Source organism: Schistocerca cancellata, chromosome 1, assembly GCF_023864275.1.
Source record: "Schistocerca cancellata isolate TAMUIC-IGC-003103 chromosome 1, iqSchCanc2.1, whole genome shotgun sequence".
Lineage (NCBI taxonomy): Eukaryota > Metazoa > Arthropoda > Insecta > Orthoptera > Acrididae > Schistocerca > Schistocerca cancellata.
In genome coordinates, this window is record NC_064626.1 from 375298590 (window position 1) to 375442768 (window position 144179).

Here is a 144179-nt window from a genome sequence, read left to right on the forward strand (position 1 = left end):
GCGACCACTGGACTAGAATATGTGTAACGCTTGCAGGTCCTAGATCGCCTCCAAACTAACTCATAATTAAGTTCCGTTGACAATCGACACGAAAGAGAAACAAGGCTACACATCAGGGCCTTCTTTCTTCTTCTTTTAGTGTTCAGCCCTGAAGTTTGTTTGCAGCAGAGCGCCATTCCTCTCTTCTGTCTGCCTTCCTCTTCATCTCCACGTATGTGTTACATCCAACGTCATTCATGATCTGTTGCATGTATGATATCCTTGGTCACCCCCGCTGATTCCTTCCCTCAATGGCTCCTTCTGCTACTGTTCCAATGATTTTGTTGTGTCGTAGGATGTGCCTTACAAGTTTGTCTCTTCTTGTTTGAATGTGCCTCCGCATAGATCTGGTTTCCTGTACTCTTCTAAGCCCCTCTTCATTTGTTACTTTGTCTCTCCAGCTGATCTTCATCATCCTCCTATAGCACCACATCTCCAGGGCCTCTATCCATCTTCTCTCTTCTCTTCCAGTTGTCCATGTTTCACATCTGCACATGGCCACACTCCAAACGAAACCCTTCATGATACGTTTCCTTATTTTCGGACTGATGTTGTTTCTGGTGAGTAAGTCCCTTGTGATTTTGCTTCCCAAGTAAGTAAATTCCTCTATCACTTCCAGCTCCTCTCTTCCAATTCTCATTCTCAGAAGTCAATAAAGGAAAATCACACTGTAACATCAGTCCCAAATTTCCATAGAAAAAAAGTATAGCTTTTTGGCTTTATTACTCTTCGCCAAGTCCGCCTCGTTCACTGAAACGCCACCGTCCAGCCTTCTACTGGTTCCGAGGTCTCGTTTACGAGCCCTACCTACGGGATGCGAGCACGTTCACAAAGGCAATACTTGCCTAGAAAACCGGACCGCGCCTAATTAGGATTCCACATTGGCTCGTGGGAACGCACTTGTGACTGCTTTTAGACTTTCCGCACAAGAAAACTAAATCGGTTTATCACACAAGACAGTCAACTGCTGACTTCGTAGTCACGCTATACAGGGTGTACCAGTAGGAATGGTCAATATTCAGGGACATTACAAGAACGATCATTGGAAGCAAAGAAGTCTAGTAAACATGGGCTCTATGAATAGTTCTTCAATAGTAGAGATGTTTGATAGTAACGAAGATGAACAAGTGCAATACGCCGGAATGGAAGCGAGCGCATGGCGTCAGTGGCCGGGAGTGGCCAGTCGGGAAGTTCGGCCGCCAAGTGCAGGTCTTATCGAGTGCGACGCCACATTGGACGACTTGCGCGTCGACAATGGGGATGAAATGATAAGGAGGACAGTACAACACCCAGTCCCTGAGGGGAGAAAATCTCCCTCCTCTGCCGGGAATCGAACCCGGGCCCCCGTGCGTGGCAATCCAACGCACTGACCGTTCAGCTAATAGGGCGGACAACACGCCGGAATAACCGAACGTGTTAAAGTGCCGGTTTTGGGACTGCGAGGTGCGCCGGCCCTGGATCACACCCCCATGGAGGATTAACGACTAGTGTTATGTCGGCTGCTGTGGCAATCAGCACCGGCACAATCAAGGAAGGAAGGAAGTTGTGACGGTCAGCGGCAGGAATCCAAAAAAAAGTGTGCATTAAACTTTCAAATTGATAGAATTATTTATTTATAAAAAGAAAAGAAACAGGACTTAACTTCTCGGTGTGAAGCGGCTTCGCGTGTCCCCTACATGCAATTACTTCGACGCACTGTTGCTACTTGCACATCGCAAGCTAAGTATACTCTTTCTACTACTCATTATTGGTGTTCTCGAAGTCTGCGACCGAACTCGGGGCCCGACCAGCGGTGGCCGGCTGATTACGCCAGTGCTGACATGGGGCGCTGAACTCTGTCATACTGGAGGTGTGGCGCTACTCGCTCTTTCCATTGCCGCGCGGGTCAGCGCCTTCTTGATGCCGTATCGTGGCGCTGCGCTGGTCGGTGTGCAGTCGAAGCTTTACGAATGCACAACTAGGGTCGGTGTGCCAGCCAGCCTAGATATATATGGTTTTTAGGCGGTTTCGCACATCCCGCTATGTGAGTACTGGGCTGGTACCCAAGTCCTGCCTCAGTTACACAAGTCGAAATCATTTAGAAAACTCCAGATTGAGATTTTCACTCTGCAGCGGAGTGTGCGCTGTTATGAAATTTCCTGGCAGATTAAAAGTGTGTCTGAAGATCGAGACTCAGTCCGGCACATAGTTTTAATCTGCCAAGAAGTTTCATTTCGAAAACTTTCGCTCATTTTCACACGCAGGCAGCTGGGGTACACTTATTCCGTCACGGTGCGTAGCGAGGTGGCGACGTGAAGGTTATCAAGGATATCCGGACACCACTTAAATTAACCGTGACTGTTCCGTTAAGTAATCACGCCGAACATGCGTTGATGCGGGACAAAGGCGCAAGAGGAGGAGGAAGAAGAAGAAGAAAAAGAAGAAGAAGAAGAAAAAGAGATAGGTATGCATTTTAGAGCCCATGTTTACTAGACGTTTTGCTTTCAAAAATCGTTTCTGTCATATCCTTGAATATTGACCATTCATGCGGCGACACCCACTAGAACACTACCTTTGCCCCAAAGAACACACGACATCATCATAACCTAACAAAATGGTTCAAATGGCTCTGAGCACTATAGGACTTGACATCTGAGGTCGTCAGTCCCCTAGACTTAGAGCTACTTAAACCTAACTAACCTAAGGACATCATACACATCCATGCTCGAGGCAGATTTCGAACCTGCGATCTTAGCAGCAGCGCGGTTCCGGACTCAAGTGCTTAGAACCGCGCGTCCACGAGGGCCGGCATCACCTACAAAGTTGACGATGCATAGAACAGTCAGTTGACCCCACTCGCTGAAACTGTAGCAGTTTTGCCGTTTCAGCGACGGAGTTCAACTGACTGTTACACGAATCGTCAACTTCAGCTGATGGTGCTGTCTGAAGACGGCCTAAGCCTAGGTCGAAACCAGTCATTTTAATAAAATAACCATCACGATCTTGGTTGTTTTTTCACTGGCTTTACTTTATCCTTCTGGCTGTTTGACTATCTGTTAAGCCTCTTTTTCTCAGTAATAGTATGGCTACAACGTTAAAATTTATATCACATAATATGTCCTATGGCCCCTTGCCGGCTAAAAGACTTAGGCTTCTATGTCAATGCGATGACAAGATTCGGTCATTTATGTCACACATTTTGAAACTTGCAAACTCACTCAACAAAACATATAGGGCACTTCCACTTGACGTCGAATCATGAAATTCAGCAAGTAGTAATATTTTACGACAAAAGTATAAAAAAAAACAGAAAAACAGAAACTTGTTAAATTGTAATTATGCCACACACAAAACATCTTTCTGCTATTTGAACATACATTACGTATATCATCCGTCAGAAGCACAACAGGTCAACGTTACTGCACGCAAACATAATATGAAAGTTGTAGTAATGTTTTAGTAAGTAAATAAAACATATCTTACAGAATCTTCTCTCTGTACATATATAAACTTAGGTCCACTGCTCTCTTTTTTTTATGTCCGGGTTAGTCTGAGAAACTACTACAGCGATTTCCAGACGGTCTTGGAATTCCCGGGACCAATATCTTGCCAGTGTCGATATCAAGCAAAAATCGTTGAAGGTTACAGGAATTACTGCAACCAATCGCCGTTTTTTCTTCAATTTTCATTTATTCGTGACCTGTTTCAAATCGCGAAGCGGTCACGAAAAAATAAAAATTGAATAAAAAACGGCGACTGGTTGCATTAATTCCTGAAGCCTTTAACAAGACAGTCGCAGTGTTCCAAATCCAGAATGGGTAAAAGTTTCAAAAATCGTTGAGATTCTTGATTCACTGGGTGGGTGAAGTATACATATGTTTGTACGGAACCCTCATTGCGGGAGTCTTCCCCGGGCTTGCCGATTTCGATTACAGGTATGGCACCTCTTTCTACTTAAACACTTCATAATGATGCCGAAACTAACTGTGGAACCAAGAAGAAAATACAAGATTGTCATAAGCACCTCTGGGGTTCAGAAGACGACTGTAAAACATACAGAAAAGAGAGACGTATCAATGCACAGACACCTGTCCAACTTTCGATTCACGCAGTGGCCTAGTTGCACTAGGGGACAGGCGTGTTAGAATATACAGGCGACTCATCCGCTCTGGACTGTTGCAGAGAATCAGTTGCCACCTACAGGTAGGCAGACCACTGAACAGATTTCCCAAGCGGGATACCGTCGCGCCTTCCCGGGTGGCTCGTGTTCCCGACTTCAATAACTGCACGTACATGGTGACTGCATGTACCAAGAGCCCCAACCTCCGAACCCTCATCATGACGAACAGAATTCCCGTTGGATACTCCCCAATGCTCTCAGATAATTTCTCCTGTTGATCGACTGGTAACGGCGCACGTAACTTGGTGTCAGACAGACTGAAAATCTTAAGTCTACGGTACAGTAATAGTGAATTCCATTTATCTGCACCAGTTTCACAAGCTCTTACATTTACAATAGTCGTTTAAAATGGCGTCCCCCAGTGTCAACGTAGGCATGATACAGTCGCACAAAATTCTGTCTCACCCGTTCCAGTACCCCGCCGTCGTTTGAGAATTCGTGCCAGGATGGTCATGAAACAGGACCTGCTCAGCCTATCCTCTTTTTAGGCAATGTTGTCTGTTCTAAAACGAAATCACTGTGCTAGTTATTCGACCATAAATAAACAAGTGGGTTAGGTTCCAGGAACCTGGGTAGTACATCAGTGATAAACACTGTGCATATAAGATGAACATCAACAAAAGCAAAACGAGGCTAATGGAATGTAGTCGAATTAAATCGGGTGATGCTGACGGAATTAGATTAGGAAATGAGACACTTAAAGTAGTAAAGGAATTTTGCTATTTGGGGAGCAAAATAACTGATGATGGTCGAAGAAGAGAGGATATAAATGTAGAGTGGCAATGGCAAGGAAAGCGTTTCTGAAGAAGAGAACGTTGTTAACATCGAGTATACAGGGTGTTACAAAAAGGTACGGCCAAACTTTCAGGAAACATTCCTCACACACAAAGAAAGAAAATATGTTATGTGGACATGTGTCCGGAAACGCTTACTTTGCATGTTAGAGCTCATTTTATTACTTCTCTTCAAATCACATTAACCATGGAATGGAAACACACAGCAACAGAACGTACCAGCGTGACTTCAAACACTTTGTTACATGAAATGTTCAAAATGTCCTCCGTTAGCGAGGATACATGCATCCACCCTCCGTCGCATGGAATCCCTGATGCGCTGATGCAGCCCTGGAGAATGGCGTATTGTATCACAGCCGTCCACAATACGAGCAAGAAGAGTCTCTACATTTGGTATCGGCGTTGCGTAGACAAGAGCTTTCAAATGCCCCCATAAATGAAAGTCAAGAGGGTTGAGGTCAGGAGAGCGTGGAGGCCATGGAATTGGTCCGCCTCTACCAATCCGTCGGTCACCGAAACTGTTGTTGAGAAGCGTACGAACACTTCGACTGAAATGTGCAGGAGCTCCATCGTGCATCAACCCCATGTTGTGTCGTACTTGTAAAGGCACAGGTAAAGTATCCCGTATGAAATCATGATAACGTGCTCCATTGAGCGTAGGTGGACGAAACTAAAATGAGCTCTAACATGGAAATTAAGCGCTTCCGGACACATGTCCACATAACATCTTTTCCTTATTTGTGTGTGAGGAATGTTTCCAGAAAGTTTGGCCGTACCTTTTTGTTACACCCTGTATATTTAAGTGTCAGGAAGTCGTTTCTGAAAGTATTTGTGTGTAGTGTAGCCACGTATGGAAGTGAAACATGGACGATAAGTAGTTTGGACAAGAAGAGGATAGAAGATTTCGAAATGTGGTGCTACAGAAGAATGCTGAAGATTACATGGGTAGATCACATAACTAATGAGGAGGTATTGAATAGCATTGGGGAGAAAATTAGCTTGTGGCACAACTTGACTAGAAGAAGTGACCAGTTGGTAGGACATGTTCTGAGGCATCAAGGGATCACCAATTTAGTATTGGAGGGCAGCGTGGAGGGTAAAAATCGTAGAGGGAGACCAAGAGATGAATACACTAAGCAGATTCAGAAGGACGTAGGTTGCAGCAGGTACTGGGAGATGATGAAGCTTGCACGGGATCGATTAGCATGGAGAGCTGCATCAAACCAGTCTCTGGATTGAAGACCACAACAACAACAACAACAACAACAACAACAACAACAACACCTGCATATTTAAGAGGGAATGATGAAGGAATGGGCTTAGTACGTAATCACTGACTAAGCATGCCCACACATTGACTGACAATCTGTACGATGGCTCTTCACAACTTTAGCGTGGGGATTCTCATCGGCCGCTCGGTGCTATTCGAGATGCTATGTGCCGGGACTGTAATTCACCCTCTCCGTTCTCTCATCATCTCAACAGGAACATGACACGACACGACACGACACGACACGACACAACACTACACTACACCACTCACACACTCTTAGAGCAACCTCCCACGCCCGGGTTCCCGGGTTCGATTCCCGGTGGGGTCAGGGATTTTCCCTGCCTCATGATGACTGGGTGTTGTGTGATGTCCTTAGGTCAGTTAGGTTTAAGTAGTTCTAAGTTCTAGGGGACTGATGACCATAGATGTTAAGTCCCATAGTGCTCAGAGCTATTTGAGCCACTTAGAGCAGCCCCTCGCATCTCCCCCTCCCCCAGCATCCCCCTCGCACATACACACATGCTATAGTCACCTATACTTAACAGATATCCAACCCGCACGACTCTCATAGATCGCAAACGAAAGTTGCCTGCGGGCTGGAAGGATAGGAAACAGCTCTCCAATTAGGCGGCTGAACATGCCTTTCGAGCTCTCCTAGCCATTCATGGTAAGACATGTTTCATTTGTCAGTACTCACCATGCGCGTTGCTGTAAAATCCGGCGGCAACACTAAACTTCGGAAGAAGGAAGGAAGATTGGATTTAACGTACCGTCGACATCGAGGGAGGTCACTAGAAATCGAGCACAAGCTCGGATTGCGGCAAGGATACGGAAGGAAACTGGCCTTGCCCTCTCATAGGAGTCATCCTGGCATTTGCCTTACGAGATTTAGGGAAATCACGGAAAACTTTAATCTGGGTGGCCTAGCGCGGGCTTGAACCGTCGTCCTCCCGAATGCGAGTCGAGTGTGCTAAACACTCGCTCGGTGTAAACTTCGGAACCAGAGACCTGGAATCAACTTCTGCCATCAAAGTTATGTTATTACATTTATAAAATCCACAACTTGGATTTGAGAAGTACTGGTGCTATACTGAATGGGTGGATACTCAGACTTATTAATCGATCTCAGGCATAGCTTACTCCGCATCATCAGCACGTTAATTTCTAACGCACCACCATCCCTTCCTCTAGTGATACCCTGCAAAATTTTTCTTCTTGTATTCTAGCCACAAACTTTTAAACAAGCATAATAAGTTTCAGAGTTGAATGTTATAACATGATGGTGATGATGATGATGATGATGATGATGATGATTGGTTTGGTTTGTGGAGCGCTCAAGTGCGCGGTTATCAGCGCCCGTACAAATTCCCAACCTTTGCTCAGTCCAATCTCGCCACTTTCGTGAATGATGATGAAACGATGAGGAAAACACAGACACCCAGTCATCTCGAGGCAGGTGAAAATCCGGGAATCGAAGCCGGGACCCCGTACTCGGGAAGCGAGAACGCGACCGCGAGACCACGAACTGCGGACACCATGAGGGAGGACATCAACAATAGAACTCCCCCAGAGTCTTCATCTACATCTACATGGATACTCTGCAAATCACATTTAAGTGCCTGGCAGAGGGTTCATCAAACCACCTTAACAATTTTCTATTATTCCAATCTCGTATAGCGCGCGGAAAGAATGAACACCTATAGCTTTCCGTACGAGCTCTGATTTCCCTTATTTCATTGTTGCGATCGTCTCTCCCTATGTAGGTCGGTGTTAACTAAATATTTTCGCATTCGGAGGAGAAAGTTGGCGATTGGAATTTCGTGAGAATATTCCGTCGCAACGTAAAACGCCTTTCTTTTAATGATGTCCAGCCCAAATCCTGTATCATTTCAGTGACGCACTCTCCCATATTTCGCGATAATACGTGGTGCCCTTCTTTGAACTTTTTCGATGTACTCCGTCAGTCCTATTTGGCAAGGATCCCACACCGCGCAGCAGTATCCTAAAAGAGGACGGACAAGCGTAGTGTAGGCAGTCTCCTTAGTAGATCTGTTACATTTTCTAAGTGCCCTGCTAATAAACGCAGTCTTTGGTTAGACATCCCCACAACATTTTCTATATGTTCCTTCCAATGTAAGTTGTTCGTAATTGTAATTCCTAGGTATTTAGTTCAATTTACCGCGAAATTTGTAGAGAATAACGAGCTTGAAATTTTATTCCAAGGTTATATATATGAAGCGAAAGGGATGAGAGAACAAAAATTCCTCAACAGGGCCGGCCGGTGTGGCCCTGCGGTTCTGAGCGCGTCAGTTAGGAACCGCGTGACCGCTACGGTCGCAGGTTCAAATCCTGCCTCGGGCAAGGATGTGTGTGATGTCCTTAGGTAAGTTAGGTTTAAGTAGTTCTAAGTTATAGGGGACTGATGACCTCAGAAGTTAAGTCCCATAGTGCTCAGAGCCATTTGAACCAATCCTCAACAGGACAGGAATACCTATTATCTTTAATATTCCTTAAAATCGATTAAAGGCATGACGCAGAAGGGTGAAGGAGTTTAGGGAGGGCCAGATGTTTTCTAAATAATTCGGCAGAAATATTGCCAACTTTGACTCAAGGCTTCTTGTGAAATGGAATGTTTGGAAAGTCGTTCTTTGGGTGACTGGGAATCCCACTTTAGTCTCGGCAATGCCTTATGGCGTCTGCTGGCTGCTCAGCCGGTTGCACAAGAGGTTGTGTTTCGTCTTCCAGTCAGTACTATGTGGGAACTGTAACTTGGTATGCGGACTCCATAATTCTGATCGGTAGCAGTCGGATACAGTCAGGTGACTTCGTGCCATAGTCCCAGAAGACCGTCGCGTCGCCTTGTACCAGCTGAAGATGCGGCTATGAACTTTCACTTCGGAGGAGAGGCAGCGTCGCGCCATGGATGGCCGTTTCGTTTCCGCTTCGAAGTGATGAACCCGACAAAAAATTGTCGCCATCAGTCTCGTAACGTGCAAGCAATTCCGCACGGATAATCCTTGCTTGTTGTTCATGGCAGTTCTTCTGTGAGGCTACGAGAAACCCAGAGGGCACAAACCTTTGAGTACTGCGACCGGTGGACGAGTGTGTCAACACTACAGACAGCGGTGTCCAGTTGTACAGAGAGATATTTGTTTGTGATCTGTCGACCACTTCGAATGAGAGTGTCCGCACGTTCTAACATTGCAGGAGAGACAGCCGTGTGAAGCCGGTCGGCATGCGGAAGACAGGATACGTTTGCGCGAGCTTGTGACTTGAATTGAATTGAGTTTTATTTGATCCTGTAAGATTACATTGTGTACAGTAAATGTACGTGTAATATAGGACATGTCAAAGTATTACCGTTCATTATCACTTATTTTTCTACACCTTTAGCTTACATTTTTTACATCATTCATAATGAACAACAATATATACAAATTTAATGGCATAAGTATTCTGCAACACTGTAAAACTCTTTTTCAATGAGATAGTCTTTAAATTTCTTTGGAAAGTCATTGTGAAGTACACTATCTTGCAGGTTTTTAGGCAGACTTCTTAGTAGTCTGATACCAGAGTACTGGGGTCCTTTTCTAGCACTGCCAGTCAGTGGGGTGTGCTACGTACTTCATTCTTCCTTCTTGTATTGTGGGTGTGTATACTAGCATTTGTAATCCAGTCCTCAATACCATTTGTGATGTACATTATTGTTTTGTATATGTACAAAGATGAAAAAGTTAAGATACCTAAATTCTTGAAACAGTTTCTGCACGTTTCAGAGGTTTTTCTTCTTAAAATGGTCCTAATTGCATTTTTTTTTTTGTAGTGTGAACACCCGTTTTGTCTCTTGTTTGTTTGAGTTTCCCCACACAGTCACTCCATACTGTAAGTATGGTTCGAAAAGTTCATGATACACTGTACACAAAAGGTTCTTGTCTGGATACTGTGATAGCTGCATCTTTAAAAATATGACAGAGCTCAGTTTCTTACAAACATTATTAATATGTTTTTTTCCATTTCGGTTAATTATCCACAAGAATACGTAAGAATCTAGCAGATTCTACTTCTTCCAGAGTTGTTCCATCAACCTCTAAATCCATGTCTACAGACTTTTCCTTGTTTTGAAACACTGCGTGCATAGTCTTTTTTACATTTATAACCAGTCCATTTTCCAGCAGCCATTGAGCTGTGACATTGGCTTTGTTGCGATGATGACAGACGCCTCGCCCAACGACTCACCGTGGTTTTGTTCACTGCCAAGTCTCCGTAGACAGTCTGCAATGCTTTAGTTTTCCGCCAAAAGAAACTCAATGACAGTTCTCTGCTTGGTAATCACCTTCGTTACAGACGTGAAAGTTACGTATAGCACGCCACCTATCACAACTTAATGAAGCTGTAAGGTCTGAAACAGGCTTACTGCATGATGTTCTCCGACAAATTATGCATTTTGTCAACCGAAATTGGCAGAGAGAAAAAAAGTGTTGCATTAGTTACTGAATACCCCTCGCACCACCCAGCCACTGGCACCAGCGGTTTAACCTCCAGCGCATCGTGCGCTCCTCGGTGCTATCGACGTCCGCTTTGTGACTGAACGTAACTACAAGCCGTCTGGGTTGGGGGGATCTAATTACTGGCATGAAAAGGCAGCCTGGCTGGGAGGAGCGCAGTCGCTGGCGCCAGACGCTAAGTGGCGCGCCTTAAATGCAGCGGGGCTGCCACCGCGCCGGCAGTCCCTGAGTATTTGTGCCGCCGCGCCGTCGCTGCGGGCGGCCCGCTTGCTGCAAGTAATGTAGTTTGCAGATACCTGTAGCGGGGCCAGCGAACTTTCCAGAGACCGCTGGGAGTCCCCGACGACACACTCAAACTTTGGTGCTGCTCCTAACACGTCAGGGCAAGCATTCGACCATTTTTCCCCATTGTATCGACCTTGGCGGGATGAGCGTTTAAAGAGGAACAATAACGTAACATCTAACCCATTCCTTTTTATTTATTCGGCGCTTTTGCACGAAATGATTTTGCGGCCGACATAGCTGGTGAGATAAATCGCAGTTTTCCCGGCGATAATAGCGAAATTAATTGGTCACTACTGCTACGTTACCAGATCAATGAGGGGTCAATAACAGTCGCTAGCCTCGCTCTCACCAGCGATACATAGTTAAATTTCACAAGTCAATAATCAAAAGCTCAGCAACTACAAAGCTATAGTTTAAGTAATCGATTATGGCTCAAATGGCTCTGAGCACTATGGGACTTAACTTCTGAGGTCATCAGTCCCCTAGAACTTAGAACTACTTAAACCTAACTAACCTAAGGACATCACACACATCCATGCCGGAGGCAGGATTCGAACCTGGGACCGTAGCGATCGCGCGGTTCCAGACTGTAGCGCCTATAACCGCTCGGAATCGATTATGGAAGCGAAGTAGATCGTAACTACTTGCAATAGTCTCTTCGATCCTAACCAGAGATTATGTAAATTCTAATTTTATTATACTCATTATATCTTTTTAACAACACAACATGGCTGATTTCTTGTTGATTCCGTAGTTAACAAACAACCCTCCTCAAATTTTACTTCCATATCCGTGTAAGAAATCCGTATTTCCAATGTTGAAAAATCTATTGCCTGATATTTTGTAACCATAAATTGAGAATCTACATCAATTAAGACCACGATGGGACAATAGGTTTCATGGGAAACCATCTCTTTTCGCTAACTACTAATCTGTATCGCGCATGAACAAATGGCTCTGAGCACTATGGGACTCAACATCTTAGGTCATAAGTCCCCTAGAACTTAGAACTACTTAAACCTAACTAACCTAAGGACATCACACACACCCATGCCCGAGGTAGGATTCGAACCTGCGACCGTAGCAGTCCCGCGGTTCCGGACTGCAGCGCCAGAACCGCTAGACCACCGCGGCCGGCGCGCATGAACAAAGGAATCTGCTACGCAATACAAAAATTCGATTAAACGATATTTTGAAACATATAGGTCATTCAGATATTGTTAGTGGACAAAAGATATTGTTTTACACCTACAACATTGTCTCGCACGGAATGTGTAAGTTGAGTATCAACACAAGCAAAACAATAATACGAAATAAGCCAGGTAATGGTGAAGTAATTAAATTAAGAAACGAGACGCTTAAAGTGGTACATGTCTTTTGTTATTTGGGCAGCAAGATAAATTCTGATGACCGAAGTTTGGAGGATATAAAATGTAAACTGATAACGGCAAGAACAGTGTTTCTGAAGAAAAGAAATTTGTTAACATCGAATACTGATTTAAGTATTAGGAAGTCTTTTCTGAAGGTATCTGCCTGGAGTGTAGCCATGTAAGGAAGTGAAAAGTGGACGATAAAAAGTTCAAACAAGAAGAGAACAGAACCTTGTGAAATCTGGTGCTACAGAAAAATTCTTAAGATTAGATGGGCAGATCGCCTAACTAATGAAGAGGTACTGAACTGGGGAGAAAAGAAATTTGCGGCACAACCTGACTAGAAGAGGGGATCGGTTGATATGACACATTCTGAGATATCAAGGGATAACCAATTTAGTATTGGAGTGAAGTGTGGGAGGTGAAAATTGTACAGTGAGATCAAGACATCAACACATAAAGCAGACTCAGAAGATGTAGGTTGCAGTAGTTATTCGGAGGTGATGAGGTTGCCCCAAGATCGAGTAGCATGCAAAGCTGCATCCAACCAGTATTCGTACTGAAGACAACAACAACAACACGATGGCAGCACGATTTGTGAAAGGAGTAGGTGACTCAAATATTGTTGTTAGCACGTCTGCATACATGGCGACTGATCTAATATGGAAGTGACATCTCTTTTGTGTTGAAGTATTATAAATTAAAATATTGCTTGCTACCAGGTAGCTTACTTTTAGTGTGAATTATATACTTTTACTTTGTTTTTGTGGACTCGTATCCCCAAAATGGTGAGGAGAGAAATGTCTACGTACAGATTGTTAAGGAATGCCACAAGCAGTTCACGCTGAGATGACATTGGGGTAGATCGTGTGTGCGTCAAAATTAATTTTCCAACAGTGAAGCAACAAGGCGAATGATGGTTATTATGGGTCTTGTGAAGTGATTTATGTGAACTGTGCTTATTAATAAACCACATATTCTGAAAAATATTTTTACTTATTTATTAATAGGTGAAATGCAGTATCTTTAGCACGAGTGAACCTAGGACTAACCTCCTGGAATGGTCTGCAGCCAACATAGTTGGTCGTTGTAATCGATCAGATTCATTATACGGATTTGTGGCGTCATGTAATTTATGGAGGCTAAGATTTTAATTAATTTTAAGCATCCAATGATAACTAGCGCCACACTATTTAACTCTTATACTTTCAGGAAAGATTCCGATTTCCGAACACTGGAAAGGAATATGTTCACCGCTACCAATTCAACACACGACCTTCAACTAACTATTTGCAATTTCCGTTGATAATTACCATAACAACAAAACAGCAACACAGTTCAAAATAAGGGGCGAAATGTCACCACAAAAACACCACACTCAAGATGTGTACAGAAACCAATGAAATATATCAGTATTAAATAAAGCCTTTAGCGTCGCTTTTATTCAACAACGTGTCCACTTAGCTAACGTTTTCACCTTCTGCTCTGAGTCATCCTCCAACCAAGCAAGTCTACACTCATCAATCCGGAACACTCACAGAGAAAAACACGGCAGTCTCTCAGCAGAATTCTACGTCCGGACAAAGAAACATAGTTTCAAATATTTTGTAGACTTTCCGTTCAGTTCGCTGATCATGAAGAATCACTAACAGTAGGTTTCCAAAATGATAGGCACTTACGAAACGAACTCGGCCACAGACTCCTGGCCGACTCCTCGATTTCGTGAGCTCCAACCGCTTCACTAAACTAACATTCGGACCTTTTCAGTAAATCAGAATCGGGAGCAGAATGTATGCATTCTCATCGGCCATTTCCTGCTCTTGTTCGTGTGGCTGTGTGTTAGAATGTTCCTTTTTTACAGCGCTTCTGTGAGATACTACCTCCTGTAGACACTGTAAGGAACTTTTCTGTAACGGTTTGTTGAAACACAGGCAATCGTGGTGTAACTACGGTTCCAGTAAGTTGAGATCTTATCAAGCCTGATGCGCATGCCGAAGCCTTAGATACCAATCGGTTTCGATAATTACATTGATGAGTCGAAAACTTCGTATTGAACCATGTCTTTATTTCAAGTATAACTACTTACATTAGATGTAGCTAGTATGAATTCTGAAGTTTTAATCTGAAAACTGTAAATTTATATTTATCGCGTTTTCCTAAATTATGTATCAGTTGACCGAAACAATGTCTTTGAAAACAAGGTAAATCGTTTTTTACTGTTTGCTTCAAATGTAATCTTCGTACTACTGCTTGCTACTTCTTGTTTGCACTAGTTGGAAAGTTGTGTGTAATAGAGTCACGTCAAGTTTTTGTGATTCTGTAGAAAGCAGACAAGTTTAGTAGGAATTTGTAGCTCATGCAAGACAAACGATGTTAAATTTTGTCAATCTAATATCTGAAGAGACGAAAATACAAATGTTATAAATGCAGACAGATCATTTCACTGTGAGTGTGTGGGTTTTATTTTGTCAAGTTGCGCAATGGATTGATCCAACAAGTACCCTCTGGCTCCTGCAAGAGACAATTTCCACCTCACACTACTACGCTCCTAATGTACCAACAAGAACTGCTTGAAAATCATTCAGCAACCAATATCTTCTCGTCCGCTGTAAGGACAAGACACAAAAATATTCTATATTCTTACGTAACTAGTGGAATACTTGCGTACGGGAATATTGCTAGTTAGTGTAAGAAAAACATTTAACGAACGAAAAATATTTTTTATTACAAAAAATTCTGAGAAATCAAGTGAAACTTCTTATAAAAAAGTTAATAAATTTCCGGGTTCTTTTCGGGACAGGAGATTGCTTCTTATGGATAGAAATGCTATTATTTTACAAAGTATGGAAAGGTTCTTTTCTCTCTTTTCTTTAAGAATGTTATTTACTCGTCAGAATGGCTGAGAGCCGTGCGTACACAACTTGAATAACTTTTCTAGGTATGGTCAAGGCTGTCGCGTGAGAAATGTAGTGGAGTGTACTGTTAGGGAGAACAGATGGGGCCACATACGCCGTAGCGCACAATACCGTCAGCTGCGAAGACTGCTGCCTACGTCGCTCGCTGCTGACAAATAACACAACTATCCCTCTCTATCTGGATTGACCTTCGCCAATCAAACTCTCCCTACGCCTTGATGAAGTCAAGGACTTCTATTCGCCCCTAGTCTTACTGTTGGCGTGGTACACCGGTCAGATAACCAGCCCAACGTGATGCCACTCATTACTGCTCGCAGGCGTTTAACTACACTCCTGGAAATGGAAAAAAGAACACATTGACACCGGTGTGTCAGACCCACCATACTTGCTCCGGACACTGCGAGAGGGCTGTACAAGCAATGATCAAACGCACGACACAGCGGACACACCAGGAACCGCGGTGTTGGCCGTCGAATGGCGCTAGCTGCGCAGCATTTGTGCACCGCTGCCGTCAGTGTCAGCCAGTTTGCCGTGGCATACGGAGCTCCATCGCAGTCTTTAACACTGGTAGCATGCCGCGACAGCGTGGACGTGAACCGTATGTGCAGTTGACGGACTTTGAGCGAGGGCGTATAGTGGGCATGCGGGAGGCCGGGTGGACGTACCGCCGAATTGCTCAACACGTGGGGCGTGAGGTCTCCACAGTACATCGATGTTGTCGCCAGTGGTCGGCGGAAGGTGCACGTGCCCGTCGACCTGGGACCGGACCGCAGCGACGCACGGATGCACGCCAAGACCGTAGGATCCTACGCAGTGCCGTAGGGGACCGCACCGCCACTTCCCAGCAAATTAGGGACACTGTTGCACCTGGGGTATCGGCGAGGACCATTCGCAACCGTCTCCATGAAGCGGGGCTACGGTCCCGCACACCGTTAGGCCGTCTTCCGCTCACGCCCCAACATCGTGCAGCCCGCCTCCAGTGGTGTCACGACAGGCGTGAATGGAGGGACGAATGGAGACGTGTCGTCTTCAGCGATGAGAGTCGCTTCTGCATTGGTGCCAATGATGGTCGTATGTGTGTTTGGCGCCGTGCAGGTGAGCGCCACAATCAGGACTGCATACGACCGAGGCACACAGGGCCAACATCCGGCATCATGGTGTGGGGAGCGATCTCCTACACTGGCCGTACACCACTGGTGATCGTCGAGGGGACACTGAATAGTGCACGGTACATCCAAACCGTCATCGAACCCATCATTCTACCATTCCTAGACCGGCAAGGGAACTTGCTGTTCCAACAGGACAATGCACGTCCGCATGTATCTCGTGCCACCCAACGTGCTCTAGAAGGTGTAAGTCAACTATCCTGGCCAGCAAGATCTCCGGATCTGTCCCCCATTGAGCATGTTTGGGACTGGATGAAGCGTCGTCTCACGCGGTCTGCACGTCCAGCACGAACGCTGGTCCAGCTGAGGCGCCAGGTGGAAATGGCATGGCAAGCCGTTCCACAGGACTACATCCAGCATCTCTACGATCGTCTCCATGGGAGAATAGCAGCCTGCATTGCTGCGAAAGGTGGATATACACTGTACTAGTGCCGACATTGTGCATGCTCTGTTGCCTGTGTCTATGTGCCTATGGTTCTGTCAGTGTGATCATGTGATGTATCTGACCCCAGGAATGTGTCAATAAAGTTTCCCCTTCCTGGGACAATGAATTCACGGTGTTCTTATTTCAATTTCCAGGAGTGTAGTACTCTGTCCGTGTTCACACCGCACAGTAAGTGTGGTGGCCAACATAGTGAACAACACTTAATCGCGAGTGACTCTATATTGAGTGTCACTCCGATACACTAACGACAGAGGTGCTCTCCCAGTGAAGTACTGAGGAGAGACTTTGTTCCTCGCTCTTTGCGTACACGTACGAGTGCGCTCGCTCTCGTTTCGTGTTCCCGCTCCAAAAGCGACAACGGAACGGCCCCTTTTCCTGGAAAGGTTGCAATGATGTATCATTCGCTGTCTTTCCTCACTCCTCTGGCTGTTTGAGTCAGAAATATTCCGCCAATCAGCGTTGCTCTTTTAAACGGGAGAATGACGTTTCGTTTGAGTCGACCAATGCGGAAATCTGTAGCATTTCCGTTAGGCGTATACTGTCCTCCTGTGAGAACTCCGTAACTACGTAGTCGGTCCGTGAAAAAATGCGTCTTCTGGGCGCTCCCACACAATGTAGCGGAATTTGCTTTTAAGTCTAACACAGGGGGTCGTTATCCCTTCGCTCTGGCAAAAGCTGTCTTCTCTCTGGGCGGTCGCTTCCGCCGAAGTAGGTATGTTGTTGACCCAGCCCTCTGAAGGGACAGTCTTCCCTGTGTGCTGGTTTCCTCTTTAGAACGAAAATTCCTATGGCAGTCATGTTGTGTACGCCAGCCTCGACTTTTACAACCTCTGTGCGCACTTGCGATTTACTTATTAGATTTGCATATCGCTTACATGGAGTCGTACAAAATTGACTCTACCTTATCGAGTTTGGGTTCGAATGAATCGTGTTGATGTGCAGAATACGACTGTGAGGACAGAATATGTAAAAAATGAAGGTCAGGAGACCATGCCACCTTGCATCATTTCATGCTGATTTTTAGAACAATCACAGTCCTGCAATCAATATATATTCTTCACACAATCAAGACCTGTGGACACCAGAAAAGAAGACAATCAGGTAAACTTGTAGGCAATCAGCTAAGCAAGAAGTTATATTTTAGTGAAGTGAACATGTCCTTCAGTAACATTGTCTTTAGACTAATGACAAAAGTCTGTTCAGAGGACGAGTCATTGTATAGAGGTGACTTAAGTCGTGTGTTACAAAGCCTGCCATGTAGCCTCCAGCCACAACCCAATTAGTAGAATTTGGGGAAGAACTGCCCACCAGCTCCAGGCTGAAGAAACCCCCCGCCCCCCCCCCCCTTACCACTGAGGTCGGATACTGTCGTAGGCGGCTACAACAGCAGACAGGGTGGCTAGGAAAAGATACTTTACAAAATTTAGTCTGACAATGTCAAATGTGCAAGATGTCCGAAATTCTCAGGAAAATAGTTGTAAGGTAGAAGGACAGACGGGTAATACACGATATCTACAAGAACCAAGAGGAATAATGAGAATGGATGGTTGAGAACGAAGACTGGGTTACAAAAGGTAGGCCCTGTAAGACAGGGGTGTAGTTTTTCGCCCCTGCTATACATCGAAAAAACAATGGCGGAAATAAAGAAATGGTTCAAGACTGGGACTAAAATTCAAATTGAAAGGATATCAATGATAAGATTCACTGATGACACTGCTACTCTCAGTGGACGGAAGAAATACGAACGTAATATTGAGGAGCAGGAACGATATTAACGATAAACGTATCAAAACTGGGAACCAAGTAGTAGATGAAGCAAAGGAATTCTGCTACCTTGGAAGCAAAACAACACATGGCGCACCAAGCAAGGACGACATAAAAAGCAGACTGCCACAGGCAAAGAGAGCATTTGTGGCGAAAATAATTCTACTACTATCAAACACTGACCTTCACGTGAGGAACAAATGTCTGAGAATGTACATTTTGATAACACTACTGTACGAAAGTGAATCACCGGCTGAGGGGAAAGCGGAAAAAAAGGATCTAAGCGTTTGAATTACGTTGTTGTGTAAGAATGTTGAAAATTAAGTAACTGACAAGAAATGAGCAGGTTCTCCGCAGAATCGGCGAGGAGAGGAGAGGAGAGGAGCATGTTGAAAACACTGACGAGAAGAAGGGACAGGATGATAAGACACGTGTTAAGACATCAAGGAATAACTTCCATGGAAGTAGAGGGAACTAACGACAAAAGAGGGCATTCATAGCGGAAATGCTCACTCTTACACAACAGCAACTCATTATACGGTGATACCTCCAACCTAGGATCACAAAAGTTTTATTCACGTCGTGGGAAAACCACAACCATCGGCTAACGTTAGTCGACAAACGCAGCATCCAAACTAGATGTTGTTTGGGCACATACTTCGCAAATCTGAGAGATGCCCATCGAAGCATTTTACACTAATGGCCATTAAAATTGCTACACCACGAATATGACGTGCTACAGACGCGAACTTTAACCGACAGGAAGAAGATGCTGTGATATGCAAATGATTAGTTTTTCAGAGCATTCACACAAGGTTGGCGCAGGTGGAGACATCTACAACGTGCTGACATGAGGAAGATTACCGTCCGATTTCTCATACACAAACAGCAGTTGACCGGCGTTGCCTGGTGAAACGTTGTTGTGATGCCTCGTGTAAGGAGGAGAAATGCGTACCATCACGTTTCCGACTTTGATAAAGGTCGCATTCTAGCCTATCGCGATTGCGATTTATCGTATCGCGACATTGCTGCTCGCGTTCGTCGAGATACAATGACTGTTAGCAGAATATGATATCGGGTTCAGGAGGGTAATACGGAACGCCATGCTGGATCCCAACGGCCTCGTATCACTAGCAGTCGAGATGACAGGCATCTTATCCGCATGGCTTTAACGAATCATGCAGCCACGACTCGATCCCTGAGTCAAAAGGTGGGGACGTTTGCAAGACAACAACCATCTGCACGAACAGTTCGACACGTTTGCAGCAGCGTGAACTATCAGATCGGAGACCATGGCTGCGGTTACCCTTGGCGCTGCATCACAGACAGAAGCGCCTTCGATGGTGTACTCAACGACGAACCCGGGTGCACGAATGGCAAAACGTCATTTTTTCGGATGAATCCAGGTTCTGTTTACAGCATCATGATGGTCGCATCCGTGTTGGTGACATCAGGGTGAACGCACATTGGAAGCGTGTATTCGTCATCGCCATACTGGTGTATGACCCGGCGTGATGGTATGGGGAGACATTGGTTACACGTCTCGGTCACCTCTTGTTGCATTGGCGGCACTTTGAACAGTGGACGTTACATTTCAGATGTGTTACGACCCGTGGCTCTACCCTTCATTCGATCCCTGCGAAACCCTACATTACACCAGGATAATGCACGACCGCACGTTGCAGGTCCTGTATGGACCTTTCTGGATACAGAAAATGTTCGACTGCTGCCCTGGCCAGCAGATCCTCCAGATCTCTCACCACCTGAAGACGTCCGGTCAATGGTGGCCGAGCAACTGGCTCGTCACAATACGCCAGTCACTACTCTTGATGAACTGTGGTATCGTGTTGAAGCTGCATGGGCAGCTGTACCTGTACAGGCCATCCAAGCTCTGTTTGACTCAATACCCAGGCGTATGAAGGCCGTTATTACGGCCAGAGGTGGTTGTTCTGGGTGCGGATTTCTCAGGTTCTATGCACCCACATTGCGTGAAAATGTAATCACATGTCAATTCTAGTATAGTATATTTGTCCAATGAATACCCGTTTATCATCTGCATTTCTTCTTGGTGTAGCAATTTTAATGGCCAGTAGTGTATTTTTTACTGATAATTTCACCACGCGCTGCGGCTGTCTTTCGTATCGCTTCGCCCTTCTATGATTGCTCCCACCATCACTTTAACAACGTATCTCTTAACAGAGATGGTCCGACGGGAATCTCACTCCCCCAACATCTCGAGTGGGGGTGCGTCTGGTCTCTTAGTAGGAGAACACAGAAAATGTACGTAAAGAACTGGAGCATGGTTCCACGGCAAAAGAGTGATCGCCCTGTTCGGCACTTCACTTCAATGGCAATCAGAGCCTTTTGTTGCGGCAGAGAGAACACCCCCTCTTTGATACTGGAGACATTCCCGCGCGCTCTTAACTGTGCGGCCCTCTGGGAACGCATCAAAGCGAATGCGGGTCACCGGAGCGTTGCGCAGTGCACACTGAATACCTCCACTCGCCCAGTGCAGCGGAGTCAGTTACGAACAGGCGTTACGTTTACTAGAACTGGCCGGGGCGGTGTCTTATCCAAATGGACCATTTATCAGCACTTTTCGCGCGACTGAGCGATTTTGTGCATTTTGTGTCCAGTTAGTGATCCAAAACTTTTTTGATTTCGGGCACAATTACGTCCTAGAGGTTTTATCAACCTTTAACTAAATGTTAGTTCCTCCTCCAGGAAAGGAGTGAGGTAGTGGGGCGTGGTTACTGCTCTAGACTGACGACATTTTTCGAGACTGAAAACGACTGACCATCTCTCGTAGAATTGGTGAACACACGTTTCGCTAGCATAATACGACTCTTGTAGAGACCGAAAATCTGCTGTGTAAGAATTGCTGATTTCCACAAACAATCGTGTCAACCCAGTTCTTTCTGTTCATCACTGAGATCGAGAAGACGCTTAAAGATTATTAAATCAGCTTTGTAACTGAATTGAAATCCTACCAAGTAGAACAATTTTTGTAATTTTTAACGGAGAAAATCATGAGACCTAAACGTATTTTCGAAGCGTACCCCAAAGGAATGCTGAAGAAGAACCACTCGAGTACTCTCTCTCTCTCTCTCTCTCTCTCTCTCTCTCTCTCTCTCTCTCTCTCTCCATCCCTCCCTCCCATGATTATGAGGGTGATTATAATTAAAGTTAAACTTTCAAAATGCTGTGGAAATACCACCACTGGTCAGAACGACGCCAAATTGCAACGGAATATTATCGGAGAAGGGTGAAAACGTATGGCAGACGAAAGAAAATTGTGTGAAAATTGATCAGTAGATGGCGCTGTATGCGTCAGAATACGTAAATGAAAACACCTGTCATGCACACGACCCACTGAAGTTGGTATAAACACGCCGGGTACACGACTTTTCCTCCTTTCGCGTCTGCGACGTTCGCCATGACTGTCTCAATACAAGATCGCGCTCTGCTTGTAAAGCTGTATTACAAGGATGATGACTGTGCACAAGCCGCTCTGCAGAAGTTCCGGACACTGAAGGGTTTGGAAAAAGGCGTTGGTCCGATGACGAAAGGAGAAAATGACTCGGAAATTCGAAAAGACGGATTCTTTCGGAGTGCAACCTGGTAGAGGGAGGAAACGAATTGATTCGGCGTCAGTGGAATCAGTGGCCACAGCAATGCAGGAGAAGAGGAGTGGTGGTGTGCAAACGTGTAGTGCACGGAGAATTGCCCTAACATTGGACATACCCGTGAGCACGGTGCGTAAAATCCTACGAAACATCCTTCTTTGCTATCCATCCAGAATTACCCATGTGCGCGAGTTGCTTCCTCTTGACTTGCCAGCAAGAGAGACCTTTGCTTTAGAATTTCTTGCTCGCATCGAAGTGGACAATTATTGGCCGTGGAAGATTTTGTGGACAGACGAAGCTCACTTCCATCTGACAGGATACATCAATACACAGAATTGTCGAATATGGGCAACGGAAAACCCACACGCAAATCAACCAGTATCACTTCATCCTGAAAAGATCAGTGTGTGGTGCGGGTTTACGGCGTCATTTATCATAGGGCCATATTTAGTCGAAGAGACAGGTGCCTCTGTTCCTGTTACCTGACTGTCACTAATAAGTGCTTTGAGGGTCTTTTGCACAATCAAGTAACTCCAACTCTCCAACAGCGTAGATGCGTGGATGATATAATTTTTATGCAAGATCGCGCACCGCAAATCCAGTTAAGCTGCTGCTGAAGCATCATTTCGGAACTGCCGGAATTATCAGCCGTCATTTCACTACAGCCTGGACGCCCCCATCACCTGATCTTAATACGTGTGACTTCTGGCTGTGGGGTTTTCTGAAAGATGTGTTCAGTGTTCCGATTGTAAACTTAGCTGCATTGTTGAAGGCACGCAATGCGTAACACATTCTGAACGTGACCCCGGTAATACTTCGATCAGTTGTGGAACAGGCTGTTTCTCGATTTCAACTTGTTGCAGAAAACGGTGGAGAGCATATTCAATATGTGTTGCGCCAGTCACACGGAAATTAATAATCCGATTTGATTTTGAGTGATGCTTTTTAAGTGGTTTTTGGCCTCAGGACAATTAAAAACCGATGTAAGTGATGCTTTATATGCGATTTTCGGCCTCAGGACAATTAAAAACCGATTTTTTCCATCCGATGTGATATGACCTTGCCATGGTGGATAGGCTTACTTAACTAACACCGAGCGAGGTGGCGCAGTGGTTAGCACACTGGACACTGGACTCGGGAGGACGACGGTTCAATCTTCTGGCGCTGCAATTCCGGAACCGCGGGACTGCTACGGTCGCAGGTTCGAATCCTGCCTCGGGCATGGGTGTGTGTGATGTCCTTAGGTTAGTTAGGTTTAAGTAGCTCTAAGTTCTAGGGGACTTATGACCTAAGATGTTGAGTCCCATAGTGCTCAGAGCCATTTTTTTTGACGGTTCAATCCCGCGCCCGGCCATCCTGATTTAGGTTTTCCGTGATTTCTCTAAATCGCTCCAGACAAATGCCGGGATCGTTCCTTTCAAAGGGCACGGCCGACTTCCTTCCCCGTCCATCCCTAATCCGATGAGACCGATGACCTCGCTGTCTGGTCTCCTTCCCCAAACAACCCAACCCCCAACTTATCAGTATCATACCTGTACACTCATGCACATTGAGGAGTACAGTTTGTTTAACGTTAAATGGACACGTTAGGCACTGTTGTGTGATTCACTTGTCATACAATACAGATGTGTCGCAATACTAGTAAAACTGTAGCGAACTCCAGGAAGACGAGCTCGGATGAGAGTATCTTAAGCCTGAGAAAGAATTCTGTACATGCGAGAGGTGGGAACACGTAATTCCCGCACAACATTGTCGGACATTGGCTCCTTTTACCGACTTCCCGACTCAGCAGCATTAGTGGCAGAACAACTGAGAGAAAATTTGGAATACATTTCACATAAATTTTCTCAGCATGTTATAGTCTTAGGTGGAGATTTCAATTTACCAGATATAGACTGGGACACTCAGATGTTTAGGACGGCTGGTAGGGACAGAGCATCGAGTGACATTATACTGAGTGCACTATCCGAAAATTACCTCGAGCAATTTAACAGAGAACCGACTCGTGGAGATAACATCTTGGACCTACTGATAACAAACAGACCCGAACTTTTCGACTCTGTAAGCGCAGAACAGGGAATGAGTGATCATAAGGCCGTTGCAGCATCCCTGAATATGGAAGTTAATAGGAATATAAAAAAAGGGAGGAAGGTTTATCTATTTAGCAAAAGTAATAGAAGGCAGATTTCAGACTACCTAACAGATCAAAACGAAAATTTCTGTTCCGACACTTACAATGTTGAGTGTTTATGGAAAAAGTTCAAGGCAATCGTAAAATGCGTTTTAGACAGGTATGTGCCGAGTAAAACTGTGAGGGACGGGAAAAACCCACCGTGGTTCAACAACAAAGTTAGGAAACTGCTGCGAAAGCAAAGAGAGCTTCACTCCAAGTTTAAACGCAGCCAAAACCTCTCAGACAAACAGAAGCTAAACGATGTCAAAGTTAGCGTAAGGAGGGCTATGCGTGAAGCGTTCAGTGAATTCGAAAGTAAAATTCTATGTACCGACTTGACAGAAAATCCTAGGAAGTTCTGGTCTTACGTTAAATCAGTAAGTGGCTCGAAACAGCATATCCAGACACTCCGGGATGATGAAGGCATTGAAACAGAGGATGACAAGCGTAAAGCTGAAATACTTAACACCTTTTTCCAAAGCTGTTTCACAGAGGAAGACCGCACTGCAGTTCCTTCTCTAAATCCTCGCACAAACGAAAAAATAGCTGACATCGAAATAAGTGTCCAAGGAATAGAAAAGCAACTGGAATCACTCAACAGAGGAAAGTCACTGGACCTGACGGGATACCAATTCGATTCTACACAGAGTACGCGAAAGAACTTGCCCCCCTTCTAACAGCCGTGTACCGCAAGTCTCTAGAGGAACGGAAGGTTCCAAATGATTGGAAAAGAGCACAGGTAGTCCCAATCTTCAAGAAGGGTCGTCGAGCAGATGCGCAAAACTATATACCTATATCTCTGACGTCGATCTGTTGTAGAATTTTAGAACATGTTTTTTGCTCGAGTATCATGTCGTTTTTGGAAACCCAGAATCTACTATGTAGGAATCAACATGGATTCCGGAAACAGCGATCGTGTGAGACCCAACTCGCTTTATTTGTTCATGAGACCCAGAAAATGTTAGATACAGGCTTCCAGGTAGATACTATTTTTCTTGACTTCCGGAAGGCGTTCGATACAGTTCCGCACTGTCGCCTGATAAACAAAGTAAGAGCCTACGGAATATCAGACCAGCTGTGTGGCTGGATTGAAGAGTTTTTAGCAAACAGAACACAGCATGTTGTTATCAATGGAGAGACGTCTACAGACGTTAAAGTAACCTCTGGCGTGCCACAGGGGAGTGTTATGGGACCATTGCTTTTCACAATATATATATAAATGACCTAGTAGATAGTGTCGGAAGTTCCATGCGGCTTTTCGCGGATGATGCTGTAGTATACAGAGAAGTTCCAGCATTAGAAAATTGTAGCGAAATGCAGGAAGATCTGCAGCGGATAGGCACTTGGTGCAGGGAGTGGCAACCGACCCTTAACATAGACAAATGTAATGTATTGCGAACACATAGAAAGAAGGATCCTTTATTGTATGATTATATGACAGCGCAACAAACACTGGTAGCAGTTACTTCTGTAAAATATCTCGGAGTATGCGTGCGGAACGATTTAAAGTGGAATGATCATATAAAATTAATTGTTGGTAAGGCGGGTACCAGGTTGAGATTCATTAGGAGAGTCCTTAGAAAATGTAGTCCATCAACAAATGAGGTGGCTTACAAAACACTCGTTCGACCTATACTTGAGTATTGCTCATCAGTGTGGGATCCGTACCAGATCGGGTTGACGGAGGAGATAGAGAAGATCCAAAGAAGAGCGGTGCGTTTCGTCACAGGGTTATTTGGTAACCGTGATAGCGTTACGGAGATGTTTAGCAAACTCAAGTGGCAGACTCTGCAAGAGGGGCGCTCTGCATCGCGGTGTAGCCTGCTCGCCAGGTTTCTAGAGGGTGCGTTTCTGGATGAGGTATCGAATGTATTGCTTCCCCCTACTTATACCTCCCGAGGAGATCACGAATGTAAAATTAGAGAGATTAGAGCGCGCACGGAGGCTTTCAGACAGTCGTTCTTCTCGCGAACCATACGCGACTGGAACAGGAAAGGGAGGTAATGACAGTGGCACGTAAAGTGCCCTCCGCCACACACCGTTGGGTGGCTTGCGGAGTATAAATGTAGATGTAGATGTAGATATAGACTTGATCGCTTTGGAGGCCCAGGTGTTATGATGTGGGGACGAATAATACTGCATGGCCGTACTGACCTCTAAATCTTTGAACAGGGAATACACACCTGTCAACATCATTGTCTCTGTGTACTCTTTCCCTAGACGCGTCAAGGGTGCATTCGGCCCTGGCTTCATTTGTTAGGGATGACAGTGCGCGACCGCATCGAACAACACAAGGTGGAGGAGCTCTTTGGATGGGAAGATACTCGGTGAATAGACTGACCAATCCGTTCCCACCACTTAAATCCCATCGAAGACGCGTAGGATGAATTGGGGAAACATACTGCAGCACTTTCACGTGCACCAACGACCATCCAGCAGATGGCAATCATGCTGTGGATGAATTAAGCGCCCTATCAGAAAAACTGCTTACCAACTCTGTTGTCAGCGTGGATTAACACTGCAGAGCACGCATTTCCGTTCGCACTGACCGCATTCCCTGTTAAGTACCAATTCCCACCTTTTGACATGTCCAGGAGATCGACGTAAATCGCGCTCACTTTAGTGTATTTATTGTCTTTGTATGAAGGTGTCATTTCTGTTCGTCGCACTGGGTATTTCTATCAGTTACCTTCTTTACTATACTGTAGCAGTTCTTTCTATGTATAGTCCAAAATTCATCGACCTTACGTTTTGTGCACCATGTACTATCTTTTCCTGCATTTGAATCACTTTATGGCAAAGAACGGAAAATGCCACGGGTCGATTTTACGTTATACGCTACAAGCATGGACATAGAAAGGCTACAGATTTAAATTAAGATGCACTGAACTACGATCCTTTCCATCTGATGGGCTGACCACACAATTTCGTACTTTATTGGATAATTTTCCCCTGTGTACCTGACAAACACAGCGTGAAGGTCTGCATAATTTAAAGCTTATTTGAAAGCTAATATAATAACTCGACTGCATCTGTTGTGAGGAGAGTGGGACAGAAACACAGGAAAATGGACTCTCTTACGGTCAACATCACAATAGCGTATACAAAACAATATTTAATACGCCAGTACCAAAATCCCGAGCGATGCTTTCAATTATTAATCCGGTGTCATAACGCCAAACAGGTGCAAATTATCCTGTAGCTAATATTATCTAACGTTCATAATGCAAACAGCTGTGTGAAAAAGCTGATTCGCATGGTACACATAGGCGTATGTTTAAAGCGACGTATATGCTCGTAACTCTAAACAGCTGCATGCCGAGGATGTCATGCAGCGAGTTACCAATTCGAAATTACTTTGTGTTCGTATTCCCCCCTCAATATGACCAGCATTCCACAAGCGTTTACAACTTAGGTTGTTTATTTCCATTCCCGGGGATAAATTGAAACAGGGACTCTCACGAACCAAGGCTAATCATTTAAATGTGGTCAGACGAGGACTGACGGGCAGTAAGCAGTTGCATGAAGTTTATTTACCTTGGACCTCTGTTGACAGCTTCTGCTGAATCGTCGCCCCCAACTAAGATCGTTCAGTGCTACGGCCAATATCTCGATAGTTTCTTACATCGCTTCTCTAGTGCGATATTTCACACACGTGACATACCAATGTTTTTTTGACAACAGTAGGATTGTATAATAGCATCAAACAAAATTTGCGACTCTACTGAGGATTTTTTGGTTCGGAGGATGCAGCATGTTATCTTGGATACAGAATCATCGACAGAAGTAGAAGTAACTTCAGGCGTGTCCCAGATTAGTGTACTGGGTCTCTTACTGTTCATGTTGTACCTCAACAACCTGGCAGACAATCTAAATAGGAATCTCAGATTTTTTGCAATTATTGGCAGTAACTTAAGTATTAAAAAAAACCACGTCGCAAAAATATCCAGTCACCTCTTTATAAGAATTCAAAGTGGTGAAAACATTAGCAAATCGCTTTAAATGTTCGGAAATGTGAAATTCTGCACGTCACGAAACGAAAATTGGTATATTCTATGACGACGACAATTGCAATCAGCCAACTAATACATTTGAGTGTAACAGTTTGTTCAGACATGAAACCAAATCATCACACAGACCCAGTCGTAGGTACCGTAAACGGCAGACGTTGTTCATTCGCATGATAGTGGGAAAATGCAGACAGTCCACGAAGGAGATTGCTTACAAATCACTTGTGCACTCCACCTCACCTCAGACTTTTGCTCAAGTGAGTGGGGCTAACAGGGAGTATGCGAAGGAAAACAGCGGATGATCCCGGGTTTCCTTGACTCATAGCAGAGCGCCACGTAGCGCTCTCCATCGGTAATGCTGGAATTCAGTATGGTGTTGGCCCACCCCTAGCCTTGATGACAGCTTCCACTCTCGCAGCCATACGTTCAGCCAGGTGCTGGAAGGTTTCTTGGGGAATGGCAGCCCATTCTTCACGGAGTGCTGCACTGAGGAGAGGTATCGATGTCGGCCGGTGAGGTCTGACACCAAGTCGGCGTTCCAAATCATCCCAAAGGATTCATGTCAGGACTCTGTCCAGGCCAGTCCATTACATGGATGTTACTGTCGTGCAACCACTCCGCCTGAGGCCATGCATTATGAACAGGTGCTCGATCGTGTTGAAAGATGGAATTGCCATCCCGAATTGCTCTTCAACAGTGGGAAGCAAGAAGGTGTATATTTAGGATGAGTTAGAACGTTGATTTCGCTTCATACCCGACCATCCAACGTTGTTAGCTTCCCTAGTTTCGGTTCTCGAAGGAGATTGGGCTGCGATTCCTCCATAGACATTCAGATACCTCATTGACAAGTGTCCCCAATAGAGTCAAACTGTCATAAAAACGAAGCGTGGGTACATCTCCTATTAATGTCCGTAATAGTCGTCTGGATACTTTTGCTCAGATGGTTTACAGTGTCGAGTCGACTTTACCACCGTAATGATTTTTGCTGTTCTCGTTTGATTTACAGCCAATTCCTAAAGTCTTTATGACGCAATAATTGTATTACCTGAGTGGTCAAACTGGTCACCATCTTCAGAGAAGACGCAGAAGTACGAGGGGCATTCAATAAGAAATGCAACGTATTTTTTTCTGATAGCAGATTTTTTTTTAGAAATCTCCAATACACCGTATCAATTACCACTCTTTTTGCTATAAAACCCTATTTTTCAACAGAATCTCCGTTCTATGTTGTAGCCTTACGGCAGCGTCCTGGGATGTCCTGTCTGGACGCATGATACCATTACACCGGCAAACGTCGCAGCTAACGTCTTGCCTCACCAATAACCTCCCTCATAACGCGCAAGCAGTTACAAAGGTGCTCCTTCGTTGCTCTTTATGGTCTTCTGTTAGGCGGTGAGGAACCCTATTCGCGACTGCAACAGGAGAAGCGGTAAATGACAGTGGTGCACGGAGAATCCTCCGCCACCCACCGTACGTAATACGGCTTACGGAGTACAGATTTAGCTGCAGATGTATGTGCAGATGAGACGGAATAGTTTGAGGCGTATTACGACATGGGATGTTGATAGAAATTGTAGGTGAAGCGGTGGTGGAAGGAAGGAATCACAGAGGCACACAGATCGTACAATCATGTGGAATGCGTTACACACACACATATAAAATCGTGTACTTGACTACCTGACGCCACGGAATCTACCCTTGACCTAATGTATGAGTATCTGTACCTGGAGATGGTCACTTTGTTAGAAACTGTTTGTTGATAAGTAACTACACATCACAGCCGCTGTTGAAGCTGTGCAGCACTGTTTACAGAAAATGGGTAGTTCTTAATATGTTCAAATGTTAAAAGTATTGTGAATTCCAAAGGAACGAAACTGCTGAGGTCATCAGTCCTTTGACTTACACACTACTTAAATTAACTTATGCTAAGAGCAACACACACAACCTTCGCGATGGAGGACTCTAACCTCCGGCGCGAGCCGCCGCGCAATCCGTGACATGGCGCCTCAAACCTTGCGATCACGATGCGCAGCCGTAATCCCGAAACCACAGAAATGCGTCATATCCGCTTGCTATGGACGAACTTTTAGAGAATGATTGAACGCCCAGAAACACAATTATTCGACGTCGCTGAAAAGGTGAGAATTTTTGGAAGGAAGGAAGGAAGGAAGGAAAGAAAGAAAGACAATAAGAATTGCATCGCCCCGTCGAGGTCGATATTAGGGAGGTAGCCTGGATTGATAAAGAGAGGAACAAAAGTAACTTGGCAAATCTGTTCTATTTTAAAGATAACTTCCATCACGATGACCACTCATGGTTTTGAACTCAGCTTTTACGAAATACACATATAAAAAAAAATGTTTTGCATCACCCCAATTCCCAGAACTCCTAAAGATAGACGTTGGATGTGGATTTTGTATCACAGACAAAGTCCCTTTGACTGTACGGAGATGTCACTAAACCCGCCAAAAGTTGTAAACAACCATGAATGAGCAACGCCTATTAGACGGATGGGGTCCGACAGGCGATCCATTCCAGTCATTCCACCCACCAGCAAGGAAGTACACGGCTCGTATTGTTAGTAGTTCAACCAAGCCTAGACGGTCAATACTGCGGTTCGATCGCATTTACATTGTTACTTTATGCCAGGGATGGCTCTCAACAAGGGAAGTGTCCAGGTGTCTAGGAGTGAACCAAAGCGATGTTGTTCGGACATGGAGGAAATACAGAGAGACAGGAACTGTCGAAGACATGTCTCGCTCAGGCTGCCCAAGGGCTATTACTGCAGTGGATGACCGCTACCTACGGACTATAGCTCGGAGGAAACCTGACAGCAACGCCACCATGTTGAATAATGCTTTTCGTGTAGCCACAGGACGTCGCATTACGACTCAAACTGTGCGCAATAGGCTGCGTGATGCGCTACTTCACTCCTGACATCCATGGCGAGGTCCATCTTTGCAACCACGACACCATGCAGCGCGGTACAGATGGCCCGAACTACATGCCGAATGGACCGCTCAGGATTGGCATAGCGTTCTCGTCGCCGATGAGTGTCGCATATGCTTTCAACGAGACCGGAGACGCGTTTGGAGGTCCCCGGGTGGTTTTTTTTTTTTTTTTTTTTTTTTTTTTTTTTTGGGGGGGGGGGGCACTATGTAGGACCGACGTATGCCGCTGGTGGTCATGGAATGCGCCGTAACGGCTGTACGATACGTCAATGCCATCCTCCGACCGATAGTGAAACCATATCGGCAACAAATTAGCGAGGCATTCGTCTTCGTGGACGACAATTCGCACCCCCATCGTGCACATCTTGTGAATGCTTCCTTCAGGATAACAACATCGCTCGACTAGAGTGGCCAGCATGTTCTCGAGACATGAACCCTATCGAACAAGCCTGGGATGATTGTAAAGGGCTGTTTACGGACGACGTGAGCCACCAACCACTCTGAGGGATCTACGCCGAATCGCCGTTGAGGAATGGGACAAGTTGGACCAACAGTGCCTTGATGAACTTGTGGATAGTATGCCACGACGAATACAGGCATGTATGAATACAAGAGGACGTGCTACTGCGTATTAGAGGTACCGGTGTATACAGCAATCTGGACCACCATCCCTGAAGGTCTCATTGGGGTACAACATGCAATGTGTGGCTTTCATGAGCAATAAAAAGAGCGAAAATGATGTTTACGTTTATCTCTATTCCAATTTTCTATACAGGTTCTAGAACTCTCGGAACCGAGGTGATGCAAACCTTTTTTTAATGTGTGTACGAGTGCAGTATCAACTATCGCTGCTACCCCTCTAATCTGTATAAGACTGTTTCAGCAGTAATGGTTGAATTTATTGTCGACGATTACTGCAGCTCGCTATATCTTATACCTCACACGTTCTCGAGGTTACCAATTTCTAACAGATGGCGTAATTCGGTGCCTTTCATTTCTTCATCCATTGTTTCCTGAAGCTTGGTCTGTCCAAATCGCTTGGGTGTGACGTTGACAGGTTATCAGTGTTTCTTCAAGAAGACTTGTTGCCACACGCTTGATGGTCTCTCACGTAGGCCTAGATCGTTGTGTCTAACGGGCCATTTAGTTATGAGACGCTCTCCTCAGCCAGAAACCTGAGTCATTGGCAAATGATTAAACTTGAAATACGAAAGATTTATGTTTTTGATCATCCTCCTGCAGAGACTGAAATAAAAGTAGCATTATCAGAGACGGTATAGTTACAATAGGACAGCAGAATGGCAGAATCATACATCAACAACCAGCTTTAGCAGCCCAGGTCACTAACGTATGCTCACGTGGATATACGCTCAGTCCGGGTGTAGGCATTTCAATCTTGATTTTGTAAGAAGTTTTCAATTTATCTCCGGTCAACAACAAAGTATTCACGTAAATAAAGAAATTAAGAAAATGAACTCATAGTTCACTGGATCAAATTAATATTGTCTAGTAGATGTTCTAATAATATACGGTACTCTGCAAGTCGGCATTGTCAGTAATCGTTTTAGTTCATGCTTAATAAAATCCATGCAGCTAGTTGGGCAGGAAGAAAATCACAGTTAAAGTCCCCGCTTTATTACTACCATTAGCGTTACCCCCAGACATCACAGGTTATGATAAGTATCTACGGCACGACGAACTGTCTGACATAGCGGTAATAAAATATATACACATGCCTTCCTCTTGAACCAGTTTACCTATTAGTGATAACCGTATCAAAAAATCCGACAGCAATTTCTGAGATTAGCCTTCACATACACACAGAGAAATGCTGTCCGGAGGGGGGGGGTTAATTTATTTTGTGTGTAAATAATTGCAGCCCAGGACTACCCCCAACGAAAAAACGATAAGCAACACCCCCCCCCCCCCCCCAACGTGCCCTGCTTACGCCACAGTCCTCATACAGAATTTTATAAATTCTCTCATTGTAAGATGTTCTTAAACGCTAAATTTAGTCGCACCTAATTTAATGCTTTCATCCTGTTCTTCTCGTAGGGCAAAAGCCTCCACAACATGTGGTGCTTTGATACAATTACGCTCACAGTGCCTAAGATCTTGAAACTTCCGGAAGAGGCTACCGACGTGCGCAAATAATATCTTTGAGTTATCTTCAGAGTATCTAGGGTTGTTGTCTGCTAGAAGTTACACGTTATTGAAACATTATAGTGTGTACAGTATGAAATTGGTGGTCTCCACACTTTGTACTGATAGCCTCTTCCACGATCCTACAAATAATTTATACGGGCTCGCATATATTCACACGTATTCACTTTGCTGAGCCGCTGCCTGGACCTGCGGCGTGTAAACAATTTTATAGCGGTAATAACTAATTAAGTGGATTTTGTTGACCATTTCCAGACGAAAGTATCATGTGTAACTCATTCAAATTACTGATCGTTAAAAGCAATTCTGACAGCCACTGGTCTTTACTATATATTTCGTCACATTGTTATGTTACCGTTTACCGAGTTTCTGCGGAAGCACAGTTACCTGACCATCTCATTTTCAGTGACGTAATGTGGTGAGGACATCCATCAACAGACATAAAAACTATTGCACAACTTTGAGTATATTTGAGCCGGCCGCAGTGGCCATGCGGTTCTAGGCGCTACAGTCTGGAACCGCGCGGCCGCTACGGTCGCAGGTTCGAATCCTGCCTCGGGCACGGATTATGTGATGTCCTTAGGTTAGTTAGGTTTAATTAGTTCTAAGTTATAGGCGACTGATGACCTCAGAAGTTAAGTCGCATAGTGCTCAGAGCCATTTTTTTTAGTATATTTGATACAAACTGAAATTCATTACCGAAGTTTAAGATTTCGACGACAAGTACAGTGCAGAAAGCCGTATAGAGTTCAGCGGTCAGTCGCAAATGATGTTCATTGCACATCTAGATTTCGGTCACTATGTGACATCTCCAGTGCAGTAAATGTAAGATGGCCACCCAGCGACCGAAATCTAAATATGCAATAAACATCATTTGCGACTGATCGCAGTATCCTTTTTTAGTTGAAATGAATTAACTCTATGGGGACAACTGTTTCCCTACGTAATCAAACCAGATAAGTAAGTAGAGGTTGGTGAAGCAATAACTGACGTTCAGTGCAAGTGCCGCAAACTTCCGCATCGACTTTTCTTTCATAACAAAATACCCCAGCAAAGGCAGTGAAAGTTGCAGGTCAACGGCCTGTCAACATCGAGACGGAGGACTAACCTAGTGGGACAATCATTCTCCTTGAATGATGCAGAGAAACCACGGAAATTAAACAGGATGACCGAATGGGAATTTGAAGGCAGATACTGCCGAAGGCATTTCCTAATTCGATCACGCCAAATCATTCTGTGACTGTGGCCTCAGCCCGTTAAGTGGTTTAACATGTATGGTGAAATTGTCACAGTGCTTCGACAAGTATGAGAAATACTTGATCGAAGTTATGAGTAATGGAAAGAAATCGTTCGATAGAGCGCTGTAGTCCTCTTCCATCGACAGTATTCCTTTTTGTTGTGAGGCAAGCTTCACGTTTGTGAGGATTGTACCCGAGTAATATTCGGAAACGTGATTTGATTCCAAATTAAAAGATCCACCAGTCATTTAATTGACGTTCACTTACTGGTACAACCTCAACAGCCGGCCGGAGTGGCCGAGCGGTTCTAGGCGCTACAGTCTGGAACCGCGCGACCGCTACGGTCGCAGGTTCGAATCCTGCCTCGGGCATGGATGTGTGTGATGTCCTTAGATTAGTTAGGTTTAAGTAGTTCTGATGACCTCAGAAGTTAAGTCCCATAGTGTTCAGAGCCATTTGAACAACCTCAACCCTAGGCTTCAGTGCGACATAGTAATATTTCTGCTCGTCATGACAATGCATTGTAATGTCCACGACATGCATTAGTAGGAAATCACTTGCGCTTAAAAACAGAGAAAACTGGGTTCCGAGCAAGTCAGGCAACGTTATGATGCTCTCGTAGTCTGAACTCTGAACCAGCCAAGCTCTCGGTTTTCATTACTCTAAGAAATTAAGTGTACGAAACTGAGTCTTTATGCAAAAATACCTCCTTCCTACCGAATCACATTAATATTTTAACTTTCATTTTTTATTGGCTTTCTTCTACTCGGCCGTACACCAGCACATCTGGGTTGATCCTCTGAAAACTTTTGGGTATATTCATCACTCACTTCTTTAATTGCGTTTCAGTTCAATAGTAGGCCCGCGCATTCAACGCACGTGATTACCCAGTGCTGCTTCTCGAATCTTTGTCTACATAGCACACATTCAGTAACGCCACATTCAACATCAACGTCCATTTCACTGGCCGGCATCGAGAACACGAAGCTTTTGCTTGATGAAACAGCGACGCCACCCCAAAAACCGCGGAGGCCGCGTGTTATTAAGTTAAAGATCAGAAAGAAGCAACGCGGTAATGCCCGCTGACAATAAGTCAGTGAGGCACCTAGGTCAAAGTCGGACCAGCTGATTTCGACGATTCAACAGACCAAGCATAGCGCTCCTATGCATGTAGCTGTTCGTACGGTACCTGTAGGCACGTACATTCTCTCTATGAACATAAATAAAATGCACATTCGTTTTAACTTTAAGAAGTGATAAAGGGGAAAAATAACGTAGCGAGTGGACACAGAACCATTAGCGGAGGTCGCGAGCCCCTAGTAACTCTTCGCATCTATGACAGACAGGTCGAATACCAGACTCGACTTACAATTTAGAAGTACATCAAGTACACACATCATCTTCTTCTTCTTCTTCTGCACTTCAAGGATTACATTTTAAACGTATTCCACTTCCACAGATGGTTTGTCTATTGTTGGGTGTTCCTACAACACTTATGGGCGCTGTTTCTATTCTTATGTGCTCCTTTCTTGAGTAGCAGCGTGGCCTTCGCAGAAATTTTATTTCTGTACCTTGTATGGTGCCTGAAGTACTCAGACAGAAGTACTAGAAAATTTAATGTTTTAGAAAACTGTACTGTTTCTTGTAGTCATATTTATGGTGCTACAAACATTTCCAAATACAGCCGATTTGCCATCAACAACTTCATTACTGTCTCAGCAAATTTGACAGTCCAAACAGCTGAAGAATGAGACATGTTCCTACACAGTTCTCATAGTTCAGATGGGACCTGCACTCTAGGAAAGTATCACTATCTATCACTTTTGTCATAGTTTTAAATTCCATAACACTGTGCAAAAAACGAACAAAAAGCAAAACACACACAGATGATTCAAGTGCGGACGTGCCCGTTGAAAAAAAATTTTTTTTCTCAATATTAAGGCATTGGATTCAGAATGTAAGATATTCAAACCATACTTTTGTGCATTCGTAAATTAGTTCGCATCTTAGTTTGAACAGAAAGCGAACTCACGATCGGTTTTCTTTGGTCGATCATTATAGAAGACAAAATTTAGTAAATCGCTACTGAGATAACGCTGAGAGGCAGAAGACGTAGCAGCTCTCTGTGAGCTCTGCTTTTACTGTTGAGGGGATTTTGAGTCCCTGGATAAAGTGCCTGTTGGTGTCACAGCGTTTATAAATTATAAAGCTCTCCGTATATCTAAGCAGAAACACAACGATCTGCTGTAATGAAATAACTTCATTATTCCTCTCCTGGCGTCATGTGCACCAACGGAGAAAGATACACAAAACTGTACTACAGAGACGCGATTACAATGTAGCTTTGAGTCAAGAGTAATTAAATTAACTAAATCCACCATCAAAGGACTGTTCGCATATTTTATATAATGTAAAATTAAAATATCAACATTAACGTACGTACGAGTAACTCGTGCTGTTATGACGATTCCCAAAGCAAAGAGAATAGCGTGTTACTAAAACAACATTGTGCTTGTAGCTTACGTTGTCTGTATGCCTTTTTTTTACTCTAATTTAGGGAAAAAATATTTTGTTGGTGCACTGCTTTTATTGAGGTCTTATTTTCGCTCCATATTCTGACGTCATTTTCACTCAAGTATGCGTTTATTTAGATTTTAAACAAGAATGCTATGCGGGGAGCAGAAACAGGGAAGACATTTCTATAAATGCCTTACTAGACAACAGAATGAAAAGATCTTATATCAAATATCCCGTAACTGTAAGTAATTAAAGGTACAAGGCTTAATTCTGTGAAAAGATATGACAGGCCCTTAGGATAGATTTATTTCTTTCGAAAAAATATGAGGAGATATGTTTTCAATCTTCCTTTACTGGAAGAAACTATGAAGTACATTTCGTCTATTTTCAATAGACTTGTGGATAGTTAATACTTCATGTTTGTCCATCTTAAAATGAATGCTAAAGAACGAAATATGAAGCAAATAAACTGTATTTCTTTAATGTCAGCAAGTAATATCGTTGCCCGGAAAGTAAGCACAACGAGCAGAGAAAACAAAAATATTTCGGACGTATTACTACTTTTCAGTGTTGATTGGATAATGCTTAGAAAATATTTTTCGTTACTGACTCTCGCATCCGCCTCCTAAATCCTGACGATGTACTGGTGAGGATTTTAATATTTTTTATTCCAGTTTCGAAGAAGTGTTCTGCCCGCTACCTCGTACATATTATTTTGAAACTTGTGGCAAGAACTATGGGACCAAACTGCTGAACTCATCGGTCCCTAGGCTTACACACTACTTAATCTAACTTACGCTAAGGACAACACACACACACCCCTGCCCCAGGGAGGACTCGAACCTCCGACGGGGGGAGTCGCGCGAACCGTGGCAAGACGTTTTTAGACCGCACGGCTACCACGCGCGGCACATATTATTGTCCCGTCTTGAACCTCATCACGACAGAATGACTTTTACGTCATGGCCAATTTCGATCATCCTTGTCCAGCTGCGCTGTCTGTAGTAACACCACACTCAACAGGCCATCTAACGTTATAATCGACGTCACACGAAACGTGAACTTGGAAATGGAGCGGGAGCAACACGGGATTCCTGACGTCAAAATTGAATTTGACCTTCCGAAGCATTTTCGAGAGTCAGCTACAACGTATATCCCGTCGTATTTCCGCTACTTCCTACGGAACGAGAACCAATGCGACACAAGATAGCTTTCTACGTCACGGACCGAATCTAACGGACGCCATGTTCCAAAACAGTTTAATGAAGCTGACCTGGTAGAATATTTTAACTTAGAAGAGAGGAAGAAGCCAAGCAAACCTGCCGTTATAGCATCTGCAGATTTAGAATAAGTCTTTGGCAATGTTAATTGGAATACTATAATCTGCACGAAAACCAGACAGCAACTATCAGACTGAATACGTGAGGGAGGCGAAGAAGGAGGTGAGCAAGCAGTAAAGAAAAGAAAGGACAAACTTAGAACACAGATTAAAATTCAAGACAGCAAACATGAAAAAAAAAAGTTTATCGAAGGCACGGTTATGCTGTCAGAGACAGCAAAGGCCTTGGAAGAGCAGCTGAACGTAATAGGTAGTACCGAAAAGAGGTTATAAAACGAACATCAACCAATAAGGCAAAGGGACTGCAGTACAATTAAATCGGGCGGTATACTGAGGGAAACAAACTAGGAAACCAGACACTGAAAGTAGTGGGAGAATTCTCGTGTTCAGGAAGCAAAATAAATGGCCATGATCAATGTAGAGAACATACGACATTGTTAGTTGGTTGATTTTAGGGAGGGGACCAAACGGCGAGGTCACCAGTCCCATCAGGTTAGGGAAGGAAGTCTGCCATGAACTTTCAAAGGAACCATCCAGTCATTTTGCTGAAGCAGCTTAGGGAAAACTTAAATCAGGATGGCCGGACGCGGGTTTTAACGTCTTCCTCCCGAATGCCGGTATAGTGTGCTAATCACTGCGCCACCTCGCTAGGCCATATGAAATGCACGGTAGTAATAGCAAGACAAATGTTTCCGAACAAAAGACATTTGGTAGTATCGAATATAAATTTAAGTGTCTGGAAGTCTTTTTTGAAGGTAATTGTCTTGAGTTTAGTCTGGAAAGGAAAGGAAAGTAAAGGAAATGCAGAGAATTAACAGCAGACTCAAGAAGAGAATAAAAGTTTTTGAATATGTTGCTACAGAAGAATCCTAAAGATTAGATATATTGATAGATAACCACTGAAGAGGTACTGACTCAAATCCGGGAGAAAAGAGATTTATGCAACAAAAGAATGGCTCTGAGCACTATGGGACTTAACATCTGAGGTCATCAGTCCCCTAGAACTTAGAACTACTTAAACCTAACTAAGCTAAGGACACCACACACATCCATGCCCGAGGCAGGATTCGAACCTGCGACGCTAGCGGTCACGCGGTTCCAAACTGAAGCGCCTAGAACCGCTCGCCAAACCGGCCGGCTGCAACAAAAGGAAGGGAACGCACTTATAATGGTGTGACTCGTGTGTTTCCCGGTGATATCTTTATTGTGTCACACTTAATATTCTAGTGCCTATATTCCAAGTTCGAGCGTCTTCATCTCTATCCCACAACCGCCGGCCGCTTGGTTAGAGTAGAGTGGTCACCACCTAGAAAATGACGTCACGCGAGTGACGTGCTCAACAACTGGCACCGATAGGGACTTGAGTCTCTTACAATGGAACACCAATCAACCAGCGCGCCAGCAACCCCGGCAGCTATTCTGCTGTCGGTGAGCGCAGCGTGTGACGGAGTGAACTGGTGGCGCCTGTCTCGGTGTGTGGGCGCCTCCTCTACGAGCAACTAAAGTGAGCACGCCACAACCACGTGCGGCTGTCGTTCTGGTCACATGACGTTCCTCGCTCGCTGTGTGGTGCGACCTCTCTTACCTTGACTGTCAAATTTACGAAAGCATTGTTAGAGAATAGATCGCAGATAAGTATTTGTATCAAGCAAGAACATAAACGTCACTGCTGCTCCCTTCGCTTGCAGCTATTTAAGCTGTGGTCTTAGGATCCTGCCGAATAACACCCTCGGAAATCACGACATATGCGGAAAAACCGGCAAAATATTTATGAAAAGAAACAACGTAAATGTCATTAATCATCATTGCTGGTTGTTTCGCTCTCAACAATTTGGTCTTTCGTCTTTTAATCAGACTCAAGTCACAAAATCGAAGAAACTGATTTCTCTCATATGTACACTACTGGCCATTAAAATTGCTACACCAAGAAGAAATGCAGAAGATAAACGGGTATTCAGTAGACAAACATGTCATACTCGAACTGACATGTGATTACACTTTCACGCAATTTAGGTGCATAGATCCTGAGAAATCAGTACCCAGAACAACCACCTCGCCTTGATACGCCTGGGCATTGAGTCAAACAGAGCTTGGATGGCGTGTCCAGGTATAGCTGCCCATGCAGCTTCAACACGATACCACAGTTCATCAAGAGTAGTGACTGGCGTCTTGTGACGAGTCAGTTGCTCGGCCACCATTAACCAGATGTTTTCAATTGGTGAGAGATCTGGAGAACGTGCTGGCCAGGGCAGCAGTCGAACACTTTCTGTATCCAGAAAGGCCCGTACAGGACCTGCAACATGCGGTCGTGCATTATCCTGCTCAAATGTAGGATTTCGCAGGGATCGAATGAAGGGTAGAACTACGGGTCGTAACACATCTGAAATGTAACTTCTACTGTTCAAAGTGCCGTCAATGCGAACAAGAGGTGACCGAGACGTGTAACCAATGGCATCCCATACCATCACGCCAGGTGATACGCCAGTATGGTGATGACGAATACACGCTTCCAATGTGCGTTCACTGTGATGTCACCAAACACGGATGCGACCATCGTGCTGTAAAGAGAACGTAGATTCATCCGAAAAAATGACGTTTTGCCATTCGTGCACCCAGGTTCGTCGTTGAGTACACCATCGCAGGCGCTTCTGTCTGTGATGCAGCGTCAAGGGTAACCGCAGCCATGGTCTCCCCTCTGATAGTCCATGCTGCTGCAAACGTCGTCGAACTGTTCGTGCACATGGTTGTTGTCTTGCAAACGTCCCCATCTGTTGACTCTGGGATCGAGACGTGGCTGCACGATCCGTTACAGCCATGCGGATAAGATGCCTGTCAGCTCGACTGCTAGTGATACGAACCCGTTGGGATCCAGCACGGCGTTCCGTATTACCCTCCTGAACCCACCGATTCCATATTCTGCCAACAGTCATTGGATTTCGACCAATGCGAGCAGCAATGTCGCGATACGATAAACCGCAATCGCGATAGGCTACACTCCAATCTCCCCCTTACACGAGGCATCACACAACGTTGTACCAGGCAACGCCGGTCAACTGCTGTTTGTTTATGAGAAATCGGTTGGAAACTTTCCTTATGTCAGCACGTTGTAGGTGTCGCCACCGGCGCCAACCTTGTGTGAATGCTCTGAAAAGCTAATCATTTGCATATCACACCATCTTGTTCCTGTCGGTTAAATTTCGCGTCTGTAGCACGTGATCTTTGCCGTGTAGCAATTTTAATAGCCAGTAGTGTAAATAACATAGAATATTACTGAACATACTTCTATTACATGAATAAGAAAGTCCCAGAATGTGTTACGAAGGCAAAGACGAAAAAAGAAATGATGAAAAGAAATTACCTTGCACCAGGACACGAACCTACATTGTCCGACTCTGTACCTGCACATCTCTATCGATGAAATAAAAGCAATCATCTGCAACAGTGAATATTATTATTGTACAGATTGAAGCAAATAGAAGTGCTCGATCGAATGGATAAGATTGGTCGGGAATGTATGCCTTACCCCAGCTTACTTCGATCAGGATGGAGCAGCTGCCCACATAGCCGGCCGAACCTTCGAGCAGATTTTCGCCATCTTTGCGGGTGACAGAGTGGTTAGCAGAGGTCAGTCTTGTCGCAGCCCTAGCTGGCCCCCACGTCGCCTGATCTGTCTGTGTGCGATTACTGAGTGTGGGTTTCCCTGAAGTCTACTGTCTATCATGACAACCTTCATAGTTTTCAAGAACGACGCAGAACATTTCGGATGAGACTGCCGCAATTTCAGCACACAATCTTGAATCCGCCTTCAGGAATTTGCTGACCAGAGCCCAAAAGTGCCAAGAGAGGGATGGTGCCTACTTTAAACATCTGCTTTAGTCCGGTTAGTACTGTACATCCTTTCCTCTGCTGTGTTTCTTTTTCTCGTATTTACAACAACTCCTACCTAGAGTGGCGTGCTTGTTATCTTGAAACGTCATTTGGCATAACACACGAGTTATTACACGGCAACAACGAAATACTATGAATCAAATGTGGCGTCTCAAAAGTTGTTCGTCCTCTATTACGTCGGTCGTGTCTCTTCTGTGAAGTCGTCCAATGTCAGTCGAGCACATACCACACCATGTACGGCGCTTTGGCGGAAGAATGGCAGCCCCTACTGACCCTGGCTCACTGAGCGGTAAGGCACTCCGGAATGTTGAGGTTACTCTTGAGCCTCCACAGACGTGTACCAAGAAGTACGTTCACTCCAAGTTCCATAGACGTTATGTCTGAAATCGTTTCCCAGTTCCCATACGATTTGCATTAAGTGACATACACATGTTGTTTCAGCAGAAACAGTAAATATTTTATGAAGTCATAGTATAGGATAATTGGAATAAGATATACCATATGACGTATTTCCAGTTTTTAATGGTTACAGAGGTACTCTTGGTTACAGTGTTAAGTTTCCATTTCACGTATTGGCATTCCAGCCGCTATGGGTTTATTTATTGACTGTCGTTTTGAAGTTCTGCTTGAGTTTACATAGTAAAACGTACGTTAATATGGGCCGTCGGGTGGAATGGGCCACTTTGCGGTTCTCGGATTTGTCACAAAACAGTGGACGCGCGCAGTGACTGGAATAAAACACAGACGTCACTTCACCATTTGCTATTGAGTTTACAGCGAAAATAAATGTTGTTAGTTTTCAAGTGTGAAAGCTGGAGAGCGGTGTAATTTTCAGTATCCGGTTGTTCTTTCAATAGTAAGAGTAATATTATCGAGACTACAATAAAGCAAGAGGTTTCAAATGCTTTGGAAATGACCGAAAAGACTGCTGCCCGTTCTCGCTTTAACCCTCCGTCGCTCGCGCGGATGTCACTCGTCATCCACATGACTTTCCCGCTCAGTTTTGTCTGACAGGGCAGGATTGAGATCGCGCCATTTTCAGTACCTTTCTGTTAACTTTCTAGCAGTTAGCTCCCATCATTGTTGGCTTTCAGTTACGAGAGATACATTGTTTATGAAACGTTATTATAGTCTGGAGAACACCAGTCATCCGCGCGAGCCCTGCTGCCACAATGTGAAACAAACTAACTCTGCATTACTCTGTTGCTTTCCTAGATTCATCCTATCTTTGATGTGCGTAAATTTGGATTTATTGAAACTGACTGCAGTTACATTCCGTGTTACTTAGTATTCTATTTATTTTTTTGATTGTGGAAGAAATGCCAAAAGAAAAGAAATAAAACCTCGAACAGAGTTTAGTATAGATCCTAATGTATGGTTGGAATGGTTCAATGAGTTGAGTGATGAAGATGGTCACAGTGATAGCGCTGACTCAGAAACTGAGGACTGTATTCATGAAAGCGGTCATGATTCAGGAACAGAACAAGAAGTGGCAGAGAATGATGAATATGAGTCACAAGAAGAAGTAACTCAAGAGGATGCGTTTCTTTTAGGGAAAGATGCATTAACTAAACGGAGGAAAAATAAATATAATACCATTGTTAGAAGCAGATCTTGTAATACTATTACGCATTTTCCTGGACCAAAAAATCAGGCTCGTATAAAAAATCAGATATAAAAGTTCTGAATTTGTTCTTGGATGAAAACATAATAATCATTATTTTGCAACATCCACTAATATATCCATCAGTGAAGTTCATGGTAACTTCTCTAGGGAAAGGGATGCTAATGAAACAGATGCGATAGAGATCACAGCTTTCATTGGTTCGTTATATCTGTGTGGATCTTTGAGATGTTCTAGGAAGGGTATATCAAAATTGTAGGATAACTCAAAGGGAAACGGACTTTCATCATGTTATTTATGCATAAGTGAAAACCGATTCAGGTTCCTGTTGAGATGTCTTAGGGTTGATAATATCCGTGATAGAGGTGTTCGCAGAGAGACTGAGAAGTTGGCTCCTGTCAGAGAAGTACTTGAAATATTCAGAAACAATTGCCAAAAATATTTTTCACCTAGTAAGTATCTTACTGTTGATGAACAGCTTTTCGCATTTACAGGAAAGTACCCATTCCATTCCGACAATATATCTCTAGCAAATCAGGAAAGTATGGGTTAAAAGCGTTTGCTTGGTTGATGTAAAAACAGCTTACATTTTGAATTTAGAACTGTACGTCGGTAAGCAACCAGAGAGACCTTGTAATGCCAGTAATTCAGCTGACGCTATTGGTCTTCGAACTGTTTCAAATCTTAGAATATGTTATACTATGCATTAATATTAAATTATTATATTTAGATTTAATGTCACGAATTTTCGCGCGAGTAACGCAGTGTTAACGTTCCTAGAATTACACTGCAAATGAAACAATAATCATTCAACGGAATCGTCAAGAATGTTTACGACACTTCAGACGGGGTTTTTCAAGCCAACAATGCCAATTTTAAGTATCAGTGTAATGCTGTTTCCGCAGATTTGTATCTATCTTCAGGAACATCAAGCAAATTAGGGCCTTTTTTTTTTAATGACTGTTTACTTGCAAAAATCTTGTAATTGCCGTAGCAAAATCAGGAAAAATGGGGGAGACTAATTTTCAGTATTACATCCGAGAGGTCTTCTTACCATCTGTTAACAAAAAAAAAAGTTCAAATGTGTGTGAAATCTTATGAGACTTAACTGCTAAGGTCATCAGTCCCTAAGCTTACACAATACTTAACCCAAATTATCCTAAGGACGAACACACACACACACCCATGCCTGAGGGAGGACTCGAATCTCCGCCGGGACCAGCCGCACAGTCCGTGACTGCAGCGCTCCAGACCGCTCGGCTAACCCCGCGCGGCTCCTCATTTAACAATAATTCACTGCTTTTGTTGGACTCGCGGCATGGACATAATGACAGTTCTGTCTCTTGGAGGACAGGAAAAAACTGTTGATATAATTTGTATTCTATGCGGAAGTAGTGGCGTGATTCAGCCCCTTAAAAAAACTTTTTTCGATAGTCTAAAGCATTTTTCAGATGATTGTCGGACAATATAATTTCCGCTAGCTCTTTGTCATTCCACGTTCATCAGCGAAACAGTAGCGTTGAACTTCAGTCATTTCTGGGCTGTCAGTCTGCGTAACCATATTTTACAAATTTGATCTAATATGCCAGCCAATAGGCTCTTCGCATTTTTGTTGACGACTACTGGAAATAATCAAGGGACTGTTCCATTGTTAGTAAAATACACTACTGGCAATTGAAATTGCTACACCACGAAAATGACGTGCTACAGACGGGAAATTTAATCGACAGGAAGAAGATGCTGTGATATGCAAATGTTTAGCTTTTCAGAGCATTCACACAAGGTTGGCGCCGGTGGCGACACCTACAGCGTGCTGACATGAGGAAAGTTTCCAACCGATTTCTCATACACAACCAGCAGTTGATCGGCGTTGCCTGGTGAAACGTTGTTGGGATGCCTCGTGTAAGGAGGAGAAACGCGTACCATCATGTTTCCAACCTTGATAAAGGTCAGATTGTAGCCTACCGCGATGGCAGTTTATCGTATCGCGACATTGCTGTTCGCGTTGGTCGAGATACAATGACTGTTAGCAGAATATGGAATCGGTGGATTCAGGACGGTAATACGGAACGCAGTGCTGGAACCCAACGACCTCGTATCACTAGCAGTCGAGGTGACAGGCGTCTTATCCACATGAGTGTAACGGATCGTGCAGCCACGTCTCGATCCCTGAGTCAACAGATAGGGATGTTTGCAAGACAACAGCCATCTGCACGAGCAGTTCGACGACGTTTGCAGCAGCATGGACTATCAGCTCGGAGACCGCGGCTGCGGCTACCCTTGACGCTGCATCACAGACAGGAGCGCCTGCGATGGTGTACTCAACGACGAACCTGGGTGCACGAATGGCGAAACGTCATTTTTTCGGATGAATCAAGGTTCTGTTTACAGCATCATGATGGTCGCATTCGTGTCTGGCGACAATGCGGTGAACGCACATTGGAAGCGTGTATTCGTCATCGCCATGCTGGCGTATCACCCTGCGTGATGGTATGGGGTGCCATTGGTTACACGTCTCGGTCACCTCTTACTCGCATTGACGGCACTTTGAACAGTGGACGTTACATTTCAGATGTGTTACGACCCGTGGCTCTACCCTTCATTCGATCTCTGCGAAACACTACATTCATCAGGATAATGCACGAACTCATGTTCCAGGTCCCGTACGGGCCTTTCTGGATACAGAAAATGTTCGACTGCTGCCTTGCCAGCACATTCTCCACATCTCTCACTAGTTGAAAACGTCTTGTCAATGGTGGCCGAGCAACTGGCTTGTCACAATACGCCAGTCACTATTCTTTATGAACTGTGGTATCGTGTTGAAGCTGCATGGGCAGCTGTACCTGTACACGCCATCCAAGATCTGTTTGACTCAATGCCCAGGCGTATCAAGGCCGTTATTACGGCCAGAGGTGGTTGTTCTGGGTACTGATTTGTCAGGATCTATGCACCCAAATTGCGTGAAAATGTAGTCACATGTCAGTTCTATTATAATATATTTGTTCAATGAATACCCGTTTATCATCTGCATTTCTTCTTGGTGTAGCAATTTGAATGGCCAGTAGTGTAAATCAAACTCAAAAACTGTCAGAAGTGATGTGCTGTAGAAATTGTTGTAAAATACTTCATGTGAATATATTAATGTCCCGCTTGACTGAAGACGTCTGTAATGTAAGATCATACATTGCCTTGATTTATTTTCCTCTGCTTGTCACTTGTGTTACAATTAGATCTGCCATAGTATAGCTGGCGATATGAACTGCAAGTAATTGAAAAAAATGTACTGATTTGGGACATTTTTGGTACTGTTTAAGTGTTTAAAATTTGCGTGTGTGCACTGTGGACTCGGCGTCACGGTGCTGCGTCCTTCTGCCGCCGCCGAGTCTCTCTATTCGCCGGTTCCTGCGCTGGGCAGAAAGGGCTGTAGAAACCGCTGTTATAAGCGGTTCTTCGTACGGCAAAAGTGAATAACTGTAACATTTTTTTTTAAAATATTTGCAGTGCTCCTTAGTAACTAAAATTTTGACAGTGCATTTCTTTCGTTGTATTCTTACTTTGGGAAAAATTTCAGAGTAGTTTTTGACAGGTCGGATTGCACCACTCCCCTGCGAGTGTCAAAACCTGGCTTACGATCTGCTATCATATTTGTAGCTGCCTCATAGATTTCAAAGGGAAAAGTATACTGGTAGATAAAGATTCCAATCAAAACTTCATGAAGAAATGCCCAAAACTATGTTACACGCAACCTCCGTCCCCAGCTGAAATGTGTGTTAACCAACGTGTTTTAATATTTTGTACTTTTGATACAGACACTGAGCAATTTGATTCTAAATCATAAAAACACCTTCTCAGAGTTCCGAACCTCGATAAGTAGAATCGAATCCCTCAAAGGATCACTTTGTTACCCGCTTGTTGTCTGTCTGTCCATCTATCAAGATCTATTTTTCTCAGAAATGGGTGTTGGTACCAAGTTGCAGTTCATGTCAGATACTGCGGTCTATGGTCTCGCAAAGTCATTCACCAAAACCTACGGATGAACTGTCTATTTACATAATTAAGTTTTTACGGAATCTTCAGTACGCGAGTCTTACTCGCACTCGTCCGATTTTTTACTCAAAAACATATATTTAGTTGTATGACCTACGCCACCTGATAGTTTTGTTAAAATGTCGAATTTTAAGACGTAGAAGGTCTTTTCTTCCTTTGTGTCGTTTTGGTTAAGAGGGTTGGTTTATTTATTTATTTATTTAGCACTTACACTAAAATAAATGTTGGAGTGATGGTTAAGGTTGGTTGCAGTTATACCTCATTTCAAAACAACAACAAAAGGTGTATACCAGTTTTGGTATAACTGGCCTAGCTACACTAGCTGCCGTTCCCCTAATTGAGTATTTCATCTGTGGAATTGGAGATGAGCGTTTGGCGTCAGTGGCCGGAAGACCCCTTGCAGGGCAGGTCCGGCCGCCTTGGTGCAGGTCTTATTACATTCGACGCCACATTGGGCGACCTGGGCACCGGATGGGGATGAAAGGATGATGAAGACAACACAACACCCAGTCCATGAGTGGAGAAAATCCCCGACGCAGCCGGGAATCGAACTCGGATCCCTTAGGACGGCAGAACGGGACGCTGACCATTCTGCTATCGGGGCGGACAATTCATCTGTAATTCTGACTCAATTGTTAGTCAAGCCTACTATATCGTTTGAGCATGCTGCACACACATTCGAAGAAAAAAAATATCTTGGTGCGACACAATGTTGTACACTCTAAGACAAAACAAAACGACGGAACACCACGAAGGAATAATCCGAGTGAGACGGAAATCGGTACATTTGATGTACATGTAAGGGGAAACAAATGAATACAGCTTCATACAAATAGGATTCTTTATTCAAGAGAAAGAGCTTCACAAGCCAAGCAAATCAGTAACGCGTTGGTTCGGCTCTGGCCCATACGCAAACAACTACTTGGCTTGGCACTGATTGACGCGATCTTCGGATGTCCTCCTCAGGAATCTCGTGCACTGGCATGTTAGATCTGGTTGGAGGGCTCTGTCCAAAATGCTCCAAAGGTTCTCAATTGGAGAGAGATACGACGACCTTGCTCACCACGGTAGGGCTTCGCAAGCACGAAGACAAGCAGTAGAAACTCTCGCTGCGTGCGAGCACGAATTATCCTGCTGAACTGTAAGCCCCGGATGGCTTGCCATGAAGGACAGCAAAACGAGGCGTACCGCCTCGCTGTAAGGGTGCAGCGGATGGCAGCCTAAGGCGTCATGTTAAGAAACACAGTCGACAACTCCTGGTTGCCTAACCGTAAGGCTCGCACCTCACTGCTGTCCGAGGCACCTCCAGAGGCCGCGCGAGATTAGCCGAGCGGTCTCAGGCGCTGCAGTCATGGACTGTGCGGCTGGTCCCGGCGGAGGTTCGAGTTCTCCCTCGGGCATGTGTGTGTGTGTGTGTGTGTGTGTGTGTGTGTGTGTGTGTCTGTGTGTGTGTGTGTGTGTTTGTATGTGTGTGTGTGTGTGTGTGTGTGTGTGTGTGTTTGTATGTGTGTGTGTGTGTGTGTGTTTGTATGTGTGTGTGTGTTTGTACGTGTGTGTGTGTGTTTGTATGTGTGTTTGTATGTGTGTGTGTGTGTTTGTATGTGTGTGTGTGTTTGTATGTGTGTGAGTGTTTGTATGTGTGTGTGTGTTTGTATGTGTGTGTGTGTTTGTATGTGTGTGTGTGTTTGTCCCTAGGATAATTTCGGTTAAGTAGTGTGTAAGCTTAGGGACTGATGCCCTAAGCAGTTAAGTCCCATAAGATTTCACACAAATTTGAACATTTGAGCACCTCCAGACACGTCTTCGCTTGTCATCGGGCTCAATTTGAAGAGGGACTCGTCAGTGAAGACAGTTCTACTCCAGTCAATGAGATTAAAGAACGAAAGTGCCCAACACCACAGCAAATGGGCTTTTTTGGTGTACAGAGGCCAATGGTGATTGGGGCAACGCGCGCCGTGAGCTCAGCTCCCTTTGTGTGAGCCGCCTATTGATGGTTCTTGTGATCGTTGAAGCACCAGTTGCAAATCGGATCGCTGACAATAATGAATCTGGTTCTCTTCAGTGTCTCCTTGACGACTGCTCGGTCCTTGGGTTCTTGTAGTCCCTCTAGGTCGATCGCTGTGTGCATCTACATCTACGTGATTACTCTGCTATTCACAATTAAGTGCCTGCCAGAGGGTTCAATGAACCACCTTCATGCTGTCTCTCTACCGTTCCACTCTCGAACGGCGTGCGAGCCCTGATTTCTTTTATTTTATCGTGATAATCATTTCTCCCTATGTAGGTGGGTGCCAACAGAATGTTTTCCCAATCGGAGGAGAAAATTTGTGATTGAAATTTTATGAGAAGATCCCGTCGCAACGAAAAACGCCTTTTTAGTGATTGCCACTCCAACTAACGTATCATGTCTGTGACACTATCTCCCCTATTTTTCTTTGTACTTTTTCGATGTCATCAGTCAGTCCCACCTGATGCGGATCCCACACCGCACAGCAATACTCCAGAATAGGGCCGACAAGCGTGGTGTAAGCAGTCTCTTTGGTAGACCTGTTGCACCTTCTAAGTGTTCTGCCAATGAATCGCACTCTTTGGTTTGCTTTACCCACAATATTATCTATATGATCGTTCCAATTTAGGTTATTTGTAATTGTAATCCCTAAGTATTTAGTTGAATTTACAGCCCTCAGATTTATGTGACTTATCGCGTAATCGAAATTTAGGTGATTTCTTTTAGTACTCATGTGAATAACTTTGCACTTTTCTTTATTCAGGGTCAATTGCCACTTTTCGCACCATACAGATATCTTATCTATATCATTTTGCAAGTCGTTTTGATCATCTGATGACTTTACAAGACGGTAAATGACAGCATCATCTGCAAACAATCTAAGACGGCTACTCAGATTGTCTCCTATGTCGTTAATATAGATCAGGAACAATAGAGGGCCTATAACACTTCCTTGGGGAACGCCGGATATTACTTCTGTTTTACTCGATTACTTTCTGTCTATTACTACGAACTGTGACCTTTCTGACAGTAAATTACGAATCCAGTCGCACAACTGAGGCGATACTCCGTAGGCCGCAGTTTGGTTAGAAGACGCTTGTGAGGAACGGTGTCAAAAGCCTTCTGGAAATCTAAAAATATCGAAGCAATTTGACATCCCCTGTTGATAGCACTTATTACTTCATGAGTATAAAGAGGTAGTTGTGTTTCACAAGAACGATATTTTCTGAATCCGTGCTGACTATGTGTCAATAAATCGTTTTCTTCGAGGTACTTCATTATGTTCGAATGCAGTATATGTTCCAAAACCCTACTGCAAATCGACGTTAGTGATATAGGCCTGTAATTCAGCGTATTACTCCTATTTCCCTATTTGCGTATTGATGTGATCTGAGCAACTTTCCAGTCTTTAGGTACGGATCTTTCTGTGAGCGAGTGGTTGTGTATAATTGCTAAATATGGAGCTATTTTATCAGCATACTCTGAGAGGAACCTGACTGGTGTACAATCTGGACTGGAGGCCTTGCCTTTATCAATATGATTTAAGCTGCTTCGTTACACCGAGGATATCTACTTCTATGTTTCTCATCTTGGCACTTGTACTTGATTGAAATTCAGGAATATTTACTTCGTCTTCTTTGGTGAAGGAGTTTCGGAAAACCGTGTTTAATAACTCTGCCTTGGTGGCACTGTCATCAGTGACTTCACCGTTGTTATCGCGCAGTGGAGGTAGTGATTTGCGTCTTGCCCCTGGTGTGCTTTATGTATCACCAGAATCTCTTTGGGTTTTCTGCCAGATTTCGAAGCTGTTTTCGGCTAAGATTCCCCCATTTCAACCAACATCGTCGAATAATGGTATAGCTGCTATTCAAATCTTGAGCGATTCGCCGATCACTGCAACCCGCTTCTTTGAGCCCAACCACACTTACTCTGTAAAACGCTGATACCTGTGTAAATTGTTCTCACGCCTGTCTGCGAGACATAGTTACTGTCCAACTAAGTTCACGGAATGACTTTATGTCCCGGTATGGACATGCCCTCTATTTACTACCTTCGCCAGCTGCGCGGGGAAACTGCGCTGCAGCGTTGCGCATCCTTCCATCGGCTGCCGAAGTTTACTATTTTGAATTTTCCGCCGATACTTGAATGAATATTAATTTGTGAAGCATTTGCATAACTCTTTCGTCGTGCGTCGAGGTTCTTTTTTTTATATAGAGTAGATTTGCAAATGTTGAATACGCTGATATGGTATTTGTGCACACGTTTTGTAATGCTGCTGGTGGCGCTTGCGGAGAATACGGCAGACATTTCCTGACAGCCGAGTAACAGATTCGCGAGTGTGTACACATGTTTTCACTAAACTACGTGAGACTGGTGCAGTGCCCAGTAGTCATGCCTCATCTGAACGTGCACATGAACAGAGTGCGGATGAAGTAGAATAAATCAGTCAGTTGGAAGAACATAGCCCTTGAAGAAACGCGCTCAGAATTTTTTCGCGTATCGACGTTCCACATATAAGTACATGGTAGACATTAGATATGCATGGCGTCTATTTTTATCATTTGCAGTGAATTCAACACCATCGAGAAGGAGATGAAGGTAGACCACTGCAATTTCGTCGTCGGCCAATTGCAAACAGCCGAGTAATCCTCTTAAGACTGTTTACTAATGAAGCCACCTTCACTTGTGGCGGTACCAGTAAAAACTAAAATAAAAAAAAAAAAAATCAAATGGCCCTAAGCACTATGGGATTAACAGCTGAAGACATCAGTCCCCTAGACTTACAACTACGTAAACCTGACTAACCTAAGGACATCACACACATCCATTCCCGAGGCAGGATTCGAACCTGTGACCGTAGCAGCAGCGTGGTTCCGGACTGAAGCGCCTAGAACCGCTCGGCCACAGCGGCCGGCTACCTACAACTCAGATAAGTGGTACGACAAAAAGCCATATGCCTTTGTTTAGACACATTTTCTCTATGTATGTGTGGTGTAGTATGATAAACACTCAGGCAATCTGGATATGTTGTGTTACCGCATTTTCTTACAGCACCCCGTTTTCTTGACATTTTTGAAATCGATAATCCTTTGGCTAGAAGGAGGAGTATGTTCCTCCAGTATCACGGGAGCCCTGCAAGTTCTAGTCTACAGGTGACACAACATGTAAAGCCAAGATTCTCCAGAAGCTGGATCGGCAGAAATGATCACGTTTCTTAGACACTGAGACACCGTATCTTACCCCTTTGAAAGGTAAAGTACACAAAGAAAAAGTAAACACAAGAGACAAAGTCATCTTTCGGATTATGAATAGTGCTGCGGCCATAAAACAACTCAGAAGAGCTAAACTTGCTGTTATCAAGATACTTCGAAAGGGCGCAGAAGCTGGTGGTTGAAGCCATAAAAAATCAACTCTATAAACTTAATCGTTTGCCTTTCTTAAGACTTTCTGGGAGTATCTGGATTACCTTCTAGCAGTTGTAACTCTGTAAACAACAAAAACTCGATACATGTGAAACCTACCCTTAGAAAAATTAATGAATTGACTGTGCTGGTAACCCCCTTACGTTACTTGATTTTCAAACAGCTGAGCAAAACTGAACGTACTCAGACATTTCTCTCGTTACTTATTCTGTTCATCACTAAACTGACACACAATATTTTTAGCGCAACGCGATATGACTTTCAATAATCCCTACAAAAGAATGGCCCTGACTAACAATAACCTATACCTTTCATGAATCAGTTACCACACAAAAATCTTCGTTACTCAAACTACTGCAATACACTGAGCGCCAATATTGCCAGCTCAATAAAAGATTCTAACTACTGAAGGCACTAACTACTGATAGGCATAGTTAGCAAATGAAAGATTTTGATAACGAACAAACAATGTATTTACTTTAATAGTGTTCAAAAGTCATATATATATATCTCAGTTCATGACATCCAGTCTTACAAATTTACTGTCTCTGATGAACACACGTCCAGATCGTCCGCTCTCAAAATTCTGCCATCTCTCTCCCCACATCCACCGCTGCTAGCTGTTCACATCCAACTGCCCAACACTACAATAGCGAATATTCGAACAATGCTACCCAGCCACAGAATGCACACAGCACAGTCAGTGATTTTCATACAGAGCGCTACGTGGCGTTACCAACATAAAAACCTAAACAGCCTACTTACGTCTTATGTGGACAGACCTATTCTCGTTTCATTATTTATTGCACATATGGTAATTTTTTCGGCAGATGTGTGCAACAGTCAGTGAAGTGATGATCTTGTAAAGTAAAGTGTGCAGCTGATATTAAAAATAAAATAGGGAATATTCCAACAATGGCAACCAGCCACAGACTGCACACAGCAGTTGAAGTAAGTTAAATGAGACCACTGAAATTCGATCTAAATTACTCGCGCAAAAAACAATAAAAGACCAAACCAGTTTATGTACGTTCTTCTTGTACGTTGGCAATTAGAGGCCATTACGCTGGAAAATTAACCTAGGTTACGTTAACCGTTATAAGGAAAGCAAATGTGAGATAATTTCAGAGATCGGTTAAGGCTAAACTGCGGCAATTTGCAGCCGGTCTCGAGAGCTGCGGAACTGCACTGCCCTCCTATACCTATACACCGCATGCTCTGTCGTTACTACGTGCAACTATGACAGTTTTAGTTCCTCACGCGGCGATCCTCACACAGAAGCGCCCTCGACACAATGTCCGCCATGAGTCTGGACAATGAAGTTGCCATTTCCTTTGCTTTGGATTCGGCTACGTGGAAAGATCGCAGATGGTACTGCTTCGTACGTGCTCCTACATTTTTACGTACTCGAAACGTCTGCAGGAATGCAATGCACTGCTGTTCATTTGCAGGGGCAGCACGTAATGGCATGAGCTGCTTCCCAGCTTTTCGTGATAAAAATTTTGTGCGTTCCGCGAAGGCACACTGAATCACAATTAAATAGTTCTGTTCTTTCACTGGTATCAAACTTGAATCGGTGCTTAATACTGAACGTGACAATGAGAAAAATCATAGACAGTGTTTCTTGAACGTTCATCTCTTTTACAACCATCAACAGCTATTTCGCGTCCGCTTCTCCGCGGTTCTCCAAGCGTTACGGGCTTTAGACACACACGTAACTTTTGGTCCGGCATTTACTTACTCATTTTTATCAGCCCAAGTATCACCTGACAATGATACAGGAATTGCCATGGTAACACAATGAAAATCAGTCTTCTTTTCCTGACGCCTTTGTCCCGCAGTTTTCTCAGGGTCCGTGTGGCTACAATCTGATTTGGCAAGGTTAATATGAAGGGGCGGCCGGATGCCCTTCCTGCCGCCAAATACAATGAAAATCAGTACCTCCACTATGTACATAGTATATGTAGCTAAGTGTGCTTTATGCAAATCTGACAGGTGGCGGCTGTGGCATTGATGAAGGAACCTTCCCGGCATTTGCCTGAAGCGATTTAGGAAAACCACGGAAAATAAAAACCAGGGTGGCCACACAGAGCAAACTCCATGAGATCCGTGTCTTCACAACTGCACCGCTGGTTGGTCCCTATTGTACAACGTTCATTGATTTGCACAGAATTTGCTTCACGTAACTTATAATACAAAATAGTCCTGCTCTTCTTCGCTGCACACACTAAAAACACCAGTTAATGTAATGACTCTTGGACCATGAACTCATGGAATGCACCTTCCTCTAACTCCAGTATCTTTGGAAAACTGATTCCAGGCCCGTAAACATTCAACTGTACTCTCTCTCTCTCTCTCTCTCTCTCTCTCTCTCTCTCTCTCTCTCCGTGTATGATTGTGTGTGTGTGTGTGTGTCAGATTTCCATCATCGATCCATGCGCCTGGCTGCAAGTCACACACACGATCAATTCATTTCCATTGCAGTCGTAATTTCGTCTTTCCATTTAGTTTGCTCCTGATCCCTTGGTTTGTTTCTGTCCATCCTAACAATTTCCAGCTTGCATGTCTTGCATGAAGAAAGAAAATTGAGAAAATATGGGCACATTTGGCGTCATCATTCACAACAGTGTTTTAACATCCATCCAAATTATGTAGTATCCATTCATCAGCTTTCACCTTTGCAGACGTTTCGTGTACGTAAAAATGTCACGCTGCACCACCACTCCGGTTGCAACAAACTATAGGTACTCATTTAATTTGCTCTGTATCCGTTCTGACAGCAGGCAAGAGCATAAGATCTCCAACAGAACGATTCTTTTCAGCATCTGCTATGTTCAAACCGGCCTACACATGGAGGACAGCTGTAATTATTCGATTTCTTGCTTTTGCCACTGTGAATGCTAATTTGCAGTTTGGTGGAAGCTTCGTTTTCTGCGCGTTTGTTTTTGATGTCTTATTGGTGTCGATAGTAATGTATTCAGCAGAATGGGCGCACTTTTGCGGCTGTTGCTGTAGAGGTTTTGGGCGGAGTGTTTTGCAGCCCGGCTGTGGCGAGGTCTTGGCAGCCGTTCCCACGCGCACCGCCTACTGCGCAGGCCGATCGGCAGCTGTTTGCGAGACCTGCTTTTTTGGGACGACGGCTCGTGCGGCGGCTGCGTCTTCGCATGGACCAATGGCGCGCCAGCGTTCTCGCTGGCGTCTTTTCTTTCACAAAAGGAAGGTGTACAGAGTGTGACGTTTCGCCGAATCACGCCCGTCTCTCCCATTCTTTTCCAAGAACCGTATCACCTGGGGACACTTGGGAAACATTTCGCGGTAAACCGCAAATAATCGTTTAGCATTAAGCGATTTGTCGACTTTTCTACCACTTTCGGGCAGCATTTCATCTTAAAGTATTTTGGTTTGGTCACTGCGGAGATTAAAAGTAATATCATACCTAACGCTATGTAAAAGGTTAATTATATCGAAACGAGGGTATCAGCAAATTATACTAAGCAAAAGGGCGAGAAAGTTATTTATAGTCAATACTGGCAGCCGTTCTACCTAGCAAGATACGAAGGAAACGGTTTTTTCTTTTTTTTTTTTTTGAGTGAGCTTTTTTCGAAATTGAAGTTAATACTTGTATTATTAAAATGTGCAGTAATACAATTAGTAATACTTCCTAATAAATTTTTAATATCACCTGCACACTTTACTTTACAAGATCATCACTTCACTGACTGTTGCACACATCTGCCGAAAAAATTACCATATGTGCAATAAATAATGAAACGAGAATAGGTCTGTCCACATAAGATGTAAGTAGGCTGTTTAGGTTTTTATGTTTATTATGCCACGTAGCGCTCTGTATGAAAATCACTGTCTGTGCTGTGTCCAGTCTGTGGCTGGTTGGACTCGTTGTTGGAATATTTGCTAATGTAATGTTGGGCAGTTGGACGTGAACAGCGCGTAGCGTTGCGCAGTTGGAGGTGAGCCGCCAGCAGTGGTGGATGTGGGGACAGAGATGCCAGAGTTTCGAGAGCGGACGATCTGGACGTGTGTCCGTCAGAAAAAGGAAATTTGTAAGACCGGATGTCATGAACTGATAATATATATTATGACTTTTGAACACTTGAGGTAAATGCATTGTTTGTTCTCCACCAAAATATTTTATTTGCTAACTATGCCGGCGGGGTCAGGGATTTTCTCTGTCTCGTGATGACTGGGTGTTGAGTGCTGTCCTTAGGTTAGTTAGGTTTAAGTAGTTCTAAGTTCTAGGGGACTGATACCATAGACGTTAAGTCCCATAGTGCTCAGAGCCATTTGAACCAATTTTTTTTCTAATTATGCCTATCAGTAGTTCGTGCCTTCAGTAGTTAGAATCTTTTATTTAGCTTACAGTATTGGCGCTCGCTGTATTGCAGTAGTTTGAGTAACGAAGATTTTTGTGAGGTAAGGAATTCACGAAAGGTATAGGTTATTGTTAGTCAGGGCCATTCTTTTGTAAGGATTATTGAACGTCAGATTGCGTTGCGCTAAAAAAAATGAAAATATTGTGTGTCAGTTTAGTGTTGATCAGAATAAGTAAAGTGAGAACTATCTGAGTACGTTCAGTTTTACTTAGCTGTCTTTGTATCAAATAATGTAGAAGTTTACTAGCACAGTCATTCATAATTTTTCTAAAGGGATGTTACAAAGATTAGTGAAAAAAGTAAATGTTTGTTAGATAGGAATGTACATTGGTACACAAAACTTACTGACTAAAGCAACTTTCGCATGATGAGTCATGCCAAGTAACACAGCTCGATGAAACTTTGACCACACACAGAAAGAACTGCTACAGAGTAATTAAGAGAGTAATTGAAAAAAAAATTACGAGAGACTATCGGAAATGACGCTTTTATTTAAAGCCAATACTTCAACTAAAGTCACTACGATCTATGACGGTACCCTGGTCATTACAGAAGAGGGGACAGCGTGTGTGATGAGCACGGACGGCAGTCCATGCTCTGCAACGTGCTCCCATCCTAGTCACAAGGTTGCTAAGGAGTTCTTGTGATAGGGATGGTTCAGATGGCTCTGAGCACTATGGAACCTAACATCTTAGGTCATGAGTCCCCTAGAACTTAGAACTCCTTAAACCTAACTAACCTAAGGACATCACACACACCCATACCCGAGGCAGGATTCGAACCTGCGACCGTAGCAGTGGCGAGGTTCCGGACTGAAGCGCCTTGTGATAGGGAGTTCCATTCCTCAACCGGAAAGGTTTCAATAGCTGGAGGGTCATTGGTGCTCGTTCACGAGCTGCGATACATCCCCCTCAACGCGTCCCCTATGGAAATTAAGTCTAAAGGAATGAGCAGGTCAGTCCTTTCGGCGTACATCCTCTACTTGTATGAGCTCCTCCACCTGCAATGTTAGATGCGGTCGTCCATTGAAATGAAGTCATGGTCGAATGCACCCCTAAAAAGACGACGTACATTAGGAGGAAGTACTGGGTTACAATAACGTTAATTCGCAACTGCACAATGTTCAGAGATTGGGACGTCAGCGCACCCATGCAATGTTATCCCTACTCCCACCGTAACACCTGGAACACCAACTCGAGCATGTTCGAAAATGTTGGACGTACCCTCATATGGCGAGATGCAATGACACGTAATGCACCCAGGAACACTGTCGAACATGATTGTTTTGGCGGTGCAGGTGTCGTGGCGAGAGGAGGAACTGGAGGGATAGAAGTACGATTATACATAGAGTATGCGAAAGAACTTGCTCATCTTCTAGCAGCGATGTGCTGCAGGACCGCAGCTCTCTTGGTGATCGGTAAAAAGCGCAGGTGATCCGGTTTTCAACAACGGACGTGGAACACGAAATGCACTACAGGCCTATATCTCTGACGTCTATCTATTGCAGAAAGTTGTAATAGGTCCAATATTTGTATATTATGGCGTGTCTGGAGAGCGAAAATCTCCTCAGTAGGAATCGACATGGATTCGGGAAACAACGATCGTGTGAACGCCAGTTCGCTCCTTTCGTCCACTAACCCAGATCAAAGTAGCCCAGGTAGATGGCGTTTTGCTTGACTTCCGGAAGGCATTGGGCACAATCCCGCACAAAATACGAGTGGACGGAATATCAGTGCAGCTGTGCGGCTCGACTGCACAGTTTCTAGCAAAAAGAACACAGCACGCATTCTCAACGGAGACACATCTTCAGACTACGTGTAACTTCCATCGTACCCCTACGGAGTGTTGTAGGACAAATACATTTCACAATATATATATTTATGTATATATACGACCAACTGGATAAAGTCGGAAGTTCGTTGGAGCTTTTCCCGGATGATGCTGTAAGCGTCATGCATTTCGCTGGATTCGTTGCGGAGTATCTTTGAAGCCGCCTCTGCAGAATCGAGCACGGGACACGGAACTGTTACGTTGTGTTGTAGGAAAAAAAAAATGGCTCTGAGCAATATGGGACTTAACATCTGAGGTCATGAGTTCCCTAGAATTTAGAACTACTTAAACCTAACTAACCTAAGGACACCACACACAACCATGCCCGAGGCAGGATTCGAACCTGCGACCGTAGCGATGGCGCGGTCCCAGACTGTAGCGCCTAGAACCGCTCGGGCACTTCGGCCGGCTGTGTTGTAGCAGTTCTGCAAGTTAGAGGCATTGTTATTACGGAAGTTCAAGTGTTGCTTCAAGTGCTATTACAGTAAAGTGATGAAATTTGCAAGCGATTCAGAGGAAGGTGCGTAATGAAGTAATTAAAAATGAGCAGTGCCGCCGATAACGTATTTATGTATCCTTTCGTTGCGTGTCGCACAGCATCGACAATTCGCGTCGTGTTCGGTCTCTCAGATGAATTATGTGAATCAGTAATACTATTCACCACAAAAGAGAGTATTTAAGAGCCAGTGCCTTGTCGCGACCGTAAGAACGTGCGTTCGGTCATCGCGTTTCCGCATATCAACATCAACCGCGCCGCGACGGTTACACGCACGCTCGTACAATTGAGAACTGTGAACTGGCTCTTGCAACTGTGAACTGTAAATTTAACTTTGTGAACAGTGTTATATCATTACTAATGTCAAACAGGACCGATACCAAATATCTGTGTATGCGTGACGGGCGTAAGAACGTTCGTGCGATTATTCGGCTTCCCGCATCATCAACAATCACCGCCGGCCGGAGTGGCCGTGCGGTTCTAGGCGCTACAGTCTGGAGCCGAGCGACCGCTACGGTCGCAGGTTCGAATCCTGCCTCGGGCATGGATGTGTGTGATGTCCTTAGGTTAGTCAGGTTTAATTAGTTCTAAGTTCTAGGCGACTGATGACCTCAGAAGAGTGCTCAGAGCCATTTGAACAATCACCCGCGTCGTGTCGGTTACGCGTACGCTCGTCTGAGTGATATTGTGGACTCGTAATCACCCATTAATTGGGATAAACACTTATGAAGTAGAATGTAAACAGTGTAACCTACGACTTTCTTTTATCGTCTCAGAATATAGTGTTCATACCAGACGTACAACAGTGTTGTGTTTTAATGTTGAGTGCTCCCCTAAACCCGCTTACATATTTCGATAGATAATTTCAGGCAAGCCAGCAGCAGTTTGGAGCAGAACAGTACGACCGCCGCGGGATTATCAGGTACGTGGTGTGGGCAGGGCGCACAGTCAAGGAACGACAGACAGTTTAAGCCCCCCCTCCACCATTCGTATCCCGGGCGCGTTACAATGCTCTTATATGCAGTGAGCTCTCAGTTATACAAAACTGTACGACATGAGGGGAGACCTACAGAGAAGAATAGATGCAGATGTAAATCTGGATGCAGCTGCATTTACTGTGCTGCTAAAAGCACATGAAATAAAAAAATCTAATGTGACCTACTAAAGCGTAAATAAAAACAAATAGCTATCAATACACAAAAATTACTAGCCTACAGCTTTACTTTCGTCTTAAATGTTGTCTAGAGATAAATTACTTAGCAAACAAAATTTCTTGGTACACGCACAACTAAATTGCTTATGTAGGAGTTTTGCTGATGAAGGATATGCCGATATCGCTTTAAACAGTAACTCATGTGATGGCTGTAAGCTCAATAACGCAGGATAGTCACGATATTCATCAATCCAATTCCGACTTTTGGAATATATATCGCGAGGTTGCGCGTTTCGCATGCGCGAGCGAAATATTTATTCCTTGACTTAGCGTTGGTCCATGGCGAGCGAAGAAAAGTGAGAAAATCCCGATGTGACGGGACTCTCTTGCGAAACGGCATAACGAGATGACGCGTATGAAGCGTGTGCAATGAATCACTGTTAGCCGCCATATTGCGTAATTTGTGTTTTTTGAGATTTACAGGCGATATGCAACGTAAGTGTGGAGTTTAGTAACAGCCATAATACAGTCTGTTGCATTTCATAGGTAATTTAGCGTATTTATTTTTGATCAAAAGATTCCTGTGATGAACTGTAATGTACGACGAGCTTTTATAGGACTTCGAACATTTGGTGGTCGCTGTCTCTTGTAGAACAGGCTTCAATAACACGGTCAAAAGCATAGAGAAAGTTTTCTCTGCTAAAACGAACTCATTTCACTCGCAGACAATCATCGAATGACCAAATGCGAATGGCATTATTCCAATTCGAGAATATCCTACAGAAGTTTTCTTTCTCTTACATTTCAAGAATTTTACAGGCAACCGTCGGAGTCGGCAGCTGCTTCGACACCACGAAAGTAACTTGTCTACGTGTACGAAATTACGTACGAGGCGGGAGTAGTGGAAGCCGCTCGGGATGTTGTCCTTCACAGACATACAGAGACACTACACACACTAGTTCAATAACAACGGGTTCAATATTTCCAGCTTAAAAACATTGTTTTCTACTTCTGAGAAATAATAATATATAGTTATATATACGGGGTACAGCGGGAATCTAATTGTCTGTATTTTTTTTTTAAATATAAATGCGTAAGCTGAGCAATCACCATTTATGGAGCCGTCCGTTGCAGGTGTGCAGTAAGTATTCCGACCCACAACGAATGCGTTATATAATTACTATGACGACACAACGAGAAATGCATCTTTGTAACACAATGTGCGTACTGTGCCTGTACACTTTTCTTACTGATATATATATATCCCGCGTGTGTATACCGAAAAAAGTTTTGCATCACCTCGGTTCCGAGAGTTACGGAACCTGTACAGAAAATTGGAATAAAGATCAACATAAACATCATTTCCACCCTTTTTATTGCTCATGAAAACCACACATTGCATGTTGTACCACCATACAGCGAGACCTTCAGAGGTGGTGGTCCAAATTGCTGTACACACCGGTACCTCTAATACCCAGTAGCACGTCCTCTTGCATTGATGCATGCCTGTATTCGTCGTGGCATACTATCCACAAGTTCATCAAGGCACTTTGGTCCAGATTGTCCCACTCTTCAACGGCGATTCGGCGTAGATCCCTTAGAGTGGTTGGTGTGTCACGTCGTTCATAAACAGCCCTTTTCAATCTATCCCAGGCATGTTCGATAGGGTTCATGTCTGGAGAACATGCTGGTCGCTCTAGTCGAGCGATGTCGTTATCCTGAAGGAAGTCATTCACAAGATGTGCACGATGGGGGCACGAATCGTCGTCCATGGAGACGAATGCCTCGCCAATTATGCTGCCGATATGGTTGCACTATCGGTCGGAGGATGGCATTCACGTATCGTACAGCCGTTACGGCGCCTTCCATGACCACCAGCGGCGTACGTCGGCCCCACATAATGCCACCCCAAAACAACAGGGAACCTCCGCCTTGCTGCATTCGCTGGACAGTATTTCTAAGGCGTTCAGCTTGACCGGGTTGGCTCGAAACACGTCTCTGACGATTGTCTGGTTGAAGGCATATGCGACACTCATCGGTGACGAGAACGTGATGCCAATCCTGAGCGGTCCATTCGGCATGTTGTTGGGTCCATCTGTACCGCGCTGCATGGTGTCGTGGTTGCAAACATGGACCTCGACACCGATGTCAGGAGTGAATTGCGCATCATGCAGCCTATTGTGCACAGTTTCAGCCGTAACACGATGTCCTGTGGATGCATGAAAAGCGTTATTCAACATGGCGGCGTTGCTGTCAGGGTTTCTCCGAGCCATAATCCGTAGGTCGCTGTCATCCACTGCAGTAGTAGCCCTTGAGCGGCTTGAGAGAGGCATGTAATCGACAGTTCCTGTCTCTCTGTAACTTTTCCATGTTCGAGCAACATCGCTTTATTTCACTCCGAGACTCCTGGACACTTCCCTTGTTGAGAGCCCTTCCTCGTCCAGAGTAACAATGCGGACGCGTTGGACCGCGGTATTGACCGTCTAGTCATGGCTGAACTACAGACAACTTGGGCCGTGTACCTCCTTCCTGGTGGGTGGAATGACTGTAACTGATCGGCTGTCTGATCCCCTCCGTCTAATAGGCGCTGCTGATGCATTGTCATTTTTATCTTTGGGCGGGTTTAGTGACATCTCTGAACAGTCAACGGGACTGTGTTTGCGATACAATATTCACGTCAACGTCTATCTTCCGGAGTTCTGGGAACCGGGGCGATGCACAACTTTCTTTGATGAGTGTACTTATATGGGAAACTCGAGGTATCAGCTTAGCGTCTACGTAAAATTATAACTAACTCCGCCGACAATTACGGTAAGGAGCAGAATTTTATCCCGTACGTGGGAACACATTAGGTGTGGCTCTCACGACATCTCTGTAAATTTCTGTGAGGGTAGGGCACTCAGTGCATTGCGCAAGTAATTGTTCTCTTTTACTTCCGCTTTCTCTAAAGAAGAGACTTTCCATGAAGCTCCTGCACATATTAAGTTAATGATTTAATATGTAAGAACCTTTGTAACAAACTTGGATTTTGGTTCCACTGATCTATTGGCCACAGAAAGTAAAATTTAGACGGTGTGTTACGTAAGCTATAGAAAACGTAGTGGTGTCATAATGTAAGAGGAACGTGCCCAGTTCCATACGTAATTGAATTTCTTTAAATGACAATTAAACCTCAATCTGCTAGTAACCCATTCGTGAGCCTTGCCAGGAAATTCGTTAGCAAAACATGCACGATCAACAGACTGTAAATCACATCGTATCGCATGGTAATAGATTCACGATGATGACAATGTGTCTACAAAATGCCACGTGGATTTCGTACCGCCGTCAATAGAGTTAACGAACATTGATGAAATTATGCGTGACAGTGGCTTCATCAGTGAACAACATGAATGGAATTACTCTGCTGTTGGCAATTAGTCAACGGCAAAAATTCGAACTGTTGAGGTGATCACCTTTATGAACGGCTTGCTGCCACTGCTGGTGAAAATATTACAAGCCATGTTGACACACTGTTCATAATACTTTCGTCTAGAAAACAGCGATAGGTAAGTGTTTCGTTTGCTTATAAATAGTGCCAGGTTCTATTGACTGACGAATAATTTCTGCTTCACACAATTTTTCCTTAGTTGCAAGTTCAGAAAAAAGTATGTACTGGGATCAATTAATACCACGAAACCTTTTGAAAATACGAATGAACACTCTTGAAACCTTTACTCTGTGCCCAGGTGAACATCGACGACATTCTTCAGAAATGGTTGTTTTACCACTATCAGTCACACTGAGACTGCAGACTCCTTTGATTAAGGAGTCAAAGTCGTTCCATAGTATACGACAGGATATGTATTGGTTCGAGTGCAACGTCTAACGTTTGTTGTGGAATCCAGATTTTTCTTCTTTAAGATACGTTTCAGTGCTTCATACTACAGCACGCAAACACGTCACTCTAAACCGTTGCACCACGTTTCACATTAGGTGAACTGTAGAAGCCACTGAAGATCGGTAGCGCTTTCGAAACCGGTTTGTCCAAAAAAAATCATCATTAACCCGTGACTGGTTACTGTCTTGACCGCATTGCCTGTGTACTTTTTTTTTTGTCTTTTCCAAACCAGTCCGAGTGACACTCAGAATTAAAGATGTGTTGAAGCAGACATTTTCGGCAACGTCCAATTGAAATGGAAATTCCTTAATTAAAGGTGAAACGAAATAGCTAGCCTTTTTGTGCAAGAAGTTAGATATTTGTAATATGCGTGCACTTCGCACTTTTATATGGGGCAGCCAAATGAAAACGAGATGTATGGAAAAAAAATCAAGTTAACTGTTTATTATTTCAAAAATAGTCACCATAACTATTAATACCTTTGTCCCAGAGTAACAGCAAATGCGAATGCGTTAATCACGGCTAGTGAAGATGTAGGTCTAAGGGTAACTAAAGACAAAACTAAATACCTGGTTACTACTAGAACGCCAACAGCAGTAGATCAGGAAATGTTAAGAGTTGGAGACATGCAGTTTGAAAAAGTGAACACATTTAAGTATCTAGGCGTGGACATTTCGAGAAATGAGATTGAATCCGAACTGAAGAAGAGATTACGGGCAGGAAATGCGTGCTACTTCTCACTGAATAGATTACTTTCATCACGGATATTGTCTAGGAATTTAAAGATTAGAATATACAAAACTATTATTCTACCAGTTATGCTGTATGGGTGTGACACTTGGTCTCTCACTGTGCAAAATGAAAAGCCGTTTCGAGTATTTGAAAACAAAATTTTGAGGAAAATTTTCGGAGCAAAAAGGGATGACATTAGCGGAGAGTGGCGAAAACTGCTTAACGAAGAGGTTCACGAACTCTATTCAAGCCCTGACATAATCAGTATTATTAAGTCACGCAGGCTGCGATGGGCGGGTCACGTAGCTCGAATGGATGAGGGCAGGGCAGCGCGCAGAGTACTGGTAGGGCACCTGGAAGGGAAACGTCCTGTGGGGAGACCGAGGCGTAGATGGGAGGACAATGTGAAAGCTGATTTGATGAGCCTAGGTATTGAAAGGTGAATGGAAGGAAATAGCCCAAGACAGGGAAAGATGGCGAAAATACGTTGCTGCGGTATGACCAGTAAGTAAGTATCCCAGAGTGAGAGAAGATGATCAGTGCCTTCATGGAAAAATGTTTTCAGTTGCCTGTGGAAACATGACTGTACCCAGGAGTGTACCTCTTCGTCCGAAGCAAATCGACCGTCACGAATGTCTTTCTTCAGGGCTCCAAAAATATGGAAATCACTTGGGGACAGGTAGGAAGTCTATGGAGGATGTGTAAGGGCTTCCCAGCGGAACTTCTACTACATCGTCAAAACAACAGTCATGTCAGCCCCGAGAAACTCATGATGATCTTTTTCGTTGATTTCTAGGGGTCGCTGCTGATTGACTCTCTGCGCCATAGCGCCATAATAAGTGCTCAACTGTATGTGGGCACCTTGCAAAAATTGACGTGCGTCCTCAAGTCCAGACGCCCTCGAATATTGACGGACGGCATCAGTATTTTGCAGGATAGTGCCACCCGTATGTTGCTAGCTGTATAAAGTCTCTGTCTACATATTTCATTATTTGATATGTAACTATGACACACTGCACCAAAAACGACGCCTTTTCGATAGATAACCATTGTGCCGCATCAGTGATACGGTAGGACAAAAGTTATAAAATTAAAAACTTCAAATATGGTAAGCCTTATACTATCGATATGTAGTTTTCGCAGTGTGCCCGAATTTTCTACAGTGGAACAATCCTTCAGCTGATCGACATTAATAAATGGGAATTATTCCAACTTTCTTTGTCGCATCGAGAACGCATGTTCCAAAAGCGATGGGATTTTCTGTGTGTCCTATAACGGACATTACCACTTTTTGTAAGCAATATTTCGTAATCTAAAAAGCATCAGCGGTATCATTAATGGTTGCCATTGCTAAAATAAAGAAGATTGCGTTTCAAGCCAATATGTTTTCGCTGTCTGCAGTCATTTCTTTCACTGGACTCCGAAAGTTTAGTAAAATTTTTATACCGAAATAATATAGGAAATAAGATAACGGTACTTCGATAGTGAAGAAGTTATTTTCTTTCTCTGTTAAGAGAATGACTGACGAAAGAACACAAATGAAGCTATAATTGTTTGGTCGATGAACAATCCTTTTCAAAAAGGATGTATGTAAGGATAAATAATAAATTTAATGCAGGGAATATTATTTCAAATAAGGAATGTCATTTCATCATAAGAAATGGAAGACAGTTAAGTCAATGATTCTTAACTTCTTATTTCGTAATCGGGAGTACAAGAAAACTGCATGTTGCTTCTGCAACGATCGAACAGAGAAAGGCAGGGGAGTAGTAAAAAAAATTACTGAAGGTAAAACATTAGCTCAAAACACAAGGTAACTTAGAAGATTGGTGAATCTAAGGCTCGACTTATTAATAACGCACATTGGAGCTTTGAAATCTTTGAATTACAGATTTTAATTCTTTTCTTCTTCTTCTTGCGTTACGGCCTCTGTAGGACCACGGGTAGTCCCTTCGTGGACTGCATTTTCCTCTTCTTCTCCCAGAGCCTCTTCATTCTTTCTCTTCTTCTCTCCCGCTCTTCTTCCGAGATCTTCAGTGTCCGTTTCTCCTGTCGACTCCACTGGTGACACTCAAATCTTTTCCTGTATTCTTCTCTGTCACTGATCTCCGGCATACTGATCGGTGTATATTTGTTCCTCCAATTTTCCTTTCCTTCGACCTTGATCCCCAATTCCAACCAGTCTTTCCGAAGTTCAACAACCCACTTGGTTCCTGTCTTTCCCCTTGTCCTCTCTGTTGTTTCCCACACTCTCTTCGTCATTCTGTCCATACTCATCCTAACTACATGTCCAGCAAACCTTGCCCTTTTGAGTCTGATTTCCCCGGATATTGTTCTCATGTTCCGGTACAAATCTTTCATTCTTTTCACTTTACGTGCGGATTTTCAGAACAAAAGAAGATTTTGTCACATAATATCGTTTTGTGACTTAAAAGTAATGCTACATTTTCTGTCGTTTTGTTATCACGAATCGTACCTAAAACGAAGAGTTTTCGAGAGATCTTCAATCAGGCAGCGCTTTGAAACAGCTTACTTTCATAAGACGTCCACCAGAAAACACACAAGTACGGAGTTTGACTCCCTGCAATATGGCGTTTCTGAAGTTCAGCTTCTGAGGTAAAACCGATGTCGCATCTCATTGGCCACGTTCCTCTACACGAAGCATGTGAAACGTGTAATTCGACGCTTTTACGTTGGTTGGTTGATTTGGGGGAAGAGACCAAACAGCGGGGTCATTGCTCCCAGTGGATTACGGAAGGATGAGGAAGGAAGTTGGCCGTGCCGTTTCAAAGGGACCATCCCGGCATTCGCCTGAAGCGATTGAGAGAAATCATGCCAAACCTATATCAAGATGGCTGTAGGCGGCTTTGAACCGTCGTCCTTCCGAATGCGAGTCCAGTGTGCTAACCGCTGCACCTCCTCTATCGGTACGCTGTTACGTCGGCAGCGTCTCGTTCTCGTACGTTTTCACGTCCCGTGAGAGAACGACTTTAGACTGTGCTCTCCGGCTGTGAGCGCTTTGTGAAGAGACATCAATGGGTGCCGCTGCGCAAGTGGACGACGCAGCGTGGTCAGTGAATCCTCGTGAGTGGGGGAGGGGTGGGGTCGGGGGGGGGGGGTGCTACTTTCGCCCTCAGGCCTGTGCCGGCGAGCGAGACGCCAAGGCCGCGAGCTGCGGCTCACCTCACCAGCTCTTCCCTTCGTTACGTTTCGTTTCGTTCCGTTCCGTTCCGCAACGCCGCTTTTTACGTTTTCTGCGGCCGCCAAGGCTACGCGCCCCCAGGCGACTGCGCCCGCCTGCTGCGCCTCCGAAGCTCATTGCGTTGCATCAGCGGGCGCACTCTCCCTGCTCCGCGAGGCCATTTCGACCTGACACTGACTGCTGGGCCAGTTTCAGCGGCAGACGTGACGAGTCCTCCACGCTCCGGTGGAAGCAGAAAGTGTGGATCTGTTCTGCTGCATCAACGTAAAAGCGGATAGAACCAACTAAATTTGATATATGGAAAGAACGACATTTTAGTCGAGATTCAGACTATTGTGACTGTTTTTAAGACAACTTTAAGACCATAGATAAGTAAATAAATAAATAGACGCAGAAAAAAGGAATTCTCAAAATAGGACCGAAATTAGTAGATGTGATGTACGTGTATGTTGTATGTTAACCGGGGACATAGAAACCACGGAGAGGCTACGTCCTCGCCGCAGCCGCAATGGACGCTAATTGTTTACTGGGCGAAGGCCGCCTTTGTAGATGAGCGGTCACCATGTCTGACCTCCGCGCGGGGGACCTCGTTTCGATTCCCGGTGCCGTCAAGGATTTTTGCTTGGGACGAGGGCTGGAATGGGGTGCGCTCTGCCTCGTGAGGCCAAATGATCAGTCACTCGAATAAGAAGTAGCGGTTTTAAGGTGTGAAGGCTGCCAAAGGCCGGAGAGCGGTGTGCTGCACCATACTGCTCCATACCGCATCCGATCGACGTTGTATGGGAGAGGACGATACAGTGGACGTTACGCATCGTGTGGTCTTTAACGTAGAATTGCGGAATTACACTGAAGTGACAAAAGTCTTGGGATACTCCTAATACCGTGTCGGACCTGTTTTTGCCCGATGTTGCTCAGCAGCTCGACGTGGCACGGACTGAACAAGTAGATGGAAGTGCCCTGCAGAAACATCGGCACATGCTGCGTCTACAGCCATCCATAATTGCGAAAGCGTTGCCACAGCAGGATTTTGTGTACGAACTGACCTCTCGATTGCGTCTTATAAATGGTCGATGAGATTCCTGTCGCGTGATCTGGGTGGCGATACTATTCGGTCGAACTGTCCCGACATGGCGCATTTTTACCCACAAAAGTTCCTTCGGTTTTTGGGAACATGAAGTGTATGAATGGCTGCAAATGTTCTCCTAGTAGCCGAACAGCGATCTGTTCACTTGGACCGCAGGATCCAGTTATTTCCATGCCAACACGACCCATACCATTATAGAGCCACCACCAGCTTGCACAGTGCCGGCCGCGGTGGCCGAGCGGTTCTAGGCGCTTTAGTCGGGAACCGCGCTGCTGCTGCTACGGTCGCAGGTTCGAATCCTGCCTCGGGCATGGATGTGTGTGGTGTCCTTAGGTTATTTAGGTTCAAGTAGTTCTAAGTAGTGGGGAACGCGAGCCAAAGGCTGCGTTTCATTGGCAGGACACTTAGAAGATGCAACAAGTCCACTAAAGAGACAGCTTACACTACACTCGTTCGTCCTCTGTTAGAATATTACTGCGCGGTGTGGGATCCTTACCAGGTGGGATTGACGGAGGACATCGAAAGGGTGCAAAAAAGGGCAGCTCGTTTTGTATTATCACTTAATAGAGGAGAGAGTGTGGCAGATGTGATACACGAGTTGGGATGGAAGTCATTAAAGCAAAACGTTTTTCGTCGCGGCGAGATCTATTTACGAAATTTAAATCATCAACTTTCTCTTCCGAATGCGAAAATATTTTGTTGAGCCCAACCTACATAGGCAGGAATGATCATCAAAATAAAATAAGAGAAATCAGAGCTCGAACAGAAAGGTTTAGGTGTTCGTTTTCCCCGCGCACTGTTCGGGAGTGGAATGGAAGAGAGATAGTAAGATTGTGGTTCGATGAACCCTCTGCCAAGCACTTAAATGTGAATTGCAGAGTAGTCATGTAGATGTAGAAGTCTAGGAGACTGATGACCTCCGATGTTAAGTCCCATAGTCCTCAGAGCCATTTGAACCATTTTAGCTTGCACAGTAACTTGTTGACAGCTTGGGTCTATGGCTACGTGGAGGGGCGGAGCCCTGAATCCTCACGCGGTCAGAAAATGGTACCAAATCCTCCAAAGCCCGCAAGGGTAAGAAAAACGATTGGACCGAATCAAATGGCTCTGAGCACTATGCGACTTAACTTCTGAGGTCATCAGTCGCCTAGAACTTAGAACTAATTAAACCTAACTAACGTAAGGACATCACACACAACCATGCCCGAGGCAGGATTCGAACCTGCGAACGTAGCGGTCGCTCGGCTCCGGACTGTAGCGCCTAGAACCGCACGGCCACTCCGGCCGGCTGGACCGAATCCTCCCGTTTGAAGTAGGTAGCAGTTCTAAACGTTACGAATACTACAGGCAGGCAAAGGAAAGCATATGAAGTTACAGTAGAAGATGTAAAAATTTTTCGCGTGTATTGTATGTTTGAAAGTTTTATCTTTTGTCTTACTGAGATAAAGTCCAGCCGGCACAGCGCCACCGACAAAGTCCCGTTCAAGGTCACGCGCAAAGCGTGCATAAGTGAATCAATAATTTTTGTTTAAAACGTGGGAGAGGTAAGGGAAGGAGATAAGGAACATGGCAGAGATAATTATATTATTGTCTATAATACAACATACAATGTGTCAGTTTGGGAGGATTCGGTCCTGTTACCTTCTTACCTACCTGGTTTCGGGAGGATTCGCGGCTGTGCCCACGTGGAGTCTGCCCCACATTGGAACCCCTCCCCCCCCCCCAACCTGAAATCGGGACTCGTCTGACAAGGCCACGGTTTTCCAGTCGTCTAGGGTGGAATCGAATTTGTCACGAGCCCAGAAGAGGCGCTGCAGGCGATGTCGTGCTGCTAGCAAAGGCACTCGTGTCCGTCGTCTGCTGCCATAGCCCATTGACGCCAAATTTCGCCGCACTGTCCTAATGGGTACGTTCGTCGCACGTACCACATTGACTTCTGCGGTTATTTCACGCAGCGTTGCTTGTCTGTTAGTACTGACAACACTACGCAAACGCCGCTGCTCTTGGCCGTTAAGTGAAGGCCGTCGGCCACAACGTTGTCTGTGATGAGAGGTAATTCTTGAAATTTAGCATTCTCGGTGCTCGCACTGTACACCTCGGAATATCTAATTCCCTGACGATTTCCGAAACAAAATGTCCCATGCGCCTAGCTCCAACTAACATTCTGCGTTCAAAGTCTGTTAACTCCCGTCGTGCGGCCATAATTACGTCGGAAACCTTTTCGCATGAATCACCTGAATATAAATGAAAATTTCTTGAGATCTTAAGCAGTACTGCAGAAACAGCACTTCAGGTGATGGCACATTTAAGCGGACTTTCATCGGAATGTTCAACTCAGTGCATCATTCTCGTGTTAAACGATAGTGGGGGGAACCTGCTATCGATTGCGGTCGCACTTCGTCCGCAGGCAATGTAACACCTTGCAACGCATCATTTCCGGGCTGCGAATTTCGGCGAGTGCTGGCCACTATTGTGGGCGACAGTGCCGGTCTCCGAGTGTCCGTGGGACTGTGGCTATTCTCCAGCCTGGAGATGAAGTGCCTGGCTTCCTCTAATACGCCTAATGGGTGATGGTCCGGCGAGACTGGCTGTTCTTCAAATGTTGTTGTTGTTGTTGTTGTGGTCTTCAGTCCCGAGACTGGTTTGATGCAGCTCTCCATGCTACTCTATCCTGTGCAAGCTTCTTCATCTCCCAGTACCTACTGCAACCTACATCCTTCTGAATCTGCTTAGTGTATTCATCTCCTCGTCTCCCCCTACGATTTTTACCCTCCACGCTGCCCTCCAATACTAAATTGGTGATCCCTTGATGCCTCAGAACATGTCCTACCAACCGATCCCTTCTTCTGGTCAAGTTGTGCCACAAAATTCCCTTCTCCCCAATCCTATTCAATACTTCCTCATTAGTTATGTGATCTACCCATCTAATCTTCAGCATTCTTCTGTAGCACCACATTTCGAAAGCTTCTATTCTCTTCTTGTCCAAACTATTTACCGTCCATGTTTCACTTCCATACATGGCTACACTCCATACAAATACTTTCAGAAATGACTTCCTGACACTTAAATCTATACTCGATGTTAACAAATTTCTCTTCTTCAGAAACGCTTTCCTTGCCATTGCCAGTCTACATTTTATATCCTCTCTACTTCGACCATCATCAGTTATTTTGCTCCCCAAATAGCAAAACTCCTTTACTACTTTAAGTTCAAAATGGTTCTGAGCACTGTGGGACTCAACTGCTGAGGTCATTAGTCCCCTAGAACTTAGAACTAGTTAAACCTAACTAACCTAGTGACATCACAAACATCCATGCCCGAGGCAGGAGTCGAACCTGCGACCGTAGCGGTCCTGCGGTTCCAGGCTGCAGCGCCTTTAACCGCACGGCCACTTCGGCCGGCTACTTTAAGTGTCTCATTTCCTAATCTAATACCCTCAACATCACCCGACTTAATTCGGCTACATTCCATTATTCTCGTTTTGTTTTTGTTGATGTTCATCTTATATCCTCCCTTCAAGACACCATCCATTCCGTTGAACTGCTCTTCCAAGTCCTTTGCTGTCTCTGACAGAATTACAATGTCATCGGCGAACCTCAAAGTTTTTATTTCTTCTCCGTGGATTTTAATACCTACCCCGAATTTTTCTTTTGATTCCTTTACTGCTTGCTCAATATACAGATTGAATAACATCGGGGAGAGGCTACAACCCTGTCTTACTCCCTTCCCAACCACTGCTTCCCTTTCATGTCCCTCGACTCTTATAACTGCCATCTGGTTTCTGTACAAATTGTAAATAGCCTTTCGCTCCCTGTATTTTACCCCTGCCACCTTTAGAATTTGAAAGAGAGTATTCCAGTCAACATTGTCAAAAGCTTTCTCTAAGTCTACAAATGCTAGAAACGTAGGTTTGCCTTTCCTTAATCTTTCTTCTAAGATAAGTCGTAAGGTCAGTATTGCCTCACGTGTTCCAGTATTTCTACGGAATCCAAACTGATCTTCCCCGTGGTCGGCTTCTACTAGTTTTTCCATTCGTCTGTAAAGAATTCGTGTTAGTATTTTGCAGCTGTGGCTTATTAAACTAAGGCGACTGTTTTTCCCAGAGAACGATGGCGCTTCCTAGAATTGAAAAAACATCGTTTCGGCAGACAGCAGCACTTTACCCCTTGTAATAAATACAGTCGCGACACACTCAGACGCGAAAATTTTTACCGTTTGACAGCTGGAGTGATACTAGCGCTCCAAGCGGTGAGAAAGCAGACAGTCACATGTGTCGTAAGCACAATGAAGGTTTTTCATTATTGTCGACGTCATTAAGGAAATAGCTGATATATTTTTGTGTTCTTTGCGTTAGTAAATTACCAAGAGACAAAAATCATTGTAAAATACAAGTAAGAACAGCCGAATCACACTGATTCTGTGACATAAGCAGTTAATCATGGAAAAATATTTTCAGAGGTGTGTATTTGAAGATTACTCCGCTGAAAGCAATTGAATATAGGGCCTAAATACGTATTTTAAGCATGACAAGCATATATTTTTGTTGTCTGTTATTACTGTAGGTTGTTTCCTTGATACTTAAAAAAAATTATAGTCTAATGATTCGCCCATTTTTACACTTCACTCGAATTTCCAATATATGAACATTTTTAAAAAAATGTTATTACTTCTGTTTCAAAAGCGAATGTGTTGTAGATTCTTGCCTTTTGTGGCTCAGATTTAGCAACAATAGTGGAAAGGGTTATTATTGTGTTGCGAACAGTTTTATTGCTTTTGACGATTTATTATCACATCTGTGTGGTTTGCCTTTATGTTACGAGTGTCGAGGTTTATTTGGCACTTCAAATAATGTAGGTATTACATTCCATGTAGGTTTCTTACGTTTCACATTCACTGATTTGGTTGAAAGTGTAGCGAACATACTCCACTTTGACGGGTAGATGTACGTCTTTCTGCAAAAGGTGAGCTGTTCTGGTGTTTACCAGCATTTTTTTTGTTATTAAAGGAAAGCGGCAGTAGTCGGTAAATGTCTGTACGCTACAAGAGAATCGCAAAAAAACTGTCCACTAATGTGCCTATCGTACTTACCAGAGGTCCGTAGGAAACTACAGGATGACAAATGAGGTGTCGTTTTTTAGTTATTCTCGATTTTCATGGCACTAGATGCGGTCTCTGTTGTAAAATGTATGTCACAAATCAATATAAACGATAGTATTTAAGCTTATCCGGTATCGCACCCCGAGGTGTCACTTACTTGTGAGTAAAAAAAAAAAAAAAAAAATTGGCGTATCGCGACCGTTATGTTAGGCTGCGACACTTTACAGCAGGATTACCAAGTGTTAGCAGGCAAAGGCCATTCTCAGTGGCTGCTTTCTGCTATAAAGGCTGACTGGTCGAAACGTCACTACGTGAAGTGGAGGGTGTCGTGGAACTGTGGGCACATTGCGAGATTGTGGAGTCTGTCGGTGGCACTGGTAAGGTACAAGAAGCTACTCTGAGCCCTCTGAGATAGAGGATGTATAGAGGCGTATTTCTGAAGTTTGTAGTCAGACGCCAGAAGGTGCTTTTCGTGTATGGAACGTTCAGAAAATGTCCGTCAGTGCGTTCCCTTTCACGGGCGTGGGAATCATCTATGTACTGCTGGTTTTAGAGGTGAATGTTGATGTTAGCGAGCTTAAACAGTCTGTTAGGCCTCCTGAATGTGGAGCAACTGGTTAGTTGAAGGCCTTGTGTAACGAACGAAGAGGACTTGGCGCGGGTTATTAGAAGAAGAATAAATTGAGTTTTGCTCCAACAAAAATTTGGAGTGTGGACTTCAGACTGTGCCGTTTTGTTCTTTACAGAAGACATGGCAGGAACCGGCTGTGCGACCCTGTGGTGACTGATTGCAGTGGTCGTTGTCCAATCCTGTGGTCGGACTTTTCAAGGTAGTCAGATGGCTTCTGGGTATTGAAAATTGGTACATAACAAGTAACTTCTTTACTCTGTCTCGCGGGCCTAAGCTTTGGCTTCATAGCGAAGAGGTTGCAGGGCTAGAAATAATTCAGGCCCGCCAATAAAATTTTGGGAGGAAGTCTACGGATCAATACGTCGCGTGATTTGTGTGATGCACCGCACAGCGACAAGAGTTAGTGGACTCTACCCGCGGCTGCGGCCGGACTTCACCAGATGCTACTGATGCTCAGAACCTGGAACCACTAGCCTGGAAGATGTGTGTAACAGTATATTGTGCGGCGACATAGGGAAGCCGGAAAGGAAACTTATCTTCGCGTCCAGCAAACACCTCGCGACAGCCTGACGCGTCAAAATAAACCAGTTCACCACAAAGGGTGCTTCGATGCCTATACGACACCTGGTGTAATTATAGAACCGCAGTTGCTCCAGGAACCCCGAGGCTGTTTGCTATCGCCATACGGACGTGGTCTTTTATAGCGGCAGAAGTGGTCATTTGTTTTTGCTGTGCTCTCCGAACGCCGGCTGTATCGGAAATTCACCTTGAAGGACCTAACACTGCTGTGCGAGGCGACACTGCAGCCGAGTGACCAATGGGGCCTCCTCTGCGAGTAACCGGCTTCTCCGCTAATCTCTCGTGTGAGCGGCAGAGGTCATTTCTGCGGCCACGGCGAGGTCTTTGAAGGCAGCAGACCGTGACGGACCGGGCGCCTGCTAAGCAGAACAAAGTTGTCGACTGGCCGCAGGCTCTGCGCTGCAGTAGCAGAGGATGGGAGGGGGAGGAGGAGGGGGGAGGAAGGTGGGGAGGGAGGGAGGGAGAGAGGAGGGGGGGGTAAACGACCCCCTCCACCCCACTCCCCCATTCCAGGGGCGGCACATCGTAAACTTTCATTATGGACGCTGAGGTGGTTTCCACATTTCCGCTGGCCGAGTCCCTTAAGACGCAACTCTCCTGCGAAGGTTAATTTCACTGGCGAACTTTCCGAGTTTTGACGACTTGCAAGTGTCGTTAGAACAATCTGGAAGGCGCTCATGTGGATGCTCGGTAATTCTTATTACACTTCGTTCATAATTACTTTAGGTGTGACAGCTACGACGAAGTAGAGAGCTGAGGGTTACAACATTTCCCGCCTGCACTGTAGTCTGGTCAAAATTGGTTTAAGATTGACAGCTACGACGGAAGTAATAGAAGAAGGAGTCCATGCAAGAGGCTCGGACGGCATCCTGTCAAGCCCACTACACGTGTAGGCGTAGAGACTGCTCCAAGTTGCCAAACCATCACCCCACTACCACAACACTTCCCGCTTGTAGCTTGCTGTCCTGAATGGTTGTTACACACTGCGATTCAGTTTGTTACCGTTCTTACTGTTGTAGGACTTATTTTATTTGTTGTTACTCCTATTTGCTGTGCGATACGGAACAATTTCAGAGTGTTCCAAAAAGAAAGACCTTATTTTAAAACTCCACATTTATTGATAGAAACATTCTACAAACATGGGATAAAGTGCCAAATACTCACAAAATCTTGAAGTTTTAGTTTTGCTGTTACAGATCCTCTATGTGTCCACCAGCAGCTGCATGAACAACATTTAGACGATAGCGAAATTCAACGTAAACTGTACACAATGTGAAACTTCTTGGCAGATTAAAACTGTGTGACGCCCGGGTTCCCGGGTTCGATTCCCGGCGGGGTCAGGGATTTTCTCTGCCTCGTGATGGCTGGGTGTTGTGTGATGTCCTTAGGTTAGTTAGGTTTAAGTAGCTCTAAGTTCTAGGGGACTGATGACCATAGATGTTAAGTCCCATAGTGCTCAGAATCATTTTGAAAACTGTGTGCCGGACCGAGACTCGAACTCGGGACGGACAGAGACTCGAACTCGGGATCTTTGCCTTTCGGGGGCAAGTGCCCTACCATCTGCGCTATCCAAGCACGACTCACGCCCCGTCCTCACAGCTTTGCTTCCGCCAGTACCTCGTCTACTACATTCGAAACTTCACAGACGCTCTCCTGCGAACCTTGCAGGAGAGCTTCTGTGAAGTTTGGAAAGTAGGAGACGAAGTACTGGTGGAAGTAGAGCTGTGTGGACGGGGCGTTTGTCGTGCTTGGGTAGCAGCGCACACTCCGCTGCATAGTAAAAACCTCATTCTGTACACAATGTATCTGCGTTTCACAGACGTTATGGCCGCTGTTATTCTGTTCTCCACTTCTTCTGTGTCACGAGGTAAAGGGGAGGTGAACACACTTGCCCCACAAGAAAAAAATCGCATGGAGTCATGTCTGGAGGTCAAGGGATTGCTACACGAGGTCAATAGAGACACATGGTTTGCGCGTTAAGTGCGTGTTTTGAAGCTGAAAAACTTAATGGTGACCCGCTGCTCTTGGCTAAAAGTGTAAATGATAGAACTGCTACAGCTCTGAACATAAACAATATCACAATTCTAAAATTGACAAGGAAACATTTAAGAAATAAAATGAATCGGGAGTAACATCGAAGCCCGAAACTCTTAGGAAAAAATGATGCGTGGATAAGCAGATTACCAATAGAGATTCATTTCCTGAGGATGCGATTCGTCGTCATGTTTGTGATTACGCAGAAAGGAAAATGTGATACTCAGCATGTTATTGGTCGCTGTTAAGGAAGCATGTCATTTTCAGGTCAGTCGCACACAGTTCTTTTCCATTTCATTAAACAAAAACAGTGACAGTGACAGTCACGATGGCAGGTGAAGCATCCGTCATAGCGACGAGACCGAGGTCAGTGGAGCTTCTGCGAATGAAGTATTGGGGTATTCAGCTGGGTGTTCGAAGTGTGCAATCGACAATAGAATATAGTAACGTAACAAAGTTATTTTTGTAAATTGTGACACTTTAATAAGAAAGCCTTATCGGCAACTAACTCCAAATGAAGTTCGACCCAGGAATTCAATCTATACCACACAAAATAAGAATTACTGTTCACAGTGTAACTGCTGCAATACTGAAATAATGTTTTTCTGTCGCTTTTGTTCTTTCTCTCAATACTGGATGAACTATTTCAGATACTTTCTCTCACCATGATAAACACGCATAAATCTTATTTTATGTCACAAATAAGTAGGTGGATAAGAAACCTTAATAACGGATTAATGCTAAGTCTTGTGATGTGTTTCTCGTAATGAAACCATGTGTGTGACCACTTAGTACTTGCCGCCCGAGCGAACCGTTGTGCATCATATTACTCTGATATTATATCGTGTTAGAAAACTCTGACTGAGGTCCGGTTGGAGTAGATGAAAATTTTATGTACTCTTAACATCTCATAAGCTTAATATGTTCACGGTTGACAAGAACAGGGGAAAGAAATACAGTAGAAGAAAAATGGGCAGCTTTGAAAGAAGAAATAGCGAAGGCAGCAGAGGATCAAGTAGGTAAAAAGACGAGCACTAGTAGAAATCCTTGGCTAACAGAAGAAACATTGATTTTAATTGATGAAAGGAGGAAATACAAAAACGCAGTAAATGAAGAAGGCGAAAAGGAATGCAAACATCTCAAAAATGAGATGGACAGGAAGTGCAAAATGGCTCAGCAGGGATGGCTAGAGGACAAATGTAAGGATGTAGGGGCATATTTCACTAGGGTAAGATAGATACTGCTTACAGGAAAATTAAAGAGACCTTAGGAGAAAAGAGAACCGGGCGTATGAATATCAAGAGCTCAGACTGAAACCCAGTCCTAAGCAAAGTAGGGAGAGCAGAAAGATGGAAGGAGTATATAGAGGGACTATACAAGGGCGATGTATTTGTGGGCAATATTATGGAAATGGAAGAGGACGTAGATGAAGATGAAATGGGAAATACGATACTGCGTGAAGAATTTGACAGAGCACTTAAAGACTTAAGTCGAAACAAGGGCCCGGGAGTAGACAACATTCTATAAGAACTACCGATAGCCTTGGGAGAGCCAGCCATGACAAAACACTTCCATCAGGTGAGCAAGATGTGTGAAACACGCGAAATACCTTAAGACTACAAGATGAATATAATGATTTCAATCCCAAAGAAAGCAGGTGTTGACAGGTGTGAAAATTACCGAACTACCAGTTTCGTAAGTCACGGATGCAAAATAATAACACGAATTCTTTACAGACAAATGGAAAAACTGTTAGTTTGATTATAACCACCATCATCATTATTATTAATATGTACTACGCATAATGTCATCGTTACTACATCAGTTACAACATTAAACAGGAAACGTTTTCCTAGCATTCTGAAAATTTTTTATTTGTTCAAGAACCAGCTTTCGGCTTCATAGGTCATCATCAGGTGACAGTTGATCGGCGCAAACGTAGATAATGCGACGTTTGCGTTCCACCACTAACTTATACAGTCGGCACAAATGCTAGAAAAATAATGATACATAAAATTTTGCAAAGGGAAGTACTAAACTCTTATGTCACGCATTAATCGTTACATTTAACGGATGAAAAATAAAAAAAAACTTAAAACTGTAATATTTATGTAACAGGAACTTTCAACAGAGGGAAAAACAGAAACTGAGCTTAGTCCGTTAATACCAATCTGGCATTCTGTGTCATCTGTTTAATGATATCAAGCATTTCCCGTTGGGTGATCTTTCTGCTTTTCTTACCAGTATGCAAAACTTCACAGTCTACGCGATATGGGTGGTTCACGGTTAAAAGATGTTTCGCAAAGGTTGAATCTGTCTTTTTCAGTATCCAGCATCTCTCATCCTCATGACCAAATAAATTTTTGCAGAAGATAAGTAAAATGTTTGCTGTCTAATATCGTTGCCATGTTCTGCCAATTACCGACAGAAAATTACCTATTAACAACGTAATCATCCTTGTCATTACTGTTATTTATACGTAGGTTATTACGGAAACGCGAATCCATGGAGGGAAGAAAATGCTGTTTTCGCAAAATAGGAAGTTTAGAGAACCGGGATTTGTGATAGATTGCAGAATAATTCTACTGCCATCAACGTACATCTCGCGTAATGATCACGAAGACAAGATGAGAAACATCAAGAATCATTAGACAATCTTTTTCCTCTCAGTCCATCTGCTAGTGGATCGTGGAAGGGAATGGTTTGTAGTGATGCGAGATACCCCCCGCCAGGCATCGTATGGTGGCTTTCTGGAGTATGCAAGTACATGCAGATGTACTGTTCGTTTCCTAGATGTATTCTAAGATGAAACAGCCAAGCATGTCTGGTTATATTAAAAGAGGCTCTGAAGGTCCTTGTCTTGCCACATGAAACACATGCATAAATAAATAAATAAATAAATAAATAAATATCGCGTTTCTGAAGTTCGAAATAGGTTCGTTCCAACCCGCAGTTCGTTATCTACCACCACTAGCGATTTAGTCAGCCACTGACTCATGAAAGTTAAGACATTGGCACCATCCATTAAATAAACGCCCCATTTTTCTGACAACTACACTGATATTATCAGTCTAGCACCGTAGAAAGGACTGCTATGTTTAAATTGTTGTCGCAGAATCGCAACTTTTGGTGCGCCAATTGAAATGACGCGAAGCGTTCTCGCAGTTGGTTAGGCGTATGCCAGGAACGGTACTTATGTAGCCAGAACATTATAATTACAACAGCTATAATGATAATAAATCCACGGCAATCATATAATTGGACACTGCCGAAACCTTAGAGTACAGCATAATGGTTTATTATAAATGTTAGTAAAATTAAAATTGCAATGGAGTATTATACGATTATTTCGTTCCTGTCAGAAAGATCGTACTTTTAGCGTAATCGCTGGTGATCTTGCTTCTGATTTGTACGCTAAACACGCTCGGAGTACCTTGAAGTTCACTTTTGCGACCAACACTGTTTATCACATATTTATCTCACAGGTCACAAGTGCGTGCAATTAATACACGTCCCTCAGCCCTGTAATGTCGACGGGTATCGATCTTATCACTTTAAGACAATAACCTCATGCAAAACTATTTATATGTAAACATATTTTGTGCTTTGGTGCTTACATTCGACGTGGATAGATACGTAACAACACAAATTTTATAAAATTATTTACAATATTTCCATTAAATTTTGTTAATTTTACGTTAAGAATATGTACCAGTCTATTCATACTGTCTTTTCGACTGACGTAAACAATTAAATCCTTTTGCGAACTCTGTCATTCCTCGGCTGGCTGGAAGAGCTGTAGTAAGAAATAGTTTTGTGGCATCAGTTGAAAAGGTCGTTTTGTGCAGACGTTGCGAACAGTTGTAATTCCGTAGCTCATATCAGCAGATGATCATCACATTAATGTCGATGTTGGGTAATTATCGTGATCCAGCAGTCTAAGTATTTTAAAATACGCGAGTGAAAATGAATGAACTATTATTATTTCATAGTTAAATAGACCCATCAAACCTTTACAAAACTGGGAAGTTCCAGATTTCTTCGTACACGAAAAACTCGTGACAGTCTTAATCCTTTCTCTGCCTCGTGATGACTGGGTGTTGTGTGATGTCCTTAGGTTAGTTAGGTTTAAGTAGTTCTAAGTTCTAGGGGACCGATGACCATAGATGTTAAGTCCCATAGTGCTCAGAGCCATTTGAACCATTTAGTCTTAATCCGAAGAAGAAGCGGCGAAGTTGCAGATAATAACTTTTAAGCATGGACATGTAAACATTTAAAATTACGAAAATTGACCTAAATCAGTACTCTGATGTAGCAATGGAAGTTTGACTTACAGCGGCATGTCACATGATAGCGATACAGCGATATATTACACCGCCAACAATGTAACTTACATTCACGATGAACTCCAAAGAGTTCGATTATTGCTTGAAGAATGGTTTACCTACGTGGTAAACGTTTCGTGCCTTTATGATAATGTTGTGCTGGTTATACAAAACGTCTATGTAATTGGGTGTGATGACCCTTGGATCGGAACCCAACAAAAGGAAGAACAAGAGCGGGTGCAGGCATTTTGCTGTTCAAGAGGCGGCCCCGACAGGGGGCTGGGGTCTCACTCGGCTGCAGAGCGCTCCGCCCACCAGCTCGCCATTGTTTGGGAAGGAGGTCGTCGCCGCCGCCGCCGCCGCCGTCTCTCCTCATTGTTCGCAGGGCGCCGAACCACGCCGCCCACTACACAAAGTGGCTTGCGAGCGCATCCCAGGCCTAATTTGCTCGCTGAGTGGACGCGTCACTGCCGTAATAGCAGCGCTCCTGCTACTCTGGTGGGACAGGTCGGGAGGACGAGATAGCGAGCGCCACACTCCCGCGTCTCGACCACGTCGCTGCGTTCTGCGTGTGGAGCGATTGCGAATTAGCTACTCTACATCTTAACAGCTCAGTGCGATAGATCTAGATCGTCCTAAGGGTTTTCCGCAACATGAAAACACTTAGAAATAGCTACAATAGCAGCACATAACTTTAGACAACTAAATATCTCGAAAACGACGCATCGTACGAAAAGAATTTTGTAGGTGGAAAGTTGTTGGTAGTAAACGGGGCATCTGTATGTACTAAAACTGCTCATCTCCTAACCACCGCTCCTGACATGTGACTACATTTTCACGCAATTTGGGTGCATAGATCCTGACAAATCAGTACCCAGAACAACCACCTCTGGCCGTAATAACGGCCTTGATACGCCTGGGCATTGAGTCAAATAGAGATTGGATGGCGTGTACAGGTACAGCTGCCCATGCAGCTTCAACACGATACCACAGTTCATCAAGAGCAGTGGCTGGCGTATTGTGACGAGCCAGTTGCTCGGCCACCATTGACCAAACGTTTTCAGTTGGTGAGCGATCTGGAGAATGTGCTGGCCACAGCAGCAGTCGAACATTTTCTGTATCCACAAAGGCTCGTACAGGACCTGCAACACGCAGTCGTGCATTATCCTGCTGAAAGGTAGGGTTTCGCAGGGATCGAATGAAGGGTAGAGCCAACGGGTCGTAACACATCTGAAATGTAACGTCCACTGTTGAAAGTGCCGTCAATGCGAACAAGAGGTGACCGAGATGTGTAACCAGTGGCACCCGATACCATCACGCCGGGTGATACGCCAGTATGGCGATGACCAATACACGCTTCCAATGTGCGTTCACCGCGATGTCACCAAACACGGATGCGACCATCATGATGCTGTAAGCAGAACCTGGATTCATCCGAAAAAATGACGTTTTTAAATTCGTGCACCCAGGTTCGTCGTAGAGTACACCATCGCAGGCGCTTCTGTCTGTGATGCAGCTTCAAGGGTAACCGTAGCCATGGTCTCTGAGCTGATAGTCCATGCTGCTGCAAACGTCATCGAACTGCTCGTGCAGATGGTTGTTATCTTGCTAACGTCCCCATCTGTTGACTCAGAGATCGAGACGTGGCTACACGATCCGTTACAGCCATGCGGATAAGATGCCTGTCATCTCCATTGCTAGTGATACGAGGCCGTTGGAATCCAGCTCGGCGTTTCGTATTACCCTCCTGAAGCGACCGATTCCATATTCTGCTAACAGTCATTGGATCTCCACCAACGCGAGCAGCAATGTCGCGATACGATGAACCGCAATCGCGATAGGCTACAATCTGACCTTTTTCAAAATCGCAAACGTGATGGTACGCATTTCTCCTCCTTACACGAGGCATCACAACAACGTTTCACCAGGCAACGCCGGTCAACTGCTACTTGTGTATGAGAAATCGGTTGGAAACTTTCCTCATGTCAGCACGTTGTAGGTGTCGCCACCGGCGCCAACTTTGTGTAAATGCTCTGAGAAGCTAATCATTTGCATGTCACAGCATCTTCTTCCTGTCGGTTAAATTTCGCGTCTGTAGCACGTCATCTTCGTGGTGTAGCAATGGCCAGTAGTGTATCTCGAAAACGACGGATCGTGCGAAAAAAATTTTGTAGGTGGAAGGTTGTTGCTAGTAAAGAGGGCATCTGTCTGTACTGCAACTGGCCATATCCTAACCACCGCTCCTGAGTGGGCTGGGAAAACTTTGTTTTTTCAAATGGGAACCTCACATTTTTATAACATTTTCGGATTCTGCGCCAAAAAATACGTACGATTTACTCAGACCATTTGATTGCCGTCTGTGGTAGCTGGTTCTATAATCGACAGGCAGAAGTGAAGCTGTGAGGACGGGGCGTGAGTCGTGCTTGGGTAGCTCAGATGGTAGAGCACTTGCCCACGAAAGGCAGAGTTCGAGTCCCGGTCCGGCACACAGTTTTAATCTGCCAGGAAGTTTCTTATCAGCGCACACTCCGCTGCAGAGTGAAAATCTCATTCTTGGAAATATCAAGTGTGTCTATTGTTGCAATTAGGAACCGAGGCATTTTGCTAAGGTGTAAAGTCAGCACCGGCACGCCAGTCGGGAACGACACAGAAGAGAAGGCTGTGAGAGGAAGTCAGCCAATCCACGGTGACCTCCCTCCCTCCAGGACGACAACGCGACAGCAGTGGCTCCTGGGTGTTGACGGCATAACCGCCGCGCCCGACTGGTGGCAGCCCACTTCGATAGCAGCTTCAACGTTAGCCGACGCATCGTCGCCTCTATCATTAGCAATCTCTGCGTAGCACAGTTAGAGATCAGCATTCACAGCAGCTCAGCTGACAGACTTTAGTTAGTAGCGGTCGTTAGGATCAGAAGTGTCACTTGTGTTTGCCTGTTCTGAAGAAGACTGATTATTTAGTATGTTAAGTCCCATAGTGCTCAGAGGCATTTGAACCATTTAGTATGTTGCCTGCGACACATTTGTGTAATTGCCCTTGTGCATGATCATGTATAAAGGACTACAAGAATTATCAGATCAAAGTTAAGTACTCCTACTTGTATTCTTGTAATAACACTCTTATTAATGAGTTGTTTGATTGTTTGTCTAGCTAACCGAGTATGGAGGATTCCTAGGCACAACACATTTGATTCCACATTTCATTTATCGTATAAATGTGTTCGAGAATTACTTTAATGCTGAAAATTCGATTTTACAGTACAATATTGTTTGACGACTCAATTTTCTGATTAGAAACTACGTTTACCGTGATTTGGAAACAAGAACGTTGATGTACAGTATTTTGCAGACTATAAGACGCACTCCCCGCCATCACAAAAGCAGAAGACTGTCTAGCCTACGACACATCATTGCAGTCCACTATGCCAGCGAATTATAATTTAAAGTGATTTATATTATCGGTAACAGTACAATATTTTTATTAGTTGCTAGTTTCGTAATGGAAAAAAATAAAAGGCATTCGTTCATGCGGGCTATAAATTGAAAGTAATAGCATGTGCAGAAGAACATGGAAACAGAGCAGCTGAACAGAATTTCGATCCGTCCACCGACAGAAAAAAAAACGTCCGCAACTGGCTGCCTAGTAAACAACAAAAATATGAGGATGAGTGATTGTGCAAATAGAGGACTGAACGCAAAAATGGCCAAAACTAGAAGATGGCGATTTTCAGGGATTTTATAGGTCAGTTCGGTTTTTTTAGTTTGGCTTTGCAACCAAATAATAAAAATGGTAAAAATGTTATTTTTGGAAAAATTGATTACAAATAAAGTTGCGTTTTATAGTCCGTAAAATCGGTAACAATTTTTCTTACCCATCACGATGCTTGACATGGGTGAGCCGCTTGCCTGTCACCATCGGGATGCTGGATTTCGGTCGACATCCAAGGAATGTGTGCCTGTCACTATCGCTTCATGGATATTTCACCTTATTACAGTGGCTGCGGTTCCTATTCCACTGGTAACAGCATAGCGGCGGTTGGACACACGCGGAAGCCAGTCAATCTGATGGCGGGGATCGAAGGCGACCCTCGCAACCGAACATTCCTATGGTTTGCGGGCTCACCACAATCACCTTCGTACGGAACAGAAAACTGCTTTACCATACAAGTACCTCATTTGCAAGAAATGTCAGCGTTTAGCCGTATTATTTGTACTGTACAATTACATTTGCACCAGTGATGTAACGTTTGAACATCAGTATCAACCATCACAACACTAAGGTTTACGCAAACGCCGTAAATGAAATATATATAGTCAAATGCGTCGGTTCTTAATTACAAAAATAGGTACCCTTGATATCTGTCTATCATAGCGCCATTTACCGCGAATGAGTAAACCGTACGTATTTTTTGGCGCAGAATCGGAATATGCAATTAAAGTGGGGGCTCCCATTTGAAAATGCAAAGCCGACTCAGCCCACGCTGAAGGGGTGGCCAGGAGGTGGCCAGCAGTTGTACCACAGAAAGAGGTCCCCTTTACTAATGTTAACTTTTCACCTAGAATATATTTTTGGTACGATACGTCGTTTTCGAGATATTCAGTTGTCTCAAGTGAAAATAAACAGCCTGTATAATGACCAGAAATGTTTTTTCCGCCGCAGAGAGAGAGAGAGAGAGAGAGAGAGAGAGTAAAAAGCCACAAACTAACGAGGACAGCGCGCACCGCCGTGAAACTAAATGCCACCTGGTGGCACTGTGGGCATATCAGGCGTCAAGGAAACTTTGTAAGCGGAGCGGAGACGAATGGAGCATCATTCTACAGACGATTCGGACCGCAAATGAGGATAATATACTGACATATGCGACTTCGAGAAAGGGCGGATTGTTATGACAGTGCGTATAGGTACGAGCACACTAGAATCGGTGAAGACAGTATGCTATTCGTGTGCTACTGTGGTGGGGAAAGTGGTTGGACGAGGGTGAAACCACGAATGGGGGGAACCCCACGCCTCATAGGAGAACGTGGAGGGTTGCGAGCTCCGTAAAGCAGTATAGGCGACGATCTGAGATGGATCTGACCACAGGTCTGGGTACCAGTACAGGTGCAGGCACCAGTGTTTTGGAGCACAAAGCCAACGACATCGCCAATTACGACTGCAGTGGAAACGAAATCACCAAGACTTTTTTTTATCGTGTGGCAGCTGTGCTTACCATCGAAGGCGCCCTGACAGCTGAGATTCAAATGGCTCAGAGCTATGGGATTTAACATCAGAGGTCATCAGTCTCCTAGAACTTAGAACTACTTACACCTAACTAACCTAAGGACATCACACACATCCATGCCCGAGGCAAGATTCGAACCTGCGACTGTATCGGTCGCGCGGTTCCAAACTCAAGCGTCTAGAGCCGCTCGGCCACAGCGGCCGGCCACAGCTGTGGACTACTTGAACATTACTGCAGTCTACATGCAGTCCCTCAGGCCTGATTTCTTCCCCGATGGCCATGGTGTCTTTGGAGTAGGGTAAGTGTCCGCGTCAGAAGGCCAATAACGTACTTCGGTGGTTTGAAGAGTTTTATAATGAACTAGCGTCGGAATATTGTAGGTCAAATGAGACAGATGTGAACTCGGCTGCATCCACAAAGCACCGGCCCGGGAATCGCGTGAGCTTTGTGTAGGCATCTGGTGCCACATACCTCCAGAAACTTACCAAGGACTTGTCAAATCCATGCCAAGCATAATCGCTGCTTTATTGCTTTTGAAAATTCGACCAACACTATTAAGCAGGAGGTCATAATAATTAGGTAAAGCAATGTAGTTTATGCATACAACTTCAGATAATTTGTTCGGTATGTAGCTACTTATGGTAACCTGACCAGTTGCTAAGAAATCGACCGAAATGTGTGTGACGCGTATGGTGGTGGTGGTTAGTGTTTAACGTCCCGTCAACAACGAGGTCATTAGAGACGGAGCACAAGCTCGGGTTAGGGAAGGAGTGGGAAGGGAATGGGCCGTGCCCTTTCAAAGGAACCATCCCGGCATTTGCCTGAAACGATTTAGGGAAATCACGGAAAACCTAAATCAGGATGGCCGGAGACGGGATTGAACCGTCGTCCGCCCGAATGCGGACGCGTATGGTAACCGAATAACAGACTACCTATACCTTTCTCATAACGCCTTTCAAAGTTAACTAAGTACCACGTTGTAGTATGTAAGTCTACTTGTAGATGGCCGGCCGCGGTGGTCTCGCGGTTCTAGGCGCTCAGTCCGGAACCGCACGACTGCTACGGTCGCAGGTTCGAATCCTGCCTCGGGCATGGATGTGTGTGATGTCCTTAGGTTAGTTACGTTTAAGTAGTTCTAAGTTCTAGGGGACTGATGACCGCAGCTGTTAAGTCCCATAGTGCTCAGAGCCATTTGAATCATTTGAACTTGTAGATGGCTCTTGTTAGACCACTGATGACATACGCTACTCCAGTCTGGGTAAATGCAGCTCCACCACATCTGCACCGCTGTAGGTCGTTCAGAAAGAAGTTTTAGTGATCATAAGCAATGTTTCACAATACACGCGCACTGTATACACGCACAACGATTTCCGTTTCAATACCATCCTGGAGGTACTCGAAAATGACGGCGCACAACTGTATAGGAGCTCGAGACATTCGAATGACCTCTTCGTCCTAAACATAGGAAAACGCAATTAATGCAATACGTGAAAGCTTAACAACTGATTCAAATGGCTCTGAGCACTATGGGACTTGACGTCTGAGGTCATCAGTCCTATGGGACTTCAACATCTGAGGTCATCAGTCCCCTAGAACTTAGAACTACTTAAACCTAACTAACACAAGGACATCACTCACATCCATGCCCGAGGCAGGATTGGAACCTGCGATCGTAGCGGTCGCGCGGTTCCAGACTGAAGCGCCTAAAACCGCTCGGCCACACCGGCCGGCCAAAGCTTAACACACCAAAAACACACTTTAGTGGGGCAAACAGCACATCTATGGCTGGTCCACCCCGAAAACTGCACGCAACACTAGCTCAGCGACTCCTGCATCATGGAAAGCCTGACTCACTCTTCAACTGTATAATCGAAACAACCAAACAACCAGCAGCCACGCGGAAGCTGAGAACACAAAAATCACATACAAATGGCGCACGGTCAGTTACACCGAGGGGTTAATTTGATCAGTCCTATGACGACCTAGAGATCTTACAACATCTAGCCCGCTGCCCTTGGCCCAAGAGAGATCGTCTGTGCCCAGCAACAACGGTAACTTCCTCCACAAACAACCCTTCTACCCTGCATGAACCGTCGCTGTTAGCATTACCAGTCCGCCAACAGCAATGATTAAGCTACTGTTTAACATCAGCATTTTATATTGATTACTACCTCATACTGAGGGATCTATGTTACTCTATGTTTGGGGATAGCAACTTAGTTTATACCAAAGACGTTCGCCAAAGATACTACAGTCCCCTGTATTCAGCAAGAAACTTATCATCAAGATATTTCTTTTTGTACCATATGATGAAAATACTTTCTGAAGATCTGTAACCAGTTCCTCAATATTTTGCCCAATTACAACATTTTTACTTCTGACTTTCTCTTCAGTACCCATTTGTTTCTCATGTCATTAATACGTTTGCCTTCAAAGTCCTGTGTGCTACAGTGGGATTCGTGAGATGCTCTAAATATGAAACGCGGCTATTATTTAAGTAATGACAGATGTGATTTAAACTGTCGTAAGACCGTAAGTATTCATGTATGTTTTGCACTTCCTTAGAAAGAGTTTGTAACATTTCCTGTATACCACTTTTTTTGTTGTATCTTTGGATAGATTCCGTGAAGATGGCCCGTGACTGAAACCGGTCGATATGTGAGTTTTAAATAAAAAAGCAGCTGATGGTCAAACATGCATTTTATGCGTGACATTTTCATTCCTGTACTGATACCTCGATTATAACTTTAAGGGAACAGTACATAATAACACCACGCTTTCTCCAGGTTTCGAATGCAGGCGCTGAGCTCATGTTAAACAATTTAGATAAATATAACTTTACTTGACGACTCTTAATAGCCACCTTCCAAAAATGTTCATGAAAATGACACTTAATACTCCAATTTGACGCTATATTTTGGGAAATATCTTCTCTGGCTGTAACCACTGAATGGAAAGTTGACATTACCTCACATTATCACTTCCTCATTTGGAGCGATGGAAGAAATACGACCGGCCATCTATGTCAGCGTATTCTGCCACTTACCTGAAAAAATAAGAGACAACGGTCACCAAAAGAAAGAAATTTCACTGCCAAAATTGTGTTAGGCTAAAAGCAAGCTATTTAAAAGTTTGGAGCAAAGAATGTCAGTCACTTGTAAAGTGTTCGTGCTCATATGAACTGCTCAAAGGAAAGTTTTCATCACTTGCATGTCTGCGAACGGGTGTGACCTTACACTCAAGGTAAGCATAGGATGACAAATACACCGGTTGATCAAAAAGTCAGTATAAATTTGAAAACTGAATAAATCATGGAATAATGTAGATAGAGAGGTACAAATTGACACACATGCTTGGAATGACACGGGGTTTTATTAGAACCACAGAAATACGAAAGTACAAAAAATGTCCGACAGATGGCGCTTCATCTGATCACAATAGCAATAATTAGCATAACAAAGTAAGACAAAGCAAAGATGATGTTCTTTACCAGAAATGCTCAATATGTCCACCATCATTCCTCAACAATAGCTGTAGTCGAGGAATAATGTGAACAGCACTGTAAAGAATTGAAACGTCCCCTTTGAACAATTATACGTGACTGTGCTTAAACTGACACACAATATTTTTAGCGCAACGCAATCTGACTTTCAAAAATCCCTACAAAAGAATGGCCCTGACTAACATTAACCTATACGTTTCACAAATCACTTACCTCACCAAAAATCTTCGTTACTCGAACTACTGCAATACAGCGAGCGCCACTACTGCCAGCTAAATAACAGATTCAAACTACGGATGCCACTAACTACTAGTAGGCATAGTTAGCAAATGAAAGATTTTAATAGAGAACAAACAATGTATTTACCTTAACAGTCATAATGTATACACATCCATTTTTCAAAAATCAAACCTCCGCCATTTCTCTCCCCACATCCACCACTGCTGGCGGCTCACCTCCAACTGCGCAACGCTACGCGCTGTTCACATCCAGCTGCCCACTACAATGGCAGACAACAATGCAAACTAGCCACAGACTGCACACAGCACAGCCAGTGATTTTCATACAGAGAGCGCTACGTGGAGGCGGCTTTACCAATATAAGAACCTAAACAACCTACTTACAGAATGTCCGGAGTCATGGTGAGGCATTGGCGTCGGATGTTGTCTTTCAGCATCCCTTGAGATGTCGGTCGATCACGATACACTTGCGAGTTCAGGTAACCCTTAAAGCCAATAATCGCACGGACTGAGGTCTGGGGACCTGGGAGGCCAAGCATGACGAAAGTGGCGGCTGAGCACACGAACATTATCAAACGACGGGCGCAAGAGATCTAGCGTCTAGCAACATGGGGTGGAGCGCCATCCTGCATAAACATCGTACGTTCCAGCAGGTGTTTATCAGCCAGGCTGGGGATGATGCGATTCTGTAACATATCGGGATACCTCTCACCCGTCGCGGTAGCAGTTACAAAACCAGAATCACGCATTTCCTCGAAGAAAAAAGGCCCTATAACGGTAGATGTGGTAAATCCAACCCATACCGTGACTTTCTCGTCGTGCAATGGAGTTTCCACGACAGTTCTAGGATTTTCGGTAGCCCAAATTGTGCAGTTGTGGGCGTTGACAGACCCTCGGAGGGTGAAATGAGCTTCGTCGGTCCACAACACGTTACTCAACCAATCGTCATCTTCCGCCATCTTTTGAAACGCCCACATCGCAAATGCCCTCCGCTTCACTAAATAGCCAAGTAACAGTTCATGATGCCAATGGATAGCCAGGTAACAGTTCATGATGCCGATGGATTATGTACGGATAGCATCGTAGGGTACGCCTCAGTGCCAACCAAACAGTAGTGTATGGAATGCCGGTGCGACGTGCGACTGCACGAGCGCTGACTTCCCCGTGCATAGACGAACCCGCTACAGTCTCCATTTCTTCCTGAACTGTCTCAACAGCATTACACCTTATCCTCGGTCGGCCACTATAGGGTCTATCGTCTAAACATCCCGTGGCTTCGAACTTCGAAATCATTCTGGCCACAGCTGCATTTGTTAACGGACGTTTATCCGAATCCCCTTCCTATGGCGATATGATCGTAACGCTGAACTAGCACATTCCCCATTCTGATAATACAGCTTCACTAGAAGCGCCTTTTCAGGTAACGTCAACATGCTGCGACTGCTGGCGCATCTGATTCTCTCTCTCATTACAGCTCCTTTTATACACGACAGTCATGCGCAGTCACTGACGTTTTGCTGTCCAGCGCCATCTGTTGGAAATTTTGTGAACTTTTTTTGTTTCTAATAAAACCCCATGTCAATCCAAGCATGTGTGTCAATTTTTACCTTTCTATCTACATTACTGCGTAGTTTATTCAGTTTTCAAATTTATACTGACTTCTTGATCACCCGTTACTTTTGGATCAAAAGTATCCAGAAGCTTAGTAGTGGGCACGATCATGGAGTGTGTTCACCGTACACCTTTGTAGTGGCTCGAAGGTTGCTGGGGACACTTTCAATCAGGTGTTTGTCAATGGAGGAATGGCAGACCACATCTCCTCAAGAGACGAAATCGGAGAAGCTAGCTATGGTGGACGCCGGAGCCTGGAGGGAAATCAACGTTTTTACTCACCTCAAACGTGTTGCATTGGGTTCAGGTCGGGTCTCTGGGCAGGCCAGCCCATTCCAGGAAAGTAACTAACCGCTACCTCGCAAATGCTGCTTCATGACAGGGTGCACCACCATGCTGGTACAATCAATCATTGTCTCCGAACTGTTTCCTCTACAGTACATAGTGTTATGAGCCGTGCACGACTCGTGTTCATGCCATTTATTGTTTGTCATCGTTTATTACGGTACTGCCGCCTCGTTTTCTTGGTTCAAATGGCTCTGAGCACTATGGGACTCAACATCTTAGGTCATAAGTCCCCTAGAACTTAGAACTACTTAAACCTAACTAACCTAAGGACATCACACACACCCATGCCCGAGGCAGGATTCGAACCTGCGACCGTAGCAGTCACGCGGTTCCGGACTGCAGCGCCAGAACCGCTAGACCACCGCGGCCGGCGCCTCGTTTTCTTATTCCATTTACTGAAGTCACCAACTTCCTGCCTTACTTGCACGCGAGCGGCAGAAGCAGCGCGTATCGATAAGTGCACTGTCGTACCATCTCTGGAGCGACCGATAGTATTTCCGGGTCGTCGTGTGTCTGGCAGTGAGTTCGGGACGGACCTGCAGTGCAGTCGGGACGCAGCAGCAGTGAAGTCGGGGACGGAGCGCCGGTGAGGCGCCGACAGCCAGTGCTCGCCGACCGCTGGCGACACACATGAACCGTCCGACGGAGGGAGATTGGAGCGGGACGACCGTTGGTTGGTCGTCTCATCGGTCGACGTATGTTTGGTTCTTTCACCGTTTCCGGGCCTGGGAGCTGGTCGGTTGGCGTGGAGCAGCGAGGAAATCTCCGTCGCATGTAGTCTGGCCGGGCCCGCTGACGGCCTCTATGCGGTGTCGGAGTGCGTGCTGCTGTTCCCATTGTTACGAGCGGATAAAAAGAAAAGCGGTCTGGCAAAGTGTGATCAGCGCCCGACGATGGAAGTGCTGATACTGTAGACCAGAGCCACAGCCGGGTGTCGCCACCCTCACGACCGCCACCACCACGAACGACACCATCGACCGCGGTGGCTGCACGTACAGCGTCAGGAGCGGAGAGATGAAGAGGGCAACGACCAAGGTATCTACGAGTAGGATACCGACACGAGCAGAGCAGAGCAGCAGTCATCAGGACACATCTGAAGATGGCACCTGGTCTGTCTGCCGAAATATCGTGGGGAACTTACATGACCCTGCAGACACACGAAAATTCTAAAAGTTTGTAACGGACTCCTGGAGGTCAAACTGACCATGTGGAGCCGGTGACGTACTGTCTGGATTATTACTGCCATTCGAGTTATATCCAAAAAGGCAGTGAAGCGTTATGTTCCACTCTACTCGGGATGGCTACGACCCTTAATGTGTAGGCAGCAGTCATCGAGCTGGTATTTTTGACGGCTGCCGAGCATTGCGCGGCAGGTATTACATGTTTTGTGGCCCCCGATAATAGAGATTGGTCAGTAGCCTTGCCGCAAAGATAACACCGGTTGCCGTCGGATCACCGAAGTTATGGGCTGTCGAGCTGGGATAGCACTTGGATGGGTGACCACCCGTTTTGCTGAACGCTGCTGGCAAGCGGGTTGCACTCAGCCCGTGTCAGGCAAACTGAGGACCTACTTGACTGAGAAATATCGTCTCCGGTCTCGCAGACTGACATATTGCCATGAGAGCGGTGTGCTGAACACATGGCCCTCCAAATACGCATCCAGTGACGCCTGTGGGCTGAGAGTGACACGAGGGCCGGTCGGTACCGTTGAGCCTTAGCCTCTTCGGGCGGAGTTTAGTTTAGTTAACACAGGTTAAACGTCTGAATAACGTCGCTGTGGTGTAAGCCAATTCAGCAGGCAACGTCCTGTACGCGTAACTCTGCTTCGGACTGACAACGCATGTACAGCCTGTGCTTGAAACGATCCTTCGAGGCACGTTGTCAGGCTGAAGTGAGTATGCAAGCCGCCGTTTGTCGTTCACGATTACAAACACAAAAAAATGGTTCAAATGGCTCTGAGCACTATGGGACTTAACATCTATGGTCATCAGTCCCCTAGAACTTAGAACTACTTAAACCTAACTAACCTAAGGACATCACACAACACCCAGTCATCACGAGGCAGAGAAAATCCCTGACCCCGCCGGGAATCGAACCCGGGAACCCGGGCGTGGGAAGCGAGAACGCTACCGCACGACCACGAGCTGAGGACGATTACAAACACAGCACACACTACTGAACAGATCATATACTGTATTCGAACAATATGAATTAGCCTCAAAGAAACTGGTCTACTGACGCACAATTAGCATGGATACAAAAGATATCAGCCGTGCGGTCTGAGGGCACCATGTCACGGATTGCGCGGCCCCTCTCGCCGGAGGTTCGAGTCCTCCCTCGGGCGTGGGTGTGTGTGTTGTTCTTAGCTTAAGTTAGTTTAAGTAGTGTGTAAGTCTAGGGACCGATGACCTCAGCAGTTTGGTTCCTTAGGAATTCACACACATTTGAACAAAAAATATCTTTCTTGTGCAACACAAATTGATCTTTATTCACACAAAGTAAGGAGTGCTAGTGGCAGGGGATCTCAGATTCATTCCATATTTCTAGATTTCCAGAAGTCTTTTGGCACCATTCCTCAGACGCTACTTCTAGTCGAACTGTATGCCTATGGAACAGCGTCGCAGTTGTGCAACGAGGCTCTTAATTTCCGGTCAGTAATATCGCAGTAACCGACGGAAAGCCATCGAGTAAAACAGAAGCGATATCTGGCGATCCCAAAGCAAGTGTTGTAGGGCCCTCTGCTGTTCGTAATTTATATAAATGAGTTAAGAGACAATCTGAACAACCCCCCCTGGATTGTTTACCGTCTAGTAAATTCACCAGAAGATCAAAGGCATTTGCAAAATGATTTACACAAGATATGTGTACGGTGCGAAAAGTTGCAGTTGATCCCAAACAATAAAAAGTGTGATTTCCCTAACGAGTACTGAACATATCCGTTAAATCTCGTTTACATGAAACGTCACAGAGGTCTAAATTGCATCGAACACGCAGAACATGTTGTGGGGAAGCTGATCAGAAGACTGCGCTTTCTTAGCAGAACACTTAGAAGATGCATCAGATCCAGAGACTGCCAACACTGTGTTTGCCCGTCCGCTTATGGATTACTGCTGCGCGGTATGGGGTGCTCCCCAGACAGGATTGGCAGACAACATCGGAACAGTTCAGCTCGTTTCGTATTATCGCGAAAAAAAGAAGAGTGTGTCGTGACTTAAATACGTGAGTTGGGGCGCCAGTCATTAAAAAGAAATGCATTTTCGTCGCATATTTTTTAACGAAATTTAAATTACGAAATTTCTCCTCGGAATGCGAAAATCATCTATTGACTCCCGCTTAGATAGGAAGAATTGATTATTGTAATAAAATAAAACAAATCGGAGCTCGCACGGACTGATTTAGGTGTTCGTTTTCTCCACGTGCTATTCAGGAGTGGAACGGTAGATAAATAGTCTGAAAAACGTTCAATGAATCATCTGCCCAACATTTAAGTGTGATAGCTGTATAGAGTGATTTTATGTGGTCAAAAGGAGTATTGAGAAAGAGGTTCCCAGTTAAAATAATGATGATGATAATAATAATAATAATAATAATAAAGCGCGCGCGCGCGCGCACACACACACACTCACACACACACACACACACACACACACACACACAGTGCATGCAAGTAATGAGGGTGGTGCGAAACAGTTTTGGAACGGTTCATAGGTGAAATCAGTATTACTAAATATATCATAAAAAATATGAAGTATTTCATAGGCTGGTTATTTATGATTTAAGCGAATGAAATTATGAGTAGTCAGAAGTCTAAGTGGGGTACAATGGCAAAGTATTATTGGCATTAGTGTTTACAGATAAAAAGATAAATTCTATTAGTAGATGTTACGCACTTGACCAACTGGTAATAAAATTAATTCTCTGAACAAAATTATTAAAACTGAAAATGAAACGAGGATCACTACAGCTGCCTTAGATTGTATACCCGGGTTCGATTCCCGGCGGGGTCAGGGATTTTCTCTGCCTCGTGATGGCTGGGTGTTGTGTGCTGTTCTTAGGTTAGTTAGGTTTAAGTAGTTCTAAGTTCTAGGGGACTGATGACCATAGATGTTAAGTCCATAGTGCTCAGAGCCATTTGAACCATTTTTTAGATTGTATAATGTTTTCCACTATTTTTATCTGCAAGTCTAATATTATTCTATTATGCTGACGATATTGTGTAATGGTTTAGATGTGCATATAGGCTGGGCCTTTAGAAGAAATTGGAAAACCCCATCAGGGAATTTTTTTTTTATTTTATTTTTTTTTTTTTTTGGCAATCCAACCCGTTCATTAGGTGTGTGTTTGAGTGATTTTTATTTTGTGAGCAGAAATTTCAAGTTCTTTAGCCAGACACATTTTCATCCATTTTCAGTCGTAGTTTACGACCTGATGGTTCGAAGATAGGTGTTTTCATCAGAAATGTAGGCGGGTTAAGAGCATATGCAAAGATTTTTACTTTCTAAGACCATCGAAATGTTCTTTAAATCGAGTTGAGACACTCCGACATGACTGCCTAACTATATGTACTTCACGTTAGCCTGTAGATGCTAGACTTATAATGAAGCTAACGGCATGCAAGTGTGAGAGCGAGTTTTTTAAATGTAAATTGTCGTCAGTTCAGAAGCTTGTAAAAACATTGGTTTTGTGGAGTGGTTTTGTAGTTTTGCAAATTATTTTCGCCAAAGAGGATAACAGATCATTTCAGGACAGTCGCTGAATTCCTTTTTCTAATACAGACTAAATACTTTTGTGTGTTTATAGCCATTATTTCTCCAAATTTTTGTGCCTTCTACAAAATCTCTTCTCTTCGTAGAGTATTCACGAATGCAAATGCTAAAGTGGCGTCACAATTCCGCCATAGAAAAGCTGTAAGACCAAAATAAATGCCGGCCACTGAATGGGATCACCATAAAGAAATATTCTACGTGGAAACAGCTACATGATAAAAATGATTCAAATGGCTGTGAGCACTATGGGAGTTACCATCTGAGGTCATCAGTCCTCTAGACTTAGAACTACTTAAACCTAACTAACCTAAGGGCATCACGCACATCCATGCCTAAGGCAGGATTCGAACCTGCGACCGTAGCAGCAGCGCGGTTCCGGACTGAAGCACCTAGAACCGCTCGGCCGCAACGGCCGGCAGCTACATGATATCGTAAATTAGTGTCGTACAAGTGCTGACTTCAAGAAGCAGATTTACAGAAGGAGCCTAGTTTACAAATGAGACAAAGGGCCCAGTAATCTGAGTGCGTAGAGGAGATGAAGGTGTTTATGCCACGCTGCCCCTTCCAAGTCTCTATTTACGAGCTCTGTCGCAACGGTAGCTGAGATCCTGTGTAATTGCCTACCAGCCCATGTCGATGCTAATACAGGCTGCACCCTGCTGAAACAGGTAGTTCCTATAAATCATCACCGACTACTAATTAACGGTAGCAGTAAGCCGTTACTATAAGGCCATAGAAACATTTCATTTGCAAATACCTTTTAAAACATTTAACGCTCCTGTCAGTTCGCTCTGCGATGCTTGTGAAATGAGCTAATTACATTCTCCAACAAAACTGTTTTACTACAACGAAAAACTGTAGGATGTAATATTGGTAATAGTCACTCGTGCTTGGTGTACACAGATAATATTGCCATGACCGGATGTTTAGTTCAGCTTATTTTAAGCTATGTGTCTTTCATCAGACACTGCACTTGACTCAAGTTACGACACGTACTCATTCTCTTACCATATGTAAGTCAGTGTGAAATATCGTTCTTTGAGCTCTGTGACTGGGGTCGTATTACAGTCGATATCCAGTATCCTCTCTGAAATGACGGAATGTCGATACGTGCGAAAGTGTTTTAACTCTTTGAGGTAGCTATTTACCCTGCTGCGATTCACTGCAGCAGGATACACCATGTGATCACACATAACAAAGTTCACTAGACGCGCCAAAGCGTAGCTAATGTCAACAGTGGTTCGTGTGATGTGATAATATTTGAATTGGAACTGTACCACATTTACAAAGCATTCAAATGTTTACCAGGTATCAGTTTCCGCCCCAAAGACGTTATGTAAACAGAGTGGCGTTGCAACGTATACGGAAGATGAAATGACTTAGTGTGAAAGACGGAAAGATATAAAGCTTTATATACAGTTTCGCACACAAGGTTTTTCATATGGTCCTATTGACACTTTTCAGTATCTCGCTAACAACATTTTGAAAAAACACAAAATTTAGTAGTCTGTTCGTAAAATGATTAACTTATACATTATTCATAGAGCTTTGTCACTCAAGAAGAATAACATTAGTCACAAAATGCTCTGCACGTTCCAGTCGTGGACTGAACACAAAGAGTGTCGTAATCGGCAAACAGGTGACACGCTGCTGCCGTGGCGTACCTTCCTTCTACGCACAAACATCTTGCGCCTCTGCCTGTGGGAAGATTGTTTTGCTCACTGAATATACGACAATTTTTTCTGTTTGCAATGAACAACATAGCAATCGAGAACTGTATTGTTTGCAGAGAGAGAGAGAGAGAGAGAGAGAGAGAGAGAGAGAGAGAGAGAGAGAGAGAGAGGAATCCAAATAAACGGCTTCCGAGTGCTTGGACACTTTGGGCTATCAGTAGGAGCTTTTTCCATAATACTTTTCAGCAACCCTGAGTCGCGTAATGTGAAGAAAGAGACATGTGCTGCATAAGGGAGGGAATGATCTCCGAACAAGTACTCTAATCGTGACACAGCGGTAAACAGAGCATGGCTATACTGAGCTGAAGACATACTGTAGAACTTACCCTATACAGTTTTAGTAATGTATCACGACTCACTACTCTGGGTTCCGGTGTAGTTATGTCATACTCGTTTAACATACGTTTCCAGAATTGTCGAATGACATCGATTTGGCTACAAGAACAGCTACAGATGAGTGATACATAAGTAAATATTTTGGGTAGTAGTGTAATTGGTGGAAATCTGTGGTAAGTTCTTATGGGACCAAACTACTGAGGTCATACGTCCCTAGGCTTACACACTACTTGAGCCAACTTAAACTAACTTACGCTAAGGACAACGCACACACCCATGCCCGAAGGAGGACGCGCACCTCCGACGGGGGAAGCCGCGCGAACAGTGACAAGGCGCCTAGACCACGCGGCTACACCGCCCGGCAGAAGTGTCACTGGTGAGCATGTCGCGGAGGCATGCCCTCTGAATTAACGGGATCTGAACTCATCGGATTACATTTTATGTGCTCATTTGAAACGTTTGGGGTTCTAAGTAGGTACAGCAGACTTTACGAATATTTTAATGAGTACACGCAGGGATTTTTTTAGGTCGTGGAGGTATTCCTAACAGTGCACGCTCACGTCATAAGAGGAGCAAAGACATGGAACTTCCTCACAGATTAAAACTGTGCCAGGGTAGCCGAGAGCGCTAATGCACTGCTTCCTGGACTCGGGTTGGCCGTGGATCGAATCCACCCGGCGGATTGACGACGAGGGCCGGTGTGCCATCCAGCCTGAATGAGGTTTTCAGGCGGTTTTCCACATCCTACTAGGTGAATACCGGGCTGGTCCCCAGGTTCCGCCTCAGTTACACGACTCGGAGAAATGGCTTACACTAGATGCAGACAGCTTGGGTACACTCATTCCATCCTGAGGGGTTCAGAGTGGCGACAGGAGGGGCATCCGGCCACCCTCTGACACTAACACTGCCAAAGCCATAGTAACAAGGTCGGCTCCGCGTTGCAGAGGAACAAAGGCCCGAAGAAAATGACGAAGGCAGATACGTTACCATCTTTCCTCCGATAATTACTTACATTTGTACGTACTTGTCTCCGCCACATGCTGTATGTTGACTAGAGGAGTTTATACACTGTCTGAAAAGAGAAAGTTCCCAGGAGACATAGTAGGAAGTCAACGAAATTTCGAACTCGTACATACCATCGGCTTGTATGTACATGATTTGAGTTGCAGTTCTCTGACATATAGAACGGCCTCTAGATTGCGTTGGTCTTGTTCATGTTTAGTGCTGTTACCAGGCCTGGTAAGGTATCTCAACGGGCGCGAGCAGCGTCAGATGAGCGATCACTGTGAAGGACACAGACATGCCACGTAGTTGGTCTCCCATTTGTCTGGCTTTTCGGAACGTGCAAACTCCAGAGCTGTGGGTCATTTGGTGTCAGGCTTCGTGGAAACATGAGGGAAGGCTATACTCGTCGTCATGGTTCCGAGCGATTACGTCTGAACACCATAAAGAAGGATTATCGTATTGTGCATCAAGCACACCGTAACCGCTTCATATTGCTGCAATATAATGTGTCATTCTGCACCACTGGTGGGAGACTGACTGTAGCCACATTAGAAAACTGCCGTCCCATGCGTAGGCTGCCATTAAGGCCGCAACACAGACGCCTGCGTTTGAAGTGGTGATAAACGGTGTCGCACCACCCAGGATGAGCATTATCGGCGACTATGGCGGCTGAGGAGATTTCCCATTACTCCAGCATTTTGTAGAGAAATAGTGGTGTTACTCCTGGTATTATGGGCGTGGGAAGCTATCTGGTATGACTTCAGGTCACGGAAGATAGTGTCTCGGTGAACTCTAGAAGCACAACAGTACGTAACGGGCATCCAGCATCGTCAAGTGTTACCCGTCATGTGACAGTATCGTGCTGCTATTTTCCAGGAGGACAATGCTCGTCCCCAGATCTGTTCCCGATAGAACATATGTTGGATCATCTCGGACGTCAACTCCATCCCAGTGCCAGTATCCAGAATGTCAAGGGCCATTCGCAATAGTAGTGTTGCAACTTGCCTCACGAGAAGATCAGCGGCTTTGTAACAGCCCCCCCCCCCCCCCCAACCAAACTAGTGCAGGTATTCAGGCCAGAGGGCGTACAACGCCATTCTGATAAATGGGCAAAGTTAACTCGACTTTGTAATCACTGAAATAACATCATACCGCCTCTATCCATGACGTTTCATTTCGTTTCCTCCTCCACTTCTAGACGGTTCCCTTTTTTGTCAGCCAGTGTACACTCATGTTCAGAAAAAGCAGAACAGCTTGAACGACTAGAGATAGGACGTTCATATTCACAGTACTTGTACGTTACATTGTTCTGCAGAAATGATTAGCATTTCAATCACCTCAGTTCAGCATGTGTCCTGTTGCCTAGTAGGTACATGGTCCGCCATGGGCCTGATAACTTGTCCCATGGGTGATGGCATCGACACGTACAAGACATTAATGGCGTTCTGTGGTACAGTTATCCATGCTGTATTCATCTGGTTCCAAAGTTCATCTGCGGGTCACAGCGCTGCACTCTTCGTTTCACTGTATCCCACACGTTTTCGATTGGCGGGCCAGGGCAAAAGGCTGACATACTGTGACGCCAAGAAGGTACGTATTCGTGCAGCAACATGTGTTCGTGCGTTGTCTTGCTGAAAAATAACGTCTAGGATGCTGTGCAGAATGGCGACGGGTCGCGGGGTGTCATTCACTTTGGTCACAGTGCCCTCCACACCCACCAACTGTAATTTGTGTTTGTAGCCAATAGCACCGCACATCATAAGGCATTGAGCTAGCGCTATATACATCTTGTGCGAATGCAGTCACTGTAATACCGCTCCCCCTGTCTGCAGCCAACCGAAATGCGGCCATGATTTTCAAACAAACAGAACCTGGATTCGTCCGAAAACACTATCTGTTGCCATTCCTGTCCCCAGCGACGTCGTTCCGTACACAATTGCCGCCTAGCTTGTTTCTGCACATTCTTCAGACTCAGCTCGCCCTATTTGCCCAAGAAATTCACAGTGCCGTAGACACTGGCGAGCAGATTGATGCCGTATTCCTGGACTTCAGGAAGGCATTTGATACGGTTCCGCACTTACGTTTAGTGAAAAAAATACGAGCTTACGGAATATCGGACCAGGTTTGTGATTGGATTCAGGATTTCCTAGAAGAAAGAACACAACATGTCATTCTTAACGGTTCAAAATCTGCAGATTTAGAGGTAATTTCGGGAGTACCGCAAGGAAGCGTGATAGGACCTTTATTGTTTACAATATACATAAATGACTTAGTTGACAACATCGGTAGCTCCGTGAGGCTATTTGCAGATGACACGGTTGTCTACAAGAAAGTAGCAACATCAGAAGACTCGTACGTACTCCAGGAAGACCTGCAGAGGATTAATGCATGGTGCGACAGCTGGCAGCTTTCCCTAAACGTAGATAAATGTAATATAATGCGCATACATAGGGGCAGAAATCCATTCCAGTACGATTATGCCATAGGTGGTAAATCATTGGAAGCGGTAACGACCGTAAAATACTTAGGAGTTACTATCCGGAGCGATCTGAAGTGGAATGATCACATAAAACAAATAGTGGGAAAGGCAGGCGCCAGGTTGAGATTCATAGGAAGAATTCTAAGAAAATGTGACTCATCGACGAAAGAAGTAGCTTACAAAACGCTTGTTCGTCCGATTCTTGAGTATTGCTCATCAGTATGGGACCCTTACCAGGTTGGATTAACAGAAGAGATAGACATGATCCAGCGAAAAGCAGCGCGATTCGTCATGGGGACATTTAGTCAGCGCGAGAGCGTTACGGAGATGCTGAACAAGCTCCAGTGGCGGACACTTCAAGAAAGGCGTTATGCAATACGGAGAGGTTTATTATCGAAATTACGAGAGAGCGCATTCCGGGAAGAGATGGGCAACATATTACTACCGCCCACATATATCTCGCGTAATGATCACAACGAAAAGATCCGAGAAATTAGAGCAAATACGGAGACTTACAAGCAGTCGTTCTTCCCACGCACAATTCGTGAATGGAACAGGGAAGGGGGGATCAGATAGTGGTACAATAAGTACCCTCCGCCACACACCGTAAGGTGGCTCGCGGAGTATAGATGTAGATGTAGATGTAGATGTAGGCGGAAAAGTGGACGATGCACACGTAACACATGCCATAATAAACGGTGACGGATTGCTACCCCTCATAGTGTACGATGTGTTATACTGTTCCACTGTTGCTCCAGAGCCGAGGAGGACGCAAATGTGATCTGCAATGCCATTCGGGTGAAACGTCTATCTTCTCGAGATGGGGTGGGGGGCTGGGTGGTGTGATTTGACCCATCCCGTCGCGTTCTACGGTCTTCCGTGAACCATTCTACATACCCGTTGCACTACCGAATATCTTCGTCCCACACGAGCAGCAGTTTGTCGGATGGATGCATCACATTCTCTCGTGCCCGTAATACGCCCCTTTCAAGCTCACTGATTTGACGGTACGGTTCGCGCAAACATCTGCGAGGCAACCTGCACGTCTGCTCAATTCGCACTGATCCATTACCGTCGGTTTTTAGCTAAAACGAGAGCTGCAGGTACATTTCAGCGGTAGTTGGTGTTACGCCGCGGTATCGATGTTGATCTTGAACCCGCGGGCCGACATAATTCAAATGCTAATCACTTCTGGTGAACATTCAAATGTAGATGTCCTGTGAATATAAAGGTCCTATTCTAGTCTTTCAATGTGTTCTGTTTTTTTCTGAATATGTGTGTAGATGTGAGCTTAAACACCTGGCCATTTTCTTCTGAGTTTGATCTGCCTCCAGTCTGTTACTGGTTTTCCATTGCAGTTCGTCCGGAAAATGGACATCCACGCCATTCGACAAAGATGGTTGTCCTGGCTGTATTTTTCCGCTCTCACAGTATTAACTGTAATCTTAATGTGTAGTTATGTGCTATGTACAGATTAGGAAAATGGATTGTAATGGTTATTAGCGATCGTTTTGTACAAAAATGCTATGGTAACAACATAGGGCTTACTCGAGTTTTGAGGCAAGTGATTGAGGTTACGCGGAGGTATTTACGATTTCGTGATATTCCCAGAAATTTTGAAACCTTCTGAAAAAGTGTTTCAAACACGTACGCCTACAATACTGTGTGAATGGAAGGTGTGTACTGTCTGTTTTTATACTATTTTTACCTTGGACAGTCAACGGCATTCTATAATGAAGTAAATGTTAAAAGAAGACCCTATATCACAAATATTACCTACCCAAGAGACGACCAATGCTAACACTATCTTCCGCTTTCTGTGATGTTATTGCACCGAGAAAATTACACGAAGCTGATTTCGCGTAACAAGCACCTCATTTTACATCTGCAACAGATTCTCCGCAAGAGTAAATGAAGAATTACGTAGTTCCAATCGAATTTAAAGCAAAAGAATGGATGTTGGGAAAAGCTGACACTTGTTTTCCCGCGATCACTGCTAATGAAATCGATGTTCGGTAAATGTTAGCTTCAGGTTCGAATTTGAAAATCAAATTACGATCTCCGCGAAGTCTAATTAATTCATTTGCATTCATTCCCAATCGGACTGTCGCTGAATCGACGGTGCTGCCTTACAACATCAGAAAACTAATTAAAAATTATGCCCTTGCTTCACCCCAGTCAGGACAGATTAAGTAAATTTTTGAAAGAGTCCATTAAGAAGCACGAATATTTATTCTCTAAATTTGGTGGTGGCCTCACGTGAAATACAATAGTACAATGGTCTGACTTACAAGGCAGTCACTTTTTCTAAAATACCGTGAGTGCTCTGCTTTGAACAAAACACTGGTTATTAATTGTTTTATTATTAACAGCAACAGTGGACTTCTTTCACTCTTACTTCGAAATCTGTTTGTGCGACTATGGGATTAAGTTATTAAGAAATGTCATTTACGGCGAGGTAGCAATATTTAAACACGCATGTGTCAAAATAATAATAGAAAACAATAATTCAATCTAATATGAATAATATAATAAATTAATATTAATAAATACTATTTGAACAAATATTAGAATTCCTGTATGATTTTCTCTCTGCTGGATGTGAGGTGTGCCCTTGTAGTTGTTAGTGCCTTCAATTGTTTCTAAAATCATGTTTTCCTTGAACTTTTTCGCATCCTCTCAAAGACAGTTCCCAATACTTTCGTTTAATTCGACATAGGCCACCATCTTCCTATTACCATTTCCCTGAAGGTTAGGCCTTCTTTCTGATAACAACCTTGCTCTAATTTACATTTTGCATTCATGTTACGTCCGTCACTAACTACCAGTAGAAATCCTGACGAATCTGTTACGGAAACTATGAACAAAAGTGACAGCAGCAGATGCGAAGAATCTACAGAATAAGTTTAATATCTCTGTATATTCATGTTAAATGATTTTACATTGCCATTGTAGCCTGATGGTGAGATTTGTACCTCGAGGCATGTTGTTTCACTAAATAATTTGAGTAAGTCAACAAAATCCGTGACTGGTAGTGGCATCTGAAAAGACTTCTCATTTTCTGGAATAGTACTGCTTTCTAAGCGGTGATATTATTAGACAGAGGTTTTATTAGCGAATTCGTATACCATGAAACAGAAATTAATTTTGTGAAGTCATCATCAAAGTTCATTCTGCTACGAAGTCTTGCACAGCTTCCTCCGTGGGTCAGATGTTAGCCATACATGTGCCGAACAGCGCGCGGTAGAGTTCTGCAAGTTCACACTCGGATGACATATCTGTGCTGCATAGCGCAGCTGCCGAATATAATACGATCGCCTTTCTTTGGAAGTAGCGACAAGGACAAAGAGAATCCTTTCAAACTCGCACGCTTAACGGGACCGGGAGGCAGAGCTGCATGTGGCTGACATAAAATGAGGTCCGCCTCTACAAAGTACAGAAGTACAGAGCTGATGTGAATCCGAGCGGATATGGGTGTGGCGGCGCCCAGTGAAAATGTACATCCGCCAAAAAGTGGAGTGGCGTTTTATTTGCGCGCCTGGAATTTCATTATTCCGGGAAAAAAGACAATGGAGTGTCGAAGAGAACCGAAAAAGAATGCCTCGGAGGCACCGGCTAACGGGAAATGTGTTTCTCTTCTCTTCACAATAAAAAGAATCTTGACAGCGTGACGCGTGTATCTGTGTAGATTACGAAGTAAAAGAGCAGTATTGTAACAAACGGTCCACTCACTATGTTACACTTACCATTATAGGCATTTCCAGTCTGTTGTAACGGAATTTTTAAAGTTACACGAGCGTAAATTGATATGTTTACAAACTGACACGGAACCCCTTGTGCGTGACGTCTCAAGCTCAGTTTTTAGTAACGCTCATTTTAAAGTATTGTATTAACAATTACGACAGGAAAAATATTCATTGCTAATGACTTACCATGTGCGTCAGGACGACGACATATCATGAGAGTCCGGGAAGTGAATATGTAGATCGACATTCTATGGGATGTATATACGAGGGTGAGTCAAATAAAAACCTTAAATTTGTAATAACAAATCGAAATTTCGCGCCGTTATCCTGTAAGTTGGTAAGCGTGCTACAAACAGCCTGCTTGTAGGTGGCAGAAGAGTGCAGATGCACACATACGTCGCAGTATCAGTACGAGGGCAGTTCAATAAGTAATGCAACACATTTTTTTCTAAAACAGGGGTTGTTTTATTCAGCATTGAAATACACCAGGTTATTTCCCAATCTTTTAGCTACACAACACTATTTTTCAACGTAATCTCCATTCAATGCTACAGCCTTATGCCACCTTGAAATGAGGGCCTGTATGCCTGCACAGTACCATTCCACTGGTCGACGTCGGAGCCAACGTCGTATTGCATCAATAACTTCTTCATCATCCGCGTAGTGCCTCCCACGGATTGCGTCCTTCATTGGGCCAAACATATGGAAATCCGACGGTGCGAGATCGGGGCTGTAGGGTGCATGAGGAAGAACAGTCCACTGAAGTTTTGTGAGCTCCTCTCGGGTGCGAAGACTTGTGTGAGGTCTTGCGTTGTCATGAAGAAGGAGAAGTTCGTTCAGATTTTTGTGCCTACGAACACGCTGAAGTCGTTTCTTCAATTTCTGAAGAGTAGCACAATACACTTCAGAGTTGATCGTTTGACCATGGGGAAGGACATCGAACAGAATAACCCCTTCAGCGTCCCAGAAGACTGTAACCATGACTTTACCGGCTGAGCGTAGGGCTTTAAACTTTTTCTTCGTAGGGGAGTGGGTGTGGCGCCACTCCATTGATTGCCATTTTGTTTCAGGTTCGAATTGATGAACCCATGTTTCATCGCCTGTAACAATCTTTGACAAGAAATTGTCACCCTCAGCCACATGACGAGCAAGCAATTCCGCACAGATGGTTCTCCTTATCTCTTTATGGTGTTCGGTTAGACAACGAGGGACCCAGCGGGAACAAACCTTTGAATATCCCAACTGGTGAACAATTGTGACAGCACTACCAACAGAGATGTCAGGTTGAGCACTGAGTTGTTTGATGGTGATCCGTCGATCATCTCGAACGAGTGTGTTCGCACGCTCCGCCATTGCAGGAGTCACAGCTGTGCACGGCTGGCCCGCACGCGGGAGATCAGACAGTCTTGCTTGACCTTGCGGCGATGTTGACACACGCTTTGCCCAACGACTCACCGTGCTTTTGTCCACTGCCAGATCACCGTAGACATTCTGCAAGCGCCTATGAATATCTGAGATGCCCTGGTTTTCCGCCAAAAGAAACTCAATCACTGCCTGTTGTTTGCAACGCACATCCGTTACAGATGTCATTTTAACAGCTCCGTACAGCGCTGCCACCTGTCGGAAGTCAATGAAACTATACGAGACGAAGCGGGAATGTTTGAAAATATTCCACAAGAAATTTCCGGTTTTTTCAACCAAAATTGGCCGAGAAAAAAAATGTGTTGCATTACTTATTGAACTGCCCTCGTATAAAGATGGCCGCCCCACTTGCGACTTACACCAAGGAAGAACAGCGTTCTGTTGTTCGGTTTTTGCGTAGTGAAGGTGTGAAACCTATTGAAATTCATTAACGAATGAAGGTTCAGTATGGTGATGCATGTTGGTCACAGCAGCAAGTCTACGAATGGAGTAGGAAGTTCCCAAATGGTGTGACTTCAGTGGAAGCTGCTCCTCGTCCAGATCAGGCACAACGAGTTGTGACTCCATAGAACATTGCAGCAGTTGAAGCCATAGTGAAGGAAAACTGCCGAGTGACACTGAATGACATTGCAGCATGTTTACAGATTGGTCATGGGTCAGCACACCACATTGTGCATGATGTGCTCCAGTTTCACAAAGTGTCTACAAGGTGGGTGCCACGGCAGCTGAGTCCTGGAATAAGAGAACGACTTGTTGATGCTTGTGAAGAACTACTTGGGCGCTTTGAACGAGAAGGTGATGGCTTCCTTCCAAGAATCATTACTGGGGACGAAACCTGGGTTCACTTCCACCAACCGGTAACTAAGAGAGCGAGCAAGGAATGGCGCCATTCCTCATCACCAAAACCAAAAAAAGTTTCGAACAGGACCATCAGCAGGGAAGGTTATGCTGACACTCTTTCGGGACGAAAAATGCCTCATTTTGGAGCATTACATGCCTAGAGGGACCACTGTCACCAGTGCATCATACACAGATCTCCTAGAAAGTCATCTGCGGCCTGCAATCAAATCAAAGCGACGTGAATTGCTGTAAGCAGGTGTCCTTTTGCAACACGATAATGCAAGGCCCCACACTGCCCGTACAACGCTTGCAACAATCACAGACCTGCATTTTGAGGGTCTTCCTCATCCACCATACTCACCAGACCTTGCCCCAAATGATTTCCATATGTTTGGACCACTCAAAGACGCAGTGGGAGGAAAGAAGTTCCGTTCTGATGAAGAGGTACGCCACGCGGTGCATAAGTGGTTGTGCGGACTACCAAAAGAATTTTTTTCTGAATGAATTTAGGCACTTTGGCTGGAGGACTTGCACTGAGCGTGGGGGGAGATTCTGTTGAGAAGTGATACAGATTTGTACCACTTCTGCGCAATAAATAATATTTAAAAAAATATTTAAGGTTTTCATTTGACTCACCCTCGTACCACACTTCACAAAAATGGACATAGTCGATATTCAAGAAATGCTCAAAACAAACTACTAGCTTCCATCATCAACACCGAATGGAAAATGGCGCGCCACAGTCAGTGATCACAAAGATTCGTACCAACGGGATAGAAGGTGAACCCTTGAGACTTACAAACCATGCAGGACGCCCAGCTGGGTACCCATTCTTAAAGAATGCATATACAATGATATTAGTGTAATGGGTTAATGAGAACTGATGGAATGTGATGGCATGCAACCGAATGCGCAGTCTGCCACGGAGCTTATCGTGAAACTGGCTATCATTTTAGGCGTACCTGCAGATAGTGCGGCAATATGTTTTATTGTTGTTGTTGTTGTTGTTGTTGTGGTCTTCAGTCCTGAGACTGGTTTGATGCAGCTCTCCATGCTACTCTATCCTGTGCAAGCTTCTTCATCTCCCAGTACCTACTGCAACCTACATCCTTCTGAATCTGCTTAGTGTATTCATCTCTTGGTCTCTCTCTACTATTTTTACCCTCCACGCTGCCCTCCAATACTAAACTGGTGATCCCTTGATGCCTCAGAACATGTCCTACCAACCGATCCCTTCTTCTCTTCTCCCCAATCCTATTCAATACTTCCTCATTAGTTATGTGATCTACCCATCTAATCTTCAGCATTCTTCTGTAGCACCACATTTCGAAAGCTTCTATTCTCTTCTTGTCCAAACTATTTATCGTCCATGTTTCACTTCCATACATGGCTACGCTCCATACAAATACTTTCAGAAATGACTTCCTGACACTTAAATCTATACTCGATGTTAACAAATTTCTCTTCTTCAGAAACGCTTTCCTTGCCATTGCTGGTCTACATTTTATATCCTATCTAATTCGACCATCATCAGTTATTTTGCTCCCCAAATAGCAAAACTCCTTTACTACTTTAAGTGTCTCATTTCCTAATCTAATTCCCTCAGCATCACCCAACTTAATCCGACTACATTCCATTATCCTCGTTTTGCTTTTGTTGATGTTCATCTTATATCCTCCTTTCAAGACAACAAACATCCAGTAGTTCCAGGTGGTGTGAATTGCAGTGCCACACTTTTTTCAGGAGGGATAGTTTGCTCTAAGTAGTGTCATTTTTACACGAAGAACAAAAATCAAGCAAAAGCAAGTTTTCTCACCAGCTACTGGCCAAAAGCAGCGCTCGTACCACAGTTGTAGTTCCCTTACGCCCGTTTTCCCACTCTTTCGTTCTGTGACGTAAGCATTCTCCACTGCCCTTGTAAGGTCACGCCCACGAGGAAGAATCGTAGGGGCCACAGTAACTCCAAATTCTCGCAGCACAATAAATAACTTTCCAGCCAATTTACCACGTAGGTTAACAGTCGGCGCAATTGTATACCGACGTGTAAGGGCATTGATGTTAGTTGATCTTGATACAACTCTCCGGGTACCTGTAATTTCAAGGTTTCCATTCATATGTATTTGTTCTTCAAATCTCGACTAGTCGGATCTGAAAACAAATTCCTCACTGAATGAAGGTACGTTTCTTTATCTCATCCAAAAATTATCGGGCAGGTTCAGCAGTTTGTTGTGCACCGTCAAGTTGACGCTTTGATTGAAATTTCGTTATCGTACGTCTTCCATTTCCGTAGCACTGTTTGAATTTACGCAACCATCCACTGCTTCCCTTGAAAACACTGTAATCCATGTCTCGCGCAGTTTGATGTGCATAACGTAGTAGGTCACTATCACACACATCCTGTAAATTGTATCTACCATCCTCGAAACGAGCAAACATCAGTTTTTGTAACAAGGGCACATTGTCCTATCTTGAATATCCGTAGTATTTCTTATGCACTACACGATTATATTGCTGCGGGCTTGTTGGAAATCTATTCATATTTTTCTTTTTTTTGTTTTTTTTTGTTTACTATGCTGCGGATGATGGAAATTGGAAATTTGTGGTAAGTCCCCATGGGACCAAACTGCTGAGGTCATCGGTCCCTAGGCTTACACACTACTTAATCTAACTTAAACTTACGCTAAGAACAACACACACACCCATGCCCGAGGGAGGACTCGAACCTCCGATGGAGGCCGCCAAGCGAACCGTGGCAAGGCGCCCAGACCGTGTGGTTGCCCCATATGGCTGCGGATGATGTTCAATGTATGTAATTATGTTTAATACCTGCTCCAAGGACAACGACTGTTCTTTACTATGTTTCACTGGAGACTGGATTTATGGCTCCCTGTCCGACAAGGATGATTAACTGCATGGCTCGACACCTGTATCAATGTCATTTTCACTTTTTAAGCACGAATCGACATTAATTTTGTTTCACGTGTACACTGTCTGCATTTTCGAACGTATACGACATCACACATTCCACAAATTCACCTTGTAGAAAAGCTAATATTTCATGTGCCACATCTTTCTCACTACGTGAAATTCCTTTGGTTCCTTTCTGACTAAATGTCCATTTCAGCAACTGTTGTTGAAGATGCAATGCAATGTTTGACTTGTTTATCGTTCCCATAGCTCTGCATTGTGTCAATGCCACCAGCACCATAACGCTATTGTGAGTTACTCGTCGACTAAGCATTTCAACTACGCTCCGTAGTCTCAAGCTGTGCTCACCACTGGATACCTCCAGTCCCACCCTCTTTGGCAATAGCATTGAATATGCGGTTGCATGGTAGATAATATGGGGCATCCAACGCCATAAACAGAATTGGCCGCCTTGGGAGTAGACAGGAAAGTATTTGAAAGCCCAACGAAAGCATTTCCGCCATCTCAACTCCTTAAGTATGAGTAGCTGTGTAATCCGATGCACGAGCACTGAATGTGCCCTAATCTTGCCCGTTCTCTGTTCCAGGTCACTGTGCAAGGTATATCCAGCAACTTAGTCACTGCTCATCTCTTTCCCAAGTGGTCAGTCACGATTTAGCTTGTGTGGTGCTTATAACACGTGCCCATGTTGTTTTTTTAGATCGAATTTTAAGGTATTTACGTTTCAGATGGCTTTCATCAGAACGATATATCCACACCCGTGTACGAAATGGAATTTGTGGAACACGTGCTATATGCTGAAGTATTATAACTGACTGCGTCGTTACCCGAACCGAATGGTTCAAATGGCTCTGAGCACTATGGGACTTAACTACTCAGGTCATCAGTCCCCTAGAACTTAGAACTACTTAAACCTAACTAACCTAAGGACATCACACACATCCATGCCCGAGGCAGGGTTCGAACCTGCGACCGTAGCGGTCACGCGGTTCCAAACTGAAGCGCTTAGAACCGCACGGCCACACCGGCCGGCACCCGAACCGAATTAAAATCATTGAACAATAGTGTGACACTGGAAGTCAAGCTGGCCTCACTGCGTGCCGAGATGCGTATGTGAATGCTTGCGCGATGCCAAATAACGAAGAAAGACTTAGCAATTAATCATATTCAGCTTTATATGCCTAATGAATAGTGTTCCCCCGTTACTGTGACGTACGCTATTTAATTTCCAATATTAATTTTATTTCGATATATGAATTACTTTACATACACATTTCCCCCCGCTCCCCCCCCCCCCAAAAAAAAAAAAAAAAAAAAAAAAAAAACACAGCCACGGAGAGGAAAGAGACAATCATAACCAGATTCCTGACATATTGCAGGTCAGTATCCCAGAGTTCACCAATGACACGGTCATTACAGGGAAGTAAGCAACTTTCCCAAAATGGTGCCAATCATTAGAATTCGCTGAAAATTTGAACGGCTATTTCTTCTTCAAACAGGCGGAAAACGTCCTCCTTTGCGTCGGTTGGCACCTCCGCTGAATGGGAAACCTCGTAGGAACGAAAGCGTTATCTGGCTTCTGTGTCCCAGCAAGCAGAACTTGGCTGGTGCCTTTTTCAGCAGTTGATACAGGATCTATTTTATGTGGTCGGAAGCTTACTGAGTACCAATAACGGACGCCAGGAAGTCATAAAAATTCGGGACGCTGCCGTCTCCGCTTTGTTCACCTTGTTCGGACGTCAGTGGTTGCGCATTCGAAGGACGGAAACAGTTTTCGCATTCTGCTCCAGCAGCTTGCCATCTCGAGTTCCGTTACCGTTTCGCTGTTCATGACCGTGGACGGAGATGCGTCCGCGACAAAGCACCACAGTGTTAAAGTGGCACGAGCAACCATTTCGAGCAGGAGCTTCGTAGCAGCCTTTTGGATCGTGCAAGTCACCTTCGAACTCACCATGAGGTAAGAACACATCATCATCAATCTTTGTCTCGTGAGTAAAATGATCTCAGATCTCAGTGGCTGCGTCAACAGCCCGTCCTGTCTGTGTAGGAATCTCACACAGCATCGGTTCCCAATCAGGGCGTAATTAGCCCCTGAGTGGTGGAATAAAATTTTCTAAGTGGGTAAAAAAAGTTTTCTGTAGTGTTTGGGACTCGGAACTGAACTATTTTCAAAAGATCACCACCACCACCACCATCTCGTAAAATTGTAATACTAATTACATAAGTTACCAATAACTTCATTTTTATTTGAGATACTAGAATTAACGAGAGGGACAATGTGATAAATTACAGCTTGTGAAACGAATGTATGATCATCTTCATCTTTTGTTTCTCACCAAATCCACCTACTGCACATATATTTTTTATCATCTATCTGACACAGTAAAATTGATACACCTACGCTTAAGCATCTCATGAAACTGTATTCTCCAAGTTGTATGTACTTCCCGAATGGATCAGAAACTGCTTCATTACTCACTTTGCGATAATAAACGATCTAACTGAGATCACAACACAGCTGTAATTATGTAATGGCTAGTGCACTGCTGTGCGGCAATGGTCAGACGCAAAGCATTGGCAACCAAAAGTCTTCCAATTTCTACCATGTCAGGGGTAAGGCGTCCAGGAATCTAGTGGTGCACAAGCACTAGGTGTAGTGTACACCCTTTGACGTGGTTATTTTTAAAATGGAGTGGAACGGTGTGAGTGAAGCAAATGTCAGTAGGGAGAGGAGTGGCGAAGAGTGAACACGTTTTATAATAAATATCTACCAACAATGTGGATAATTAGCTTCCTTTTTTGAGGAGGTGTTGTAGATGACACTCGATATCAACTGAGAACTACTTCGCCTTTCTATAAATTGTCTCATTGACTCATTATTTCGGGCTTTAATAAGAGCTTCCGAATACTAAATAATCATTCATCTTCCATCATTTAAAATACAAAAGCGTACAAAAAAATTCCTTTTCATTGTTAAGTTTGTTTATGCGCTAATGTTGTTGTTGGTGGGGCGAGGGGAGGAGGGGGATGGTACTAGCCAATATCTGAGTGCACGGAGGGGGCAACAGTCTCGGAAAGGCTGGGAACCACTGACATAGTATTATACTCGACGAAGTTCTGACAAACAAGAACGGTTGCAGACACAATTACTTAGATCTGAAGATGATCCAGAACGATCGAAACATATTTTTTAATCTTGACTGACTGACTGACTGACTGACACATCATCGCACAGCCCAAACCGCTAAGGAAGGAAACTTGAAATTTGGGGAGGGAGTAGATTTTGTACTGTAGGCATCGATTAAGAAGAGTTCGTCGGAAATTCCATTCTTCAGGGGGTAAAATAGTGAGTGAAAGTTTTTTCTAAACTAATTACTATAAAACTACTAGGGGATTTCTAAATCTACATATATGACAACAGGATTTGACTCCTTGATTGGAAAAAAACAACAGAAAAACGTGTTATGATCTTCCTAGAATTTCAACCCCTAAGGGAGGGCAATAAGGGAAGGAAAACGTTTTTAAAAAATTTTCATTAAATTAAAAAGAAATTAAAGCTAACTATTTAAACTGGTATTTCACTTCTCGGTTAGATGTAAAGAAATATTTGAAAGATGCTAGGGAAATATCTCCTGAAGAACGTAACCGGCATGATTAACAAAAATTTTGCACTCCAGCCACCAGAATCGCTTTTTGGTCAGAAGTACATTCGGAAGAGCTTATGTGGCCTTAATTGGAGTGAAAAGCTTAGAAGGCGTTGCAGTTTGTAAACAACTTAAAAATTAGATTGAATTTAAAAAAAATCCCTGCAGGCCATATAGTCTACGAGAGCGAAGCAGCGGACGCTAAGCTAGTTAAAAATATGCAGTTTGAGGCTGAAGAATAAATGAGAAATGTTTTAAATATCAGTACTGTTCCTGATTCTAGACAGACGAATATGTCTGTTATAGTACTGAACGAAGTCTTCCGCCGAAATTATAAGCCTGCAGTGCAGATGTCATCTTCTAGAGTAATGGCACGCTGACCATCACTCTGTAATAACCACTTGTTTATTAATGTATTAACAATGCGGTTCCACTGAAGTGTCAGTGTGTTGCTTTTGGCTATCTGTAGTGAATCGTCGGCTGCATCCGTACTTTTGTATAGGCTGTTTTTGCAGATGCCGAAGTTCTTTGTTTTAATATTCGAATCTTTTAATGTTACAGTTTTTCAGTGTACTTTGTGACACCTGTCTAACGCTTCAGTTTCTTAATCACTCAATTTAAAAACCTCTGAAATACTGTCTTACGGGCTCAAGCCAGATACCGGAAATCACAGTCTGTTCACCCACGGACAGGGCACAAGGTGGAGACATTCCCGTGCTTGACTCTGTGTCAAGTCCCTGTTACAACAGCCTATGGCCCTCAAAAATCGTTTTTCGCCAAACCGATTTTCGGGTTTTTCGTGCCGCCACGTCCGTCACTCCAGTGTTCTGACTGCATTTTTGTGCAGGGTTGTAACGGAAGATTCGTGTTTCATATACATAACCAAGAATCTTCAAAAGGAATTCTAGCGTAAATATTGGAAACACAATTTTTGAAACATCCATTCGCAAACACTTTTTGGTCTGTAGCCACCATAAGAAGAACACTTCATGTATTCAGCGTCTTCGTACGCAGAACTTACTTCAGAATATTATGTACCTTCACAAGAGAGATCTTCCAGCAGAGCAACATCATAATGCAGAACGGTTCGTTGAATTTTATTGACTATTTATTCTTTAGAGAGATGATTCTGCTGCCTGAAATGTGTCAGTTTAATTAGCATACGTTCGAATTCAAAGTCACCTTGAAAATGGGCAGCTTCTGTGTTGGCAGCGCTGTGTAGGGCTTTGGATCTCCGATTGCGCTTTCTTTGTAAGAGACTCTGTGGCTGGTTGGACTCGTTGTTCGAAGTTAATCGCCAGTGGTGTTGGGCAGCTGGAAGTTAGTCGCCAGCAGTGATGGGAGTACTGTTGGGCACTTTGAGGTGAACAGCCAGCAGTGATAGATGTGGGGAGAGAATAGCCAGAGGTGATGGAGGTTAGAGGTTTGAAGTGTTAACTCGAGCGGCCGTTCTGGGCCTGTGTCCGTCATGGAAATTTAATTCGTCCATGATATTGTAATCTTTTGGAACTGGATGTCACAGACGTTTATATATTATATAATTTTTGAACTGGTTGCCACATTATTAAGATAAATACATTGTTTGCTCCGCAACAAAATCCTTCCTTTGCTAACCATATCCCTATTAGAAGTTAATGCCTTCAGTAGTTAGAATCTTATTTTAGCTGGCAGTATTGACGCTCGCTGTATTGCAGTGTTCATGTAATGAAGATTTTTGTGAGGTAAGTGCTTAAGGAAATGTATAGGTTATTGTTAAGATTTCTTTTTAGTCAGACCATGCGTTTGAATTAATTACTTGGAGTCAGATTGTAATTTTTTTGAACAGTCAGACTGCGTTGCGCTAGAATATTTTGGGTCAGTGTTGACATGATAAGGATAAGTAAAGAGGAAGTCGGCCCAGGACGTTCAGTTTTACTCAGCTGTTTCAGAATTAAATAACATAGAAGCTTCAACTATCCATTTCATTCAACAATAGAAGCAGCAAAGAATGTTAATACAGAAGTGCCAACCTAACCTATAGCAAACTGCCTTGAGTGTGAAATATTACAAGGTGTGACAATACCGATCTTCATTTCTCGGCGATCTCCGATGCTGCAATGGCTGTAAATGAATTTGCGAGTATCTGCTCCACCAAAATTTACTGCAACTTGCTGAGTTGTTGACATTGCAGCTAATTATTTGGCAGCGTGAAGAAAAAATGTCAAGCAACTCACATTGATACGATTTTCCCTTTCGGAATTACATATTTATTGCCTAATACGGTTACAAAACAGTAAGAAAAGTGGCTCACAAACACTGAGACCTTCATGGCTGATCCGCCACTCCTTGTATATTGTTTGAACAGTAACTGGTTACGGCATAGAAACTTCATGGATTACAACCAAAAACATGTTGGTGTATACAGGCTGACATCACGGAATCATACTAGTTCGCTTCTCACACTGCCACATAAAATTTTTCAAGGCTTTTAACTTTTAGTATTGAAATTCATAAAATATGTTCGATAACAATGCTCTTTGTAAAGTTGCTTATATCCCGAAGATTGTTAGTTGGAAAATGTTCCTGACATTTGTATGCGTTCATTCTATTAATACTAACGAAAAGGAAGATTCACTTCTTCTGAAATGTATTCTGGAATTACGAAATGAGAACTGTTTATGTCTTATGTTCAAGTATCGATTAGTAACAGTCGAACCAACGCAGACCGGCATTATACCTGCAAAAGTCAAAACGAAATTAATGTCAAAATTTGAATCACTATAATAAACTGAGTCCTAAAATGACCAGGTGAATGAAATAAGAACGTTCCAGAATTTACATAAGCCTGTAAATGTGGCAGCCTGACACCTGAGGTCAGCACTTCGTGTCACACGTATCCTAACGCTCATACATTAGTAAGTTCCAAGTGCTGGGGCATAAAGTAATGAACTTTCATCAACTCCGTTCTGTCCATCGTGTTAAATGAACTACAATTATATAAAATGTAGAGAGAAGTTAGAGCAGGCGTACGGGTGTAAGCTCCGAATACGTAATCCTCCTAGAGGTGACAGGCTGACAGATTACATTAACATTGTAATAGGCAATCAGGACAGTCGTGAGTGGTCTGACGGGTTTCCGAAGCAGCAAACGGAATTTCCAACGGGTTCTGTGGTAGCGGCTGAGCGATTGGCGGAGTAAGACAGGCTCAACTGTACGCATCGACTGTAAAGGTAGTATACATTGCGAGGTCCAGACTAATGCCGCCTGGTCGCAAAGAGAATACCGTATGTACCAGAGATATGCACTACGGCGCGATAGAATCGGCTCCAGAGAAGTAAAATGTTTTGCGAACTTTGTCAAAATTACGACGCATCTACATCTACATTTATACTCCGCAAGCCACCCAACGGTGTGTGGCTGAGGGCACTTTACGTGCCACTGTCATTACCTCCCTTTTCTGTTCCAGTCGCGTATGGTTCGCGGGAAGAACGACTGTCGGAAAGCCTCCGCGCGCGCTCGAATCACTCTAATTTTACATTCGTGGTCTCCTCGGGAGGTATAAGTAGGGGGAAGCAATATATTCGATACCTCATCCAGAAACGCACCCTCTCGAAACCTGGCGAGCAAACTACACTGCTACGCAGAGCGCCTCTCTTGCAGAGTCTGCCACTTGAGTTTGCTAAACATCTCCGTACCGCTATCACAGTTACCAAATAACCCTGAGACGAAACGTGCCGCTCTTCTTTGGATCTTCTCTATCTCCTCCGTCAACCCGATCTGGTACGGATCCCACACCGATGAGCAATACTGAAGTATAGGTCGAACGAGTGTTTTGTAAGCCACCTCCTTTGTTGATGGACTACATTTTCTAAGGACTCTCCCAATGAATCTCAACCTGGTACCCGCCTTACCAACAATTAATTCTATATGATCATTCCACTTCAAATCGTTTCGCACGCATACTCCCAGATATTTTACAGAAGTAACTGCTACCAGTGTTTGTTCCGCTATCATGTATTCAAACAATAAAGGATCCTTCTTTCTATGTATTCGCAATACATTACATTTGTCTATGTTAAGGGTCAGTTTCCACTCACTGCACCAAGTGCCTATCCGCTGTAGATCTTCCTGAATTTCGCTATAATTTTCTAATGCTGCAACTTCTCTGTATACTACAGCATCATCCGCGAAAAGCCGCATGGAACTTCCGACACTATCTACTAGGTCATTTATATATATTGTGAAAAGCAGAAGTTACTTTAACGTCTGTAGACGTCTCTCCATTGATAACAACATGCTGTGTTCTGTTTGCTAAAAACTGTTCAATCCAGCCACACAGCTGGTCTGATATTCCGTAGGCTCTTACTTTGTTAATCAGGTGACAGTTATGTGTCACCTGAGTACGGGAACGAATACATGAAGAAAACAAGAATCTTTCCGATCCACAGTACCTACGACAATATGTAAAAGTAAATATAGGCGGTGCGTTTTAGGATGTGCAGCCGCACCGGTTCTAGTTGTACATATGAAGATAGAAACGTCGACTCTGAGCAACTGCAAAATGCGAGTCTATCAATTATGCCGCGTAAGCTATCAATAACACCCATCATTAGGTGCTTCAAACTTATTGCGAATGAAATCGGTGGCTAATGGTAAGGTGACCGGACTGTTGGTATGATTCTTAGATTACCTACTGATTACTGGTCCCACTGTCGTTTATAGAAGCTTACTAGGCTATGGCTGCTGTAGCAAGTGAGAGTTTCGTATGACTGAAAAAAAAAGAGAGACAGCATGTCCCAACTTTTAAGCCATCCACAGGACAGATCCAATACCTGACATCTCGTATGATTACGGAACATGTTTCAGTGTTGTGTATGACGTCGTGGTTATGGCGTGCAAGATGGTGTCGGAGAGGAGAGCGGTGCATTGCCTGCGACTGTGTCTATTGGCCCCGCCTGAACAGCCGATGGAGAGAGACGCCCGCTGGCACAACTTGGTAATTAATTTCTGTCCTCCACCTCAGTTCGCTCCCCTCTCCCCTTCCCTTTCCACCTCCTCCTCGCAATCACTTCACCCCCTGCCACCCCTCCTCAGCTCCCATCTGCGCAGCTCATCGGCTGCATCTTCCACCACAGAGTAAGTTGCAGAGCTCTCTCGTTCGCTTTTCGACGACAAAACATTGTTCGATAAAAGAGTTCCCCCTACACAATATATGACTGCTAATTAGCGTTCTATGCACCAGCTTGAGCTGTGTGTTCTTATTCTTCCTTGCGGGACTAGGCCAAATGCCTCCTCCGGCTCCGTGTTGCTACCCCGTTATTGTTAACTCCATCGCTACCACCGGCCCGTCCCTGTTTTCTCACTCTCTCTCTCTCTCTCTCTCTCTCTCTCTCTCTCTCTTCCCGACGGCTTTACAGAAGCAGGATTTTCTTGGGATATCTTAGATCCTTTATTCTACAAATGTGTTCCCAGTTTACTCCGTCGTTAAATAGCTTCTCATATACTGAAAAGAAATTCAAAGACCGCCGAATTTTTTCAGGTATCTGTTCTTTCGCCGAGAGGTTTCTGGTCCACTTCCGCTGAGTGGGGACAAACTGTCATTGCGACATAAAATTTATTTCTAGTCTCTTTGCGCGTTACACTTATCATATACCACAGTATTACGCCGCGCGCGTTCTGGATCTTTTTAACTTTTTGGCTTGAGTCTTCTCCACTTTGTTAGGTAATCTCACATCCAAGATACTTGAAAATTAATACTTGCATTCTGTTCTAGCTGTTTACAGAGATCAACAAAAGTTTTCCATCACCCCGATATGTCATGCAGGTGTCTTGCTATTGCATCTGTTTCTGTACCGATCGGAAGGTGACCTCCGACGTTGTTTGCAAACATAGACAACAGTTACTACGAGCGCTATCTATGGGTAGAACGCCGCTCTAAAATGGATTGCAGTATTTCAACTGAAAAAATACCAGAAAAGCACGCACCAGAAGAGGCATTAGAGGCGTCTGTGGAACAGTAGAGGCCACATGCATCAAGCCACGAAGGAGAGTCGTGACCTATGATCGCGTCCGCATCATCACATTACGCGCAGCAGTTGCTCGACTTGTGCTTCGGAGTCAAAATGATGTCATGCGGACAGACTGACAGGTAGTGTTTAGGACTAACACCGTAACGCCGCAAAGCCAGCACCCCCCGCCCCTTGCCCCCTACGTTCTACGTTCTATAGGTACAAAGCATGGTCGACATCTACGACTTTTTAGTCAAAGAAACAGTGGGCTAAGTGCTCCAGAGCAGAGTTTGGCATTCTAAAAAGCTACAGGACGTCATGTACCACATCAGACTCTAAAGGAGACTATTGTACATTACTGGCCATTAAAATTTCTACAACAAGAAGCAGTGCAGATGATAAACGGGTATTCATTGTACAAATATATTATACTAGAACTGACATGTCATTTACATTTTCACGCAATTTAGGTGCATAGATTCTGAGAAATCACTACCCAGAACAACCACCTCTGGCCGTAATAACGGCCCTGATACGCCTGCGCATTGAGTCAAACAGAGCTTGGATTGCGTGTAAAGGTACAGCTGCCCATGCAGCTTCAACACGATACCACAGTTCATCAAGAGTACTGACTGGCGAATTGTGACGAGCCAGTTGCTCGGCCACCATTGACCAGACGTTTTCAGTTGGTGAGAGATCTATAGAATGTGCTGGCCAGGGCAGCAGTGGAACATTTTCTTTATCCAGAAAGGCCCGTACACAACCTGCAACATGCGGTCGTGCATTATCCTGCTGAAATGTAGGATTTCGCAGGGATCGAATGAAGGATAGAGCCACGGGTCGTAACACATCTGAAACGTATCGTCTACCGTTCGAAGTGCCGTCAATGCGAACAAGAGGTGACCGAGAAGTGTAACGAATGGCATCCCATACCATCACGCCGACTGATACGCCAGTATGGCGATGACGAATACACGCTTCCAATGTGCGTTCACCGCGATGTCGCCAAACACGGATGCGACCATCTTGATCCTGTAAACAGAACCTGGATTCATGCGAAAAAATGACGTTTTGCCAGTCGTGCACCCAGGTTCGTCGTTGAGTACACCATCGCAGGCGCTCCTGTCTGTGATGCACCGTCGAGGGTAACCACAGCCATGGTCTCCGAGCTGATAGTCCATGTTGCTCCAACGTCGTCGAACTGTTCGTGCAGATGGTTGTTGTCTGGCAAACGACCCCATCTGTTGACTTAGGGATCGAGACGAGGCTGCACGATCCGTTACAGCCATGCGGATAAGATGCCTGTCATCTCGACTGCTAGTGATACGAGGCCGTTGGGATCCAGCACGGCGTTCCGTATTAACCTCCTGAACCCACCGATTCCATATTCTGCACACAGTCATTGGATCTCGACCAACGCGAGCAGCAATGTCGCGATACGATAAACCACAATCGCGATAGGCTACAATCCGACCTTCATCAAAGTCGGAAACGTGATGGTACGCATTTCTCCTCCTTACACGAGGCAGCACAACAACGTTTCACCAGGCAACTGCTGTTTGTGTATGAGAAATCGGTTGGAAGCTTTCCTCATGTCAGCACGTTGTAGATGTCGCCACCGGCGCCAACCTTGTGTGAATGCTCTGAAAAGCTCATCATTTGCACATCACAGCATCTTCTTCCTATCGGTCAAATTTCGCGTCTGTAGCACGTCATCTTCGTGGTGTAGCAATTTTAATGGCCAGTAGTGTATTTATGGCGATGCAGAACACGAAGAACACTGCTCTGGCTCATGCCAGATTCCCTTGCGATTTGACGCGAAGTAACACCCTCGTACCACAGTGCCAAGAGTACGAATTTCCTTTTCCTCGTTAGTAGGTTTCCTGTGCCGGATATGTTTCCGATGCGTTAACGATCCATTTCTTCTCAATTTATCATACACGCATTCAAATGCATGACGTGTATGGTGAGTACATTGAGGATATCTTTCAGCTTACAAGTTCTCGCTCTCACTGGTTCCCCGTAAATGAGAAGCATATCATCTTGTATTTCGACTATACTATTCTTACCGTTCCTATTAGTATTGTATTGCCAAACCGTCGAATGGTGTTTACATGTCAATGGCACGTTAGATGGATTCGCCGTATTCAGCGAATATTTATTATTTGCACGATATACGAGAGAGAATTGCCAGAGCATGTGCTTTGCTAAATGCCGATTGTGATAAACAACACCACTCAATCCATGATAAGAAGATTGTTGCACTGCATTGATACGAATGGTTATCACTTCGAACACCTGTAAATGGACGTTCATGCCACCTTTTTGATCTTCAAAGACCTTACTTTTACGTATCATTGGATTCGTCGCTGCCGGCCGGAGTGGCCGAGCGGTTCTAGGCGCTACAGTCTGGAACCGCGCGACCGCTACGGTCGCAGGTTCGAATCCTGCCTCGGGCATGGATGTGTGTGATGTCCTTAGGTTAGTTAGGTTTAAGTAGTTCTAAGTTCTAGGCGACTGATGACCTCAGCAGTTAAGTCCCAAAGTGCTCAGAGCCATTTTTTGAACCAACGTCATATTATGGACCCCGTTGTGCGATGCATCGTTTGTTCCAGAAACTTTTAAGCAACTATCATACTCTCGGAGTTATTCTACATGACAACAGTTAGTGACTCACCCTGTATACTGTTGTCGCGTCTCAGAGTCTATTTTTGTTTCCTGTACTACGAAAAAAATGGTTCAAATGGCTCTGAGCACTATGGAACTTAACACCTGATGTCATCCGTCTTCTAGAACTTCGAACTACTTAAACCTAACCAACCTAAGGACATCACACACATCCATGCCCGATGCAGTATTCGAAACCGCGACCGTAGCGGTCGCGCGGTTCCGGACTGAAGCGCCTAGTACCGCTCGGTCACCGCGGCCGGCACAAGTTACAGATCGCACTAGAACGAAAGATCTTCGCAGGTTTCTAACCTCGTATTTTAATATTGTGAACCGTTTTGCAAATATAGTGTTAAGATTCGTTATCCTCTCGTAACAGCGCCGTCGTTGTAGGTTTACGAATAGTTCAAGCAGACTTCACCGGATAGGCAAGGCAGGCAAATACGGTACGCAAAACAGTAGTAAAGCGTACGTTTGCTTGAAACGCTGCAGTGCTTTACTTGACTACTTCATGGTGGAGGTGATTACGTCAGTACGGGTAGTAACGAGACGTAGAGGTGCACACAGGCGGCGAGGTTGGGCAGTGAGAAAGCGAGAGCGTCGGGCTGGTGGCGCCCGACCTGTTGACCCACCGTCGGCGGACAGCATACTGCGTCGCCCGCCACACGTGTTCGACCCGTGGCGTCAGGCGAGGCGTGCAGCGGGCGCTGGCTTAGTCGCGCTCTGCTCGCCACCGCAACTGCTGCTGCTGCTGCTGCTGCCCGTAACGGTGGCAGAGAACCAGCGTGGCCTAAGGGGTAGCCGGACACACGAGTGGCTGGCGCCACACACACACACACACACACACACACACACACACACACACACACACACACGTGTATGGTAGCTCGAACGCCACGGGGAAGACAGGCCGTGGGGAGTACGTCACAGCACGTGACGCCACACATCTTACGTGTGCTACCAGCCGTCTCTTGCGAGTAACTATTCCAGATGAGTTTAATAATATTCTTGACTGCGATCTTATTTGTGTGCAAGCTCTCGCTAACACGCGGCCAAGTCTAGATCTTCAGAGGGTACTTTTTCCATTAGACACTGATTTCCCGTGAGCCCTGTGCGGAGCCCAGCGTTCGCAAAGTGTGGCGGGTAATCCCACTAGTGTGACGTCTCAAGTTCTTTGGGTAAAGGGGGGGAGGGGAGTATTTCTCGTGGACCCCGCGGCAGCCGCAAGACGAACTGCCTGATGCGTTGCTTAGTTGATACAGCGGACTTCGCCAGATATCCTACTGCTGCTGAGATAAAAAAAGTGGCTACGTGCGACTTCTTAGTTGTGTACACAGACAGTCCTTCTAGCGCGGAAATCGAGAATCTCTACGATTTTTGTATGTTATCGACGTTGGTACAGGTAAGATACCCGTCCCGGGAATTCGAAGACTTTCGTGTATGTTTTAGTTTCAAATTTGAAGCCGCATAACAGAACACAATAATAATTATTTAGTGTGAGGTAATTACAAATTAATAGCTTGTATTGTATTGTATGTTAACCGGGGACCTAGAAACGACGGAGTGGCTCCATCCCTGCCGCAGCCGCAGTGGTCCACAACCCCACGACGACTACCGCAGTCCACTTCACCCCTCCGCCGCCCCCCACCGAACTCAGGGTTATTGTGAGGTTCGGCCCCCGGTGGACACCCCAATGTTTGCGTGGTAGAGTAATGGTGGTGTACGCGTACGTGGAGAAGTTGCTTGCGCAGCAATCGCCGACATAGTGTAACTGATGCGGAATAAGGGGAACCAGCCCGCATTCGCCGAGGCAGATGGAAAACCGCCTAAAAACCATACACAGACTGGCCGGTTCACCGGACCTCGACACAAATCCGCCGGGCGTATTCGTGCCGAGGACCTGGTGCTCCTTCCCGCCCGGAAAGCCGTGCGTTAGACCGAACGGCCAACCGGGCGCGAAATTAATAGCTTACGGATTTTTTTCTGCGCTTGTATCATAAAACCTTGCCCGCCCAGTTGCCAATTCCTTGCAACTCAAATCTTATGAGAAACACCCAGCCAACTCAACATTAATTGCTGCTAGGGTAGTGATAACTCAGACAATGAACACCCAAGACAGAACAAAGTTAGAAAAAGACTAACAGGCGCACTCTGCTGAGCTCTGATTATCACAGTGCAAATTCCCTAGTCTGCCGGTGCTGCGGACATACATTACCAAGCTGTCTTCTTAACTGCAAGGACACGATCTGGCGTACTGGAAGCGATGGCTGGTTGCTTCGACATCCCGTCGTAGTTGATGATAATGTCGCGAGTATAGCCCGAAACAAATTGTCCTGGTCTGGTTGTTCCAGACTAAAGACTTCCTATCAATACAAATGCGCCTCTGAGTGAGACAAAGAAGGCTCGCCACACAATCACTGACGGTACAGTGATTGACTTTAACAAGCGAAGTCACACAGTAACTCCGATACAGTCAACTTTAGCCAAAACTGCCCAAGACAGACAACATAGGCCGCTTGTACGCAGAACGCTCAATTGCCAACTGTACTTGGAAAGTTACGTTGAAGTCAAAACTTCAGCAACTTCGTTAAACAGTTACAATCAAATAAAAGTTTATTAGACAGCCAACGGAAGGCAGGCTGTCCAGAGCAGCGAGAGCTCAGTCTAGTAACCTACTCCGACCGAAAGGCGAGAACCGACTACCACAAGAGCACCCGTACAAACCGAACACAGAACATTCCCGCCCCCATGACAGTGGCCGTGGTTAAATGTTCCAATCAGCAACTCGAAAACCGGCGGAAAATTCCACTCTATTGCTGAAGCACTATCATTCCACCAATGGAGATTCTTGGCGCCAATTTCTGCGCCGATTTTGCTACGTCACGGAGCTATGCCCTGAGCAAGCCAATCACAGTTACGATTTTGCAGAAAACGCGGGAATTCGCCCGCCAAGACTGTCTGGGGACACAAGTCATTCCCACACCTCGCTGGTAGCCCGCCAGCAAGTGTTTTCGTTAAGTTTCTGCGAAGTAACGGAATCTCTAGCCCAGCCGCTCCTTCAGGCCCCTGCGGGCGTGTCTCCGCCGCTATTATGACAATGTCTGCGTCTGGAAAGCATTCACTCGACTCCCTCACACCCATCGGCTCAACCCTTTCAAGATCAGCAGTGCCCACCTGTCACCGGACCACCCGGGTGACGAGAGACGCTGCGTGGGAAGTCCCCCTGTGAAGGAATAGCGACTTTTCACCGCATGCAATTAGAGAGGAAAATCGAATTACTCAGAGTAAGATAGAAATATGAGAGGGGGTTTCTGCCACCTCTCAACCTGTGCAGGCTTCTCCACCCAGGGCCTGAGTCACGCCTGCCATTTCATTTCCATTGGCGTTCCAACCTCTAGTAGTATAGGCAATCATTCATTACGCCGCTTTGATAATAAAGACACTCCACCAGCTTTACTTAAATAAGCATTAACAACTATTTAGAAGGTGTACGTGACAATGTCAGTCTTCTTTAAATATTCATATATACGACGTCCAAACTATCAAGTGATATGTAATTTTGGTTGTAAATCATGGCAGAGTATGAAGATGAGTGCTTATAAGGTGCGAAATTATAGCACCTTACAGAGGTACTCCTGTGGTCAGGAAGCCCGCCCCCTCCCCCATTCCCCCGGTCTACGCCAGACAGAACGTATGTGGGATCAGCTCTGACGTCAAGTCCGTCCTAGAGCCATTATCCAGGATATTAAGGACCCAGTTACAATATCTGTAGGCCAGCTTGCCTCAGGAGAGTATGCAGCGGCTTTTAAACACTCTATCCAACCGAATCAGAGCATGCATGCAGTCGAGAGATGACGTAACGTCATACTGATAAGTAGGCTCATACTACCAAGTCTTTTGCAAATTTGTCTCCATTCTGGAATCACTGAAGTGACATCATATGAACTGATTTGAAACTTCTTCCAACTTCCAAGCTTCACAGAAGTTCTCCTGCGCATCTTGCAGGACTAGCACTTCTGGAAGAAAGAATAATGCGGATACGTGCCTGAGGCTCAGCCTGGGAGATAATTTCCAGAATGAATTTTCACATTGCAGAGGAGCGTGCGGTAATTTGAAACTTCCTGACGCTTAAAACTTTGTGCCGGGACTGTTACCTGGAAGATGGGAGATGAGGTACTGGCGGACGTAAGGCGGGGAGGTGTGGGAATCGTGCTTGGATAGTTCCGCAGTGTGGTGCACTGACATATTGTTGAATAAAAGGTTTCAAAATAGTGCACCTACAGAGTATCTCCATTTGGAGAAATGAAAAATGTTGAAGGTAGGTTTAGGAATGAAATAAGAGGCATTATTTCTATGCAAATGCGGTGTAAGGTTATCTAACTAAGATAAAATGTCACACATTTGTTAATAAGCTACATAAAAATTATAAGCAGTCGTTCATAAAAGAAGATAAATTGAACAATAAACTTTTGTGATGTGTTTCAAAGGTGTAGCTCTACAAAATAATCTTGTCATTGATTGGCCCTAAATTACATAAAGATATACTAGTGAGATTAAGCAGGTAAGTGAAGTGGCTGTGACATGCAAAGAAAATTTTTTAACACAACAAGAGAAATTATAGAAACTGAAGTAAAGGAAAACGGGGCATGTGAATAAGAGGGAAAATTTACAACATGGCCAAGATGGGATTATGAGCAGTATCTGCAGTTAGAAGTAGCAAGTAAGGGAACTGTGCCCAGTCATTCAGTAGAGGCCTGTACGGGGAGGATATGTCAGCATCGGTTCGACGGTTCGAGAGCATGCGCAAGAAGAAGTTACAACAACCGTGTTCGCTCACCTTCCTGTTACGCTGCAGGGACACGTCAACTGTTCCGAAATTTCTGCAAGTGAAGAGGACGTTCCGCTCGGCACAAGCTCATCGAATTTACATCCGTATGGAATCAGCAATGTTACGAGAGAGGATTCACCAGACGCGAGCACTGGCGGAAACCAGCAGTAAGATATTTCAACTTCATATTCTCATTAGTAATACCATGCAGTATGACGACTGGAGTAAGATTGACAGCCTTACATTTAGAACTATGGAAGTAAGTGCAGAAATATTAGTGGTTAGACAAAAGAGAAAGTTCGATAGCTTACAGAAGATCACGTCGGGAGGCACAAGAGAGGATAATTCTCGTACAGTTATTAACCCGTCAGACAAAGTCTTGACTGTAGATGAAATTTCAATACTTGCTAAGGGTGGAAATTTTGCAGTGACGCCCCGAATGGTTCCCACGGAAGATATTGTGGCTAATGTTGAGGCAGGTATCCGTCAGCTGTCACAGCAGTCCGCTGATGTTATAAGAATGGAAACAGCTAGTATCTTGCGCACATGTAAGCCGCCTTATAGTAATCTGTCACAGGCACAAAGGAAGGCCCTGAGGGACATCAACGCACATGAAACCATCATCGTGCTTTCTGCAGATAAAGGTAACGCGACTGTCGCAATAAAGAGTAAAGATTATCATGAAAAAATTATGGACATTTTGGATCCCAACAATTACAAACAACTTCAGAAGGATCCGACATCGAGGATTTTAAAAATGACCAATCAATTGGTGACAGCGTCTTCCCTCTCTTCAGGCGGCAGGAAGCAATTCTTTAAATCAGAATCTTACTCGCCCAGACTCTATGGGTTACCCAAGGTAGATAAACCTCTGAGACCTATAGTAAGCGCAATAGGGTCTCCCACACATGAACTAGCTGGACACCTTGCCTCGCTGCTGAATCCTCATGCTGGTGGAACTGACAGTCATATTAACAATTCATATCACTTCATCAATATTATTATGGAAATTAGTGTGGGCCCTAATGATATCCTGGTCAGTTTTGATGTGGTGTCGTCGTTTACCATGATTCCGGTGAATGAAGCGATCACATGTGCCGGCCGAAGTGGCCGTACGGTTCTAGGCGCTGCAGTCTGGAACCGCGAGACCGCTACGGTCGCAGGTTCGAATCCTGCCTCGGGCATGGATGTGTGTGATGCCCTTAGGTTAGTTAGGTTTAAGTAGTTCTAAGTTCTAGGGAACTTCTGACCACAGATGTTGAGTCCCATAGTGCTCAGAGCCATTTGAACCATCTTAGATGTGACGGTAATCAAACGAGGGGGCGGATCATTGGGTCATAAGGTTTTCAGAAAAGACACACACACTGATCGTTATCTGCAGAAAGATTCTAACCACCACCTAAGACATAAAAGAGGGGTGATTAAAACATTAATAGGCAAGGCGCACAAAATATGTGAACCAGCTCGCTTAGATGATGAGATTGAACACCCTAGAGCGACCTTCAAGAACAATGGGTACTCCAACAGAGAGACAGACCGTGAACTACGCCCTAGACTGACAACCAGGACGGGCGAGGATCGACACCAACCCAAGGGGACAGTGTTCTTACCATTCATCAGTAAGGTCACTGATCGCATTGGAAATTTTTTAAGGAAGTACGATGTGGAAACTATTTTCAGACGAACCACGAAAATAAAAGAATGTTTAAGATCTGCCAAAGATAAACGACATCCTCTAGCTACACCAGGTGTCTATAAAATGCCGTGCAGTTGTAGAAAGGTCTATATAGGCACAACAAAAAGAAGCGTCGACACCCGTGTGGGTGAACATAAAAGGAACTGCCGCCTCGGACATATTGATAAATCGGCTGTAGCGGAACATGTGTTTCACGAAGGTGATCATGAAATAAAGTTTAGTGAGACGACCGTCATAACAAAGGCGTTGCATTATAAGAGCGATTGTACAGAGAGGCCATTGAAATTGCCAAACACTGCAATAATTTTAATAGAAAAGGTGAAGGTATTAAGCTGGATAAGATATGGATGTCAACATTGCAGCAACAGCGTGACAATCGATTAATTTCAGTTGAGAAAGTTGGCAATATCAGAGATCATAGCACAGCCGACGTCACGTGATTAACAGAGGCGCCCTCTAGATGGCTTATGTATATGGCGCTCGCTCGTGCTCTAGTTGCAGTTCGCCGATTGTCCTCGGAGGATGCCTTCCGCTGTCGAAGGCGAAACGTCACGGGAGAGTCTTATGTATGGACCACGGCATCTCAGCTCGGAAGTGTTAAGTGATAAGTGTTGTGCACGTAAGATGATGTTTTTATATTCCTGGATTTAAGGGCATTTCCTAAATAAGGAATTGTACACCAGTTATTGTGTTCGTCAGGTGGTGGGTCAAGAACAGCGTGAAGAAGGGAGTACAACTGTTATTCCTGCTTTTTGTGCATTCTGGAGTTTGTAGGCAACTGCATAAATTATTTAGTTCTACCCATATTCATAGTTCCAAGATTTATGGGGAACCATCCACTACATATGTAGTAATACCTGCCAATTCTCAACGCCCAGTGACCCATATACACTCCTGGAAATGGAAAAAAGAACACATTGACACCGGTGTGTTAGACCCACCATACTTGCTCCGGACACTGCGAGAGGGCTGTACAAGTAATGATCACACGCACGGCACAGCGGACACACCAGGAACCGCGGTGTTGGCCGTCGAATGGCGCTAGCTGCGCAGCATTTGTGCACCGCCGCCTTCAGTATCAGCCAGTTTGCCGTGGCATACGGAGCTCCATCGCAGTCTTTAACACTGGTAGCATGCCGCGACAGCGTGGACGTGAGCCGTATGTGCAGTTGACGGACTTTGAGCGAGGGCGTATAGTGGGCATGCGGGAGGCCGGGTGGACGTACCGCCGAATTGCTCAACACGTGGGGCGTGAGGTCTCCACAGTACATCGATGTTGTCGCCAGTGGTCGGCGGAAGGTGCACGTGCCCGTCGACCTGGGACCGGACCGCAGCGACGCACGGATGCACGCCAAGACCGTAGGATCCTACGCAGTGCCGTAGGGGACCGCACCGCCACTTCCCAGCAAATTAGGGACACTGTTGCTCCTGGGGTATCGGCGAGGACCATTCGCAACCGTCTCCATGAAGCTGGGCTACGGTCCCGCACACCGTTAGGCCGTCTTCCGCTCACGTCCCAACATCGTGCAGCCCGCCTCCAGTGGTGTCGCGACAGGCGTGAATGGAGGGACGAATGGAGACGTGTCGTCTTCAGCGATGAGAGTCGCTTCTGCCTTGGTGCCAGTGATGGTCGTATGCGTGTTTGGCGCCGTGCAGGTGAGCGCCACAATCAGGACTGCATACGACCGAGGCACACAGGGCCAACACCCGGCATCATGGTGTGGGGAGCGATCTCCTACACTGGCCGTACACCACTGGTGATCGTCGAGGGGACACTGAATAGTGCACGGTACATCCAAACCGTCATCGAACCCATCGTTCTACCATTCCTAGACCGGCAAGGGAACTTGCTGTTCCAACAGGACAATGCACGTCTGCATGTATCCCGTGCCACCCAACGTGCTCTAGAAGGTGTAAGTCAACTACCCTGGCCAGCAAGATCTCCGGATCTGTCCCCCATTGAGCATGTTTGGGACTGGATGAAGCGTCGTCTCACGCGGTCTGCACGTCCAGCACTAACGCTGGTCCAACTGAGGCGCCAGGTGGAAATGGCATGGCAAGCCGTTCCACAGGACTACATCCAGCATCTCTACGATCGTCTCCATGGGAGAATAGCAGGCTGCATTGCTGCGAAAGGTGGATATACACTGTACTAGTGCCGACATTGTGCATGCTCTGTTGCCTGTGTCTATGTGCCTGTGGTTCTGTCAGTGTGATCATGTGATGTATCTGACCCCAGGAATGTGTCAATAAAGTTTCCCCTTCCTGGGACAATGAATTCACGGTGTTCTTATTTCAATTTCCAGGAGTGTACATGGCGCCTTTAATTTAATGAACCATCGCCTAATATCCGTCCCCATGAGGGAATACAATTTCCAAATGGAATTACGCGAAATCAGACAAATGGAATCAAACAATGGCTTCTCTGTTGGTGGACTCCAGTTTCTGCAGTTATAGCGCGCAAAAAGCACGTTGGCGTGTCTTCCCGAACAGGTAGAGCATAACGAAGCGAACAGATATTCTGAACGTGCATTTGAACGTAGACCTATTAGATGGAAGAATGCCACGTCCTTCAAATGCACGTCATTTCTTTTCGGTACAGCGTCTGAAGACACCACGTTAGCTTTAAGCTGAAGCTCATATTTGGTGCGTTTATTATTATAACTTACGACCCATGAAAGTATGACGTTTCAAAGCACCAGCAAATTGAAGATCTCTCAAAACATATCTTTCACTGGTACTATTTGCTGTAATAAAATGACTAGGTAGTTAAAAATTTTTCGAGCTATAACTTGCGTGTTATGAAAGTAGGCCGTCTTAAGGCAATCGCACATTGAAGATCCATCAAAGATACATTTTCTTAGTACCATTTGTTATAGTAAAATTTCAGTTAATAACAAATCTTGAAATAAAAGCCTTCAGAACGTAGTAACACATAGTCGTGCCTCACATGAGATTAGCGTAATGAATGGAGACGCAGGATTACGAAGAAAGAGTATAGTGTCACGTGTAGCGGGTTCGCATGTCGCTATATCTATTTTTTTTTTTTTTTTTACTCCGCGATTTTTAAAAGGCTCTGAGGCCTTTTCATTGATCTAATAGAAGTATTTTTTGTAACATTCGTTGTTACCTAAATATAAATGCGCACTCAGGAGTGAGTTTATTGGAAAATTGGGGTAAGGTCTTCTGGAACCAAACAGCTAAGGTCATCGGTCCCTAAGCTTAAACACTACTTAATCTAACTTACGCTAAGGACAACACACACACCCATGCCCGAGGGAGGACTCGAACCTCCGACGGGGGGAGCCGCACAGTGAGTTTATTCAGTAGGTGTTATTCACAAGAGAGTTTGCACTACTTGCAGTACGATATTTTCACCTTCTTGTTGCAAGTATTGTATTTCACACATTCCAAAATTCTGCTACTGAATAGAAACAGTGATCTAGTAGAATAACTTTAGTATTTTACTTAAAGTGGAGTTTGATGGTATATATATATATATATATATATATATATATATATATATATATATATATATATATATATATACTTTTTTGTTTTTGGAAGACTGTTGTAAATTTGTATCACACTATCTGTAATGGAAGACCATACTGACTGGACTTGGAACTTCCTTTTTGCCTTATAACATGTTACTGGATAATGAAGTTTTTATTTATGTATGATGATGACGTCCCATGCTCCGAGGAGTGTAGGGGACTATGCGGGAGACCCGCACCGCTGTACTAGGCAAGGTCCTAGCGGGGATTGTTTGCCATTGCCTTCCTCCGACCGTAATGGGGATGAATGATGATGAAGACGACACAACATCTTGAGGCAGGAAAAATCCCTGACCCCACCGGGAATCTAACCCGGGACCCCGTGCGCGAAAAGCGAGAACGCTACCTTTTTTTTTTCTTTTTTAATCTCACTTTGTTCGCTTTCTTTCGTTGCTTCTCCTCAGGGCAGACGTCGTATGAGACCTGTTTAAGTTCGTCGTTGATCGATTAACTCAGATTTTTTATTACAGAGGGCAGCTAACCCTCTGACCGAACACGCTGAGCTACCGTGCCGGCTTTTCAAGACCACGAGCTGCGGACTATTTATGTGTACTACGGATGGAACAACGTGACTAGTGTATGGGCAAGGGAGGAAATGTCCATTTTAATAGAACGAAGGAGCTTTACGCCTGTCCATTTCGTAAACGAACTACGTGATCTGCGAACAACATACACGACAGCTGCCGCTGGAGAGCGCTGCGATGGCGTATACCACGTTGAGAATCACACACCGTATGCACAAGCAAGGTCTTCCAGAGCGTTCAGCTGCGCGGTGGAGATCAAGTCAGGGCGCTGCACGTTGTACGCCGTGGCTCGTGTAAAGACGGCCTTATCACGCATCGCCATTCCGCCGAAAACTTGGCGCCCGAGGGCCCCGCCCGGTACGTCTGGCCAGTCACGCTGGTCTGGTTGGCCGGCCGGCGCTCTGCGTCCTTGGATGAGTTCAAGGCCCTAGCTAGCCGGAGCCAGGCGGCGTGAAGTGGCAGCTTGATAGGTAGGCACAGGGGGGACCCCGGGGCAGAGCGAGCAGACCCCTAGCTGCGTTCCACCGCCCTCGGCCTGTCTTGCCGCCTTATCGACCACGGCACCTTGCGCTCCTTCCTTCCTCCCGCCCCTCCTACCTGCCGGACACGATTCCTCAGCCACTGGTGCTGTAAGCGGATTTGGAACGGCGCGGGCGCAAGGAAGAGCTGACAGTCCGGATCAACTTGGCCGCCAACTCCGGAGCTGACAGGCTGGTGGGACTCCACCTAACTTGCAAAGGCAATTTATTTCCTGCGGCAACGTTTGTAAGGCAGTAACGAGTCAAACATTACGAATACGTCTTTTTCATACCATGCGGCAATTTTCTGTCTAAAATGAAGGAAAAATAGGGGAAAATATTAAGAAGTTAGTTTGTGCGGTCACCATCCGAAGCAGGCACAAAAATATTTGTTTTGTAAGTACAAATCGTCTTTTCTTGTTGGCATGTATTTCATTTCTTCCAGATGCGATTCTCCTTTACATTAAGGCATCCTCAGTGGAATCTAGAATGATGCACTTTTATTTTAACACTTTACCGTCCGCACGCCTCATACAAATTTATTCGCTTGGTGCCGGCAGCGCTAATTCGGATTACTTGGCTTGTCGCGCGCGGGATTAGCCGAGCGGTCTCAGGCGCTGCAGTCACGGACTGTGCGGCTGCTCCCGGCGGAGGTTCGAGTCCTCCCTCGGGCATCGGTGTGTGTGTTTGTCCTTAGGATAATTTAGGTTAAGTAGTGTGTAAGCTTAGGGACTGATGACCTTAGCAGTTAAGTCCCATAAGATTTCACACACATTTGAACATTTGGCTTGTCGCCGGCCGCTTGTCACCTTTCCGTGGATGACAAGCTTCAAACACATTGACTTTTGCGCGCTTTAATTTTTCCGGAAATCCTCTGTTTCGCCGTATCGTTCCACAAACTCGAATTTTCTTTTCAAATAACTTCTCTGCAAGTTCTACACTGTTATAATAATTATCCATGTAGAGGTGATGCCACTTTCCATAAGAACGTGTCAATAGTTCCATCACTGTTTTTGCTAAAGGTTGTCCAGCGCCGGAATATATCTTGAATGATGGAATGTATCCCGTACTCGAATCACACAGCATCCGAATGAGTATGCCATATTTTGTAATTTTCGACGGATTGTAAACTTCAAAATTTAACTGTCCACGCCACGGCATCATTCCTTCATCAATTGAGATGTTTTGACTTAGAGTAAATGTTTCTTTAAACTATTTGGAAAAATACTCGATTAAGAATTGCACCTTGAAAAGCCGGTGGGCATTATCCAGTTTATTGTTGTTGTCGGAAAAATGTAAAAATAATAATATTTGTCTGAATCAGTTGTGGGACATAGTTTTGCGAAATATCGGTGTGTAAATCAACAGATTCGTTGACCAGTAATCATCGATCCTTGCTTTTTTATTTTTTACAGTTCCCATAAGGATAGCAAGCCCAAACCATTTTCTAAGGTCGGCTCCCGTAACGTCGAGAAATTTGGCACTTTTTTAAGCCAGTTTCCTTCTGTTCCAATTTTGTCTGTTATACTCGTTGGTTTCGTTGCTAATATATTCAAATAGATCGTTCCCAATATATAATTCTACGATATCCACGACGCTCTGTGTATCTTTGGGAAATATGTGGGGACTCGGAGATCCTTCAAATTTATTAGTGGTCCTCGGTAAATCATTGTCAGTCTGTCTTCGTCTGATTTATCCGAATCAGTTGGCAACCGTAGAGTTCGGCGAATTCTTCTTGGACGTATTTCGCTATCTTCCGACGATCCTGTTTCACTTCCATTTTTTTGATACCCAATGTCTTGCTCCCAATCGGCCAAGTCGTCAAGAACGTCAGACAAGACAACTGCGCGTTCATCGTAAATAATCGTATCGTCTCTTTCGGCTGCCATGATGAAAGTGCACAAGTACTTGTAAAACAAAAAGCTTGTTGATGTGTGTAACTGATTGTTACCTAAACAAAACACCAACAGAATGCAAAAGATACTGAAGTGCTGTCGCCGGCCAGTGAGTGATACTATGCACACGACACCATTGTGGTGTCGCCGGCCGCTGACCACTACTTCGCGCACGACACCACTGTGGTGTCGCAGGATGGCGAAGTGTTAATATGCGATATTTGTAGATTATAAAAGAGTTCACGACTTGTTCCTTTTTTTACGTAAATAAATCATTACTTACAGTTCTTTGCGTTTTGGTTTGTAGCTGCGTTTCCTCTCATGTGGTCTTCGCCTTTGTGGTTGGCCTCTGCGTTTCCTCTTATCTCTTCACATGTTGGTGGTCGCACTGTAATTTCACTTATGAAACAAGCACGTTTTCATGTAATGTAACTTTTGCTTCACAATTTTCACGTTGTTTGCCCTAACTGCTGTAGAGCACTATCAGTCCTCTGTCACTACAGTACGTTTAAAGTAAGTTGCGACTTTTGACAGTTCAATACGGAGCGAGTGGAGGGAAGCGTAGTTGCCAGCGTGTATAATGCGCGTCACCGGGCGACCGCAATACAATGGCAGTCCCATTCGGCGCGGAATCTGGCAGGGTCGTTTGACTGCGCGAACAGCTGACCGTCCGATCTGCGATCTTTCGAAACGATTTTCAAGAAACTATTCGGTAGTAAACTCTCACCGCCTATCATTCCGTTAATAGTCAAAGTCGTTGCGATGGTTCAATAATACATAAACTAATGCAAGAAATTCTTAGTTTACAGTGAAAAACATGGGTCGCTATGAATTTGTGTATGGTGGTTGTTACGTTAGATGTTCCTGTCAATTAAATGTAGGTAATATATTGAATTATTCTTTAAATTTGGAAGGATTCGGCTGTCTCGTTTCCAATACCGAGAAAATGGAATGTATGTAAATCGCTCTGTCACGAAATCGTGCGTCAGTGAAAAAGCTAGAATGAAATACTCATAAATTCTTCGTATCTTAGAAATGTTTTGAGATATCAAAACAAGATCTTGGCAAATGATAGCACGGAAGGTTCAAATGGCATTGAGCACTATGGGACTTAACCTCTGAGGTCATGAGTCCCCTAGAACTTAGAACTACTTAAACCTAACTAACCTAAGGACATCACACACATCCATGCCCGAGGCAGGATTCGAACCTGCGACCGTAGCGGGCGCGCGGTTCCAGACTGTAGCGTCTAGAACCGCTCGGCCACAGCGGCCGGCATAGGGCGCAAGGACCGGAGCGTTTTGCCATATGATTATTATGCGAAAATTACATATCTACCGCGATTTTCAGAAGACTACAGATATTTTCAATAAAAAAGGTAATTAATGAGGGTAATCGGTAGTTGGTGAAAAGAGAACTTCTGTGGGGTTTTGTAACAATATATGAGATGAAGTTACACGTTTATTTTTATACTGAGAATGGTCTGTTTTGTGAACTATTGACCTGACTTGCACGCAGTTGTTAGTTTAACACTACACTATTACAGTATTCTGTCGCAGTTTCACTGCATTACAATGTTAGTGGGAGGAATATTTCTCAACTCTGCCGTGTTCTGGCAAAAGAAGCAGATCTTAACATAGAAACAAGAGAAGCTACTTATTCTTCAGAACTCGTCACAGTCCTTCATGAATGGCTCCTCAACTACCTTCCTGGTATAGCTGACAACTCAAGACCTGTCCTGTCGTGTAACGTTTGCAGTAGCTCTCCTTTTGTCAGAATTTCAACATCATCAATGACTCTAAACTTCTTGCTGTTTTTTGCCACGGTACTTTTCACCTGGACCCATATACTGTCAGTAGGATCGAAATGAGCTTGATACTGAGGAAGCATGATTAGTCGACCTGGTAGCGTGGAGTTTTGACTTGTACAGCACTACAAGTTCCATTAACTTAGCTTTATACACTCTACGTTAAACTTTTTCTCATGGAACATTTCTTTGTCCACAGAGCAAAATATCAGCTTTCGTCTACCGCGCTGTTGAAGCTTTATGCATCGCAACAGCGCGGTATGGGTTTTGTCCATTACTATTGTCGAATTGCGAGGAATGCTTTGCAGCAGAACGCTGTCTTGTCAGCTGGTGAATGTGTTCTTGGACGACACTTTTATTGCAAATCTCGTATTCAGATGTACTGCATTGTTGTTATTAATGTAACGCCAACACGAAACACTTATTCACGATACCTGATAACTATAGAACATTTCAGAGCGAGAAAAAACGACTTTACAACGAGAACTGACAAACGCTGATGCGTGTCACTATGTCGAAATGTTTACTCAAGGTGAAACGACAGGGGCGCTTCACCAGCCGAACCGCTGGCGGCGTGGTAGGGAAAGCCGGCTCGCCATTGGTGTCACATGGCCAACGGTGTCTCGTCCCCCTCCGGTCAGCCAAACGTCAAAAGTCTCAACTAATTTTAAAACCACTATAGTTGTAAATATTTTACCGAAAACAGTGCTTAACGTCGCAGCTACTGTGCTCACTTCGACGCATCCCGATTGGTTTGTTTACGTACATGTTGCCAACCTAACGAAGTATATGCTAAAAACTAACGACTATAAATTTTTGTTGATTTGAGTTTTGGTTCAAATGTTTTGTGGAGAGATTCACGCACAATTGAGTGGAAAGCGATTACATTTATTATGATAATAATCCTCTGTTGGGGCGTTACTCTATTATTTTACGTAGTAGTGTAAACAATGGGTTGTTGTCATGTGTACTTGGTCATTCAATAGAGTTTTCTTTTCTGCTTTGATTTCCTGTATGTGGTAATTTTCTTTCAGGATTACGACGTGTTTTTTAATTCTTAATTCTAAAGATTTCCATGTCTTCTTCTCTAGAGGTTGGCTTATGATTGTGTTATCTTATGTGTTATGCAAATGGGGAGTAGTCTATTCCACTACTTCCAGGCTCTCAAGTGTTCTTTGTATCTGACATCAAATGTTCTGCCTGTTTGCACTATGTATGGTTCAAATGGCTCTGAGCACTACGGGACTTAACATCTGAGGTCATCGTGGTCGTTTCCCACGCCCGGGTTCCCGGGTTCGATTCCCGGCGGGGTCAGGGATTTTCTCTGCCTCGTGATGGCTGGGTGTTGTGTGCTGTCCTTAGGTTAGTTAGGTTTAAGTAGTTCTAAGTTCTAGGGGACTGATGACCGTAGATGTTAAGTCCCATAGTGCTCAGAGCCAACTGAGGTCATCAGTCCCCTAGATCTTAGAACTACTTACACCCAACTAACCTAAGGACATCACACAGCCGGCCGCGGTGGTCTAGCGGTTCTGGCGCTGCAGTCCGGCACCGCGGGACTGCTACGGTCGCAGGTTCGAATCCTGCCTCGGGCATGGGTGTGTGTGTTGTCCTTAGGTTAGTTAGGTTTAAGTAGTTCTAAGTTCTAGGGGATTATGACCTAAGATGTTGAGTCCCATAGTGCTCAGAGCCATTTGACATCACACACATCCATGCCCGAGGCAGGATTCGAACCTGCGACCGCAGTGGTCGCGTAGTTCCAGACTGAAGCGCCTAGAACCGCTCGGCCACACCGGCCGGCTGCATTATGTATCTGTCACCAAAAGCGTTTCGCTGTCATTGATATATACCTGCTTTCCGATTTATGAATACGTGACTTGACAGTTTTGGGGTGTATCTTTGGATAGTATTGTCTGTTGCGTATGGTATGTTTATGCCCTCTCTCTTGAAAAAAAATAACTGTTGGTGATTTTGTGTGTGAGTTTGTGTTTGTATGTCACTGTGTAGAATCTTGAGTTCTCTCTTACATTTTCGTCATTATTCTGTGTAGTTGTTACGGTCTGAGTGGGTGCGATTATGTTTGGTTCTGCTGATTTGTTGGCTGTGGTTCTGTTTTCCCTGGCCGGCCGCTGTGGCCGAGCGTTCTAGGGCCTTCAGTCCGGAACCACGCGGCTGCTACCGTCGCAGGTTCGAATCCTGCTTCGGGCATGGATGTGTGTGATGTCCTTATGTTAGTTAGGTTTACGTAGTCCTAAGTCTAAGGGACTGATGACCTCAGATGTTAAGTCCCATAGTGCTTAGAGCGATTTGAACTATTTTTGTTTTTCCTGATTTTATTTTACTTTTAATCTTGTTATTTAGCCTTCTGACTATGTTACTACTGCAACCACTGGTTTTGGCTATCCGCACTGTTACGTCAAGGTCTTTTTGGTAGTTTTCTTTGTTGAGTGGCACTGTATTGAGTCTATGATGCATGCGTGTAAGTGCTGCTTGCTTTTGTGGGTGTGGGTGGTCTGCGGATTGGGGAATGAAGAAGTTCATTGCTGCGGTTTTCCAGTAAATTTCAGACATATCTTTATTGTTTTTTTTTATTGCTACAGCTAGAAAGTTTATTTGCTTTATCTGTTCTCTCTTAATTGTAAATTTTACATTTTTATGTATCTTCTTGATGTCAGTGTGTCGTTTTTCAATTTTTTTCTTTTTCGACTTGTCTATCAGGCGGAGGATGTCATCCATATACCTGAACCAATATAGTATATTGTATTCTTTTGGCACTATTTTTGTGAAAATGATTTGTTCAGTGTGGCTTTTGAAAATATTTGCTAAGGCTCCTGAAACTGGGGAGCCGATTGGTAATCCATCTCCTTGTAAATAAAATTCATTATTGAACTAGAAGTAATTCGGTTCTGTTATGAGCTTTGGTGAGGGGAATATTTCATTAATGTGTTTATCAGGGAGGTGACTATGTGTTTTCAGGCTTTTATCTTTGATGTCTATTGTTTATGGTAACGGTACTTGGAATATGTGCCTCCTATATCAAATGAAGGAGTGTTGCTGTGTTTGGAATGTTTATATATTTGATTTGTTGTAACAGCTTGTGTCGTGTTTTTAATAGTTCTGTCTTCTTGTACTTTAAATTTTCCGATACTAATTTTAACATGTATCCTGCAAGCTTGTAAGGGGGGGGGGGGGGGGGGACTTTCTGAAATACAGTACCGGCCTCAGGGGGAGATTCGATTTTGTGGCTCGGTGGTTGGCTTTGGAGTACAGGCGCGGATGGGATGGGATTAACCTGTGTCAGCTTTCTTTTCTCCTTGTATACTCTATGATGTCTATATTTTTCACAGTGTTCCTTACTTTTGTCTGGAATCTGATTGTTGGGCCCAATTTTAAATTGTAATTTTATTTTAAGAGATGAATCTCTGTGTTTTTTCAATGTATTATTCTTTGTTTATAAGTACTACTGTGTTCCCCTTGCCTGCTTCTGAAATGATAACTTTCCATTTTGAAGTTTTTTCCTTAGTTCTTTGGGTGTTAAAGATTTTGTGTTTGTGTTGTGTTTGATGTTGGTTATCGTATTACAGATTTTTTTACTATTTCTGTAGTTAATCCAATGTTGACACAGCTGTTTTGTCTTCTGGCTTCCCTTGCCACGGCACTTTTTAATTCAGTAATTAGATTTTCTATGTAATCTTCATCTATTTCTGAATTCACATTGTATTTTACCGTTT